Source organism: Enhydra lutris, unplaced genomic scaffold (genome assembly GCF_002288905.1).
Source record: "Enhydra lutris kenyoni isolate GAN:26980312 unplaced genomic scaffold, ASM228890v2 scaffoldscaffold18, whole genome shotgun sequence".
In the NCBI taxonomy this organism is placed as follows: domain Eukaryota; kingdom Metazoa; phylum Chordata; class Mammalia; order Carnivora; family Mustelidae; genus Enhydra; species Enhydra lutris.
The window spans coordinates 34178602-34301000 of record NW_019154102.1 but is presented as its reverse complement, the minus strand read 5'-3'; the positions used below and the strand labels follow the sequence as shown (position 1 = coordinate 34301000).

Sequence of the window (122399 nt, the reverse complement as noted above, 5' to 3'; positions counted from 1 at the left end):
TCTCTGGTAAATCACCACTCTGCTCTGAGATCTGATCTAAATGACTCCCTGAACTTGCCCTAAGCAGCCTTGTTCCAGTGACTGCTGTCTCCGAGCATGTCCTATTTCAGTGTTTTAAAAACTTTACTAGCAGGAAAATAATTTATGTCATGACCAGATAAACTTAACACATGCGTATCTATACGCATGTTTAGATGCGTATGTAAACATGTATGCATGTTTAGATGCACTGTAAAGTGTATCACAGCTTTATTGCATGTGATGTACTTTGATTTTCTAATTTCAGTATTCTAATCACCCACGAAATTCATCTTCAGATCCTACAGTTTAAAGACCAACATCAGACAGTCCATTTTATTGCTGGAGTCCTCAAATTGTTCTTCTAAACCTCAGATCTGCTAGTTCCTAATTTCTACACACTGAGTGATCTGAGGCATACTGAACAAGTTTATTCACATGTAGCAGGCCTCCTCCCTTAACCCTTCCCATTCCATGGGTCCTGACTCCACAGTTTGCTCCTGTTTTCTCCTGTTCCTTTTTGGTAAGTTTTCTAAAAAACAGTTAAACTGTCCTCAATTCCCAATTTCCAAAAGGCTATTTTTGGATTATTTTAACATGGTTGCTTTATCTGCCATTAATGCTCCAAAGCTTTTCATAACTTGATCCTGCTCCTAATTGGATTTAGAGCTCAAATCTTTCTCCTCATACCATTTTGTTTAAAACACTGATTTTAGGGGCGCCTTACAGCCTCTGCCTTCGGCTCAGGTCATGATCCCAGGGTCCTGGGATGGAGCCCAGAATCAGGCTCTCTGCTCGGCAGGGAGTCTGCTTCCTCCTCTCTCTCTCTCTCTCTCTCTCTCTCTGCCTGCCTCTGTGCCTACTTGTGATCTGTCAAAGAAATAAATAAAAATCTTTTAAAAAATTAAATAAAATGCTGATTTTAGGTTGTAAATGTAAATATTTCCTATTTAAACATCTATGAAACGTTAAGACCTATTTAAGAGTGGTCGTAAAAATGAGGCATTCTAGTACATGACTGAGAAACCACTCATTTTAGTAACTGCCTTTTAGGCATGCAGTACTTGAGTGCATTAGACTCTTGTGAGGAAGAAGACAGCAAAATTGAGGGGAGAGCCAGTGACTAGAAGCAAAAACTGTAGTAGGTTATTGACTTTGATATAAAGAAGCAACATCTTTCGCTATTACAGGCTAATATTAGTGAACAAATATTTTAAAAATGAGAGAATGGAGGGGTACCTGGCTGTTTTGAGTTAGTAAAGCATGCAACTCTTGATTTCAGGGTTAAGTTTAGGCCCCAGGTTGGATGTAGAGATTAAAAATAAAATCTTTAAAAATAAAAATGAGAGAATAGAGACAAATCCTACAGGGCTAATTTTTTGAAACTTCGAAGCAGTTATTTGCCTAGAGTAGGTATTTGGAGTAAACTACAGCAGTTAAAACAACTGAACTACATTGAAATCCATTATAAATTTTCATGACATCAGCCAAGATGGGACTTTGTCCCATCAGCTCTGTAGCTGCCAAGCACTAAGGTGAGGGTTCAGTTGGGGCCTGGCAAGAAGAAATGTACCACATGTATAAGAACTGCAATGAGTATAGTATTTGGCCAAGAAGAGAGCCAGGCATCTGTAGATGAGATGGGAAGGACCAGAGTGAACAGAAATTTAACAGGAAGCCAGGTTTTCCCTGGAAGTTGTAAACCAAGATCAAAGGCTAATCAGACTTAACTGTCCTTTTGTTCATTTGCTTCAGTTATGTCAGAGTAAGACAGGTAAATGCTTAAGTAGCTCATTACTGTCATTTCTCTGCCCCCTTTGTCCTTCGATTAGAGGTCTTAAACCAGCCACCTAGGAGAAAACATGAACTACTACTTAGGTTTTTGAGGATATAAGGCTGGGTCCAGGCCTAGAGAGGATAGAAAGCAGAGCTGGAACAGACCCATGTAACAAACAATGGTACGATATAGTCGGCCATCAGTGGTAGCCCTGGCAAGGTAAAGATGAAGGTCTTCCTCTGTGGGAACTCAGTACATCTGGACTACGCATGAGCAAAAGCAGCCTGTGGAAACCCTATGAAGGGTAATGCTCTTATGAACCATGCAGGTTCCTGTTAGCTTCCAACAGGATTTCAGAGTGGCAAGAGAAATGCCAGAAGTAGAAGTTCCTGATTAACAGCCCTCACTTTATTTTTTTATATTTTAATTTTTTTATTTATGTGACAGAGCAAAGGAGCGCACAGGTAGGAGAGTGGCAGGCAGGAGGAGGAGCAGGGTTCCCACTGGGCAGGGAGCCCAAGGCAGGGCTCAATACCAGGACCCAAGGATCATGACCAGAGCTGAAGGCAGAAGCTAAAGGCAGATGCTTAACCTACTGAGCTACCCAGGTGCCCAGCAGCCCTCACTCTTGAGCACTTTGAGTAGAGTACAACTAAAGGTCCTGGCACGCAAGGAGGGAAGCAAAGGAGATGGAGCACCTCCCCTCCCCCCCAGCCCTGGAACTTGGCTGTGTAAAAGTAATGGGAGTGCATACAAATGCACATTAACTAGGGTTTAATTACAGCCTCCATTTTCCCATATGTGCAGCCTAAACCCTACGCAACTTAGAAATGATTAAACAATGGCAAATTTCTCACCTCTACAATACCCCTGAAATTAGGTTACTAATCTAGTATCAGTAGAGATTTGTATTGCAAATCTCCTTTAGCCACCTTCTCAAAGACTGAGGAGGTACCACCATCATAGCATCAGCCAACAAAGGCCAAGTCCATGAGAAGGGAGGGCAGACCACACTGGACAGCATGTGAAGTCGGCCGAACAAACATTGTAGGTCCGCAGAGCTTATGCTGAAGCTAGGAGCCGTGTCCTCACACTGCATGTCCAAAGAAAGGAAAATGGTAGTGCTGCTTCTGTTTAAATGGTCAACCCTGAAAGGGTGGCTTAGGAAGTATCAAATTAGGAATTTAGTCCACGTTGTATCTATTGTTCTTCAAAGTTCAAGGCTGAATTCTCTTGTTTTCTTCACAATATGGTTAGACGGAGATGGCAGTTCTCAAGTGTCATTTTAACAGCTATTCCAGGCCACGGCTTTTCCTGATTTGCCCACTCTTATTTGCCTTCACTGGTGTCGCTGTCACTGTCGCTATCACTGGTCAGTGAGGTTAGGTTTCCCAGGGCTTCCCTGTAAGGAAAATAAACTAGAGGGTTACACTGCATTTTAGGCGTGGGGGAGGGACGCTGCAGCTGCACTGAACTATGATGAAAAGGGAAAAGGTTCCAAGAGCCAAACTACAGGCTTCTGACGTGTATGACAAATGAAATAAATAGCTAACATGTCCTTTTTGCAAAGAAAAAAGTTAAGGAGGCAGAAGACTATAAACACTGGGTAGATGGGCAAATGGCCTGCTCTACTTCTATGACTTTCTTTTATGTTACCCATGCAGGGCTCACTTTTGTTCCTGACTGATCGCAAAGTCAGCCATCACTCTCTGGGCAAGGTCTTCACAAATAGGCAAACTGAAGGCACCCGCCAGCTTCACTATCTCAATGGCCTGGGCAGGGCTGCTGGATGCTTTTGCAATGTCCATAAACTCATTCAGCAACTTATTTCTGCAAAAGAAAGGCAAAATGTCAACATTCCCCACCTAAACCCCTGGACCCCCTCAAAGATTTATATGCAAAGTAAAATCTAACATCCTATAAAGTTAAGTCATGAAATCTTCAACAGTAGCTTTGGAGGTAAATTTTTTTTTTCTTAAAGATTTTAAAAAATTTATTCATCTGAGAGAGAGGCAGCATGAGTGGGGGGAGGGGCAGAGAAAGAAGCAAACTTCCCACTGAGGAGAAGCCATACACAGAGCTTCACCCTAAACCATGACCTGAACCAAACGCAGACACTTAACCTGAGCCACCCAGGTGCTGCCATGAAGACTAAAGGGTCAAAGAGAGAATGAACATTGGTTCAGTATGCCTTCATGAAGGATCTGTTCAGTGTATTGCCAGTGTGTTGCAATCAACAAGCACAGATTAAAAACACTGCTGTAGAAGAACTGTCCATTTGCTTCAGCAGAAGGATGCTCAATTACTGAATGAGATATGTAAAGAAATTCCAATCAACCCAAGGTAACAGCTAAGACCATCAACTAATTCCAACATGTAGCCAGGGAAGCCTGTTAACTTCAACTTACCCAGGGATCTTATTATGCTTCTTGAAAAGCCCCAACATTTTCCTGTTCAACACGAGATAACGAGAAAGATTACTAACAGCACAGAAGGTAAGCAGATGATCATAGCTGCTCTCCTGCTGTAAGTTCCTGAAGACAGCAGCTGTGAGCTGACTGGCTCCCAACCCTGTTTACATCCAAATCACCTTGGGTGCTTCAACTCCCTCCTCCCAGACTTCACATAGGTGCATTTCCCAGGCAAGTGTGATGCGTTGCCAGTGTTGAGATTTACTGGGGGTTACATCCTCTTTTAGAGAGGGATGCAACAGAGTGTGATCTCTATCCTCTTACTATCCCAGAACGAGAGCAGTGTCCTAGAGATACGCGGTTTAGAGCAGGCTCAGATTGAGGCATCAGTCTCATGTAAGTGCTCACCGGCGTCCTGCCACATGCAAGACAAAGGCGAAACACGTACATTCAGCTCCCATGATTCAGCTGAGGTCCGTACCCCTGCGCCAATCATCACAGCCTGACTCCTAACACGTGTGTGTCAACCCGTTCACAAATTCGAGCATCAAAGGTTGGTCACTAGCAGTGTAGCAGGTCGTGTGTGTGATTTCATACTCCTAAGACCAGGTGAGGCAGCAAAGCCTTCATTTACCAGCCTTTTGACATTTTGGGCTGAAAACTCTGTTCAAGTCACTTTCTTATGTTGAGAAGTCCATAAACAAGTACCCCACTTACTGAACAAAATCACCTAATGAGGACTACTCCTACAAAGTATTCTTTTCTTGACTTCTCTGCTTTTGGAAAAAGGAATGCATGTGAAGTGTCCATTCACAAACACTAAGACTTAGTATGTGAGGGAAGTGCTGATGAAAACACCTAACTGGTAGGCACACAGTGACACAAACCAAAGATGGTTCTAGTCAAGTTTGTAAATGTCAGTTTCTAGAAGTCCCAAGTGTACAGGCTGCATTTTAAGCATTAAGTGTAATACGTGGATAAGCCAAATGCCCAAGACATTTTCAAAAGTAAGATTCTCTCATTATTCTATTAAGTGGACAGACAAGAGACTACTTGCCCATGGATACAGAAAACAAGAGAGCAATAGAGAATTAGCCCATCAAAGTGTGTCCTCTCTTAAATACAATGTTTATATACTCTGCTGGTCTTCCAAAAGTTTCCTTTTCAGTCAGTATTTGCAATCCCAGAAAAAACTCATTTTTCTGATTACACGTCATACAGTGACCAGGGAAGATGTTCTCTGAGATCCAGATACAAATACTGCTACTATAAACTTGAGGTTTTGCACTCACCAGGCTTCCTGGGTTCTCCCAGCCCTTAAAAAGAGGACAGCGATATAGTTCAGAGAGTTGGCTGGCCACTCAGGAGCAGTCTGTCTGCCATCCTGGCTCTCGTAAGTGGATTTGATATCTGCAGCACAGTCAGCAAACGCCACCTGAAGCTGAGAGGCTCAGAGTCAGCAGAACTGCCTAGCTGGTCTGAGGAGAGTTTAAGTTGAGGAGATTCCACAGATGTGACATTTTTGAGCTATGCATTTTACCATCTGAACCCATCACAGGTATAGTACACGAAAGATTTAAAAAAAAAAAAAAAAAAGCACCCCGCTCTGCTCTGGGGTAGATAATTTGCAAGTTGGCCACATCCTTCAAATACGTTATGGGTTTTCTCTTTAGATGGGAATTTTTTTCAAAAAGCTACTACTGTCAAGACAGAAAGCAACTTGTTTTGGACTTCAAAAATAGGATTCTGCTAATGGCTGGGTGTTCAGACACAGAATTTAAATCTGGGTTTAGATGGCAAAATTCTCTGTAATGTTTCCCTAAATGAAACCAAGGAAATTACCGTTACAAAGTCCACAGTATTAGAGAACATACTGGCTAGTACCCTTCTAATCACTGTAACATAACCTGACTCTGGATACAACCCTACCTACCTCTGGTGGGTGCTGATCCCTTGCCATAAGCATCAGAATCTCTTCTTTCAGGTCATTGCGAAAAGTGTGACCATATTCTTTACTATCTTGAAACAGAAAAAACACAGGGATGATTACAGTCATGTAAAACCAAAATTCTTCAGCTGACCTTTGTCCACCGTCACAGTTTCTGGGCTGGTCAAAGTCAGGTGCTGACACTATTTATTCTAGGACTCCAGGCAATCAGCAGGATAATTCACGCTAAGAATGGATGAAGGAGCAATGGAAGGCAGTGACCTGCTCCCAGTCAAGGGCGAGACACAGCAGGTGTGCTACTCTGGAGCAGCTACCAGCTCCATGTGGCAAGACATGGTTTTACAGCACTTGGTGATTGTCAACGATCTTTAATGTAACAATCATTAGAGCAATCTTGTGAAACAGGTCAGGGCTAGAGTCTCAGTGTTCAGACATGGAAACGTACAGCCGACAGAAACTCAGGCTGCGATAGCAATCACCTTGTAGAAGACACGCAGCATCTTCTGCAGCCAGTTTATACACAGAAACCCACAATCATGCCCATTTCTTAGAAGTATTAAGTATCACTGACAGGTTAACAACTGAGTTACAAGAATGCAGCATGATACAGAGGAATCGCAAAGACTCTGCGGGTGGAGATCTGAATTCTGATTTAGGGTGTGTCACGTAATGAGCACTGATCTTCCCTTTGTCGTGTCACACAAAAACTTATTTAGGTCACTTTCAATGCATCTTTACCCATGCAACCCCACATGCAAAGTGAGCCAGCACCCATGAAGCAGACTATAATATATTCAATTTAGTGAAAAATGGAAATTTCCATCCCTAACAATGTTGGCACGTTTGTTAATCAAAATGTAGGACAATGAAGTGATGAAGTAAGATGGTGCTGAACACACAAGCTGAAACCAACCTTTCCAAATTTGAGGAATCACTTCTAGCCGGTTGGCCACATCCAATGCTTGGAGAAGATCTATCAGAGTTTGGGAACGGGGAAAGAACACCTGATTAAGAGAAATAGGGATATACGTTTAAGGTATTAGTCAGCAGCAAAGATACCCACCAGCTCATCTACAATGACAGGTTATGATCATCTTACTGAAGGTATCAGGTCCTTGTACCACTTCAAGGTGACATCAATTTGTTCCATTAGACAAAGCAAACTGAAAAACTTGGAACTGTAATGGAGAGAAAAGATAGGTTTAGTCTCAGATCCCTAACAACAGAATAATTAAATTACAGCACAGCTATATGATGTTACACAGAATTTAAAATCAACTTAGAAGTTACAAACAGTGTCAAATTGCATAGGCCAATGCTTGACCCAGAAGGTGCTAACCATGCTGTCTGGACTTCCTAATTAACATCTTCTTACCCACAGCTGGCCGTTCATGACTGCCTCAACATGTTCTCAGCTCACTGTGAGCAGACCGTGAATATCCATTCATTTTAAAAGCACGCAATGTGAAGCAAGGATATAGACACACAGAAGACAATCATTACATGCCTATTAACAGAATGCCTCCTTAAGTGCTTGTTTGTTTTTATCTACCTGAAGTCAAACTAATTTAAGGAGCCTCTTTGGGCTTTATCTCTGTACCTTCCTTTTTAAAAACAAGAGGCTGGGGTGCCTGGGTGGCTCAGTGGGTTAAGCGTCATCCTTCAGCTTGGGTCATGATCTTAGGGTCCTCGGATTGAGCCCTGCATCAGGCTCCCTGCTCAGCCAGGAGTCTGCTTTTCCCTCTTCCCCTGCCCCTTCTCTAATAAATAACATCTTTAAATAAAATTAAAAAAAAAGAAAAATAAAAAGGCTGAAATTGGGGCGCCTGGGTGGCTCAGTGTGTTAGGCCGCTGCCTTCGGCTCGGGTCATGATCTCAGGGTCCTGGGATCGAGTCCCGCATCGGGCTCTCTGCTCGGCAGGGAGCCTGCTTCCTTCTCTCTCTCTCTCTCTCTCTCCCTGCCTCTCTGTCTACTTGTGATCTCTCTCTGTCAAATAAATAAATAAAATCTTTAAAAAAAAAAAAAAAGGCTGAAATTGTTAGGACCCACCCTACTATATATTCAAAAATATAAAATAGGACCTAGGAAAAGATACATAGATTTAAACTGTTACAGAGAAAAACAATCTAAAAGATATAACTATACCAGACATCTCAGTCAGGCAAATCAGTTTTACCACTGCTTGAACATCCAAGTGCTCAATTAACATGTACTGTAAGTATATGTACTTTAAGTCGGGGGCCTGCTGCCTCCAGGGATGACATAGGAAGCCTACCAACAGTCTCCCATTTGCAGAACTAATGGTTGCTTAAAGAGGCTCCAATAATGCAAAAGGATACATTTCCAACACACTTACTAATAGAAATTACGCCGATGATCTGGTCCAATGAATTTCCAGTTGTCTCCAGTGTTTAAAAGGCCATGTACTTGATAAGCAAGTTCGAGATCTCTGAGAAATGAGCACTGAAAATTTGCAAGCAGTAAGCATCACTCAGATTTACCAGCCAAACAGTGGCTCATTACATTAAAAAGAGTCACTTGTGGAAATATTCACACTGATTCAATGTATTACTAGTTGACAGCAAATGAGTTACAAGATTGGGGTGGGGGGGAGGCAAACCCCAAGTTCTGTGAAATCTAAAACAATTTTAATCTAGTGATTGTAGCTTTAGAAATCAATCCTATGAAAACACCTGGTTATGTGCATAAAAGAGAGATGGAGTGCTCATTTCAGCCTCACTATATTTGCAAAAAAAACCCCACGCAGTAACTCCAAAATACAAGAACAGTAGAAGACTCCAGTAAATTGCAGTCCCTCCCTCCTATGAAATACTATGCAATTGTCAACAAACAAAATACAGTTGAAACGGGCCTGGCTGTGTGTGTCTGAATACCTGGAGGAGAAAACCTGCAAGGGTACACACTAACCTTTTGGAAAGTAATTATCCTTAGGGAATAGGATATGCTAATCCATCCTGAAACCGCCTAAAACTTTTTCTAATTAACATAAAATGAAAAACCTAAATCCCAAAGAACCATTATCAATTTAAAAAATCACCAATAGGTAAATATGAAATACTCTGAAACCTTATCTGAGCAAAGGTGTGAAGAAAGACAACATATACAATAAACAAAGGGTAGGGATGCTATGTGAATTAGTATGAAATTTAAGAGGAAAAAAAGAAAATTTGGACCAAAGACATAAACAAAAGAGAAAGTGAAAAAAACGAGGGGAGCCCACTCACCCAGTTAAAGATAAATTTAAGTGACTAAAAGGAACAAGAAAAAAGTTAAACAAGAATCAGTACTCACAACTCTCATGGCTGACTGAAAAAACATATCTGAAAATCAAAGTTCACAAAGTCTTGGTTACCATGGATAAAATACATTTTCAAGTGAGCAGCATTAATAAATATCCTAGCAATAAAACTGTTAACGTGTAAGTTAAACCTAAAGGAATAAAAACTCTAGTAGAGGAAGCACACAGCAATGGGCCACACATATTTTGGCCTCTTCAGAATAATCACCCGTAAGACGACTAAGCTAAATCAAACCATGTCCTATCATAAGGCCTCTAATAACTGGCAATCAAGAGAGCAGGCTCTTTGTCTCACACAAGCAATTTCTGTGCCTACCGTCATCTGGGTCCCTTGGGGAAAATTTCCGTCCTGTTAATTCGTTCATAATATCATAGATTATGAGGGATGATCCTTTTGAACGGTTTTCTGCAGAACAAAAAAGCAATTAGGCTTTATAAGGAGTCCCCCCCGTTACATCCCTTTGTACCCACCCCCCACAGCGTACTGCCCGGCACACAGCCTGCAGAGCGCGTGCCTGCTGAAGGAGCAGGTGCACACACCACAGAGGGCAACTCTCCATACGATCTGGGGCAGTTCCAGCTCTTGGTCTATGTGCTCCCAGCACACTTTCCCTTCCTCCTTAGTCTGTCTGAAGCTTATCTTTCACTGAAGCGCGAGATACAAACAACCTCACCAAATCTGCATACTCAGAAAAACAAGTATTTATTTTGGCAGTAATCATTTGTGTTATGTATGATCAGGATGAAAAGGACAAGAAAAAGAGAACTGTAGAATTAATGGAATGAGGCAATCCTCTTAAAATCATGCGAACTGAGTACTAATAGGTATAAGATGCACCTACACAATTTTCCAACACATCACCTTATTCACACAATCTGTTCCCTACCTTATCAGCACACACGTGGTAATGCAGTTTTAGTGACAGTACAGATGTATTTCTACAATTTCCTCAAGCACGTTTCCATCTGCTGGCATTTCTAATCATTTTATTAGTTACATAACAATTCGCTTTATATGTATCCTTTCTTTCTTTAGGCTTTCTCCTTTGAGTAAATACCTAAAAGTCATTACTGCAGGGAACCAGTTTCCACAAATGTAAGGCAAACGGAGACTCCCACTCTGAGCCTGCCCCCATGTTCCTGAGAGTGTTACTTAGGAAGCAAAACCACAGACTTTGTTTCACAAGTGAACCAAAGTGGTATGTAATGGTAGAAGAGAAAGGCAACAGGCTTTAGGGTCAGAAACACTAGATTCACTGTAACGTCATCAAGGTTGAGTAAAATTTTAGAAGATATAATTATTGTGGACACTGTTCATCTGTTTCCAAGATAAAATCTGTTACCTCTTCCCCCCACCACCACCCTAAAAGAATCTTCCATAGGTGAGGATGTGGATTTTGTAAAATTAGCCCACCAAAACAGAGACAATCAATTTCTTTTCTTTTATATGTGTAAAGTCTGAAGGACTGGAACAGTCATTTCTGAAGGGGTTCTTTCTCACACTGGGGCAAATGGCTAAGAACTGACAGACTAGGAGTGCTTACTGCATGCCTTTCAAGCACGAGCCAAGAGTTCATTTCATCATCACAGCCCTGCGGTATTTACTCAGGTAAGGTATCCAGTCCCTTTTGGCAAAGCTGATAAATCACAGGTGAAATTTGAACTCAGATGTGCCTTGCTCCGAAGTCCATTCAACAGAGCACAGCTTCTACAGGAACTGGGGGCCTAAAGCAGGTGACAAACGGAGCCAAAAGGTTCTCCTACAAGACTTCAGAATAAGGTCAAGGTTACTGTGGAGCAGTATTATCCAACAACTTCCTGTACAAATAGAAATGTTCTATTCCTGCATCACTGAATACAGTAGCTAGGAGCCACATGTGGCTACGCAGCACTAAAGCAATGAAGAAATTTTAAATGTCGTTTAATTTTAATTAAATAGGCATGTGCGCCTAATGGCTATTTTACTGGAAAGCACAGCTCTGGAGAGTCAAAAGAACTCCAGACTAATGTACCTTCTGACCATTTCTTTGTTTTTAAAAGATTTCATTTATTTATTTGACAGAGAGAGAGCTTGTAAGAATGGTGGGGAGGGGCAGAGGCAGAGAGAGAAGCAGACTCCCTGCTGAGCAGGGAGTCCGATGTGGGGCTCAATCCTATGACCCTGGGATCATCCTGAGCTGAAGGAAGACGCTTAACCGACTGAGCCACCCAGGTGTCCCACCTTTTGACCATTGGTAATTGTACACCAACACTGTTAGTACATTTAATGGCCCTGTCCTCTCCACCTGGAGTAATTTTCTGCTCAGGCTATAGGATAATGTTAATTTGTGTTCTCTATTCTTAAATCCTGCACAGGGAAAGAAGACTATAACAATCACATAAACATAAGAGAATGGGTCAGCTTTCTACATGAATTAATATATAACAACATACATACCGTGGTGATAAAACAGCTGAATAAGATAATGGTATGTTGCAGGCGAGGGTTCTAAATTACCAGGTTGACAGAAAAAAAAAAGAAGTCAGTCAAACACAGCTGTCCAAAAATAGTGTTTACTGAGGCACAATGAACTAAAAACACACCAACCTTGGTATTTAAGTAAAAGATGATACATTCCTATTCCTCTGAACAAAGACCTTTCCTAGCTCATTTGAATTAATGTTAAGTGGAAAGAGATCAAAAACAATCACTTTTAGAAAGCCTTGACATGTCATTACTAAATGTTACAGCTAATGCACTTGTGCTGTAATTCTCCATTCTAGAATACTAACGCATATTGAAGTGAACATGTTCCCAAACAATCTTTAATAATTACTGCAAACTATACAACACAGTGGCACATTTAGGTCCAAACACCTAATTATACCAGCAAATGTCATGGGATTTAAAACTAATTCTTTTTTTTTTTTTTTTAAAGATTTTATTTATTTATTTGACAGAGAGATCACAAGTAGGCAGAGAGGCAGGCAGAGAGGAAGGGAAACAGGCTCCCTGCTGAGCAGAGAGCCCCATGCGGGGCTCGATCCCAGGACCCTGGGATCATGACTTGAGCCGAAGGCAGAGGCTTTAACCCACTGAGCCACCCAGGCGCCCCTAAAACTAATTTTTAAGTGAACAGTTCTCCCTAAAAGTCCACAGAAAACTAACTGAAGTATTAAAAAAAACATTGTAATTGCCATAAAGCGCATGAAGATAAAGGAGTTCCCACCATTACTCAGTACTTATAATTAACTGTGCCAAATGGTGGACTCAAAATTCTCAATATGTTCTGTACAAAAGCAAGACGAGTTTACCATCTCTTTTTCACTTATCTGGATCTGAGAACTCTGGCCAGCACTGGCTCAGCCTCCAGGGAGGGACAGGACACATACTCACCTATTCCGATGGCTTTCATTTCACGAAAGGTCTGCAGGGCTGGCACTTTTCCAAATGCATGAAATCTTCGGAGGCATTTCAGAATGGTATTAAATGTCTGTAGGTTTGGTTTCACCTTCTGAGCAGTCATTTGTTTTAGCAGCTCCTAGTTGAGTCAAAAGCAGTAAGTCTTGTTTATGCCTGGATAGGTAATTTGTCCAATTAACTAATATCACACACTAAAAAAGAATTTGGGGGAAGGGGGGCACCTGGATGGCTCAGTTGTTAAGGGTCTGCCTTCGGCTCAGGTCATGATCCCAGGGTCCTAGGATCGAGCCCTGCACTGGGCTCCCTGTTTCTCCCTCTCCCACCCGCTTGTGTTCTCTCTCTCGCTGTGACTCTCTCTGTCAAATAAGACCTTTAAATATAAGCAAGTAAAGTAATAAAAAAGATTTTGGTTCTCTAAGTCTAAAGTTAATAAATACATCCCTATCCAAAATTTATCTATTAGCAGGACCAGTGACTTTGCCTTTTAGAGAAGTCACCCCACCTCACTTGATCAAGTTGTACAACTGTCTTCACTCTGCCTAGTAAAGCAAAAGAACAGACTAGAATGGACTGTTTTCCTTTAAAGTGAGCAGTATGGTATAAAGACAATGTATGGTGTAGAAACAAAACACATTTCTAATCCGAAGTTATTTCAATCCAGTGAGTATAATTTTCCAACTGACCTGATAAAAATGTTCCCGTAAATACACATTATTTTTGTAATGAAAAAACTGTGAGAAATGAAGCAACTGTGGTCTTTCTGAATTCTAACCATGGACAATGGGTCAGGTAACTTTTTCTACGCACATGTCAGACACAGCCATTTAAACTACAGTTGCTGGGAGGGTATAAACATGCAACCACTGCACACCCAGCGTGATAGTATCTGCCATGAAAATGCACAGTAAATGCTGTCTCCACCCCCTTTATTTCTAGGAAAAGGTATTTTAGGCCCATCAGAAGACAAAACGAGGGTTCCTCCTTACCAGTATATTATTCCATTTGTCCTCCGGTTTCTCATGCGCACTCAATGCTGTTGCTTCAATCAATGCATTGAAGGTGTACACATCAGCTGTAAAAACAAAAGTCTAGGTTGAAGTTTAACCCCTAAATGCCTCAGCTGAAGGCAAAGCAGTAATGCACATGTGGCTCCTAGCTCATTCCCATGTGCCCACGACACCAGACAATCACTCCCTGTTCTGGATCTCTCCTCCTGCTTCTACCACCAATACCACATGAGAAGATGAAAACTGAGCTCATAATTGAGGCAAGATCCAAATATTCTGCAGATTCGAAAATGTTACAGATTTTTTTTTTTTTTCCAAGATTTGTCAGAGAAAGCATGCGCACACAAGCAGGGGGGAACGGCAGGCAGTGGGAGAAGCAGGCTCCCCACTGAGCAAGGAGCCCGATGTGGCTCGATCCCAAGACCCGATGATCACGACCTTAGCGTAAGGCAGATGCTTAACCGGCTAAGCCACTCAGGCATTCCAGATGTTACAGATTCTTAAGGGAAGAAAAGGAAATTCTCCACAAACACACTTACCGTGGAGTCTGTTGTTTAGTAATTCAGTGTACAAGTTTAATGCCTGCACAAGAGCTCGGTGCTGGGAGACAGAGCATAAATGTTAAACATCATCAAACATGTTGACTTAAGAAATATTTGCACAGCAACTGTTTTAGAGTTTGGGAATACAACAGTAAAAGAAGCAGACAAGGTCCTGGTTCTCAAGAAGTTCATACTCCATTGCTGTGGAAATTTTGCCTCCCAGGTGACATGCAGTAATTCCTGGAGATATTTCTAGTTGTCACAACTGAGGGCAGGGAGGACACAGCACTGACATGCAGTGGGTAGAGAACAGGGAGCTTCTGAACACTCCACAGAGCAGTGGAGAGCCCCCACCGCAACGCATTATCCAGCCCAACTGTCAACAATTCTGAGGGTGAAAAACCCGGAATTAGTGGACATTAAAGACAGAAGTATAAAAATAAATGTTACCTTCACCATTCCTCGGATCATTGTGCAGTAGGAGTGTGAGTTTTTCTCTGGCATGAGAGCAAAGATTCTCTCAGCATTGTTTTTTGGCCTAGACACAGAAGAGTAAATGAACCAGGGGAAATAGGAAAAACCAATAGCTACCACAACCTACTGAGAGTTCAAAATGTTCCAAGCACTTTGCTAAGCACTTCATACACACAATTCCTAGCATCCAGAGAGAGAGAGAGAGAGGGAGAGAGAGATGGTTAGCATTCTGAAAAGTGTTTGGAAAAACTGAGGCTTGAACACCTCAAGTGGTCCGCGGCTTTGCGGTTAATGACAGACCCAGGACTGAAAATTTTTACAAAAAATACATACAATACTGAACAAAAAGCAAAGTGTACAGAGGGAACACAGTGAAGTTTCCCCACCCTCTCTCAACCATACACAACTCCCCAGAGTCCCCCATGGACAAGCAGTTTTTCCAAAATCTCATAGTCTAGCGTGTACGTGTCACACTCTGGGGCATCTTCTTCCTTCTTCCCTATCAAACACTCAATCACCTAACGTAACCATCTTATACAGTTGTATCTTTCTTCTGCCTCTTACAAAGAAGTCTTGGAAATCAGAAGCAGGATTTGGGCCAGGATGGTATGCCAAGGTCCATGCTCTTAACCACTACACAAAATTATTAAAATCTACTAAGGAAATTTAATGTTTGATTCTATTCAACTTATCACTTTTAAAGACTTCAGATATTAATGGTAGCTCTCCTTCTCCAGATGTCCACGTGAAGTATTTCTCAGACATTTCTATTCGGTTAACGTCAATTCTCAAATGTTAGTTCAACATTATTCACCTTTTGTCTAGAAATGCTGAATACTTCTGCTTGCTTGCCAGCTGCCTTAATTTAGAGCTATATTCCAGTGCATGTGTATTCTTACACAAACAAAATGAGCCAATCTTTCAGAACGTGAGTTATATATTGCAGAGTAGAAGCACTGATGGAACTACCCAAGGAACCAACAATATGTAAGGTGACATGAAATGAAATGGGGCATGGGGGGGAGGCGGCGCACAAACAGGCGCACGAAGAACTAAGTATCGCTCATTGGAAGTAAAGATCTTAGGGAACGAGCTCTAAATGCATATCATGCCAAGGTCACACTTGTACTGTATGTTGATAACAAATTCTACTTTAGAAACTTCAGGAGTGCATCTTCTTGAGGGGGTGCTGGGGAACATGCCACGCCCCATTAAAAAAACCACACTACAAGGTTCTACTGACGTGTAACATACCTCCATAGGTCTCCAAACTGATGATTGGCCTTCTTTGATTTCTTGTTATTTTCCTCTGCCGCCTCCCCCAAAAAAAAACAAAAAAAAAAAAAAAAAAAAAATACAAAAAAAAAAAAAAAAAAACAACAAAAAATGACAATGCAATGTATTCTCCTACTCAGATACTTAAAACCAGAAAGGCAAAGGAGGGGCGCCTGGGTGGCTCAGTGGGTTAAGCCTCTGCCTTCAGCTCAGGTCATGGTCTCAGGGTTCTGGGATTGAGCCCTGCATTGGGCTCTCTGCTCAGTGGGGAGCCTGCTTCCCCCTCTCTCCCTACCTGCCTCTCTGCCTACTTGTGATCTCTTGTCAAATAAATAAATAAAATCTTAAAAAAAAAAAAAAGGCAAAGGAAACTTTATAAAAATAAAATACAGGGACGCCTGGGTGGCTCAGTTGGTTAAGCAGCTGCCTTCGGCTCAGGTCATGATCCCAACGTCCTGGGATCGAGTCCCACATCGGGCTCCTTGTTCTGTGGGGAGCCTGCTTCTCCCTCTGCCTCTGCCTGCCACTCTGTCTGCCTGTGCTCGCTCTCTCTCTGACAAATAAATAAATAAAAATCTTAAAAAAATAAATAAATAAAATAAAATAAAATACAGATCCAACAGAAGGTGAAGGATAAACCCAGTAAATGTTCATTTAAAAAACTGGTAATTTTTTCAGCATAAATCAGCTCACTTAGAGACAAAAAGTAAAGCTAGCACTTGAAATGAGAACTGACAGCCTGGAGACAGATGAAGCCGGTACCCTGCACAGCCTCAACGGGAGAAAAGAACTGCAAACCCAAACACTACCTGGCTTGAGCTGGCTCTATCTAGCTTGAGCCCCACAGAAATAACACACTTGCCTATACATTTTTTTTTTTTTTCAAAAACTTTATTTATTTGACAGAGAGAGATCACAAGCAGGCAGAGAGGCAGGCAGAGAGAGAGGAAGACGCAGGCTCCCCGCCGAGCAGAGAGCCCGATGCGGGGCTCGATCCCAGGACCCTGAGATCATAACACAAGCCGAAGGCAGCAGCCTAACCCACTGAGCCACCCAGGCGCCCCTGCCTATACATTTTAAACGTCTTAATTACTCTGTATGTAAATAATCCATAGTCAGTGGAGGAAAATTAGACATAAATAGAAGGAAAAGAACTTTTCATCTTCTCTCATGCATATAGAAATATTTTATAAAAATGAAATATTATCATCTAGCCTATTGTCTCACTTTTCAATATATGGTGCATCTTTCCACAGCCAAACAGACGTACACTAGTCCTGACAATCACATTACCATAATCCAATCATTTGTCACTGGACGTTCAGTTTTCCACATTTTTCTATCTACATGTATGAACATTATGAAAATGATGTATATATTCTTTTTTTTAAAAAGATTTTATTTATTTATTTGACAGACAGAGAGGCAGACAGAGAGAGAGGAGGAAGCAGGTTCCCTGCTGAGCAGAGAGCCCGATGTGGGACTCGAGCCCAGGACCCTGAGATCATGACCTGAGCCGAAGGCAGCGGCTTAGCCCACTGAGCCACCCAGGAGCCCCATGATGTATATATTCTTTATTCACATGACCCAAAGATGTTCTTGGGATCTTTTTCTAGAAGTAAAACTCTTAGATTGAGAAATTAAGATAGCACTCCCTAGCTACAGGCCGGCCCTTGGCACAATACTGCCCTACACCCCAGCACAGTGAGCTCACTCCTCTCTGCCCACGTTATGCATGCATATTTTGGTGGCGGGGGCTGGGGCCACAGAGTCTTTCCCTGCCCCTTACATATGGTCAGTGTAAGTAACAAGAGAGGAGTTTGTCTAAACATTTCTGGTCAAAGCTTTGCCTGCATGTGGTAGGCAACGTCAACATACTTTTCAGGTAAGATCAACATATTTTTAAGGGAACCAGAATTAAAATAATTGTTTAGCTCTTTCTTCCTACACATCACTTTTTATCAAAGCTACTAAACCACATCACATCTCAGAACAATTCTCTATTATCCTAACATAGGGCATAAGAACCATCTTTATTTTGAAATGGTTATTACTGGCAAAATAAATTAAAACAAACAAACAAACAAAAAAAACACTGCCAAAACCCATTACCAACTCTTCGGATTTTTCACTTTGCTGAAAATGATAATCAGTTGAGGGCTCCTTGTCACCATAGTAGCACAACAAATCCAAGAGACTATTACTTGTTTCCAAAGATACAGTGGTTCCTGTGGGTAGGAGAAAAAAAAGGAAAGAAACATTGAAACAATAAAGAACTGAAGCTCATTGCATTAAAATTCTTCGCTTTTTCTCCAGGCTGTGGCTCTCTTGGCTGCATACTTCAGGTCATCCACCATTCTCAGCATGGATGAGGATGCAGTCCACATGAACCCCAACACCTGAAGGGATGCAGACAGGGACACAATCCCTACTAACTGTGGGGTCTGACAGGAGGGACTAAAGCACAAGACAACGCCTGACCATGTGCTCACTTAGTTTACATACTCATGTCCCCAGAGAAACGATCTCATGGTTTTAATGATCATTTCCAAACTGAACACTCAGCAAATTACTGCCACTCAGTTCCCCTGGCCCAGTTCCATTTCTACAAATGCAAGCAGAACTATTCTACTTGGATCCAGGCCCTCACTGGAATACTTGCCTAGAGATGTGAGCAGAAATGCCTAGTTATAGTAGTTTTTAAAAAAGCAATACTCAGGAACATTATGTTCCTGTCTTGACACTAGGGAAAAAAAGGGAACAGGAAGTATAAGATACAGTATTTTTTCTAAAGAAAATATACTGATAATAAAAATGCCAACTGGGACATTTAAAAGCTCATAAAAGAGCACGGGAGAATGGAGAGAAGAGAGGCTGTGGAGAGGAACTGAACTGGATCTTACCATCTCAGAACTCTGTATCCCTAGAAACTTACTTAATAACCAGCTTCCTTTATAAAATGATTATAAAACACAGCAACTCCTGAGACATTATAGAATTAAATTCAGTATGTGAAATGCCCAGCAAAGTGTTTGGTACTTAGGAGGGGCTTGACAGTAAAACTTCCTCTACCCGCCCCCACCCCCATGGCATACTGGCTTATTCTGTTACTCTGAGCTGTGGGGCCGACATGCCGTCTTTAGAGGCATGTACGGAGTGTCTGCGTGTGCCTACAGCACATAGTGTTACGAACCTAGAGGAAGACAGGTCTGAGCACTCAGTACCTGAATGCAGACTTACCAATTACCATATGCAACGAGCAGAGGCAAAAACCTCCCCAAATTATAATGTGCTTCAGCAATTCATCTGTATATTCAATGTCCGGCAGACAATACACCAATATTCTCCAACACAGCTTTCTGGAAAGGTCTCTTGTGCAGAAGAACGTACTGAGTGATTCAGTCCAGTTCCTCTCCCTCCTGTGTTTGATTATTATCCTAAATCACTGAACAGCATTCTGGAGTCCATTAACTTACAACCCCACTGCCTCTGACGTTATTACAGGCGTGCTGTTGTCTTGGTAGCTTACAGGCCATGCAGTTGAGATCTACTCCGCTAGAGGTTCATCCAGATCAAAGTCAGACAGTCAGGGAATTTTAGAGACAGAAGTTCTGAGAAATTAAGTGATTTTTCCAAGGCCACAGAGCTAATCGGTATCAGAGTTAGAATCAGTACCCCAGTTTATTGCTCTTTCCTTATTAAATATTCCTTGTCTGTTTATGCCTCCAAACATACTTAAAAAGTGCAAGAAATCTGAATACAGTATGTATATGCCTAAGGTTAAAAATGGAAGCTAAGGAACAATGGTTCTCTCATTTCTCTGCCTGCTGCACAATACAGCCCACAGCACAGTAAACTAAGTTGCAACTCCATCTCACTTACATTTCCAAAAAGACAAAAGCTGAAGCAGAACTTGAAATATTAACTCTTAAAAGCATGACCACAGCATCAAGCAGAGATCCTTCTAACTTTTGCTCACAACCAGCGGGATCACGTAAGCATAGCCCACGTCTGAGCCCACGTTCCTAAGGGTGCTTTAAATGAACTGAGTCACCTGCTTGCAAGAGTTGATCAAACATGTCCACAGATGCTTTCACTTTTTTGAGCTTGATTCTTTCCCTCAAGGCTGCTTCACTTATATCTTCAATCTGAGGTTCAAAGTACTCGGGCATTAAACACTAGGAAAAGAAGATGGCTAATTACCACAAACAGGTAAAGGGGCAGTAACCAAGAGGACTAAACTTTTATCACCAACACACCAAAATAAAACCTTATGGTTCCAATTCATGTTTCACGCATGGGGCACCATGTATACATCTTTGCAGGGACTATAACTTAAAAGAATTATATTAAATTAAAAAAAAAAAATCAAAGAACCCCTCAGGGATTCGAAACAAGATCATTTAGCTATCTCCTAGCTCAGGGAGAATTTAAAAGCACCCAAAAATAAGTATTTATTTCAATCTAAAAAATCCGGTTTCCAACTAAATTCCCCAACTTCAAGTTGAATTTATTTCATCCTCTGCCAAAACGATCCTCTCTCCTTTCCTTCCAATCTTGTTTCACAGTGTCAGAGTATAACTGATTTGCAAAGGAGAAACCTGTCGGCCCGGATGCTTCTTATACTCTAAAAACACTAACCATCACCAAAATATGTTGATTTTACCTCACTCACTAGTTTATTTCATTACTTATTGAATGCTGACCATTTTCTGCCACGCGCAAAGCAAGGAATTAGAGGCACAGGTAAAAGTCCTTCTCTATTTTCAAGGTTCTCCTCATCTAACACAGCAAAGAAGGAAAGAACAGCAGTGTGTATGTAAATGAGAGATCTACAAGGTGTGACAGTGCTATCTGCCAGGGAGGCAGGGACTCACACAAGGCTTCAGCAGAGGTCAACTCATCAGCACAGAAGAGTAACTACTGGTTAGAAACATCCAGGGGCACGAGTGGACCATCACTGCCACTGTCTCCGCACAGGACTCTGGCACCGTCACCTGCACAATCACACTGACCTCCTACTCTGTCACTGGCAGATGCTCCCTGAGAAGCAGGAGGCTGTGCCTGGATGCGTGCCTTTTGGGAAGCAAGGAGTCTGGGACATGGGTCTGAGGCTCTTATTTCCACTAATAAACCCAGGAGGGCAGAGGTGCTTCTGTTCCCCTGGCCACGGTAACATTGGCACTGAGCACAATAGCTAACACGCCACACAACACTCACACTCCATGACAACACAACGCAGAGGCAGCTGGAAATACAATTTGGAGTTCAAAGTGAAAGGCCGAAGGGCTGACACACACTGAAGATAAACCAGGACACTGGACTATCAAAGCAGAGAGATATGGGCCAGGTATACAAGAATGCCAAACGGAATAGAAGGGCTGCTGCTGCAGGAAAACTGCAGACAGGAAAAAGACAATGACTGGGCCTAGAAACCTAAGAAGACCTCCACACTTAAGTAGTGGATAGAAAAGCTACTCAAAAAAACCGAGAAGAACAGTCACAGAGGTAAAGACCTAAGATTCTGGTGTCACAGAAGCCAAACAGGGAAAACAAGATGAGGAGCAAACACAGACAGGTGTTTGGGGGGGGGGAAGCTACCACTGAAAGCAAAGATAACTATATACATCAAAAGACTTCACCCAAATACTGAGGCCATTCAAGTGGCTACTGAAATATTAGCCCAAAAACTTGGTTTCATTTACATTTACTTAGTTTAGTAATACCTGAAAAATCACCATTACTTCTCCTTACCGGTATATGAGGTTCAGCTATGTCCTTCTGAAAATATTTGGGATGTGAATTAATAATGTACTTTGCTGCATTCTCCCCAGACTTCTTTGCCAATAAAAACGAACGCTATATAAAGAAAAGGATTTAGATGTAAACTGACTCAAGAGATCAAAACGACACTCTCAGCAAGTACCATCCAGCCCTCCAAGAATGCAGCAATACACAAAAGCCCAATCAGAAGTTAAATTACATGCTGTTGTATGTCCCCCTCTGCTACTGAGTGTGACATTTTAGGTCACATCTTATACAGCTGGGGGTATATGAAACCAGTGCACTGAAGCCGAGTGGACTGCTCCAGTGTGAGGAGCCCTAAGTTTTAAATCCCAAATCCTTACCACAGCCAATCTCCAAAACTCTGAACTGTTAACTTTTCAAAGGTTTTTACATGTAAGTTAAATTCTGTATCCGTGCTTGTACCCAAACAAGATAAAACAATGCTAGAAAAAGTGCACGAAGATACTCACGGATTCCAAAGAGGATGTTGGTATGAGGTAGGGATCATCCTGAAATGCGTAAGGGGCAGCCGTAGTGTCCTGTGAAGACACAGAAGTCTCTTTAGTTAGATTTTCATTAAGACCTTAAGTTTTGATGACCAAAAACACTGTAAAGTAAGTACTAATTAGATATGTAACACATATAGAAATATGTGTGTGTGTGTGTGTGTGTGTGTGTGTGTAGTGAGAGAAACACGAACACCTATACAACACTCTTAGCTCTGTAAGACGCATTTGTCATTACACACACAGCAAACAATGACTCAAACCCCCATGACTGCTTCTTCAGATCTGAGGGTGCTTCCAGGAACTAGCGCTGTTTTAAATGAAAGATCCTCTGAATTAACCAATATGGGCACCAGTGTCCTGCACACCTTCAAACCTAGCCACTACCCACCAAGAGTCCCTTCCCCAAATAAAGGATACTGTTGTGCCCTCTTGGAAGGAGCTAATAGCAGCAGCTTCTCCTATGCCCTTTTGTCGAACGTTCTACATACTGCTTTACCCTGTTTTAGGGAGAACCCTGAACAACTCTTCAGTACCATTCACTGAAAACTGCCCCCCCAATTACTTCCTCTATTCCTCTCTTCTCCCTTAGAGCCTCCTTTCCTGTGCCTTCTGGGACCTTTGTTCCATTGGGAAAACTCACCCTACATCCAGAATCTCTTCTAACTGTCCCCTTGATGCCTTGTCTTACTCATACCTAAGTAGGATTAAGGAGAAGTAGGATTTTTGGGGGCGTCTCAGCTTCCTGCTGCCACTTTCAAAACCAATATCCCTTCATACTCATGGGAGGCTCATTTCATGTGGTCATGTCACTCTACTGAACGAGGCAGTCAGTTAATGGTAAACCAGAGGTGGCAGTTCTCCGTTAGCTGCCCCGGACTGCTCACTCCCTGATTACACTCAAACTAGTGCCTCGCTCTGGTTCTGACCCTCTGCACCACCCCTGTCAGAAGCCTGTTTGGGGCCTCTAGTTCTGGTGACATGCTGGGCTTCTTTTAACTTACTAGACTTATTCTTCCCATTATCTCCTAACTTCTCTCCCTAGATAAGATTTCCAAGTCCACCACGGTCTGTGTGGAACAACTCCACTCTGGCCCTGTAGCTCAGATGCCTCAGACCAAATCGCTCCCCAAAGTGAACTTCCCCGAAGCCACCACCTGTCCTGTCTTCTCTCAGTGAATGGTACTGACCAATCTGCAGTCCAACCTGTAGATCCTGTCCCACTACTTCTAGTCAACTGAGATATCGTCAGATCTAACCCATGCTAGTTCTTTAACTTCCCCTACTAACTCCACTGTCCCTTATCCCAACTGCCACAGCCGTAGTTCAGTGCCATCCTATTCATTATTTACAGAGCACCTATGTGCCAGGCATTATTCTAGCTCCAGGGAGACAATAAAATCACCCTCTACCCAAATAAAGCTTAGTCTAGTAGGGGAGGAACCTCCAGAAAGTAAAAATAAACAATATACAGTAAATTAAAACAGGTTAACTGCTATGCAGAAAAATGAAGTACAAAAAGGGACAAGAAAGTAGCAGATCTATGACTTAAGGCGGGTGGTCAGGGAAGGCCTCACTGAAGAAGTGACACTGAGGCAGAGTTCAGCAGGTGAGGGAGCAAGTAATCTGAGTATCTGCGGAAACAGTCCAGGCAGAAGGAATAGCAAACACTAGACCCCGAGGCAGAGGTGTGCCTGTTGGGAAACTGAGAATTAGCCAGGAGGCCCAGAAAGCCCAGGAGGCTTGGGGTGTCCAAGAAGATAGCAAGAGACGCTGTCAGAGGTAATGTGGGGGTGGGGAGGATAGCGGGAGGGCCTAAGGAGCCCTCATATGGACCTCAGTTTTTATCCCAATTATGACAAATGAGGCCACAAGAGTTCTGAGGAAGGAGTGATCCAACATTTTACTGGGATCATCAGGGCTGCTTAACTGCGAGCAGTGTGTGGGGAGCTGGGGCAATATAAGAGACCGAGCCTGCTGGGATCAGTCCAGAGTATTGGATGATAATAACTTACACGAGGAAAGCATCTGTGGTGATGATGAAATGAGTGCAGAATCTGATAATGTGCAGAAAGAGTTACCAGGCCCGAGACCGCTGTCCTTAGAAAGGCCTGCCTGCAAGGCTGGCCCTTAGCTGGCACCTGGAAACCTGGATTTGGGAAGGGTTCCCACCACCCCCAGTACTGATGAAATGGCTTGTTGTGCCTAAACTGTTTGTACTTCCTTCTCAAAGTCTGGAATTCTGGTATGTGCCAGGCACAGGGTGCCTATGTGGCCAGACACCAGAAAAACCTCTGAGCCCTGAGTCTCTAATGAACTTTCATGGTAGACGTTTCACACATGCTGTTACAACTCAGCTGGAGGAATTAAAAGTGTCCTGTGTGACTCCACTGGGAAAACACTCTCGGAAACTTGCACCTGGTTTCTTCTGGATTTCACCCTGTGTGACTTTTCCCCTGGCTGACTTCACTTTGTGCCTTTTCTATAATAAATCGTAGCTGTAGGACTATATGCTGAGTCCTGAGTGTTCTCCCAGCCAATCACTGAACCTGGAGAGATGATGGGAGTCTACACACAGGTATCTTAAAGGAAAAAACAAAGGATTTACTAACGTGCGGCATGAAAGAAAGAAGAGTCACAGATAACTCCTAGGGTTTTGATCTGGGCATTTAGAATAATGGAGTTGCTACTGAGAAGACAGCAAAGGTTTGGGTTCGGATATGCTAGTTTTAAGATCTTTATGCTACATTAAAGTTGAAAGGTTTCCCATCTCCACATGGCTGTCTTATCTAAAATCTGGTTATCATACCACTGCTTAAAATTCTTCAGAGGGGGGTGCCTGGGTGGCTCAGTCATTAAGCATCTGCCTTTGGCTCAGGTCATGATCCCAGGGTCCTGGGTCCCTGCTCCACAGGAAGCCTGCTTCTCCTTCTCCCACTCCCACTGTGTTCTCTGTCAAATAAATAAATCAATAATATAAAAAAAAAAAAATTCTTCAGAGGACTTGAGTCCCCAGCATAGCATTCGCCATCTTGCCTATCTCTCATGTCTCCACCCTTCAAATCCCTGATTCCTACCATACCAACTACTCATTCTATGCCTTTGGGCCTTCAGGCGTGCTGCTGTTTTTGCGCTGCTGTTTTTGCGAGGAATGCTCTTTCCCACCACAGTATCCTTGCCTCTCACCTTCCTAGCAGCAATCCAATTATCAGCTCCTCTGGAAGTCCTTTCCCAGCCTCGGTTATGTACCCTCTTCTCAGTGCTCCTTCATGCTCCCTCTCTAGGAACTGTGCAAGGACTGTCTTTATTCTACATCCCACACAGTGCCTGGTAAGCATCAGAAGGGTAGAATATGTGGTTACTGAATGAATAAATGACTATACCTTGGATTTTAAGGGCCCAAACCCAGATAAATCAGACAACTATACACATAATTCTACAACTTCTTTGACCTGAAGGCCATTCTCATTAAAAAACTGAGATCAGTCTCAGCAGACCATTACTCTAGTTTACATTTCAGGGGCTTGTTCAGAGATAAGTAAACTGCTGAAAATCTCAATGCCTTGCCAGTGTGGAGGTGCAGTATTATAAAAACCCTTTCGGAGAAACTGCTAAGATGTATCAGGGTATGTCTGGCCCATGACTCCTTAATTGTAACATCTACAACAGAAAACAATTCTGGAAATCTGTGACAATGGCCTTAGAGAGGTTTAATATCCACACAGCTATTACAGCAGTTAACGTCTTCATTATTTTAGACATTATCCCCATAGCTGAAATTGAAAGTACAGCTTTCGTGTGATGAAATATATAATCACTCAGAAAGCTCCATTTCTGGGGCACCTGGCTGGCTCAGTCAGTACAGCATGTGACTCCTGATCTCAGGGTTGTGAGTTTGAGCCTCACAATAATCTCTGGGTGCACAGATCACTTCAAAGAAAAAAGAAGTTCCCATTTCTGAGGCATTTACCAAGATTTTAGTTAACCTATCAGACTATAAACTCTGTGAACTGTCAAAAGAGCAAGTTATTGACAAATATTTCACTAAAATAAGTTGCAGTAATAATAAAAGAGCCAGCATTTACTGAGCATTTCTTTTGTGCCAGGCACTGCCCTAAATCCTTTTATTTTGTACCAACTTAATGATTTCACACTCTAACCTTAAAGTCTGATGCTATAATTAATCCCCACTTCATAAACACATAGAAGCATCAAGAGATAAAAAGAACTTTTTGATGGAGATCACAAAGCTAGTTGCTCAGCTATGAAACAAAACACTGGCTCCAGGACCCACATTCTTAATCGTTGCATTATTTACAGCACTGTAAACACAATATTCCTCAGAGTTGGTCTACAGATCACTTGCATTACAGTATCACACCTAAACCATCCCCCACGGCCCGACATTTCAACAAGCTCTTTAGGGGATTAAGTTTAAGGATTACTGGTTTAGGATTAAAAACACTGAATTTGGAGATAAAAAACAAGGGCCTAAGTCAAGCACTTTTAGAGCCAATTCCTTTAAAGGCTTTAGTTTCCCCATTTATCACATGAAGGGACTGGATTAGATCATTTCTAAGAAACTTTCAAGATCCACAACAAAAAGCTAAAAGTCTACTTACCCTATTCACTGTGGACGCAAGTGCTTGAAGAACAGCCACTTTGTCCCTAAGAACAAGAACCACAAATTACCCCATGGCAGGGATTTCCATACCCACAAAATGAACAAGTGATTGATTCTACTCTCAGTATGGACTGGTCAATAACAAAATTCAGGTCTCAACTAAAGCCAGCTCTTATTTCTCAAGATCTCTAGAAAAGCAAGCTAGAAAACGAGAGACCTGTCCTATGCTTTTGCCTAAAGATGGGCAGTAATGTTCCTACTATACTCTGCCTAACCTCTCTGGCATGGTCATCATACTACCTCCAAAGGCCTAGCGATTTCCACCCCTAGCTCATAAAACGATCTATCCTGAGTCTTACCCTTGCCCTACCCATTTTCCAATGCATTCTTTTTTTAAGATTTTATTTTTAAATAATCTCTATACCCATGTGGGGCTCAAATTCAGGTGCCCCATTTTCCTAGGCATTCTCATTGCACTTTCTGGACTTCTTTTATCTCAAGTGGTGGCTTCTTTTTTTTAAATGGTGGCTCTTAACTCAGCTACCTATGAGAATAAATCAGAAGATGCACTCTGGACTTCCTGAATCAAATACTCCAAGTTCCACAGAGAACTGTCACATACATTCTTACTGAATTTCCAGATGACTCCGCTGTACTCTCCTCATTTAGAACCTCTCAACTATATAAACTTTACAAAAATCTCAGGCCAGCTGTCTGCTGTGCTATGGGTATGGAGACCCTCACTAACTACCAGAAAAAAAGATTTCACTGAATAGACAAACCAAGGTAATTTCTTTTTTTTTTTTTTTAATATTTTATTTATTTATTTGACAGAGAGCACAAGCAGGCAGAGAGAGGGGGGGAGGCAGGCTTCCTGCTGAGCAGAGAGCCCGATGTGGGGCTCAATCCCAGGACCCTGAGACCATGACCTGAGCCGAAGGCAGAGGCTTTAACCCACTGAGCCACCCTGGCGCCCCAGTAATTTGTTTCTAAATACATTTCTACTTCTGTTACATTTGGTGTTTCATTTCCAAAAGTGAGGTAAATTTAATAAACCAAAAGCATTTTTCAAGAAGTTTCATGTAACATTTATATAAACATAAATCATCTCTAATAGACAAAACATACAGGAAATTTTGAATTACATCAAGACTGAATAATGTCCTGATGTATATAAAATCCACTGGGTTTTCTATCCTTTTTTTAAAACCACATTTATGGGGGCGCCTGGGTGGCTCAGTGGGTTAAAGCCTCTGCCTTCAGTTCAGGTCATGATCCCAGGGTCCTGGGATCAAGCCCCACATGGGGCTCTCTGCTCAGCGGGGAGTCTGCTTCTCTTCTCTCTCTGCCTGCCTGTCTGCCTACTTGTGATCGCTGTCTGTCAAATAAATAAATAAAATCTTTAAAACAAAACAAAACAAAACAAACCACATTTATGTAATTTCTTCTAGACAAAGACATCCTCACATCTCTTGGCATCCCCTAGAGCTACGTTAGCATGTATGTCCTAGCAAGTCAACATATCTTCCTAACATACTGAACAAATGACAGTAAGATTATGACATTCAGAGTACTCAGTAGTTCTCTTTTTAAAAAAGAGTAATTTTAAAAAACAACCTCAATGGATACATTATCCCTAAAAAACAAATGAGAACATTACAGGTTATGGGCTCATCTTATGCACCCCCCCACTCCACTGAGTTTGGTATTTAATTCTCTACACCCTGCCCTACCGACTGAGTCAGCCAGGCGTTGCAAGTTTGGTTTTTGTATTTCCAGAACTTTTCAGGTACTTTCTCTCTCTCTCTCACACACACACAGAGCCGTAAAAAACACAGTCATTCTGAACATTTACTTACATAAATCTGTACTATCCATGTTACTACATATAATCTAGTTAATTCCTTTAAATGATAACCACTTCTCCTTATCCACCTATCTACTTATCTATGGGCATTTAGACTGTCTCAGCTTGTTATTACTCCCAAGTTATTAAAAAACACGTAAGTACCTGGATTTATGTGCAAGTGCTCCCCCAGAACAGCTAATCAATAAGGTATACACATTTTAAATTATGACTCTGTAAACTTTTCTCCAAAGTATTATTCCAACTGAGTGCTTGATCAACAAATGTATCTGGGCATCCATTTCTCTACATCTTCTCTGTCCCAACCTAATATATATTTTTTAAACGTGGGGCTTGAACTCACGACCCTGAGATCAAGAGTCAGATGTTTAACCAGCTAAGCCACCCAGGTGCCCCTCTAGTAAGTTTTAGTATCTATTTCTTTTAGGACCCAGTTACCAATGCACTGATCATAAATGGACTCCGTCATCCCTAAAATCACGATACAATTTAGATTGACGTGTTCACAACACTGCCTTTATTTATTTTTTAAAAGATTTTATTTATTTGAGAGAGAGACAGTGAGAGACAGCACGCGAGAGGAGAAGGTCAGAGGGAGAAGCAGACTCCCTGTGGAGCTGGGAGCCCAATGTGGGACCTAGATCCAGGGACTCCGGGATCATGACCTGAGCTGAAGGCAATCACTTAACTAACTGAGCCACCCAGGTGCCCACAACACTGCCTTTATCACATCACATCACATTCATCTATGAAAACTCTCAATGACCCTGTATAATTTGTTGACATCTTCTATGTTACCTGAGTGACCTAGGAAATCACACCCTTAAAAGGTGCTATCTAAAATAAGGCAATAAGAATTTATAGTCCTTATGGTTCTCCCAGGTCTAAAACCCTAAATTCCTGAGCACCAAATTAATCACTTTCTCTTTAAGGAAACAAACAGTATTTTTTACTCTATAGGTCACAGGGACTCTGTTGTATGTTATGCCAGTATAACATAAAAGTAGCCATAGACAACGTTAGCAAATGAGGATACACTCCAAAACAGTTTTAGTTGACACTGAAATTTGAAGTTCATGTAATATTCACATGGTCATGAAAGTCTTTTCACTTTTCCCGGGGAGCCTGGGAGGCTCAGGTGGTTAAGCAACTGCCTTCAGCTCAGTTCATGATTCTGGAATCCCAGGATCGCACCCGACATTGGTCTCTCTGCTCAGCAGGGAGTCTGCTTCTCCCTCTGACCCTCCCTGCTCATATACTCTCTCTCTCTCTCAAATAAACAAAAAAAAGTCTTTTCACTTTTTTCAAGTGTAGAAAAATGTAAAAACCATTCTTGGTTCCTGGGCTATAAATAATTGGGCCTCAGTTTACTGGCCAATGCTCTCTATTAGATACCTTATTTCCCTTGTTCTGAAAGACCATTTTTCACAGGACTGCCTGCTTGGCCTCTTCCTACCAGCAAATATGTCACGGTCATGTCCCATTCTACCTTACTGTTCTGTGTATTTGTAGGTCTCATACTTTAGGGCTCACAAGAATTACCTACAGGGATATGCATTTTAAACAAAATTCCCTGGTGATTCTTTTCTTAAAGATTTTATTTATTTATTTGACACAGGAGAGAGAGAGTGAGAGAGAGTGCTCGCAGCAGAGGGAGAGGAAGAAGCAGGCTCCCCAGTGAGCAAAGAGCTGGATACAGGACTTGATCCCACCACCCTGGGATCATGATCTGAGCTGAAGGCAGATGCTTAACCAACTGAACCACCCAGGCGTCCTCCCTGGTGATTCTGATTCCAATAAAATAATCTTACTCTTTTTTTTTTTTTAGATTTTTATTTACTTATTTGACAGAGAGAGATCACAAGTTTGCAGAGAGGCAGGCACAGAGAGAGAGAGAGAAGCAGGCTCCCCACCGAGGAGACAGCCCGATGCGGGGCTCGACCCCAGGACCCTGAGATCATGACCCGAGCTTAAGGCAGAGGTTTAACCCACTAAGCCACCCAGGCGCCCCAAAATAATCTTACTCTTTTAAGGCACAGGTAAATTTCTACATATTCAATATAACGCCCCTTGATTAATGTAATATAATCATTACTAATTTTATCATATCTTGTGTGCCTCCAGCCACATGTGTAAGATTAGTACTTACATAAACTTAAGATGTAAGATTTAAAATATGCACGTGAGGGGTGCCTGGGTGGCTCAGTGGGTTAAAGCCTCTGCCTTCACATCCTCCAAATTTTCCCTTTCGTATTCTCTGAAGTACCTTCCTCAGGGACAGAGGCACAGTGGGTTGGTAACGTGCTTTTGACATGAATGCCACAAGAAAGTGCCTCATTCATAGATATAAATCAATTCTCCCAAACTAAATGAATACAGCTGATCCTTGAACAAGGGGTGCCAACCAACTCTCGTGTCCCCTGCAGAGTCAAAAATCCATGTATAATTTTTGATTCTTCCCAAAATTAATAGCCTACTGACTGAAGGCTTTCTGATAACATGAACAATTGATTAATACATACTTTGTATATTAAGTGCATTACACAAGGTATGCTTCCCCCCCCCCCCAAGATTTTATTTATTTGAGAGAGAGACAGTGAGAAAGAACATGAGAGAGGAGAAGGTCAGAAGGAGAAGCAGACTCCCCATGGAGCTGGGAGCCAGATGTGGGACTTGATCCCAGGATCATGACCAGAGCTGAAGGCAGTTGCTTAATCAACTGAGCCACCTAGGCGCCCTACAAGGGTATTCTTAAAACAAAGTTAGGCAGAAAAAAATTTTTTAAGATAACTGTAAGAATATTGTACCGTATTTATGGAAAACCATAATGGACCCACACAGTTCAAATCCATGTTATTCGGGACGCCTGGGTGGCTCAGTTGGTTGGACAACTGCCTTTGGCTCAGGTCATGATCCTGGAGTCCCGGGATCGAGTCCCGCATCGGGCTCCCAGCTCCATGGGGAGTCTGCTTCTCTCTCTGACCTTCTTCTCGCTCATGCTCTCTCTCAAATAAATAAATAAAATCTTTAAAAAAAAAAAAAAAAAAAACAAATCCATGTTATTCAAGGATCAACTGTAACTTATATAAAAAGAATTATATCCCAGAACTTTAAAAAGAGTGCTCCTTTGAGAGCTGACTATGTGGAAGGCGCTATTCAAATGCCCCTTTATTCCTTTAGGCCTGGTGCTGTCATTATCCACATTTTACTATGGGACAGACAGATTAAGTAAACAGTCTCTGAATAGAGGGATTGTTGGTAATTTTATTTCCTTCTTGATCTTAGCCCACCCTCCCCACAACAGTCAATTACTTCTATAACTTAAAAAGCTTTTTTCTTTTTTTAAATAGACTTGAGTCTTCAAGTCCTACTTGGAGAAGACCTGGCTTTTTAGGGTCATAAAACGCATTCAAAATCATTACTATAAGAATTCTATGGGAAAGATTCAGTTCTCACATATTCAACAAATGCTGAATACAGCAATTTATTCAAAGGTCTACCTAGTTAGCAAAAAAAGGCTAAACTCTGTCCATACTATTTTATTTTACTTCATTAAAGACTGTAAAGACAGAACTTCTGTCTGGTCTGCCAACCTTCTATGAACTTTCTTAAATGGGAAAAAAAAAAGTTATTCTAATAATGATGTTCACAATTAACCATTACTTAATATTAACCCAAACTTAGTTCAGAAGATCTCTTAACCCTTATGTAAATCTCATGCCCCATTCACTCAGTACTCTCCACCTTCTTCTTTATGTTCAACTCCCAAGTTTTTCTCCCACACTGTTTTGTCCTGAGGAATTCTCTCTATCGTTCTTCATGTCATTGGTTCCTTACCTACAAATGTTTTGCCCTCAATCACTTGAATGAACATAGAATACTCACCAAGTTTTCTTTTTTGGAATGACCACTTCTTCAATCCCTTAATTTAAAAATAAACAAAAGTAAATCAGTTTCCCAATACTACTACTACAAATAAGTGCAACGTGTTAACACAAAAATGAAATCATTTCAATATATTTTTACGTACCTGTTACATTAGCTCCTTCAACCTTTGGGACGGTTGCACTTCCAGAATAAAATCTGCAAGAAATAAAATCCCTGAAGTGTACTCATTAATGAAGTTTCCATCTCACCTTCACCTATGTGCATTTGAACCAAATTTCCCAATTGTCACGGATCAAAATAACTGAATGATTCATGTCAATGAACACTGAGAAGACATGGCCTGACAGCAAGTTCAAAACCATTACAAAACAGATACAAGATAAGGACACAATATGGTCAATATTTTTTAGTCAGACAATCTCGTTAAATAAAATCAGGGAAAAAATTTCAATAGCACTTGAACCACTTGAAGTAGCAGATTTGAAACATAAGGGACTTTTAACTTTGTTAATCTTGACTGAGGTCAAGAGGGATAATTTAATGAGCTCCTGATTTTATATGAATAACACCCTAATGATGATAAGCAATTACAATTAATTACTAAGCTAAGATCACAAGGCTTTCATCCCACGTCACTCAACAATCAGTAATTTGCCAAATATGTATGTGCTAATTTAAACTTGAAACTGCTGATATTTTTATCCAAAATACAGTCACTGACCCATGACTAAGTTTTAAAATGTTCTGATAACACTAAGAAATACAATCAAAAGAGCACACAGTCATGTGCATTGTTATTTTATGTATTCCCTTCCTACACAGCATTGGTACCATTCCTAAAATTGCCAGAACGTGATTAGATATAAAATTCACTTCCTTTATTGGCATCTGGTCTCAGGCATCATTTTAAAACGATACTTTACTGCTAAGGATCAACTTTAGAGAGGGATCAACTCTTTTTCAAATCACGCTATTTGTCTCTCCTGACATTAGGATATGACCACTGCTGTCTTGTGGGTAAATGCAGTGGGAGAGATGCTTGCTGTGTCGGGCAAAGGAAATGAGTAGAAAAATGTCAACAATGGCACTACCAGGAAAAGGACCGGGATAGACAGCAGCATTAAGGCTTCTAGAGTATCAGGTGAAGCACTTTCTCCTTTTTTGATAAAGTGCGTGCAAGTATCACATATAAGACTATACCTCAAGCTACACAGCTAACTTACGCCTCACCGTATTTTGGACAATTATTACAAGCTGCAGTCTACAAAAGAGAAAATCTATTAACCAACTAAAAAATTGGCAAACGTCGAATCCAAAATTGGGGTTTTCCCAACTTTTTTTTTTTTTTTTTAAAGATTTTTATTTATTTATTTGACAGAGATCACAAGTAGGCAGACAGGCAGGCAGAGAGAGAGGAAAGGAAGCAGGCTCCCCGCTGAGCAGAGAGCCCGATGCGGGGCTCCATCCCAGGACCCGGGGATCATGACCCGATGAAGGCAGAGGTTTAACCCACTGAGCCACCCAGGCGCCCCCCAACTTTTCATTACAAACTACTGACACTACTTCCACACCACCGTTTGTAATTAGTGAAAAAGTTAAATAATACATACTCTCAGGTGTGACAATAACAGCAATCCAAAGGCTGTGCTCCAATCTTCTACACTTCCTTGTTTTTGTGAAGACCTGGATAATTTCTTTGGCCCACCATCCCGAAAATATCCAGCACACACTGGCCCTCATAAACTGTCCTTAATTTGGGAAAATCTTCAGAGTTCCCCGTTTGATAAAGATGAGTAAGGACGCATACTTTTCTATTTTTAAAAACTCGGGACGGGGTTGCTAGCAGCCACATCCACTAAAACGCAAGCTCCACAAGAGCAGGATCCCAATATTGCCGACAGTTCTTAATTCTAGGACTAACAAGCCACCCAATAAGTGACGTCCTAACAAACGAGTTTCAAGCCCTTTTTTCAGGACTCCAGCTCCGCGTGTCGAGTTAAGCACGCGGCCGCGAAATTGCGCATGCGCGTCTCACTCCATTGTACCTAGCTCCCTAGCTTTCGTCCTCCCCACACAACGAACGAGGTTGGCTAAGGGGTCTTTCTCTTGGGTTCTCCATGCGTGTCTTACCTGCAATTAGGGGGCTGTCCACACGGACCTGCCCGCTGACCCGTCAGGGTCAGACAAACCTTGCAGCGGAAGCGCAGCCATCGGCTCGCCGCGACCACCGCCATCTTTGGCTTCTTCGCGAAGCATGCTGGGAAAGAGTGACCTCGACCTTCCGGATCACCAAGAGGGGGCGGGGAATAGTTCGGCTATTGGCTGAGACAGAACAAGACAAAAGCGGTCAAGAATTAGGAGGTTAAAAAAGCTCGTGGTTTGAAAGACTTTGTTACGGAAGTTAAAGACTCAAAACGCCCCGTCTGCCTCGAAGAAATTTTCCGGAACTATTATTTCAGCGGTTTATATGTCTTCGACATTTTCAAAATAAGAGGGAGATCGAAAGTCGTCAAATTACTTCCCCCCTACAGTGAAAGTGGACTCGTCCACGTAAATCTCAAACCAGCGAGCTTTTCTCGCGCGCAAGCGCATTTTAAATCACATGGTGGCTGCCGGCTTGAAGCAGAGTTAAGTTGCCGGTGTTGATTGGAATCTCTCTCTGGGTGTCAGAACTCGAAAATTACCTGGAAGATGTTGGGCTCAAAGAACATGCCCTGGCGGAGGCTGCAGGGCATTTCCTTTGGGATGTATTCGGCGGAAGAACTCAAGTAAGGAGTTGGTGGGAAGCATGCCGAGCTTGCATGTTGAAGTCGGCGCTGTAAACTACAGTTCCCAAAAGGTCTTGCGCTCAGTTTATCCTCTGAGTTAGTGGCTGTCTGGCGCGTGGCCTTTTGGGATCCATAGTTCCAGAAACGTCTTGGTTTGGCGTGGACTGCCTAGAACCCGGTGGTTTAGGTTAGAGTTTGCGCTGGCAACCAGGTTGAAACATTAGCGTCCATCAGTTTCTTTGGTAATTAACCAGCGTCTGTGGAGTGGCAACGTCCCTGAGGTGGTTCATTAAACACATAATCAAATTGGTTATCCTTCAAAACTCATTGAAAGCGACAACTTCTCTTTGCTAGGACCCTCTATATTCTTTGCCGAGTTAGTAAGTCAAGGGGACTCTCTTAAATCCTCATTTTGATCACCATAACATTTGGCGGTCTTGACCACACCCTCGGAACTCTATTTATTTGCGGGACCTTAACTGTTTGCAAGTTCTTTTATTTCTGTGACAAAAAGAGTGACATCTAATAGGTACAGGGTTTCTCTTAGTGGGGATGAAAATACTCTTAATACCCTAGTGATAATTGTACAAATCTAGATAGGCTAAAAACCATTGAGTGTGCACTTTAAAAAGATGAATTGTGTAGTGAGTTATATCTCAACGAAGCTGTTAAAGAATTTTTAAACCTTTAATGTGAAAAATAACAAAAGCCAAATCATAAACTGGGAAAAGTATTTGACACCGTTATAGTAAAAGATTAATGTCCTTATGTGTGAGGGACACGTGTAGTACAGTAACGAAAACATTAAGATTTCAATTCGAAATAAGTGAAGGACTAAAACAACTTGAAATAATTATAACAAAAAATTAAAGTGATAATAGAGTAGCATTTTTCCACCTGAAATTTGGAAAGATTTTTTTTTTTAAGTAGGCTGCATGCCCAACATGGGGCTTGAACTCAGGACCCTGAGATCAGGAGTCACCTGCTGTACTGACTGAGCCAGCTAGGAGCCCCTGTAAAGATTTTTAAGTGCTAAGAATCAGTGCTAATAAAAACAGGCAATCTACTATTAGCCCACTTTTTCTAGAATGCAAGGTTGCAGAATATATCAGGAGTCTTAAAACATTTTGCACCCTTTGATTCAGGGATTCCACTCCACTGAGAAAATAATTATATTTTTAGGACATAGTCAGGTTTGAAGTATCCAGTGCAAAATCCTTATGCAGATAGGTTTCATAAGCTCGTTTAAAATAGAGTTTGGTTAAATGAATTCTTAATTGCCACATAATGAAAGATTTTATAACTCTTAAGAATTATGTTTCCAAGCCAAACTATGGAAAGAACCTAGATGTCCATCAACAGATGAATGGATAAAGAAGATGTGGTATATATACACAATGGAATACTATGCAGCCATCAAAAGAAATGAAATCTTGCCATTTGTGATGATGTGGATGGAACTAGATGGAACTTATCATGCTTAGCGAAATAAGTCAATCGGAGAAAGACAACTATCATATGATCTCCCTGATATGAGGAAGTGGAGATGCAACATGGGGGGGTTAAGGGGGTAGGAGAAGAATAAATGAAACAAGATGGGATTGGGAGGGAGACAAACCATAAGTGACTCTTAATCTCACAAAATAAACTGAGGGTTGCTGGGGAGAGGGGGGTTGGGAGAAGGGGTGAGGTTCTGGACATTGGGGAGGGTATGTGCCATGGTGAGTGCTGTGAAGTGTGTAAACCTGGCAATTCACAGACCTGTGCCCCTGGGGATAAAAATATATGTTTATAAAAAATTTAAAAATTAAAATTAAAAAAAAAAAGAATTATGTTTCCAAAGAATTTTAGTGACATAAAAACACTCATTTACTGCTAAATGAAAATAGACAAATGCAATGCTAAAAATACCAAATGATCCCAGTTATCTTTCTAAAAATATATCCATAGAGCTATATCTGTGAATGTTATCAGTGTTTTTTTTCTAGGTTGTAAGATTTGGATAACTGTCTTTATTTCCAAAGTAAAAAAAAAAAAAAAAACCACAAAAACTTGAAAAGCAAATATGGCATGAATATACTTTGGTAAAAGTAGTTAGGTGTCCTATGGGAGCCCCCTTTAAACCAAACGTAAGATACTGTAATGAAACTTTTAGTGAAACAGGTTACACTTCTCAAAGTTTTGCATATTTGTGTTTAACGTCAGTTTACTATTTCTGCATGTAGGGATTATTGGGTTATTTTTTCTTTATTGAACTATGTGGGTTTTGGATTTAAGTATGGTCCATATCCTGCCTCTGTCCCTGTAATCTTGGCTGTGTTACCTGGATTAAATCGCTTAACTGTTCTGACCCCCAGTTTCCTCCTCAGAAAAATGCATATGGTGATGGCCTCTCGGAGGGTTAAAGTCAGTCTAAATGCTGCTTGTAAAGCATGTAACCTGTGTAGGTGCTTGACTATTTATAAACAGTCTCCATTGTACTCAATGCAAGATTTGCACTAAACCTGTATTTAAATATTTTACCACTCCTATCTGTTAAGCACGTATTTTTCCAGCAGCTATTGTATGCAGACTCTGCTAAGTGTTGAGCTGCAGGGGTGAGCAAGGCATACACAGATGCTACACGCTCAAGTTGTCAGCATGTCTGAGGAAACGAACATGGAATCATCATTTAACTCCGAAGCACCAAAGAAGAAACATCCGAGAATTTGGGTAACCTAGTTTCCCCTTGATTTTTCTTTCACCTCCTTAGGAAATTAAGTGTTAAGTCCATTACGAACCCTCGTTACCTGGACAGCTTGGGGAACCCATCGGTGAATGGCCTGTACGATTTAGCTTTGGGCCCTGCAGATTCCAAAGAGGTGTGCTCCACTTGCGTGCAGGACTTCAACAACTGCTCTGGCCACCTGGGCCACATTGACCTTCCGCTCACGGTGTACAACCCTCTCCTCTTTGATGTACGTTCTGGCCTGGGCTGTCTGTACGTGTGGGGTCTTGGGGCTGCTGGTGGGTTTTGTGAGTGCCACCCCTGGCCTCACTACAGTTGTCCAAGGAAGTTAGCTCTAGGCACGGAGTTAAAGTGCTCTCTACTGTGAGCTTTAAAATCTTGAGCAGGGGCACCTGGGTGGCTCATTCGTTAAGTGTCTGCCTTTGGTTCAGGTCATGAAATACACAGGAATATTTATCTAGTTCGTAGAGTCACAGAGACCTTTCCAGGTGTATCAGGGAAAATGGAATTTTTTTTTTTAAAGATTTTATTTATTTAGAGAGTGTGTGCCCGCATGTGAGCCAAGAGAGGGGAAGAGAATCTTGAGCAGGCTCCCCGCTGAGCACAGAGGCCTACCTGGGGCTGGATCCCATAACCCTGAGATCATGACCTGAGCCAAAATCAAGCGTTGGACCCTTAACTGACTGAGCCACCCAGGTACCCTGGAAGTGGAATTCTCAAAGGAATAAACTGGCTACATAAAAACAAAAATCTTAAATACATTGAAAATTACCTTGATTATTCTGTCTCTTTCTAATTATCTTGCCTTTTTTTTTCCCTCTCTTCAGAAACTCTACCTGCTGCTCCGGGGCTCCTGTTTAAACTGTCACATGCTGACCTGCCCCCGTGCTGTGATTCACCTCTTAGTGTGCCAGCTGCGAGTTCTGGAAGTGGGTGCCCTACACGCAGTCTATGAGCTTGAGAGAATTCTGAACAGGGTAGGTGGGTGCTGACTGGCATGGAAACCAAGCGAGCCAAAGCAGTGAAAACAGGCCTTTTTGTGTGTTGTCCCCAGGCCTGTCATCCTAATAGTCACCAGAATGCTTGATCTTTACGTCTTACAACTACGTACCAATAGCTCAGTATGAAAACACGAAGCCATAAGAGAAATTGAAGAAATGTTAGCGAAAACAACACTGAAATACCATTTTACCTATCAGTGAGTTTTTTTTTCTGGACGTAGGAGCCAATGGAGGCTTATGCATTGCTTTGGTTTGTTACATTTCTTTGGTCTTTTTTAATGCAGAAAATTGTTTTTCATGGTATTGACTTTTTTGAAGAATCAAAGCCAGTTGTCTTGTAGGACTTCTCACGTTCAGGATTTGTCTGACTATTCCCTCACCAGATTCATGTTTTGGTAAGAATGTAGCCTATACCGTGTGAGCTATACTGTATGGTAGCATTTCAGGAGGCCCAGGCTGCCAGCTGGTTTTATTATTGGTAATGCTAAGAGTGTGGTTACGTGGATAAGATGGGGACCACCAAATCTATCACAGAGACATTTTTCTCTTTGCAATACAAAATTCCTTCAGATTTTCTGGTGCTAGTATTAAGTGTCTTATGTAAAATTCATTTTCTGTTTGTAGATCAAAATAGGAGTGATTTTTGTGTATTGATTTGTGTTGAAAACAACATAACAAACGTCATTAATTCTAATGCTTTACTTATGGATTCTTGTTGATTTTCAACACCATTTTTATCATCTGTGACTAATGGCAGTTTTGTTTTTTTTCAATCCTTATATGTTCTGTTTCTTTTTCTTACCTTATTTTGGTGGCTAGGATCTACATTACTCTGTTGAAGAGATAGCGGGCATCCTTGTCTTATTTCTTGTCACAAGGGGAACCTTTCACCTTTCCTTTCAATTTCCCTTTCCTGAGTAATTTAGTCTTATAAAAGACATTAGGTGGACAGAGCCGATAGGCTTCTACACAGAGGTGTAGCCTTAGGTGGGTTGTCAGAGCCCAAGCAAGAGGAAAACACCCCTGCATGTGTGGGCAGCCCAGCATGAATGTCAGAGCTCGCGTAAGATGAGGAAACTTCATTTAGGGATAAGAGCTCAGTATAGGGGGTGGGTGCCCAAGTCAAGTGAGAGGGAGCCATGCATGGGAGAGGTAGCAGTGATGGGAGAGAGGTTACATACAGGGAGGGGACTGATCCAATAAGTCTTAATTTTAAGGATAAGGCAAGCCAGATTTCACACTATTAGAGAAGGGAGTTACAAAAACGTGGAAGAGAAAAGATCCAGAATTAATTCTATGGTGTTGGACTGGAATTAGAAGTTTGGTACGTACACATAAGCATATGTGGTTTCCAGGGAACAGAGCCAAAAAAATGAACTCAAAGTCAAATTTGCCCAAGGGGGAGGGGGGGAGAGAGAGAGAGAGGAGGATCTTCTTAAAACTTTACTCAGAGTAAATTTTATTTTTCTAGGTATTTTTCTAGTCCATTTCATGGAAACTTTCAGATTTGTTGACATAAGATTCATGATGCTTACTACCTTAACATTTTTTTTTTTTTTGTAAAATACACACAGAAGCACATTAATCCTATAGTCTAGGAAATAGTTACAAAGTAACCATCACCCATATAGTCACCTTCATTGTCAAGATAGTGTCCAAATCCCGAGAAACCCTGTCTCTTTCCCCTGTCCTTGTGTATTTATTTTTGACCAATGTTTTGGGTTTTTTTAATCATTACTTAGGAATACTTAGTTCTCAGTGGGAGTAATGTGAGGCCTAGGATGTTACTGCCGTCCTCCAGAGAGGATCAGAAGTCTGGCAGTGCCTTCTGCAGGGGAGCATAACCACACTGTGGGCCACCCTGGAGCCCCGCCGCGCCACAGCCCTGCATCAGAGCAAACATGACCCCCATGGGGTTTGACCTCCTAGCTTCTTGGCTCCCCTTCAGTTCCATCTGCCTGTTCCTCACTGTCCTGTCAACTCTTCGGAGCTTTAAAGTATTTTTTAGTATTGCAGCTTATCTTGGTTCTTGACAGCTTTAGGTTTGGTCTGAATAACTTTGCTCACCATTGTCAGAAGCAAGATATTTTTGATAAATATATATATATATTTTTAACAACAGTGTTGCTTCACTGTTTTAAAAATGCAGCACAGCATGAAGTTTCCTTCTCTTCCCTTGAACTAAACCCTCCCACCCTGGGAGAGGCTGACCCCTGTGGTGCTAGCAGTCGTAGGCTTGCTTTACTCCGGTAGTATGGTTTTTCTCTTTGTTTCTCAGTTTCTAGAAGAAAATGCTGATCCTACTGCCTTCGAAATTCAGGAAGAGTTGGAACAGTATACGGCCAAAATCGTACAGAACAATCTGTTGGGATCCCATGGTGCTCATGTGAGTTAAACTGTCTCTCTCTTTTCCTCTAACACTTGGTTTTTAGCGTCATTATTGCAGATCCTTGTACGTTGTCATTTGTGTGTTCCCTCAGCTGCCCCAAGGCAGACCTGGGTTTGAATCCCAGTTCTGCCTCTTAGAGGCCTGCGACTTCACAAGTTACCTGCTGTCCGTGAGCCTCTGTGTCCTCTGCTTTAACGCACCTGCAGGCCTGATGAGAGGATTCGATGAAGTCAGGTGGTGTAGGTTCAGTATCTAGCAAGGTTATGGTGGACACTAAGAGTGGTGTCCAGGTCCTTTTCTTCTTTTTCCTCCCCTGTAAACCATTGCCACCTCATCTCCCCCGCCCCCGCAGCACGTGTGTAAGTATTTGTTCAGTGGATGAACAAATGGCATACTAATCAGCCGGTACTCCTCTTTCAGGTACCATCTTAAAGTCAATTCATCTTATGCCCAAGTTCCACACCCGAGATTCTGATTTCATTGGTCTGGGGTAGAGTCCAATGGAAGTTACAGAATCTCCCAGGAAGGTTTCATTTGCACGAGGCTCAGACCCATTTGTGTAGCTTAACTGTGGATGTGCCTTTGTTAGGACCCTGAGGGCCATCCAAGGGAGGCAGCAGGGAGGGTATGCTACCTGCATACGGAGAGGTTTTAAATTAACTAGCATTTCTAGAGGACTTCACTGTGTTCCAAGTCCCCCCACTGCATTCATGAACTCTTAGGAGGAGCTTCATGAGGTAGTTAATCTCATTCTCACGTTACGGTTGAGGAAAGTTAAGGCTCAAAGAAGTCACTCAGTAATCGGCAGACTTTGGCTGTATCAGGGGTCTGTGGGGAATGTTGTTTAAGAAAGAAGATGGCTTTGTCTTTTTTTTTAAAAAGGTAAAAACTGTAAAGTGAATGTGTACCCCAGGGTTCTTCAGATGGTACCGCAAGTTCTTTGCCTTTTCTCAACAGGTGAAAAATGTTTGTGAGAGCAGGAGCAAACTCATTGCTTACTTCTGGAAGGCACATATGACTGCTAAGCGGTGTCCCCACTGCAAGTGAGTGACCGGGCTCTTACCTTTCCCTTTTCCCAGAAGCCTCTGGCCAGTTACTCGATGTCTTGTTGAGGTTTTTCTCTCCTGAGTCACAACTGTTCTCACACATAGGACCGGGCGGTCAGTTGTCCGAAAGGAGCACAACAGCAAGCTGACTGTCACATACCCAGCCATGGTGCACAAGAAGGCTGGCCAGAAGGACACAGAGCCCCTGGGTAAGCAGGCTGTGCCCTGGGAGGTCCGTGACCAACAGATGTGTTTTGAATCTGGGGAATACCTGGTTGTTATCATATTTCTCACCTTTGTGTTTGTGGTGGGCAGCAGTGGGGCGGGCTCCAAGCCTCAGATGGTTGGAGAGGACCCTAATGAGTGCCAGCCCTGGCCTCTCGTATAGAACTGACAGGCTGAGCTACATTATGAGGCAGTGACCCATGAGTTGAATGAAGTGCATCTTCCTCAGGTAGTCATCTTTCTAGAAGATTCTTGAGGAAGAGGTTAAGAAATCTACTTGGTAAATACTTAAAACCATTTTATTGTCAAATAAGTGTGGGCTTATTTTGAAGCAAAATGTAAAGTGCAGGTGAGTTTTAAAGGAAAACTGAGCATACAAAGAATGTCAGTGCCTCCCACAGGCTGCTCCTGGCTGTCCACTCAGATCCCTGGAGTAGAGTGTCCCCTGCTCAGCTCTGCTCTACCAATAGGGTTCTTGGGAAAAAATTTGAGAGACTTAGTACTTTTATTTTTAAATCTTTTATTTATTTAAAAATGTTTTTTATTTGACACACAGTGTTACATTAGTTTCAGGTGTAAGACACAGTGCTTTGATAAGTTTATATATTGTGTGCTGTGCTCACCACGGTATAGCTACCGTCTGTCACCATACAACACTATTACAGTATCCTCGACCATATTTCTTATTCCTTTTTTAATTTTTATATTAAAAATATAATTTTATATTATATTTTATATAATATTTTTATATTTTTTTATTCCTGTGACTTACTCATTCCATGGCTGGAAGCCTGTATCTCCTTCACCCATTTTGCTCAATCCCCACCTCTTCTCTCCTCCGGCAACCATCAGTTTGTTCTCTGTATTTATAGTTCTGATTATACTTTTTGTTTGTTTGTTTGTTTTTTTAAAGTTCCACTTATGAAGGGCATCGTATGGTGTTTGTCTTTTTCAGTTTGACTTATTTCACTATGCATCATGGTGCATCCGTGGTATCCCAAGTGGCTCGATCTCATCCCTTTTATGGCCGCATAATATTCTGTTGTGTATATATTCACCATATCTCCCTTACCCGTTCATCTGTTAGTGGACACTTAGCTTGCTTTCCCATCTTTGGCTATTGTAAATAATGATGTAATAAACATAGGAGTGTGTGTATCTTTTAAAGTTAGTGTTTTCCTGTTCTTTGGCTAAATACCCAATAGTGGAATTACTGGGTTATATGGTATTTTTATTTTCAATTTTTTAAGGAACCTCCACACTTTTTACCACAGTGACTATAATAAGCTACATTCCTGCCAACGGTGTACAAGGGTTTTTTTTCCTTCACATCCTTGCCAACACTTGTTATTTCTTGTCTTTTTGATTCTAGTCATCCTGATAGCTGTAGGGTGATATCTCATTGTGGTTTTGATTTGCATTCCCCTGATGATCTGTGATGTTGAGCATCTTTTCATGTGTTTGTTGGCCATCTGTCTGTATGTCTTCTTTTTAAATTTTTGTAGCCATAGGATTGTTTAAGTATGGTTTTTGTTTTTTCTTGTGAAGTGGTGAAGATGAGGTTAGATAGTCCATATTAAGTACTGAGATCAGTGCCTGCTGCGTATAGTATGTGGTCCATAGATGTTAACTGTTGATTTTGTGTGATGCAGTCAGTGGGCTGGTGGGGGGGGAGCATGACCTGGGACTGACCCCTCACTCTGCCATTAGTGGCTTAGAGAAGATCACTGGAGTTTTGTTTTCAACTCCATTGAGTGGCAATAACCAAACTTCTTGCCCAGAGTTGGGAAGATTTCACGAGTGAAAGTCCATAGCATATTTGTTACTAAACCTTATTCCAGAGCTCGAGAACATGGACGAGGCAAGGAAATAAGATCTCTTCCTAGCAATGCATAGATCTTTTACATTGAGGACTCTGGCAAAGCTTGGAATAGATAACTATCTCAGTCCTTTTGGGCTGCCATAAAAAAAATATCACAGAGTGAGTGACATCTAAACAACACACGTTTATTTTTCACGGTTCTCGAGGCCAGGAAGACCAAGATTTTGGTGCTGGCAAGTCTGGTGTCCTGTGAAGGCCTGCTTCCTCACCATTAGCCGTCTTCTCCCTGTAGCTTCACATGGCAGAAAGGCTCAAGGGAGCTTTCTGGGGTCATTTTATAAGGCTGCCAGTCCTGGTCACGAGAGTTCTGCTCTCATGATCTTATCAGCTCTCATAAGTCCCACTTCCAATACCATCATATGGGGGGAGGGTAGGATTTTAACACATGAAACTTGAGGGGACACAGGTGTTCAGACCTTTTATTTTTTATTTTTTTCACATAACTATGAAACACTTATTGAAAGTTTATTAAAGGTCTGGGTCAGACCTTTTATTTTAGACTAATTTGAGGCTTGCAGAAGAGTGGCAAAGATAGTACAGAGCGTTCGCATGCACACTCGTCACCATGGTATACATGTCCACCATGTTAAGAAAGTTAAGAAATTAGTACGCTACCATTAAATGAACTACAGGCTTTATTTGAATTTCTCCGGATTTTCCAGTGATGTCCTTTCTATGTTCTGGGATCTAATCCTGTTTTTAAAAAAGGCTGTTTAATTTTGTTTAATGATTAACGGTCAGCCACAAAGGTGGATTTTTCATACACTTCCCTATAAATAGCCCATAAAACAATTTAAGGTTGGGAATTGCTGCCCTAGCCCTTAGTGTGCCTTAGAAAATGTTCATGACAGAGAGCAAAGATGGTCAGAATTCTAAAAGATAACTGTTTCTTTGGAGTAAATGTCTAGCAATTAAGTAGCCTTCCAGTGCCTTTGCCAAATGTGTTCTTCTGAAGTAACCTTTCACTATGGCTATGAGCGTATGATGGTGCCACCCAAAATTCTGCACATTAGGAATAAGGTGACCATGGTCTCCAGTGGTTCCAGGATTGGGATTTTAGTATTTAGCAAACATTTACTTGGTGGGCACTCGGCCTTGTGCCAACAACGGTGCCTATGACCAAGTAGAGTACCAGGGTGGAGACCACGCGGCCTCTGCGGTCAGAAGAGGCCGCAGATGACCCAGGTCAGTAACTCTGGGCAGCGGGTGATATGTTCTGAACAAGGGTCAGGCTGTGCCCCTGGCTGAAGGGAGCCAAGCATCGAGGCCTGTGCCTCTGCGGTTGGTACAGGCCAGTGATCCCACAGGGAGCACCATAAGCTTGTGAGATTCTGCAGATGCTCCTGAGGGCCCCTCAGGCCCCACGATGCACATCAGCATTTTATAAATCTCTTTTAAAATTTTTTTTAATTTTTTAAAATTTTATTTATGACAGAGAGATAACAAGTAGAGAGGCAGACGCAGAGAGAGAGGGGGAAGCAGGCTCCCTGCTGAGCAGAGAACCTGATGCAGGGCTCGATCCCAGGACCATGAGATCATGACCTGAGGCGAAGACAGGGTCTCAACCCACTGAGCCACCCAGGTGCCCCAGCGTTTTAAAATGAGGATCCTCCCAGGCAAGACACTCCACTGCGATCCAGCCTTCCCCAAGTTCTCTGACCTCCCGATCAGCCCCTTTGTCACATAGCAGCTCATGAAGCTGAATGAAACCCACGTCAGCAGTGTTCTGAAAGCCTACCCAGGCAGAATCCATTTTTGCTGATTGTACAAGTGTCTTTTTCAGGAGGGCGCAGTGCAGGCTTCCTCTGGTTCTGTAGCCCTGTGATTGAACAACCCCACTCTGCCTTCACAGTGAGGAAACTGCAGCAGGGCATTTCATGTACTGGGAGCTACTGGGATGGGAGCTGGGAGTATCGACAGAGTCAACTGATCTTCCTCAGCCCTTCAAACCTATTTGAGTAGGAAAGGAAGTTCAGATTGCCATTTTCAGAAATGCCCACAAATTGTTGTGTTTAGCTTAATGGAATTTGTGTTTTCCCACCGAATATACATAGCTTTCTAATGCTGTGGTTATCCCTGAAGGTCAGAGCCTCTCTTCATTGCTTACCCATGCTTCCTTGAATTGCATTAACTGATTGAAATGCTTTGCTTTTGTAGGAATCAAAATTTTAAATGTGTAGACTCTTTGACCTAGCTATTCCACTTTTGTGACTATTTTGAGAATTAGACACACCTACATGATAGTATTACGTAAATAGCTTAAAATGGGAAATGACTTAATGCCTATCAGTAGAGACTAGTTAAATTTGGGCATATCTTTTAATTATCCAAGTTTCGTATTTCCCTAAAATCTTGTGAGGACACATCCTTTGCAGATGGTAAACTTAATTGGAGAATGGGAGGTGGAATTCGAAGCTGGATTTTTTATAAGTGTAGAAAAGGCAAAAGAGTGGAATTTGGGGTGCCTGGTGGCTCAGTTGGTTAAGCATCTGCCTTTGGCTCAGGTCATGATCTCAGGGTCCTGGGGTCAAACCCCACATTGGGCTCCCTGCTCAGTGGGGAGTCTGCTTCTCCCTCTCCCTTTGCCTGCCTGCCTGCCCTGCTTGTGCTTTCTTCCTCTCTCTCTCAAATAAATAAATAAAAAGAGTAGGGTTTGTAAGTATAAATTTTCGTACAATGTTTTGAATGGGTATATTTGAGCCAGTGACTTTGTTATCTGTTGTGTGTGAGACACTGTCAGGTGCATAAAGTTGTGGGGTTTTTTGTACTCATAGCGTAACTTACAACAGTAAGAAAATTGGGATCTTCCCTGTGTCCAGTTGTAAGAGTATGGTCAGCTCACTAGGAAACATCCTCTTGGTGGAATATCATGCAGTCACTAAAAATGTTACGTGACAACGTACAGAAATGCTCACAAGAGGACACTAAACGAGCAAAGCAGTGTACAGAATAAACCCACACTTAAGATTACAGTTATCTTAGGGGCGCCTGGGTGGCTCATTCAGTTAAGCATCACACTCTTGGTTTTAGTTCAGGTAGTGATCTCCCAGTTGTGAGATCGGGCCGGCAGCAGGCTCCACACTCAGCAGGGAGTCTGCTTGGAATTCTTTCTCTCACCCTCTCCCCCTCCTCCTCCCCTGTGCACACATGCACTCTCACTCTCCCTAAAATAAATAAATCTTAAAAAAAAAAAAAAAAGAAAAAAGGTTAAAAAACAATAATTTAAAAAGATTACAGTTACCTTAGATACCATAGAAACTAGAAGACTGGAACAAAGTATGTAGTAGTTCTAATGGAATGGTGTGTGATTTATTTTTCTTTTGCTCTCTTGGTTTTATGCAATAGTTATACTCTTTCCATTACTTTAGAAATTAGGTTAAGGGGGAAAAAAATCCAGAGCTGAGAAGAAGCTGTCCTGGAGATTGATTTTTGTGGTCAAATTGCAGGCTTGGCAGGGCGGGGAGAAAGCATTGATAAATCCCATTACGGAAGGAGTGCCTGTTATTGATTTATTGTGCTTTGATCCCCCGTCCCGGTTCTAGGAATTGAGGAAGCTCAGATAGGAAAACGAGGGTACCTGACACCCACCAGCGCCCAAGAACATCTTACCGCCCTTTGGAAGAATGAAGGTGCTGTACCAACCTAAAAGAAATCGAAATGAGTCTCTGGGCTCTTTTATCCTGCCTTATTATTTCTGTGTTTTCAGAGTTGTGATAATTATAGATCTCTACTGAATTCCGTTCGTAGGTTTGGGGCTGGCTTCAGGTATATTGTCATTGACACATTCTAGAGTAGGCAAGAATATGAACTTCACGACTATTTAACTGAACCTGGTTATTAAATGACAGCTGTGGGTGGGCCTCGCTTAGTTTGACATATTTCTAGAAGGTATAGTGAAACTCAACTATACTTTAAATGCCTGTTAATAACTTCTTCAGAAAAGGATTCTAAGGGAATTCCTCCTGTGATTCAAAAAATGAACTCTAACATGTCTTTTTTTTTTTTTTTAATTAGAATTTCCCCACATTTTAATTTCCTACAAAAAAGAAAGTTTCCCGTTCCTTTTGCATGTCTAACAAAAGCTAGGCACTGTATTTAGGCCTCCATGTCACCACCCTCAGAAAGTGCTCTTCTAGAACACTGAAAGCTGCTACTGTGTAATGATAGGCACTTAAAAATGACAGTGCTGCTGAAGCGATAGATGATGTCAGGGAAAAAAGAGCACTCAAGTCAGTGTGATCATTTCTGCGGCAGGCCCTAACACTTACTCGTTTTGTCTGCAGCTTTCTTCTGAGTTCACTGGAAACTTAAAATACAGCTTTGATCCACAAAACGATGCCTTCTTGGTAGCATCTACATAGAGGATTTTTTTGTTTTGTTTTATTTTTAAGAAGGCTAACTTTTTAAAATTGATTTTCCCTATTTCAGATACGTTTTTTTATAGTTACCAAAGCTTTGTGTGTGTGTATGTGTAAGTCTGATAGTCCAGGAGGGTAGTGAGAAACAAGAGGAGGTTTTCATTCCCCATCCTAGTCCATCTCAGCCCCACTTCGGCGCCTGTCCTTAAACCACCATCTCACCTGTGTATGGGTTCCCAACACACAAAGGCTATTTTTTGCTTGTGTTTAGAAAGAAAAATACGATTCTACTCTACCTATTATCACGTGTTCTGTTTTTCTTTTTCGTCACCCAGTGGAATTTTAGTGGTCATTCATCCCTGCCCTCACACATAGATGTAAATGTTCCTTTTGGTTAATTTCAAATGCAGGATTCTTTCTGAATTACCTTTTTTCGGGACTGGAAGATGTCGATGTGGAGTCTAGATTCAATCCCAGTATGTTCTTTTTGGATTTCCTGGTGGTGCCACCCTCAAGGTAATGCCCTTTAATTAGCTTTGTTTCACTGGAAAAGGCTTACAGAGCGATGGAATAATGACCCCTGGGAGAGGCTTGGAGGGCCTAGTGCACCGAGAAGCCAAGCAGCGGTTCCATACCCGGGTTGCCCATGGCTGGGAGTGTTCGTCCTGACAGCCGTGGGAATGTTGGCTGGATTCTGAGTGTGGTGGGTTGTGAGTTGCTTATAGCAGGGATGGGCAAGAGGCTGAAGAACCGGACGCTTCCCTCATGCTCAGCGGTCCTTGATTCCCTGTGTCCCCCTGCAGGTATCGCCCTGTCAATCGGCTTGGGGACCAGATGTTTACCAACGGCCAGACGGTGAACTTGCAGGCTGTCATGAAGGATATGGTTCTGATCCGAAAACTTCTGGCACTGATGGCCCAAGAACAGGAGCTGCCGTGTGAGGTGGCAGCACCTGCCAAGGATGAGGTCAGGGCCACCTTGGAGCTGATGTCTTCAGCCTGTCTGCTTCATTCTGAGGCCTGCAGGGCTAATGCAGAATGCTGGGGTGCAGGGAGCTGCTGGTTGGGAATTCTGTACAGTTGTGTGCGAGCGTCATTTGGGGAACCTAAGTAATGTCGGGGGAAAGCATGATACGAGCATAGGAAGATCTAGGTCCTGCCGCAGTGACCTTTGTTGAGTTGCTTAGTTTCATGGGCCTGTCTCCACTGTAAAATGTGTAAGGTTAGTTGTAAGATTTTACATATAGGCAGTTCTGGGCCACCTGCCTCCGCTGGCGGTGATTAGCAACTCCGGAAAGAGGAGTCTGCATCCTTGGGCTCTAAGAATGTCCCTTTTGGGTACAGTACCAGAGCCTGAGTCATCCAGCTCTGTTTTTGGCTCATTAAGACCTCTAGCACTGGGTTTAGGAGGGCACTATTGTCGATTCTAGGAATTTCCCGGAATAGGACTGTCCTGTTTGAGGCCTCAGCTTCCTTTTCAGTAAATGATAGCGTGGGATCAGTTTTCCCGTTTCAGCCAACTTTCTGAGTCCCTTCAGTGTGCCAGGTCCTAAGTGGGTGTAAAGATGAATCAGGCACTCAGAGGGGTTGCTGAGATCACTGAGGTTCTTCCCAGCTCTGATGCTCCCTGGATGGAAGCAGGAAGGGCTGTCTCAGCCTTCAGTGGACGGGGCTCTGGGGCTCCCTTCCAGCAGCTGCAGCAGTTCCGTTGGGAGCCAGGCCCATCACCAGGTGGCGCCACTGTCCGCCTGGACCCGTGTGCTGTGGGTGACCCTTACTCTGCTCTGCACTGTCTTTGCTTTTGCTTAAGTTTTCTGGTCTGTCCGGGTAGTGTGCTTTCAGAAACCTTCAGTCTAAGAGAAATGTGCCAGCTGTAGGTCCTGGTCCCATTTTGGAGGAAGGACATAGGATAGCCAGGACCCATGACCAGGGCTGAGAACTTTTATTTTGATGTTCCTTGGAAATAGAGCCCTCTCACAGGTCTCATTACAAGAGTAATCACATAGCCCTGAGCCGGTAATGTCATAAGCAGTGATTTAGCCGACAGGGCCCCTATTGTCATAGAAGTGACCATCTCTTCCTGTGAGTCTCCCCTCACAGAGAGAAAATGCATCTGTCCTCCCTCTAACTAAGGAAGACCTCTCTTTTTCTCAGGGTTGAGGACAAATGCACTTTATTAGTGGTTTTCATGGCATTCTTATTTACCAGATCTTCACCCCTCCCCATGTACTTCCCCCAACACACTGACAGGTTTTTTCTCTCATCTCACTCACACTGGGGGCCTCCAACTCCTGTGTCATAGCCATCCAGATGTGGTTAGTTGGTGGCCACACAATGTCAGTAGATGGTGCTATTGTAAGGCAGGTTAGTGGGAGGTAGAGAGAGAAGAGGAGGAGGCAGAGCCAGGGACAGAAATATTTAAAAGGATTGGTTAAATATCACAGGGAGGCCTGGATTTCAGCCAGTCCCTGATATATTTCAGTTGGGGACCCACATTTTATTTGATAACATACAAAATAGTATGGCAGCATTTTTCCTTTTAAAAAAATTAATCCACTTGTGTTTTCATAAGTGCTTTGGATTAAGTTTTTCCAAAACCATAAATAAAGGTGAAATTCCATGCGAGAATCAGTTATCTAGTGGGATAATAGAGCTTCATGAAGAGTATAGATGGAGGGAGAATTTCTAGGGTGGCCTAAAGAATTAGATGGTAAGGGACTTCAGCGGCTGCTGCTGGCACACCCTTCCATTACTTTCTTGGCTTATACGTTTCAGTGAAACAAGCTACCATGTTGGAGAAGCCCACAAAGCACATAATTGCAGGGGGCCTCTGGGCAACAGCCTACTAGGACCTAAGGCCCCCAGTCCAGCAGCTCAGGGAATTTCACCCTGCCTACAACCATGTGACCTTAGAGATGGATCCTTCCCAGCTGAACCTTCAGATGGGACCCTAGCTCAGGCTGACTCCTTTGTTACAGCCTAGGAGAGACTGAAGCAGAGAACCCAGTTGAGCTGTACCCAGATTCCTGACTTAGAGAAGCTGTGAAGTAATAAATGTGTATTGGTTTAAAAAAAAAGGAGCTTGCTTATAAAATTGAGTTCATTTTAGTATCCAAAAAAGACAGGTTGGTAAATGTGTAACAGGCCAGATGTTTTGTTGATAGAAACTGAGAAGATTGATTTATTAGTGCTTTTGCCACTGATCTGTCAGGTTCAAAAGACATGAAGGCAGACTCCAGAGGTCATCATTTGTCAGAGAGAGAATAAGGAAGAAAAATAAAACCAAGCCTGGCTTTTCTGAGGTTTTTCCATCGTGCCTATTTTCTTGGTTGTGTCTTGCCAGGAAAAAGACTCTTCTATTGTTCTGGACCGATCCTTTTTGAGTTTGCTTCCAGGCCAGTCCCTCACAGACAAACTTTACAACATTTGGATTCGTCTTCAGAGCCATGTCAATATTGTGTTTGATAGTGAGATGGACAAATTAATGATGGAAAAGTATCCTGGCATCAGACAGGTGAGAAGAAAGTTGGATCCCCATTGTGAGGTGGAGGGGTTAAATAATAAATATACTTATATCAAAACAAGAAAATAATAAATATATTTGATTCTTCTTTCTTTCTTTCTTTTTTTTCTTAACAATGCTTTCTGTGGATTTTTTTTCTGCATAAAGATCCTGGAGAAGAAGGATGGCTTATTCCGAAAGCACATGATGGGGAAGCGAGTAGACTACGCGGCCCGCTCAGTCATCTGCCCAGACATGTACATTAACACCAACGAAATTGGAATTCCCATGGTGTGTGTGGAAGGGCCTCCCCGGCTACTGTGGGTGGCAGATGGGAATGTTGAGGACTGGGGAGAAAGGGTACAGCAGACTGTGGTGGCTTGGGTGGGGACTTTGTGCTCTTTCCCTGAACAAGCCATTTAGAGGGAGCACGAGGCTGTGTGATGGTGTTGGTTTCACTCCTTTCCAAGTCTCCAAACACCTGCCTCCAAGGAATAAGCACTCCCTGGTGGGCAAGCAGGGAGCTGACTGCACGGTGGTCCACATCCTTGCCTGTGTGTCTCCCCCCCAACTTCTCAAAGCCAAGTCTAAACCTTCCTGGTCAAATCGAGTGTATGACAGAGATGAAGAGGGAAATGGGGATTTGCCTCCCATGCACTTGCCTGGCATTAGGAGTCAGGAATGTGTACCCTTAGTTGCCAGGCCCAGGAAAGGGAGAGAGCCCCCCCAGGATGCATGTCATCCATCCTCCCAGTTCATCCGGGCTAAGCGGTTTGCCCCATCCACCCATTAGAGATTCCTCGGGGAGCCGGCCTCCTCCTCTCACTTCCCCACCCGTTCAAGCTGTGGTGCTCATTAGCAGCAGTGCTTTAATCGGCTTCCTCCTTAATGGACCTTGAGGCCAGAAATATGAAGATGGTTTAATTCCCTTTGTGGAGAGTCTCATTTCCTCGTACGCTGCCCCCTCTGCTGCTCTCAGGGGAGCGCTGGTAATGAGCGGAGCTCAAGTGTTCTGATGGCCTCCGGCATGGCCACTGCCTCATCTCTCTGGGGCACACTTGGCTCCCTAGGCAAGGACACAAATGTGAGAGGACAGGAATCAGAGAAAGCTTAACCCTGTGTCCATCGCCTCCTAGAACCATAGGTCTTTCCACCCAGAAGCTGGGTCAGGTGGCAGAGAAAGGCCTTGTGAAGCCCAGTGATGACCTTCCTGAGTCTGAAGCCCTGGGAGGAGAGGGCCATTTACTGGCATTCGTTGCTTTCTCCATACCGAAGACACGGGCTACCCCAGCAGGCTTTGGCTTCACAGATGCCTAAAGCATCCCAGCTTTGGGGGAGACTGTAGGTGTTGCCTCCTCTTTTTAACTTCAAGGGTGCCAGGCCTCCCTTTCTTGGATCTGGTTTCATTCCATAATGGCTGGTCCTAAGGAGGGACTCTGGAGTTACTCCTCTGCCCAGCCCTAGCCTGTTCCAGGTCTCAGGGCTGTGGTGGCCGGGGGGTGGTACTCACAGGATGGCTGTGAGGAACTAACTGTGAGACTACCTCTTGGTCCCTTGTGGCACACACTTCCCGGAGAGCACTGTGGAGAAGTGTTATGGGAACAAGGAGCGGAAGTAAAGTTTGGCAAATTAAGCTAGAGTTGAGCAGTGAACCAGACAGACTAGAACGTCCCCTGAGAAGCTCACGTTCCAGTGGTGGAGATGAATAAACAAATACATAGGAGCATAAACCCTCTGTCAGGCAGTGGTCAGCACATCAGCAAAACTGGGGCAGGTGACAGGGAAAGGGAGCGCCGGCTGGGGTGGCAGGTAAGGCCTTTCGCCGTGGCATCCAAGTAGAGACCTGGACAGAATCCAACCAGGTTCTTTACGTCAGACTCCTCAGAGGCTCTGATATAGTTAAGTGCATTTGGAAGCATCAGAGGGTTTGTGATACTCAGCAGCTTAGAAACTCACTTAACCAGGGAACTCGTTTTTCTTGGAGTATATTGCAGGTCTAGCATTAAGTGGGACGCTGCATCTTACCGTGTATCGGGAGACCGAGTCGGTTTCATCTCAAGCGCCACCTTGATCACAGAGGCAGCTGAAACTGCCGGGTAGAGGCTCTGATGCCGTGTCTGGGCTCGGGGCAAGGGCCACGATCACTTAGTGAGGACTGCGGGAGTGGGCAAGGCTGCGGTGTGGTACTTGAGGGGTGGTATTGGCCACATCTCTCAACCTGGTGTCCCATTCTGTGTTCCCTGTGGAGACTATGAATTGATCAGTGAGTGAGGAAATGATGAAGTTTTAAAACGGGATACCGACATTCCAGTGTGGACCCTGCAACACTCAGATTATTCTCTTCAGACAGACTGCTAGGAAAGGAGGCCCACTCTCTATTCTCTAAAGACCTCAAGTCTAGAAAAATGGTTCTGTGGACAAGACAGACAGGATGTTGCTTTCTCCCCAAAGGACCTTCGTGGCAAGGATAGCACCTCCGTGTCTTGGGGAAGAAGTCTCACAGCCTGTTGAGTCAGATTTTGAATCCGTATCATCATCTTTGCCTCCCCTGAATTTTCATATCCACTCCATTTCCAGGTGTTTGCCACAAAACTGACCTACCCTCAGCCAGTCACCCCCTGGAATGTTCAGGAACTGAGGCAAGCCGTCATCAATGGCCCCAATGTGCACCCAGGAGCCTCCATGGTCATCAACGAGGACGGCAGCCGCACAGCCCTGAGTGCCGTTGACCTGACCCAGCGGGAAGCCGTGGCCAAACAGCTCCTGACACCAGCCACGGGGGCACCTAAGCCCCAGGGGACAAAAATTGTGAGTAGTGGGCCGATTTGATGAGGGCCTCTCCTGTGACTGCAGATCACATGTGCTGATCCCCAGATGAAGCTTTCCCTCCGTGTGGGTGTTTCTTCGGGGCTTCATCGTGCTTTCTTTACCTCCCCAGCTGGAGCTGGAGTTCCCAGGATCTTGACCCCATGATTAAATTCACTTGGCTCTTCCATGTCATGCAGCACAGTGCTGGGTACCCATCCAAGGTTTGAGAAATGCTCTCTAATAATAACTCAGTTATGATCCTGGGGCAGGCAACTTTGCTGTCTTTAAGCAGGGCGAATCAAAGGTGGTTCTCAGATCATCAGCCGTAGCATCCCTAGAGCTTGTGAGAAATGCACATTCAGCCTCTCCTCCCCACCCCCACAAAATGAATTAGAACTCTCTGGGAATGGGGCCCAGGAATCTGGGCTTTAACAAGCGCTTTGGGAGGTTTCTTTACATGCTAGCATTGGAGGACTGCCCTAAAGGAAGGAAGTGTCCTGTGTGGTCTGTCCGTGATGACTGATAACCCACAGGTTGCATCTGATGCCTCATTTTCTGGCAATTGCTGGTGGCTGCCCATGGGACAGTGTTAAGGGATCCTAAGACTTCGCTGGGCTCCACTGGAAGGAGTACATGATTGATGAGCTGGGGGTGTGAAATCGGTGGGTGAGCTCATTTGCGTCCTGTTAAAGATGGCCATTTATACGGGGGGCAGTGGGGGAAGCATAACAAATGACCCCTAGCCAGGCAGTAGCAGCAGAATTTGTTGAGGTGAAATGGATTTTTATTCAGGTTTGTTTGGTGGGTGAGTACATGGTGTCGGGCTGACTGAGTGCGTTTTCCTCAGCACGTTTCCTCTGCGCCTTTGTTCGACATCTCCTTGCGTTTTGACTTGGGCACGCCAAGTGGTAGATCAAGATCTTCTTTCGTAATGAGTCCGAGCTCTGCAGAGTCTCTCTCAGCCTGGAAGGAGCTTCAGAGGAGGAACAGAGAGAATTAGGGCCATGTCCTGGGAAAGGTGGGTGTGTGGGACTTAAGGGCCAGAGAGTTAGGAAAATGGGATTTTCAGAATGTTAAACTCTGAGCACAAAGTACGATGGAGAGAAAAATGGGGGACTCTTTGGGGCTGAAATGCGGGAGCAGGAGGAAGGCAGGGAGGATCGGGGAAGCTGGGGGAGAAGAGAGTGGGGGACTGGGCCACCTCATTTGACATCTGCATTTGTTTCCCACACAGGGTTGTGGGGCTCTTCCAGGTCAAGATTAGTCCCTGGGTATCTTTAGCTCTCGAAGGGGCACTTGTTAGATGCTTGTGAAGTTAAATGTGAAGTTTGAGAAGAGTGAGGAAACCACAGGAAGGTGCATCTGAGTTGTCCTAGTGAAGGTCACTGATGACGCAGGAAAGCAATCTGAACAGCGGGAGGAGCCAGGTCCCTCTCATGAGGAGCTCTCATAAGGCGCTCTCATGAGGCAGCGAAGCCTAGAGCTAAGGGCATTTGAAAGAAAAGCAGAATGATTTTGGGTTTCTGATGTAATTGGGATGTGGGGATGAGGCAAATGCAAGGAGAACTTCACATGGCCTTAGTTACGTCTGTAGGGTTGGAGGTGAGTGGAGATCCGGGGCTTAGGAGAGGGAAGGTTGGCCCGCTGCCCCGCGTGGCTTAGTGCCTGGGAAGTGTCTGAAAAGAGTTTTGGGCAGCAGCAAGGTCGAATGCGGTCGGCTGGGTCGCTGCTCTTCCAACCTAAGTTCCAGCCCTGGGCACACTGTCCTCGCTTTCTCCTCCTGCCTCACCTCTCAGCTTGCCCCCCACACTCTAGCTGGCCCCCACAGGGGCCGTGCACATGTGCATTTGTGTCCCCATCTGGATCTCTTTGCCCTCCCCGTCTCCCTGGCCAACCCTCGCTAGTCCTTAAGGTCTCTGTGAAGCCCTCATCCTCTAGGGTAGGGGTCTGTGAGCTTCTCCAGCGAAGGGCCAGGTAGTAAATATTTTAGGCTCTGATGCAGCTGATGAAGCCTGCCTTTGTCGTGTTGGAGCCCCCATGGGCAGTGCACAAATGAATGGGCCTGGCCGTGTGCCCGGAAGACACTGTTTCCGAAAGCAGGTGTCCCACTTGTGTGCTGTAGTTTGCCGCTCTCAAAACTTGTATGAGGTCCCCATTGTGTTCCCTCCACACCCTCAGCCTTTCCCAGCACCCCCCCCACCTTGTTATTCTCACTGCCTTGTGTTGTCACAGTGTGTGCACCCATTCATCCTCCCTCCAGTTGCTAAACACCATGAGGGTGCAGGCTAGGTGTTCTGCTCAGCCTCCTGATATGTAGGAGGTGCTCAGGGCACCCCCGTGGGGCAGATGGATCCAGCCTGATCAGAGCAGGAGGCTCTGAGGTCGGAAGGCCATGTTAGACCTGGTAATCCCAGGGGCAAAGACAGGAAGGGACTTCATGAAGGAAAAGCGGTTTTTACATCAGGACCTAGGGACTAAGGATGATTATTTTTATTTTCCAAAATCTTAATAACATTACACACAGTGCTTATTTATGTAATCACATGCACGTGTACTTCTAATTTATTTGTATTTTTAAAAGACTTTGGTTAACGGGTTGCCTGTAGGTTGGCACCGGCCCAAGGGCTGGAGAACATGAGCAGGAGGGAGAGAGCTGGGTCCCCGGAAGGACACACCGCAGATTAGGCAGGAAGGGAAAGGATGACTGACAGGACCCATTTCCCCTGGGAGGTGTGAAACCTCTGTCCCTTCCTCTGGGCCTTGTAAGTCAGGAGGAGGTGGCCAGGATGGCTGAGTCTCATTTCCCAGCGCAGCAGCCTGCCAGAAGCCGATCTTTGGCTCTGCAAACTATGACCCGGGCACTGGGGCATGCTAATTTTCACTGCAGTATTTATTTAGAGAGCAGAGAAAGGAAGGGCCTCAGATTTGGGTTGGCGAGGGGAGCTCCCCGTGCTCCAGGGCTTCTGTTTGGATTGGCCGCTGCCTGCCAGACTGGCCTGCGTGCCTTCCCAGCTGTGGGGTTTGCTTATGCTGGAGGATGTCTCGAATTTACGAGGCTCAAATCCGAGGCCCATCCTGGGGTTTTGGGCCTGGGCCACAGGTCTGGGCATTTTCTCCCTGGAGAGGCTAAAGAAATAAGACCTTGAAAGTCAGCTCAGGCTCTGTGACGTGCCCTGGGCAGACCCTCATGGGAGTCCACAGGAGTTCGGGTCTCCTTGGAAACATGGATGTGGGAGCAGAGAAGGGTAGGTTTGAACTCCTTGGGGAGCAGGAAGATTGCCTCATTGCTAAGTGCTTTTAGGACTGCATTTTAGAATTCCAGTGTTTTGCTCCCTGCTTCCCTGACCTGGAGGAAACTTTCAGCTCAGCTGAGAGAGAGAGAGAGAGAGAGAGAGAGAGAGTGAGTGTGTGTGTGTGTATATATATATAGGATGGGGAGAATTTTTGTTCACTTCTGGCCTCTCTCTGTGGCTGCCTTTCTGGTTCAGCTTCATAAATATGGGCAACACAAGAAAAGACCAGACTTGGAAAATTTGTTATTCCCAGCCTGTTGCCTGCTGTGATTTGGGGGAACTTGAGCCAGAGGGGTCAGGCCAGGCCCCATAACTGCTCTGGGCTGCTCAGTGGGCCTGCAGAATCACTGGGGCAGCAGCTGCCTTTGTGTGTTCGCTTTTTTTTTTTTTTTTTTTAAATATTTATTTGACAGAGAGAGAGATCACAAGTAGGCAGAGAGGCAGGCGGAGAAGCAGGCAGAGAGAGGGGGGGAAGCGGGCTTCCCGCCGAGCAGAGAGCCCGATGTGGGGCTCGATCCCAGGACCGTGAGATCATAACCCTGGCCGAAGGCAGAGGCTTAACCTACTGAGCCACCCAGGTGCCCCGTGTGTTCGCTTTTTAAAATAGCATTCATGTTCATCATTTAGGAAGCCTGGTAGTTGATACAAGGGGCATTGAAGGGCAGAATGAGGCTTAATGAGCCTTCCACTCAAGTCAGCTTTGTGGGGAGTGCTGTCCTGTCAGGAGGCCATGAACAGTGGCATATCAGTAAGGGGGAAAAGTGTGAATGGTGGCCATCATTACAGAGTAGAATTCCTTGTGGTTTTTGTTCTGTTCTCTAAGTTGTTTTGGTTTTGGGGATTTTTTTTTTTAAAGATTTTATTTATTTTTTTGACAGAGATCACATGTAGGCAGAGAGGCAGGCAGAGAGAGAGGAGGAAGCAGGCTCCCCGCTGAGCAGAGAGCCCAAGCAGAGAAGCGGGCCTTGATTCCAGGACCCTGGGATCATGACCTGAGGCTTGATCCCAGGACCCTGGGATCATGACCTGAGCCAAAGGCAGAGGCTTTAACCCACTGAGCCACCCAGGCGCCCCATCTGTTCTCTAAGTTTGTCTGTATTTTCTAATTTCTCCCCCCACAGTGAGCATAGCACTTGTGAAGTAATTCTTGCTCTCCTTAAAAATAGTTGAAGATCTCTTTTAAAAAAAAAGTTTGGAAGTAATACATGCTCATTGTCACAGGAACACTGCTAAGATGGGTGGAGGTTAAAGGTGGTAGGTGCTCTGTGCCTTACTTTCGCATGTGCTCTTGCCTGTACAGAGTCCATGGTCATGGCTGGGTAAGGATCCCAGGAGCCTTTTCCCTGATGGATATAAATAAGTATGAATTGCGTTGGGTTTTCATTTGCCTCATCCTGTCACCCTAGATGGCACTTGGATTTTTTGTTGGTGGTGTTGTTTTACTGGAATACGTTATTGCCATTACTTCGGGACTAGTATAGATTTAACTCAGGTTTTTTCATCATCGCATAACATTCCATAGTGTGTATATGTACATAGTGTGTATATGCCCTTGCTGCTTCCATGGGGCAGCCCGAGTTAGTCCAGGTTTTTCCACTGTAAACACTGCTGCCTAATCATACATGTTTGTGTAACCTTACATTGCCACTTTTTCCCTTCTGAAATGCCAAAAGGAAATGAGTTTTAAATGTTCTTGAATCTGTTGTCAGATGGCTTTCCCAAAAGACTGGCAATTTAAATTTCTTATTAATGTCTTAAGTGCAAAAAAAGGTCTTCAGAAGGCATTGAACTGGGAGTCAGAGCCCTGTGTTCCAGTGCTGGCTCCATCATTTGAGTTTGGGTGAGGTCGTTCTAAAACGTGGGATTTGCATTTAGGATCATGTACCCATGTGGGACTGTGGGTCTGCGCACAGACCCAGAGGTCTGCCAGGCCTTTTCAGACTAGGGGTTTCACAGTTAAACGTGCAGATGTGCTGTCTTCACATGTGTCCATTTGTCTCCCAAGACCAATAGCCAGAGGAATCCAAGACTCTAGAAAGGCCATGTCTCTTAGAAGAAGACAGAGACTCCTAGACAGAGGTCTGGAGGTTCCTCTCTTGCTTGTATCTCTGAGCCCAGAGCCAGGATCAGGGCAAGGCTGGGCTCGTAGCTATTTCTCAGAGATTTCTAGGGCCTCATTCCAGACTAAAAATGCCCCTTTGATTTGGTTGACTAAAACATGAGATGGACAGAAGTCACACGCACAGCAGGCTGAGTTGAGCCCTGGGACGCTGAAGTTATCACTGACCAGCCCCCTTTCCTCCGCTCTGCCCGCAGGTGTGCCGGCATGTGAAGAATGGCGACATCCTCCTGCTGAACCGGCAGCCCACCCTGCACAGACCCTCTATCCAGGCACACCATGCCCGCATCCTGCCGGAAGAGAAAGTCCTGCGGCTCCACTATGCCAACTGCAAGGCGTATAATGCTGACTTCGATGGAGACGAGATGAATGCCCACTTCCCCCAGAGTGAACTGGGCCGGGCTGAGGCCTATGTCCTGGCCTGCACAGATCAGCAGTACCTAGTCCCCAAGGTAGGTCTGACCTTGAGGTCGTTTCGTGGTCATCGCACAACTTGCCACTTCAGGTCTAGGCTCTTGCCAGCTTCTGGGGTCAGTGGGTAGCTCTAGGGGCAGAGGCCCATGGAATGGAGGGTTCTGGCTTCTTCCAGGTGAGGCTTTTGGCTCTCTGGCTGCTCAGAGGGTAGCAACCAGTAGCTGTGTAATAGGTCTTATCTTCCGGACTTATGTTTGGATTCTGAAATGTATTAGCCACTGGCAAGCATTAGCATCCCAGCAGTGATGGTCCTCCTGATCCCCAGATGACTTTGATCCTTTGAGTTCTGACAAGCATGAGTTTTAAGAGACAACTTAATCGCGAAGGCCCACAGTGAGATCCCTCTAGCCCATAAAAGTGTCTTCTCTTTGAATGCCTTCCTTCTGTCTCTGAGGTTGGTCCTTAAAAGCAGACCCATGTGGTCATGGCTGTCTGGTGGGGTATGTGGGAAGGATTCAGCTTCCTTTCCCCTTGCCTGGCCAACTGACCCATTCTGTTAAGTGGCAGGGGCCTGAGTCATCGAGTGTTCATGAGAACAACGGGGTGGGGATAGAGCCAGGCTGCGGGAAATAGAATAGAGGATGTTCCAGACATCACTTACTCCTCACTACCCATCCTAAGACCTGGGGCCTTTCAAATTATCAGCTGTTTGCATCATAGTGATTCACAGTTATACGTCATTCACTTGGGTTGTGCTGGAATGTGAAAGAACCAGTAGTAATATTAACATGGAGTTATGGCTGCCATTTCCCAAGCACTTCGTCTAGCAAAGTACTTGGGAGGCTTCCCCTTTCACCGTCACGCAGCCGCTGGAGTAGGTGCTGTTGGTGTCCATATTTACACGTGGAGAAGACGAAAGGGCACTGAACTTGCAGCAGGACCTTGCTGAGAAGGCAGAGAAAGTTACAGGGAGCTCCCAGCTCCTCCGGGCTTTGCTGCTTTCCACTTCTGTGGGTCTTGCCCCGCTTCTGCAGAAGAAATGGGACTTCTCCACACAGGCGAGCATGGGAAGCTGCTGTTTGAGTTTAACTCTCATTCCCTTCTCTGCCCACTTCAGCCAGCACTGGATTAGTGAATGGGCTAAAGTAGGAAGGAGGGATGAAAAGCCCGCTGAGGTCCCTTGGAAGTTAGAATAATAATTTTAGTAACTTGAAAACTGATTTTTTGCCTTTTCATGCAAATAAGAGTTGTGGCTGTCATTGAGGCCGCAGTAAAAGCCACCACCCATTGAGCACTCCCCAAGCAGCAGGCATTGCTCTAAGCTGTTTGCAGACATTCTCTTAGCCCTCCCAACAACCTGGTGAGATAGGTACAATTTTCAGAAGAGGAAACACAGGGGAGTGACTTGCCAGCCAGCGATGAGGCAGGAACTTGAACCTAGCACCTTTGACTCCCAAGTCCATGTACATCATGGGTCATTACTCTCACTTACTAGGCAAGGTGGGGGATGAGGCCACGTGGCAGTGAGTGGATGCCAGGCCCCAACTGGCTCTCTGACTTGAGAGGCAGGGCCTCATTTCCCCACGGGAGACACTACCAGGAAGCGCCAGATAGTTTGCTTGTGGCACTGGACGCAGGGGGAGTTGGAATGGGGATTTGGGGTGCTCTGAAGTTCTCAGACCAATGAACTTTAATGTTCTGTACTTCGTTTTGATTGAATGAAGTCCTACAAGGACTTCATTCTTACACCGTGTCCTTCAAAGGGCTAAGCTATTTAAATCCAGATGTGTCCCAGCATATGTTTGCCTACCCACGGATTTTAGGTCAAGAGATAGGCAGAACACAGATAAGTAAGCTTACATCAGTGGATTACATCCTTGGGGGAAAGAAACTTCCAAGGGGTGACCTAAGTGTTTACTTCACTTTCCATCAGTTTTCTTTAGTCAGAGGCACAGAGCTCTTGATTCTTGATAAATTTCATTTAATCCTTAGTGTAAATGCCAAGATATGGATTCTGTTTTTGCTCATGTTTATAAAAATGCAGCATGTCTTAAACTACTTTGGTGATAAAGTCCTAAGAGAATAGGAACTGGCTTTGTTAAATTAGGAAAAGTCATTTTTTGGGAGAGAGGGGGTAATTTTTTCCCTTATTTCCATTTCCCTTTGTTTATTAATCTATTTCTTCTGTTTCCAGGTTCTGTTCCTTGATTAACCATAGTACCCGATTAAAGTACATTTTATTTTATTGTTTATGTGTTTAGTAGAGTTGCATGTTATTTTCTTACTTAAAATAGGAAGTGAATAATACCAGTTCTTTCTTTCCTGAGAAAACAGTTAAACTTTTCATTGATGTGTTTCTTTGTGGGTTTTTTCTTCTGTTTTTTTGTATTTTTTGAGGGCCAGTCCCTTGTGGAAAGTGTTGTTTTTGGGTTTTTTTTGTTTTTTTTTGTTTTTTTTTTCCTTAACAAGATTTGAGAGTCTCCTGGCTCCATCCACTTAGCCAGAAAATTCAAGTCCCAGAATACTCTAATTCTCAAAGCATCCTGACCAAAGGCATTAATTGTAATGTCATTTTGCTGTGATATTAGGTGGAATAGGATAGCTAACAATTATCTGGGTTTTTGATTGAGAGATGGTCTTTCTGATCCTAAGCAGGATTTGGGAAATCCAGAATTATAAGTAGGCCTTTGGTAAATTGCTTTAATCAGCATTCCTCCCTACGATTCATGATTATTGCATTGAAAGCAATTTAGCCATGAAGGTGATTTTCTAGTCATGGAAAAATCTGGATGGAGAGAAGGGAAGGCACTGAATAGATCATATAACTTGTAATTATGTTCTTTAAAGGAAGAAAACAGAAAAATCTATATCTGCCCCCCAAAGACTGTGGGATGAGGCAAATGCGTAAAACTGGTTTGGGTTACCACCCCCCCCCCCGCCGCCACCACAACCAAGCAAAATAAGACCTTGTCTTTGGAACAAGATGCAGAGTATAATTTTTTATTTATGTTCTTAACTCAAAGCCTTCGTAAGAGTGGCTGTGTGCACCATCTGACCTTGCTTTGTCTATTCAGCCCATCTGTAATAATTGTCTTTGAGTTCATGTAGAGCCCATTGCCACAGTATGTACACTATTTGACAAGCATCCTTTTTATCCTTTGAATTAGTACATGTGGTTAAATTCCTGGCACTTCTCCACAGCTGCATCTGTGAGTTCCTTTAGCCTTAGTTATGAAACCTGGCCATAACATTGGATAGTATTTAACGAGTAATCAAATGATAACAATCTTTAGATCCCAGGCACAGATTTTTCTCAAGTTCCCATAAACACTGCAAAGTTTGCAAACACTGCTGCTTAGAGCATGTCAGTGGGCACAGATATTTTTACATTAGTGTGCCTTACGTTGCCATGAACACAGACCTCCAGATAAGCTGCAGGAGACTGGGGCTCAGAAAGTCTCTAAAAAGTTCCAAATGAGGTGAACGTACTGGGGCTTACATTAAAGCCCTTGTCTGGGCATCTGGTAGATAACAGCCTTTGTTAAAGGCCCCGCCATGAACATGTGCTGCATTGTAAAGAGACACATTCTTTTCTTCCATAGTCAGGCACAGCAAGGCCTCTCAACCCTCTTGAGGTTCCTCTGGTTGAACCCCTACCCCTTAGAGAGCTGACGCTTACCTCAGTAATACTCAGGGTTCTAATACTGCTCCCTGAAAGATCCTTCTGACCATCCCCCTACCTCTAATCTATATGATGACCCATCTGTTATTTTCCTCCAAGATATTTAAAATTCTTTGCGATAATGTATTTGTCCAGTCATTTGCTGACTATCTAGTTCTTCCTCACCATAATCTGTTTGGCCCACTAGAGTAGACTGGAGGGCTAACCCAAATGTCTGGGCATATAGTATTCTCTCAATAAATATTTACTGAATGGATGACTGATTTAGAGGAAAACCAGGCCAGAAATGTGTGAAAAATACTAAAGCATAAAACCAAAATATAAAAGCAAGCACATAGCAAATTGTAGTGAGGCCAAATTTATGCAAAAATGCCAAAAATAACACTGGAGTAACTAGAACCAGATGGGGTTATGGAAAGAAGGCTTGGGGAACTGGACGAGTTGGAGCTGTTTTGATCTAGAACAGTGGGCATATGATAAAGGGGGAAGCTGGTCAGGAAGCCCAGGTCATGTGCTTGGGAGGCAGTTCGCTCTCCAGATGGGAGGCTCAAGCCCCGGGCCTAGTGAGGCTGTGGGCAGGACAATACAGGAGTGGAGGGGAGCGCCGTTGCTGGTACATGGCTTCTAAGTAGATGATTAGGAATTAGAATGTAATCTCACATTTGCCTTCTTTCTTACCTGTTCTGGTTTGCAGGATGGCCAACCATTGGCAGGATTGATCCAAGATCACATGGTTTCGGGCACAAACATGACCATTCGAGGTTGCTTTTTCACTCGGGAGCAGTACATGGAGCTGCTGTACCGAGGACTCACAGACAAGGTGGGGCGTGTGAAGCTCTTTCCTCCTGCCATCCTGAAGCCCTTTCCACTGTGGACAGGAAAGCAGGTAATTGGGAGAAAGAAAAAAAAAGGAAACAGGCCACTCGTGTAAAAGATTTCATTCCCAATAGAGTCCAGACGTAGAGAAACGGCAAATCAGATGTTCTGTAACTGAACCCAAGGTATACCTGTATGATCTATATGACTTTCTCTTTGGTGGGCTTCCTGAGTCTGGGTGGTTTCAGGGGAGTGTCTGCTAAGAGTGGACTGCATCGTGTCTGTCCTCGATGTCCTCATAATGCAGATACGGTGGGAAGAGGTGCTGTATTGGTGGCAGTAGTAGTAATTTTTTTGTTGGGAGGGGCCAAGTACCTTACTATAGCTTTGTAGATCTGTTATGTTATGTGGTCCTCACAGCCAGCCCGTGCTGCGAAGACCATTATTATGCCTATTATATATATATAGTATATATATAGTATATACATACTTTATATATATATATATATATATATATATATATATATATATATATAGTATAATATACTATTATTATAGTAGACAAGGGAACTGAAGCCTTAGAGAACTTCAATGGCATGCCCAAGTCTGTAGGAGGCAGAGTTGGAATTCAGACGCAGGATTCCTAGCTCCTAAAAGGTCATGCTGTGCTTCCTGTCAAAGTAATGAAATAATGGTGTGTGTGGCGATCAAATAATGAAATACAGTAGTGTGTGTGTTTCTACTGTTGTCTGGGTCTCCAGGTTTAGCCTTAAGGCCTAACTCCTCATCAGCTGCGTGATCTTGGCTTTGTGGGCCTCCTTTCTTCACGTAGAATACAAAGGGCTCAGAATACAAAGGGCTCGGGGTGATAATCTCTCAGGTCTCTTCCTGCTCAGTGGTTTTTTAAGTCTGTGCACCTGTGGCCTGACTGGTTTTTCGTTGTTAACCCAGCCTTGCGTTCTGGGCAGCCCTTACTTGTCATGAGATATTACCCCATCTGTGTATTTTTTAATTCACTTTGCTCAAGTTTGGTTGAGAATATTTTTGCACTTGTGTTTATGAGGGATACAAGCATACCTCGTTTCGTTACACGTTGCTTTATCGAACTTCAAAGGTACTGTGTTTTTTACTCCTCGAAGGTTTGTGGCTCCCCGGCATTCAAGCAGTTTTGTATGCTTTGTTTCATTTTTCATTGCATTTATTGGTGCCATTTTCCCAGCAGCATTTGCTTACTTCATGTCTCCATGTCACATTTTGGTAATTCTCACAAAATTTCAAACTATTTCATTATCTTGTTCGTCATGGTGATCTGCGATTAGTGATTACAACTTAAAGCTCAGATGGTGGTTAGCATTTTTAGCACTAAAGTATTTTTTAAAAATTCAATTTAGTTAACATATAATGTATTAATAGTTTCAGAGGTAGGATTTAGTGGTTCATCAGTTGCGTGTGACACTCAGTGCTCATTAATTACATCACGTGTCCTCCTTAGGGCCCATCACCCGGTTACCCTGTCCCCCCACCCACCTCCCCTCCAGCAACCCTCAGTTTGTACCCTATAGTTAAGAATCCTTCTCTGTTTTTATCTTATTTTTCCTTACCTTCCCCTATATTCATCTCTTTTGTTTCTTAAATTCCACATAGGAGTGAAGCAGTATTTTTTAATTAAGGTATTACATTGGCTTTTTAAACATAATGCTCTTGCACACAGTAAACTACAGTACAGTGTAAACATAACTTCTGTATTCACTGGGAAACTAGAAATTCATTTGACTCACTTTATCCTCATAGTCGCTTTATGAGGAGTGGTCTGGAACTCACCCCACAATATCTCTAAGCTATGCATATACTGATCTGTAGTTTTCTTCTCTTGTAATATCTTTGCCTGGTCTTGGTATAGGGTAATGCAGGGTTCATAGAATGAGTTGGGAAATATTTCCACTTCAACTTTAAGTTTGTATAGTATTGGTATTATTTTTTTTCTTGAATGTTTGGTCGAATTAGCCAATGAATCCATCTGGAACTGAACTTTTCTTCATAGGAAGGTTTTTTTAACTAAGATTTCTATCTTTTTAATAGAATAGGGCTCTTCAGGTTATCTGTTTCTTCTTGAATACTCAGTACTTTGTGTTTTAGATGAATTTTTCTCATAAGTTTTTAAATTTATAGGCACAAAGTTATAATATTTCTTTACTCTTCTATCTACAGAATCTATAGGTGGGTTGGCTCTCTCATTTCTGATATTGGTGATTTAAATCTTTCTTTTTTTTTTTAAAGCAATCTCTATGCCCAATGTGGGGTTCAAACTCATGACCCTGAGATCAAGAGTCGCATGCTCCACTGACAAAGCTAACCAGGCACCCTGATTTGTGTCTTTTTTCTTTTTTCTTTATCAGTTTGCTTAGAGATTTATGTTTTGCTCTCAAAGAAGCAGCTTTCATTGACTTTCTTTATTTTTCTGTTTTCTATTTCATTGATTTCACTTTGATCTTAATTTTTCTTTTCTTCTGTTTACTTTGGGTTTGATTTGCCCTTGTTTGTCTTATCATTTAGATTGAAGCTGAAATCATTTATTGAGACCTTCCCCCCTTTTTTTTATATAGGCATTTCATAAGTTTTCTCCTTAAATTCTGATTAAGCAGCATCGCATAAGTTATTATGTTGTATTTTCATTTTCATTCAAATACTTGCTAATTTGCCTTTTGATTTCTTTTTGACCCATGAGTTAATTAAAAATCCATTATTTAGTTTCCACATACTTAGAGATTTTCCAGATATATTTGTTATGGATTTCCAATCTAATTTCATTGTGGCAAGAAAACATACGTTGGGTGACTGGAATTCTTTTAAATTTATTGATGTTTGTGTATGAGATTATGTTTACTATGGTGTATCTTGGTAAATATTGTGCGCCCATAAAAATAATGTATACTCGGCTATTGTTAAATGAAGTGCTCTAAAAATGTCAGTTAATAAATAGTTCAAGTCTACTGTCTTTGCTGATCACTGTCCTTCATTGCCTGGTGTCCACTGTCTTAAAAACCATTGTTTCATGATCACGTCAGCTTTTGCTGTTGTTTTTGGTGAAAGAGTTGTTGGGTCACTGTTGCTCTAGCTTGGCCAGAAGTGGAAGTCAGTTTAACAGAATAGATGGGGAATTTTGCAATTTAAGATTAAGATCTATAAGTATGGATTGTTTGGTTCAAGGAGTGGTAAGCTTTTTCTATAAGCCAGACAATAAATAGTTTAGGCTTTGCAGGTCATACAGTCTCTATTGCAACTACTCAGCTCTGCTGTTGTAGCATGAAAGCAGCCATAGACAAAACATAAATGAATGAGCGTGACTGTGATCCAATTACCTACTTACAAAAACAGGTGGTAGACCAGATGAGGCCTGTAGTCTATAGTTCGCTGGCCCCTTAGTTGGCTATATGTATTTGTCTGCTTTATTATTTCTATTTCTATTATTTTTATTATTTCTGTTTATTTGTCTTCATCTTATAAGCCATCTGAAGTTCTCTTGGAAGTGAATGATTATGTTTTAAGTAATTGTCCAGAATTTATTAGAATTTTGTTTAAACATAAGCTATGTGTTCAAAATAGAACTAAATAGTGGGCAAAGAATATGTATCTAGAATCATAAATATGTTGATTCCCTTCAATCTGGGAATCCAGCCAAAGGAAACAGTCTGAAATGTAGAAAAAGCTACTTGAAAAAAGTAGCCTGTTACACCATCATTGATGGCGGTGGAAAATTAGAAAAACCTGGATATTTTACATTGGTGCTAAGGAAATTGTGGAACATCCGTTTGTGAAGATATTATGTAGCTGTTTAAAATAGTGGTTTTAAAAGACTGTATTGTGAAACGGCCTGGGAAATTTTTCTGACCTAATGTTGAAAACAAAAATAGACTACAGCATTCTCTGTGTGTTCACTGTCAAAACCATGTTAAGCACATAAGTGAGAAAAAGTGTGGCATGGAAAAGATTAGAATGATGGAATAATTTGGTTCATGTTAGGAATAATTTTCATCTTACAGTGTTTCTGGACCAAGATTATTACCATTTAATTAGGTAAAACTAGAGAATAGGCCCAGGTTTTACTTGTGTCACAGTTAAGGTTTTTTGGTGTTTTTGCGAGGTTGCCACAGGCTGTTACTTCTTTGCAAGTAGGTGTAAAAGAAAAGAATGACTGCCATGCACAAGAATTTGATGGTGGCTCAGTCTGATTCTGCAGAGAAAAGCCATGTGTTGAATTAGGAGATAAGGAGCTTCGCCTAGGCGCTCTATTTGTACCCCAAAATCAAGTCTTAGGCTCCTTCTCAAGGGCATTTCAGGCAGCCTCTTGAGTGCTTTACTCTCCGTTTAAGAATCTGAGTTCTCAGCATTTGTTGAAAGAGCATATAAAGGAAAAGGATTTGCCTGTTACTGTATATCTCAAGTGTTCAGCTCAGTGAACATTCACAAAGTAAATACACCTTTGTAAAATCACCCAGACCAGAAAGTAGAATCTCACCAGCACTCCCAGAAGACCCCTGCAGACCCCAATCCATTTTTACCCCTCCCCAAAGGTGGCCCCCAACCTGACTTCGAACACTATAATTACATTTTGTCTTTTTTTTTTTTTTTGAACTATATGTAAGTGGAATGGTAAGTCATATCTCTGTGTAAGTCATTCATGGTATCACATAGCAAGAGTTCATTCATTTTCATTGCTGTATAGTATTCCATTGTGTAACGCTGCCATCATATATTTATTCTTTTACTCCAGCAACATGTGGCTTGTCTTCATTTGGCTATTACAAATAGGGTTATCACCATTCTTGTATATATCTTTTGTGGAAAATACACATTCATTTTGTAGGCTAGATACCAAGCAACCAAATTGTTGAATCATAAGATCTATGTTTAACATTAATAGATTTATTAATAAACATTTTTCCAAAGTGCTTATAGCACTTTATAGTTCTACCAGCAGGGCATGAGAATTCTAGTTACTTCCTATGCTCAGCAAAAGTTGAATTATTGTACCATTTGTTTCCATTAGTTTTATTTTAGCCATTCAGATGGGTGGGTAGTAGCACCTTATTATGGTTTTAACTTGCATTTTCTTACTGATAAGTGAGGTTGAGTACGTCTTCATATGCTTATTGGCCATTAGGGGATCATCACTTGTGAAGTGCTTAGTGGAGTCCTTTTCTTGTTTTCTATTCCATGCCATTTTCTTATTAATAAGTAAGAGGTTTTTTTATATATTCTTGTGTTCATCCATTGCCAAATTTTTGCCTTTTTACCCAGTGCTGTTTTCTAATGATCAGAGCTTTTTTATTAATATAATTCACCAGCATGTGCTGTTCAAAGCTAATCCTGTGTAAGTGCCTGTCCTGAGGGCATCAAGATATTCCCTTGTATCATTGTCTAGTAGCTCTACTGTTTTCCTTCCACACTTAGGTTTACTTGTCTGCGTGGAATTGATATTTGTGGGTGTGTGCGATATAAGGTAGGGGATTCCTTTTTTCCCCCATATGGCTCTCCAGTTAATATAACATCATTTGTTGAAAAGACCAGCATTTTTCCACTTCTCTTTAGTATCTCTTGTGTCATAAATCAACTAGTCACATAGATGTGGGTCTCTTCCTGGACTCTATTTAGTTCCACTGAAAATAGTTTGATTCCGTTGTACCAGTACTATACTATTTTAATTATTGTAGCTTTATAATACTGATTTCTGACAGTAAAAGTCTCCAGCTTTGTTCTTCAAGACTGTCTTGCATATACTTGGCCCTGTGTATTTCCCTATAAATTTTAAAGTCAGCTTATAAATTTCCCCAACAATAATACCTGCTAGAATTTTTATTGGGATTACATTGTACCTTTAGATCACTTTAGGGAGAATCAACATATTTACAGTATTGAATCTTTCAAATTATGAACATAGTATATCCTTCAATTATTTAAGTCTTGTATATCTTTCATTAAATTTATTTCTAGGTATTGCTATTATAGATGGCATTGTTTATTAAATTTTCTAATTATGTAGATGTAGAAATACAATTAATTTGTGTGTATTGTCCCTGTATTCAGCAACCTTCCTGAATTCAGTTATTAGATAAGTGCCTTTCAAATTCTTTTTAACTGTAGAAGTAACAGAAGTTGTTGTTAAACAAGAACACAGTGACCTGAAGGGAAAAAGGAAACATTCCCTCCCGTCCCAGCCCTATTCTCCATGTCCACACGTACTCTCATAGAAAGTAATTAAGAATGAGATATTATACCTACTCAGGAGAACCATGATTCATGATTAAATTTGGCATTCAGCTTTGAACTTATATTTTAAACCTCTTTATCTGTAACATCCTTGTACCTGAGGCATAAGATTTGTGACCACCAAGTACCTGGACCTTTTTTGACTGATTTTTAACATGGCTTACTTTGAATGAGCCACCAGGCCTTCCAAAGGGAATTCCATTATTTCAAGCAGTCTGTATTTTTCTCGGACTACCCTAACATACTCTGAATATGGCAAGAAGTTCATTAAACTGCCTTCATGTGCTAGATTAACAGGCAGGACCTTTCTTTCTTTTTTTTTTTTTTTATAAACGTATAATATATTTTTATCCCCAAGGGTACAGGTCTGTGAATCGCCAGGTTTACACACTTCACAGCACTCACCATAGCACATATCCTCCCCAATGTCCAGAACCCCACCACCCTTCTCCCAACCCCCCTCCCCCCATCAACCCTCAGTTTGTTTTGTGAGATTAAGAGTCACTTATGGTTTGTCTCTCTCCCAATCCCATCTTGTCTCGTTTACTCTTCTCCTACCCCCTTAACCCCCCATGTTGCATCTCCTCTCCCTCATATCAGGGAGATCATATGATAGTTGTCTTTCTCCGATTGACTTATTTCGCTAAGCATGATACCCTCTAGTTCCATCCACGTCGTCGCAAATGGCAAGATTTCATTTCTTTTGATGGCTGCATAGTATTCCATTGTGTATATATACCACATCTTCTTTATCCATTCGTCTGTTGATGGACATCTAGGTTCTTTCCATAGTTTGGCTATTGTAGACATTGCTGCTATAAACATTCGGGTGCACGTGCCCCTTCGGATCACTACGTTTGTATCTTTAGGGTAAATACCCAGCAGTGCAATTGCTGGGTCATAGGGTAGTTCTATTTTCAACATTTTGAGGAACCTCCATGCTGTTTTCCAGAGTGGTTGCACCAGCTTGCATTCCCACCAACAGTGTAGGAGGGTTCCCCTTTCTCCGCATCCTCGCCAGCATCTGTCATTTCCTGACTTGTTAATTTTAGCCATTCTGACTGGTGTGAGGTGATATCTCATTGTGGTTTTGCTTTGTATTTCCCTGATGCTGAGTGATGTGGAGCACTTTTTCACGTGTCTTTTGGCCATCTGGATGTCATCTTTGCAGAAATGTCTGTTCATGTCTTCTGCCCATTTCTTGATTGGATTATTTGTTCTTTGGGTGTTGAGTTTGCTAAGTTCTTTATAGATTTTGGACACTAGCCCTTTATCTGATATATTGTTTGCAAATATCTTCTCCCATTCTGTCAGTTGTCTTTTGGTTTTGTTAACTGTTTCCTTTGCTGTGCAAAAGCTTTTGATCTTGATAAAATCCCAATAGTTCATTTTTGCCCTTGTTTCCCTTGCCTTTGGCGATGTTCCTAGGAAGATGGTGCTGCAGCTGAGGTCGAAGAGGTTGCTGCCTGTGTTCTCCTCAAGGATTTTGATGGATTCCTTTCTCACATTGAGGTCCTTCATCCATTTTGAGTCTATTTTCGTGTGTGGTGTAAGGAAATGGTCCAATTTCATTTTTCTGCATGTGGCTGTCCAATTTTCTCAACACCATTTATTGAAGGGTCTGTCTTTTTTCCATTGGATATTCTTTTTTGCTTTGTCAAAGATGAGTTGACCATAGAGTTGAGGGTCTATTTCTGGGCTCTCTATTCTGTTCCATTGATCTATGTGTCTGTTTTTGTGCCCATACCATGCTGTCTTGATGATGACAGCTTTGTAATAGAGCTTGAAGTCCGGAATTGTGATGCCACCAACTTTGGCTTTCTTTTTCAATATTCCTTTGGCTATTCGAGGTCTTTTCTGGTTCCATATAAATTTTAGGATTATTTGTTCCATTTCTTTGAAAAAAATGGATGGTATTTTGATAGGAATTGCATTAAATGTGTAGATTGCTTTAGGTAGCATAGACATTTTCACAATATTTGTTCTTCCGATCCATGAGCATGGAACATTTTTCCATTTCTTTGTGTCTTCCTCAGTTTCTTTCATGAGTACTTTATAGTTTTCTGAGTATAGATTCTTAGCCTCTTTGGTTAGGTTTATTTCTAGGTATCTTACAGTTTGGGGTGCAATTGTAAATGGGATCGACTCCTTAATTTCTCTTTCTTCTGTCTTGTTGTTGGTGTAGAGAAATGCAATTGATTTCTGTGCATTGATTTTATATCCTGACACTTGACTGAATTCCTGTACAAGTTCTAGCAGTTTTGGAGCGGAGGCTTTTGGGTTTTTCACATATAGTATCATATCATCTGCAAAGAGTGATAGTTTGACTACTTCTTTGCTGATTTGGATGCCTTTAATTTCCTTTTGTTGTCTGATTGCTGAGGCTAGGACTTCTAGTACTATGTTGAATAGCAGTGGTGATAACAGACATCCCTGCCGTGTTCCTGACCTTAGCGGAAAAGCTTTCAGTTTTTCTCCATTGAGAATGATATTTGCAGTGGGTTTTTCATAGATGGCTTTGATAATATTGAGGTATGTGCCCTCTATCCCTACACTTTGAAGAGTTTTGATCAGGAAGGGATCCTGTACTTTGTCAAATGCTTTCTCAGCATCTATGGAGAGTATCCTATGGTTCTTGTTCTTTCTTTTATTAATGTGTTGTATCACAATGATTGATTTGCGGATGTTGAACCAAACTTGCAGCCCTGGAATAAATCCCACTTGGTCGTGGTGAATAATCCTTTTAATGTACTGTTGAATCCTATTGGCTAGTATTTTGGTGAGAATTTTTGCATCTGTGTTCATCAAGGATATTGGTCTGTAGTTCTCTTTTTTGATGGGATCCTTGTCTGGTTTTGGGATCAAGGTGATGCTGGCCTCATAAAATGAGTTTGGAAGTTTTCCTTCCATTTCTACTTTTTGGAACAGTTTCAGGAGAATAGGAATTAGTTCTTCTTTAAATGTTTGGTAGAATTCCCTCGGGAAGCCATCTGGCCCTGGGCTTTTGTTTGTTTGGAGATTTTTGATGACTGTTTCAATCTCCTTACTGGTTATGGGTCTGTTCAGGCTTTCTATTTCTTCCTGGTTCAGCTGTGGTAGTTTATATGTCTCTAGGAATGCATCTGTTTCTTCCAGATTGTCCAATTTGTTGGCGTAGAGTTGCTCATAATATGTTCTTAAAATTGTCTGTATTTCTTTGGTGTTAGTTGTGATCTCTCCTCTTTCATTCATGATTTTATTTATTTGGGTCCTTTCTCTTTTCTTTTTGATAAGTCTGGCCAGGGGTTTATCAATCTTATTAATTCTTTCAAAGAACCAGCTCCTAGTTTTGTCGATTTGTTCTATTGTTTTTTTGGTTTCTATTTCATTGATTTCTGCTCTGATCTTTATGATTTCTCTTCTCCTGCTGGGTTTAGGGTTTCTTTCTTGTTCTTTCTTCAGCTCCTTCAGGTGTAGGGTTAGGTTGTGTACCTGAGACCTTTCTTGTTTCTTGAGAAAGGCTTGTACCGCTATATATTTTCCTCTCAGGACTGCCTTTGTTGTGTCCCACAGATTTTGAACCGTTGTGTTTTCATTATCATTTGTTTCCATGAATTTTTTCAATTCTTCGTTAATTTCCTGGTTGACCCATTCATTCTTTAGAAGGATGCTGTTTCGTCTCCATGTATTTGGGTTCTTTCCAAATTTCCTCTTGTGATTGAGTTCTAGCTTCAGAGCACTGTGGTCTGAAAATATGCAGGGAATGATCCCAATCTTTTGATACCAGTTGAGACCTGATTTAGGACCGAGGATGTGATCTATTCTGGAGAATGTTCCATGTGCACTAGAGAAGAATGTGTATTCTGTTGCTTTGGGATGAAATGTTCTGAATATATCTGTGATGTCCATCTGGTCCAGTGTGTCCTTTAAGGCCTTTATGTCCTTGTTGATCTTTTGCTTGGATGATCTGTCCATTTCAGTGAGGGGAGTGTTAAAGTCCCCTACTATTATTGTATTATTGTTGATGTGTTTCTTTGATTTGGTTATTAATTGGTTTATATAGTTGGCTGCTCCCACTTTAGGGGCATAGATATTTAAAATTATTAGATCTTCTTGTTGGACAGTTCCTTTGAGTATGATATAGTGTCCTTCCTCATCTCTTATTATAGTCTTTGGCTTAAAATCTAATTGATCTGATATAAGGATTGCCACTCCTGCTTTCTTCTGATGTCCATGAGCATGGTAAATTCTTTTCCACCCCCTCACTTTAAATCTGGAGTTATCTTCGGGTTTAAAATGAGTTTCTTGTAGGCAACATATAGATGGGTTTTGTTTTTTTATCCATTCTGATACCCTGTGTCTTTTGATTGGGGCATTTAGCCCATTAACATTCAGGGTAACTATTGAGAGATATGAGTTTAGTGCCATTGTATTGCCTGTAAGGTGACTGTTATTGTGTATTGTCTCTGTTCCTTTCTGATCTACTACTTTTAGGGTCTCTCTTTGCTTAGAGGACCCCTTTCAATATTTCCTGTAGAGCTGGTTTGGTGTTTGCAAATTCTTTCAGTTTTTGTTTGTCCTGGAAGCTTTTAATCTCTCCTTCTATTTTCAATGATAGCCTAGCTGGATATAGTATTCTTGGCTGCATGTTTTTCTCGTTTAGTGCTCTGAATATATCATGCCAGCTCTTTCTGGCCTGCCAGGTCTCTGTGGATATGTCTGCTGCCAATCTAATATTTTTACCATTGTATGTTACAGACTTCTTTTTCCGGGCTGCTTTCAGGATTTTCTCTTTGTCACCAAGACTTGGAAATTTTACTATTGGGTGATGGGGTGTGGACCTATTCTTATTGATTTTGAGGGGGGTTCTCTGAACCTCCTGGATTTTGATGCTTGTTCCCTTTGCCATATTGGGGAAATTCTCTCCAATAATTCTCTCCAATATACCTTCTGCTCCCCTCTCTCTTTCTTCTTCTTCTGGAATCCCAATTATTCTCATGTTGTTTCGTCTTATGGTGTCACTTATCTCTCGAATTCTCCCCTCGTGGTCCAGTAGCTGTTTGTCCCTCTTTTGCTCAGCTTCTTTATTCTCTGTCATTTGGTCTTCTATATCGCTAATTCTTTCTTCTGCCTCATTTATCCTAGCGGTCAGAGCCTCCATTTATGATTGCACCTCATTAATAGCTTTTTTGATTTCAACTTGGTTAGATTTTAGTTCTTTTATTTCTCCAGAAAGGGCTTTTATATCTCCCGAGAGGGTTTCTCTAATATCTTCCATGCCTTTTTCGAGCCTGGCTAGAACCTTGAGAATCGTCATTCTGAACTCTAGATCTGACATATTACCAATGTCTGTATTGATTAGGTCCCTAGCCTTTGGTACTGCCTCTTGTTCTTTTTTTTGTGGTGAATTTTTCCGTCTTGTCATTTTGTCCAGATAAGAGTATATGAAGGAGCAAGTAAAATACTAGAAGGGTGGCAAAGACCCCAAGAAAATATGCTTTAACCAAATCAGAAGAGATATCAAATTGTGAGGGGGGAGAAAGGGGATAAAAAGAGGTTCAGAAAGAAAAAAAAAAAAGAAACAATTAAAAAAAGAAAACGAATAAAGAAAAAATATAAAAAAGAAAAAAATATATATATATGTATTAGATAAACTAGTTAAAAATGTTTAAAAAAAGGGTAAAAGTTAAAAAACAATAGCAGAAGAAGAGAGAAAAAAAATTAAAAAAGAAAAAAAAATTAAATTAACTGCAAGACTAAAGAATCATGGGGAGAAAGCCATGAGGTCCGTGCTTTGCTTTCTCCTCCTCTTTTGCTTTCTCCTCCTCTGGAATTCCGCGGCTCTCCTTGGTATTGAAACTGCACTCCTTGGTAGGTGAACTTGGTCCTGGCTGGATTTCTTGTTGATCTTCTTGGGGAGGGGCCTGTTGTAGCGATTCTCACGTGTCTTTGCCCCAGGCGTAATTGCACTGCCATTACCAGGGGCCGGGCTGAGTAATCCGCTCAGGTTTGCTTTCGGGAGCTTTTGTTCCCTGAGCGCTTTCCATAGAGTTCCGGAGGACAGGAATGAAGATGGCGGCCTCCTGGTCTCCGGCCAGGAGGAGCCGAGAGCTCGGGGCCCCACTCCTCAGTGCGCCCTCAGAGAACAGCGCCCACCTACTCCCGTCTCCCTGGCCTCCGGCAGCGCCCAGAGCTCACCGAGCCTGCGACCGGTTCAAGGTAACCCCGAGCTTAGAGCTCACTCCTCGGCTCTGTCTCTGTAGCCGGCTTCCTCGTTCTAATACCTATAAGCTCTGAGACACTCAGACACCCCCGATCCTTCTGTGACCCTGCGGGACCTAAGGCCACGCTGACCCCGCGTGGGCTTCATCCCGGTTTAGCCTCTGGAGCGATGTCCCTGAGCGGAACAGACTTTTAAAAGTCCTGCTTTTGTGCTCCGTTGCTCCGCCGCTTGCCGGAAGCCGGCCCCTCTCCCCACAGTCTATCTTCCCGTCGCTTTGGATTCACTTCTCCGCCAGTCCTACCTTTCAGAAAGTGGTTGATTTTCTGTTTCTAGAATTGCTGTTCTTCTTCTCTTCGATCTCCCATTGGATTTGTAGGTGTTTGCAATCTTTAGATAAGCTATCTAGCTGATCTGCTACCTGAAGTAGTCTCAGCCTGCTACTTTTCCGCCATCTTGACCCCTCCTCCCGGGCGAGACCTTTCTTAAAATTGCTTTGTGATGTTTTTAGTTCACTTAATGACATATTGTAGATCCATGTCATTCTTTTTAATCCCTTCTCTGTCGTATCCAGTGATATGGATATACCATAGTTGATTTAACTGGCTTTTTTGGGCAGACATTTAAATTGTTACCTGGTTTTTACTATTTTACCTAGTGCTGTGGTGAGCATCCACTTACGTTACACTCATGCACTTTCTTTGGTTTGTATTTGAGGTGAGTTCCTAGCAGTGTGATTGCCAAGTCAAAGGATATATACATTTCAAAACTTGTCTTTTTTTTTTTAAGAAATACTTTTAAACATTTTTAAAGTTCAGTGGAGTCTTAGTATTAAAAAAATCCACTTACAATTCTCATAGATACTGCTATCTACCCTTCAGTTTAAGAACAGGTTGCAGGTGGTCTTTTCTCCCTAGCATAATACATTATGACAAGAAAGTAAATTAAACATTTCTAGAATGTTATCACAGGAAGAAGCTTAAAATCCTCTTGTTTGACTTCTGTGTTTTTCTTATTGAGATGTAATTCATATTTAACTTAAAATTTATGATTTTTTAAAGGGTATAATTCAAAGATTTTTAGTATGCCTGCTGTGTTGTACAACAATCACTACTAGCTAATTCCAGAACATTTCCATCATCCCCAAAAGGAACCCCGTACCTATTATCAACAGTCTCAGTTCCTCCCTCCCTCATTCCAAAGTAGTCACTTTCTGTCTCTGTGGATTTGCCTCTTTTGGACATTTCATGTAACTGATACCTTACAACATGTAGCTTTTTGTGACTTGCTTCTTTTACTTAATATAATACTTTGAAAATCCACTCATGTTGTAGCGTGAACAGGACTTCATTCTTTTTTATGGCTGGATGATATTCCATTGTATGGAAATAGCTCATTTTGTTAGTCAGGTGATAAATGGATAATATAGGTTGTTCCCCTCCTGAATATTTTAAATAAAGCTGCCATGCATATTCATGTACTAGTTTTTGTGTGACGATGTAGTTCAGTTCTCTTGGCTAAGGGTGGAATTGCTGGGTCATATGGTAATGCTATTTTTAACTTTTTTAAGGAACTACCAAACTGTTTTCCCAAACAGCTGTACAATTTTACATTCCTACCAGCAATGCCTGAGCATTTTTAACTTTTTTAGGAACTACCAAACTGTTTTCCCAAACAGCTGTACAATTTTACATTCCTACCAGCAATGCCTGAGCATTCTAATTGCTCCACATTATGGACTCTTCCATTGATCAATATGTCAATCTTTATGCCATCATTGTGTCCTTTGTTGTACTGAAATCTGGAAGTGTGTGTCTTCTATGTTCTACTTTTTCAAGATTGTTTCGGTCATTCAAGTCTGTTGCATTTCCTTGTAAATTTTAGGATCAACGTGTTCATTTATACAAAACTTGCAGTTGGAATTTCAGTAAGGTTTGCACTGAACCTGTAGATCGATTTGGGGACCCTTGCCATCTTAGCAATATTAAGTCTTCTGATCCCTGATGTTTTTCCATTTTATTTAGATTTTCTTTAATTTCTTTCAACATTGTGTTAGACTTTTCAGCATATGAATTTTAACACTTCTTTGCTTTAAATTTATTCAAGTATTTTCTTTTTTGATACTTTTTTAAACTGAATTATTTTGTTAATTTCATTTTCAGATTGTTATCGTTAATGTATAGAAATAGTAGATTTTCTATGTTGACCTTTGCATCCTTCATCTTTGCTTAGTAATTTACTAGGTCTCATAACTTTTTTGTGGATTCTTTAGGGTTTTCCATCTAAAGATCATGTCATTTATAAACCAAGGTAGTTTTACTTCTTCCTCTCCAATCTGGTTGCCTTTTATTTTTTTTTTTTTGTCTTGCCCAATTGCCCTGGCCAGTACTTCTAGTACATTGTTGAATATAAGAGTGGGAGTAGGTATCTTTTGTCTTGTTCCTGATCTTGGGCAAAAAGTGTCTAGTCTTGGACTGTTTAGTATATATGTATGCATTTTTTAAGATATGATTTATTTAGGGATGCCTGAGTGTCTCAGTTAAGCATCTGCCTTCAGCTAAGGTCATGATCCCAGGGTCCTGGGATCAAGACCCTCATGGGGCTCCGTGTTCAGTGTGGAGCCTGCTTCTCCCTCTGCCTGCTTTTCACCCTGCTTGTACTCTCTCTCTCTGGCAAATAAATAAAATCTTCAAAAAATATATTTATTTTGAGAAAAGAAGAGAGTCTGTCATTGGGGGGAGAGACAGAGGGGGAGAGAGAATCTCAAGCAGATTCCCCACTGAGCATGGAACCTGACCTGGGGCTGGATCCCATAACTGGGAGATCATGACCTGGGCTGAAATCAAGAGTTGGACATTAACTGACTGAGCCACCCAGGTGACCCAACCACTGAGTATATTAACTATGGGTTTTTCATAGGTGCCTTCTTATCAGGTCAATGCCATTCCCTTTTATTCCTGTTCTGTTGCGTGTTTTCATCATGAAAGGTTGTTGGAGTTTGTCAAGTGCTTTGCTTCTTCTGCATTCTTGTTTTTGTAGACAAGATGGCGGGTCGTATTTCCTTGTCCTCTGATGGTTGGCTGTGTGTGCTCGCACCTTGCACACAGACTTCCTATCCTGACTGTGCCCAGCCTGCCATTCCACGCTGTGGTGATTTAGTTGAGGTGCAGCTAGCTTGTGGTCAGCCTCGCAGGGAAGCCTCACCCTCCTCTCTTACTGTCAAAGAGCTATTTACTGATGCCTCCTGATGGCTCCCAGCCCCTCCTTAGCCCACATGCCTGTTGCCCTGGCCTCTTTGCACCCTGCCTGCTATATCTTTGGGAATGCGCTCTGGAGTCATGGTTATACCCAGGTGCAGCTGCCCCCGCCTGGGTTCTCAGTGGAGCAGCTGCTTGAGAAATCGCCCCTGCTAACCTCCAGTTAGCAGCAGCTTATTGAGTGGGTGGCCACCCAGTGTGATGGACCTAGCTGAGGCAAAGGAAGGAAAGACTCCCCAGTCTCTCGGTAGCCATGATTAATCCCAGTCGAATGACTTTATTTCTGGTGTTAGTTCTGTAAAAGCTAATTGGGTGGGAGCCGTCAGGTTGCCCGTCACGTAACCAGTGGATCCTGTGGTGTTCCTCACGTGGAGACTATCCCATGGTGCTCCTCACTCAGCTTTAATAACCACTTCTAAAGTCCTGGTCCTTCTTGTCAGTGTCACTCTGCGGGCTTATTCTCTAAGAAATTTACATAGCCTCAGTGTCTAGACCAGGAATGTATTTGGAACAGGTGGGCCTGTTAAAAAAGTAAAATCAGAGCGTGTCACTCCTGTGATCAGAACCTCCCGAACAGCTTTCCTTCTCACTCAGACTAAAAGCTTCCCACCTGAAATTCATGGTCTGATCTCTGCATGGTTCGCTTCCTCACCACCTTGTTGGAGGGGCCTTCCCTGCCCGTCTTACTGAAAACCCTGAATACTCCTTCCCCTTTCCCCTCTTGCTCTCCTTGGGGTTCTCCTTCCCTGTTTTGTTTTCCTCCAAGGACAATCCCCTTTGGGAATGAAGGTTCCAGTGAAGGCAGACTGATTCATTCGTGACTCTTCCCAGCACCGGGCCCGTTGTAAGCACTCAGTAGAGCATTGCTGAAAGAATAGGTGGATTTTATGTCTCCTGCTAACCCGAAGAGCACAGTCATTTTGCCCCTCGGTACGTGACCAGTCAGTGGTGGACCAGAGACACTGGAACATCCTCTCATCTCTGAAGCTTCTCAGTCAGATTATCCAGGCCTCATGTGTGAAGCCCTTCAGAGGGAGAACTCTCCCTTCCTTCCTTCCATTGCACCCACCGGAAAGTCAAAGCTCTTCTGTGGGAGGATGTTATTGACCATAATTTTGGTGACTCATCCGTTTTGATGTGGCCTGAAGATGAAATAAGGATGCCTCTGAAGAGTTCTCTTCAACCTTTGCCTCAGTCCTGGAACTGACATCATGTTGGGGCTGACCTCGGCATCTCTCAACCCTGCTGTCATTGCTTTTACTTTTTTACTATGTACTCAAATCTTTCTCTACTATGACCCCACAGCAGTTTACTTTTTTTCTTCTCCGTCCTTTAGGTCTATTCAGGGACTTCATCTTCAGTTCTAGAAGACTGTTCACTTTAAAGATTATTTTAGGAGGGGCACCTGGGTGGCTCAGTCAGTTAAGCATCTGCCTTCAGCTCAGGTCATGATCTCAGGGTCCTGGGATCGAGCCCTGAGTGGGACTCCCTGCTTAGCCAGGGTGTCTGCTTCTCTCTCTCAAAAAAGAATTTATTTCAGGAAATAAGAGTGCCAGTGAAATTCTTAATGGTGTATGTCTGTTTCTGTTCCTAAGCTCCCTCTTACGCCATGTAAGTGGAGAACAACTGAGATCAACTTGTCCCACAGAGGTGGAAATATCTGTTTTTTTTGCTCCACCTACAGATCATCAGAATGGAGTTGTCTGGCTTTTTGGGATGAATAGGGACAGGTTGTCCTAAAAGGGAACTCCCCTTTTCTCCCCACAGTCAGCATCATCTTTCTTTTCTTTCCAGGTTGTGTCAACGCTGCTCATAAACATAATCCCAGAAGACCACGTCCCACTGAGCTTATCGGGAAAGGCGAAGATCAATGGCAAAGCCTGGGTACAGGAGTCCCCTCGGCCTGTTCCTGGCTTTAACCCTGACTCCATGTGCGAGTCCCAGGTGTGGCTGCCTAGCTATGCGGGTTGGAGACATCTAGTCTCAGGTTTAGACAAATGGATATAAAACAGAGACAGAGAAAGGGAGAATCAGGTGTCGTGGTTTTCAAGAGAGGGAGTTGTACCCAAATGGGTGTCACTTTTGGTTTTAGAAAGGGTCAGAGTTGATTGGTAGCATTGACCCTCCATATAAACCTCCCAACCACTTGGAAAGCAGAAGGCCTCTGGACTCAATTCTGCAAAACTTGGAAAGGCAGAACCTGTGTTTTCCCTTGAGACCCCTGAGTAGCTCACGTTCACAGATGTGCTGTGAGGTTCCACACCTTCCAGCTCCAGCCCTCGGGAAACAGTGCTCCTGCAAGTCAGCCAGACAGTGGCCCCACACTAAAGACTTCCAGCTTTAAGTCCCCAGCTCACAAGTGCTTTGTCACAGGATGTAGCAGACATTCAATTTAGAACTGAAGCTGCTGCTTTTCTTTCCCTTTAGAGATCAAGGGCTTAATGTGTGCTACATTATGCGGCTAGCAGTCCTTCCTTTAATTAGCTTCTGATGCTTTAACCCAACTTTGGAAAGTGCAAACGCCTGAGAAGATGTTAGAAAGCTTATGTTGTTCTTACTTGTAGAGTCCAAGGGAGGAAGCACCTAGGCCAAGGTTGTGCTCACAGAGTTTATACTCCAGATGCTCTCATTTCTAGTCATAAGGTCCTTGGAAAGGGTACTTGACCTCCAGTCAGTATGGGTGGGGTTGTGCTGCAGGGAGACAAGAAAACAAGCAAAATATCTGTGTGTGGGCGGGGTGGGGTGGGGGGTGGTAATAGTCCCTAGCAAACATAGTTGAAAAATATTGGTCTTTATGTCCTCCTCTCCTTATTTAGAAAAAAATATATTAGTTCCACTTATAAGCTACATATTTCTTTTTTGTTTGTTTTTTGTTTCAAGTTTTTGTTTAAATTCTAGTTAGTATAGTGTAATATTAGTTTCAGGAGTAGAATTTAGTGATTCATCACTCCCTACATCTTCCTTTCTATCAAGAACCTGAGGCAGGTTACCGTGGAGGGACATACACAATAAGGTTAATAAAACACAGGAAAAGGAGGGGGTGGCTCACACAAGAGGGGTCTCCTCCATTCCAGCACTGGTGGTTGTCCCCTCCACAGGTGATCATCAGAGAAGGGGAACTGCTGTGTGGGGTGCTGGACAAGGCGCACTATGGGAGCTCCGCCTATGGCCTGGTCCACTGCTGCTATGAGATCTATGGTGGGGAGACCAGCGGCAAGGTTCTCACCTGCCTGGCCCGCCTCTTCACTGCCTACCTGCAGCTCTACAGAGGTTTCACCTTGGGTGAGTGCTCAGCGAGTGGCCCTGGGGCTCCCCTCTCTCCTGGCCAGCACGGCCATCGGGATGTCTCCCTGACTCTACTAGCAGCTTCCGGGGGAGGGACAGGCTCCTTCTATAACCATGTCCTCTCTCGGTTGCCACCACCATGTCACAGACCTGGTCCTTTTCCGTGCTTTCCACCCTTCCCCCACCCAGCATTTCTTCCGGCTCCTCAGTCCCCATTCCATTCTCCACCCCAGCCTCTATGGTTTTCTGTCCCTGAGACTGATTTTTCCCACTCAAACCCACCTCCATTCTCTCCTGTGAGTGTGTTTCCAGAATGCCCTGGGCACTCTCTGCTCCACAAAGGGCCTTCCCTATTGTCAGAACTGCCCACACCTCCCCACATCGCAGGGCGTCAGCACCGTGAGAAACATCATGTTGGGGTAGACCTGTTGGGATGATCCTAACCTAGGCAGAGGAGCTACATTCTCTCCTTCCTGGAAATGAGCACACACCATTTTATTTTATTTTTTAAAGATTTTATTTAGTTAGTTGAGAGAGAAAGAGAGAGAGCATGAGAGGGGAGAAGGTCAGAGGGAGAAGCAGACTCTCCATGGAGTAGGGAGCCCAATGCAGGACTCAATCCCGGGAGTCCGGGATCATGACCTGAGCCGAAGACCATCACCCCTGAGCCAAAGGCAGTCACCCAACCAGCTGAGCCACCCAGGCGCCTGAGCACACACCATTTTAGCAAGTTGGCCTTGAGAAAGATGGCAAGTGTGCTGTTACTTTCTGAGCTTTTCTGCGGTGTTCCTGGGAGGAGCAGGGGACCTGCTACATGTTGAGCTCGAGCCACAGCGAGTGCTGGAGTTGTCAGGTTCATAATACCGTAGTAGTGGGAGTAGGACTCCACTTTGCAGGCTTGTGTGTGTGCGGACATGGTGGAAGTCCCCCCGGGAGGCCCCGGGCCTGCTTCAGCTGGAGCTCATGTACTCACTGCAGTGGGTCCCGCTAATTACAGGATATAGGTAAACTGGAGAAATAAAAAGTACAGACCCGATAGCAGTTGAAAGTCACCCAGCATTCAATCATCAGAGATGACCATTCTCTTGATCTGTTGCTGTCTTTCTAGACCCGCCAGTATAAACACATTCAGGAAAAAGTGAGATCCTACCCTACACAGTTTGGTGATCTTTTCCTCCCCATTATGGAATATATTTATAAATGTCCTTTTGTAAATATCCTAATATAAGCCTACATGCTCAGCTATGGATTATTCTAGTGGTGTGCTGGTACCGCGGCTTATTTAACCAGTTCCTATAATTAAACATGTAGGCTGTCTCCTGGTTTTCACTTTATTGTGTAGAGCGCCCTTGAACAAACAATTTTAAAAATGAGAAGTAGAGGAAGCTGCCACACCCAGAGCATGAAAGGGACCACACCCAACAAACCCAGCCCTCCGCAGCTCTGCTTAGCACGTGGTGCGGGGAAAATCAGCCCTCGAGTGCCAAGGCCTTCCAGAGACCGCGAGATGGAGAAAGGGAGCGGGGCCAAGCTGGACACAGCTCTGGGGAAAGGGCGGCCAAGGGAAGTCGCCTTTTCTTCAGCCTTTACAGCCAGGGGTCAGTGAAGGGACAGCAAGGCAACCGGGAGCCGACCCCATGGAAGAACCCACTTCTGTGATGACGGCTTCCTCACAAAGGGACTGTTTCTTTCCCCTCCTGCTCGTACATGTTCTTTAGAGTCCCTCAGGCCTCCAGGATGTGGCATTGGGAATTCAGATATTTTAGCTCAGCTTCTAAACAGTGCAGCCATTGATTTTCCTCCCGTGCACATCTTGGCTGAGGGAGTTCTAGAGTCCAGCGGCACCCACACATATAGACAGGAAATAGTTGATTGGAGGATGAAGTAGAAAGATGTCCTGCCCAAGGTGAGGACTTCCTCAGCCCTTTGGAGCCAGGAGGAAGGTTTAACTGCAATGACATTTGTCCTGGTGCAGACCCTGCAGTGGTGGTCCCTGTCACCCAGGCTCAGGTGCGTGCCTGTGCCCGCGTGCCCTGTGACTTTTCACTTCTGGGAATCAAAACGAGGCTGTTCCTTCCCTGCCTCTCTTCCTTCCCAGTTTTTCACCCAAAACCTCGTCTTCACGCCCAGCCCATTCATCCAGTGTGTGTTCATAGAGCTGCTGGCTGAGAGCACAGGTTTGTGACATGGCCGTGGGTTTACTCACTGCCCATGTAACACAAGGCAGGTAGTTAAAGTCTGAGCCTTTGTTTGGTCATGCGTAAAACGGTGATTAGGATGCTCCACTTGTGGGAAGCACTTCACAGCTGGTGACAGGCCCTCACTAGGGAGGTAGGTGTCCGCATTGCTGTCCCTGTGCTGCCTGTGTTCATGGCAGTGCCCACCATGCTGTGACCTCACTGAGCTTACGACAGGTTGGTTTCAGTCCTACCCACGCTTGTCTGTCTTACTTCCCAGGTGTGGAAGACATTCTGGTGAAGCCGAAGGCGGATGCAAAGAGACACAGGGTCATTGAAGAGTCCACCCACTGCGGGCCACGGGTGAGGAGGGCCTGGGTGGCTACGGCCTGTGGTAGAGGGTTGGGGCTCCCATGGAACGAAACCCACGCCCTCCTCCCTTGGCTGCTGCCTCTGACCTGTGCCCTTTCTCCTTGTAGGCTGTAAGGGCTGCATTAAACCTGCCAGAAGCTGCGTCATGTGATGAGGTCCGAGGGAAATGGCAGGATGCCCATCTGGGCAAAGACCAGAGGGATTTTAACATGATTGATCTGAAGTTCAAGGAGGAAGTGAACCATTACAGCAATGAGATTAACAAGGTTAGTCCAGCGAGTGTGTGCACTTATCGCCACCATTTTGAATGCTGGTTTTTAAAAAAATTACATTTTGATTCTCACTTGGGGCTCTCTGGAGTAATTGGGCTCTTTGACAGTTAACTAGGTGAGATGTGAGGTGGGATGTGTAGAATTCACTGTTTTAAAGAATCAAGGACTTCGTTCTCTTAACCAGTTAATGATGAGAGGGAATGCTTTGCACTTTTTCTTTTCAAATGTTTGGATTTGGGGGTGACTGAATCAAAGGGGAGTAAATAATTCCTCTGGGGCCACTATTTAGTGGAGGAGCCAAATGGAGGACCAAAAATACCACTGGTGCTTGCTATATAGGTGAGCCAGGGGTGGAGGTGTGGGTTCAAGTCCTGGCTCAGCCATGTACTTGCTGTGTGACTTTGGGCAAGTGATACAACCAGTCTGTGCTTTTGTTCACTCACCAGGAGGTAGGGATATGAGGAGCACCTACCTCAAAGGGTTGCTGAGAGGATTAAGGAGCTAATCTACACCACACTCTCAGCACGGCAGGAGCACTCTGGAAGTACTCTGGAGTCCCCGTCTGCTTTTTCCATCAAGCCAGTTCTTGGGCAACAGAGAAAGGAGAGGGAAGTCCCTGGACAGGCCAAGACCACAGCCTGGGCTCTGTACCTTCCTGCCCCAGAGCTGGGGAAGAGGAGGGGGAAGGCAAGGCCAGTGCTCAACAAGAGTCAGTGTTTGCCTGGTGTCCTCTTCACCGGCTCTCGGCATCCCTTAGACTGCCAAGAACGAGACCTCTTGTCATCCTTGAGAGGATTTCTTCAGAGGAGCCCTCCTAGCACCTCTCAGAGAACCAGGAAGCTCAGCTTCGGGGCTTGACTGAGAATGCTAGGACGTTGTTTCAGAAGCATCTCAGGATTGTTTCTTGTCCCTCCAGCTCCTCTCTTCCCACCGCACGCACCACACACCCCCTTCCCCCGGCCCCCCCAAACACACACATCTCCTATGTTGGTCCGGATCTCTGCATCCCTAGGAAGAGGCTAAAATAGACTTGGAGGCCCTGCCACCGCCTCCTCCAGCTCCACAAAGAGGGCTTTGCTCACGTCTGTGGGCCCTGGAGCCAAGGCCAGGCTCCCATGTGGTGCTCGGGCAGCGTGTTGGTAAATGTGAGTGTGACGTGGACACTGGTCCTCGCTGCCAGGGGTGCGGGAATCGAGGCCGTGTCTGCTGGGCAGATTCACAAGGGTACACCTCAGGTTTTCTCTTGAACCCGCTGTTTTATAGGATCACAAACTGCATATGCAGGCCCCTCTGCTTCTTCCTTTTTGTCCCCATTGGCCTGTGATAAGAGCCTTGGGCTTCTTGGCGGAGGGGGTCAGCACAGTGCAGCATGTGGGGCCATCTCGTTAGACCTCTCCACAGGTTCTAGCAAAAGGATTGTTGCCAAATGAGACTTCTTACCTCAAGTGGGACTTGACACTTGTGTCTGGGTCAATAGTCTGAGTTTATTGCTTCCGCATCCTGGGTTTATCTTGTGATTTGGGATTACGTTGGGATTTCAGAAAGGCCTGAAGTCACTGACTTGCTGTGTTTATTTCCTCTGCAGGCGTGCATGCCATTTGGTCTGCACAGACAATTCCCAGAGAACAACTTGCAGATGATGGTGCAGTCTGGAGCCAAAGGGTCGACTGTGAACACCATGCAGGTGTGGGCAAAGGCAGGCTGGCTGCTTTGCCAGAAGGGTGGGGTCATGGCAGGAGGCAATTTTCAGATTTCTTTCTGATTTTTTTTTTAAAGATTTTATTTATTTATTTGACAGAGAGAGAGATCACAAGTAGGCAGAGAGGCAGGCAGAGAGCGGGGGAAAGCAGGCTCCCTGCTGAGCAGAGAGCCTGATGCGGGACCCAATTACAAGACCCTGAGATCATGACTTGAGCCAAAGGCAGAGGCTTAACCCACTGAGCCACCCAGGCACCCCTCTTTCTGATTTTTTTTTTAAAGGATCCACATTCAATATAAACTAGGACAAGTACTACAAAATACAAAAGCATCCAGAAATCGGTACAGGAGGCAACCCCTGTTAACACCTCAATGTTAGGAACAAGCACCAATGCAAATGCGTGCATGTGTATGGTCAGTCTTCTCTGAGATCCCGTCGTGGTCTGCTTTTTTCATTTATCATTACATTATAGGCATTGTCCTAGAGGTTTCTTGACCCCTGATTCGAGGCCCGTCACCTCCTCAGGTGGCTGCGTGTTCACAGATGTTAATATTTCTTCTTAAAGTCCTGAGGACCTTTGTGAGTGTAGAGCCAAATAGAAATGGGCTTAAAAGGCTGAATGCCATCAGGAAGCCCCCTTGACTAAAGTGAAATCCCCTCACCCCCATGAATATTAAGAGATGCTTTTATTCCCTTTTGGCCTTAGAATTTAAGGATCACAATAAATTCCTTTTTCTTGTAGACCTCAGTTTCTCCATTAGGGCCTTTGGGACCCTTATAGGTAGAACGTGATGATTTTGAGACATGCCTTCTTTTACCAACATAGCCCATTTACAAGTGACCCCAGACATGTCAAATTTTGATCAGTCAACAAAACAAAAACACAGTTCTTTTCTTGAAACACGAGCTCCTCTGGTTTGTGTGAAAATCTAGCGTGGACTTCACAAACCAGTTTCCACACAGTCTTCCTTCCAGAGCAGGCCTTCCCTCCTTTGCTAGGACAAAGCTTTAACACACGTGTGGATCTCGAGTTTGCTTTGGGCTTCCTTTCTTCCAGATCTCATGCCTGCTGGGCCAAATTGAATTGGAAGGTCGGAGACCCCCCTTAATGGCATCTGGCAAGTCACTGCCCTGCTTTGAGCCTTATGAGTTCACCCCCAGGGCCGGCGGTTTCGTCACTGGCAGATTCCTTACTGGCATCAAGCCTCCTGTATGTATTCTGGGTTTTCCTCGTGTCTCTTCTCATTGCCAGGCTCAATGGTAGGAGGCCCGTGACCTTTACCAACAACTCTGAGCAAGGACTATTGAGTAATAAATGTCAAGCCGTTTGTTGCTGACTCACTAGACCCTGTGGCCCCCGAGGACCCTGTGTGTTCACCATTGTAACGCCTGAGCTTTCGCGGGACCTGGCAATAGTGAGTGCTCGGTGTTTGCCAAGAAGTGGAGAGATGAGTAAGACCAATCCCAGCTCCACTTTTTCCTGCCATACCCCTCTCGAAACCATTTCTCACCTACTTGGAAGGCAGCCAGAGAAGGGGATGCCCCTCACCTGGGTACTCTCTGTTGCCAAAGGGAACATCGCAGAGATTGGTTTCACGAACCCCCACCATGGGGTTCCTCCCATGGCTCCTTCACGGTGGGAAAATCCAGTAGCTGTGGCAAATGCTTGTTCTTTCTTGGTCAACAACAGATTTCTCCCATTAGAAAAAGCTTTTCTCATTGTATTTGTCAGAAATGGCTTTCTGGTTGTTAGTTCCTTTTGTTCCTTGATTGGTACATCTCTGTAAGGTCAGACAACTAAGACCAGGTTGTGAACAGGACCGGCCCTTGGTTTCAAGTCCACCGACTACTCCTCACCAGTCCCACATTGGCTGTGACCACCCATGGCCTCTGGAAGAGGATGGAGGAGAGAGGATCTAGACCAGAACTTTTTAAACTCTGGTCCCTAGTGGATCATGAAATCACTATAATAGACACTGACTGGCATTTCTTTGAGCAATAAAACAGAACAGGGTGGTGAAGAAAGCATCCAAGGGATGGGATAGTTTCATAAAGTTATCGTTTTGAGTTTTCTGTCTCTGTGCGTGTGTGTATCTCTACATTTGCTGATGACTACTGCAAGTGTGTTTTTTGCAGTGGGTGGGTGAAAATGTCTGGAAAGCACCGTGCACCTCCAGTGACGCTGTGGGGAGAATTCAGGGATGTGGGTTGCATGGAAGAGTGACGAGGCCCTGGTGGCATTTCCACTTGGAAAGTAGGGTGCCTGGCTAGGGTTGGAATGCATGAGTGCAGGGAGAGCTCCTGGCTCCTGTACCCAGACTTCACTTTCCTTCCGCTCTCGGGCAAGGGGAGACACAGGTAACCATGGGGGAGGGCGACAGTGGGCCCATCAGTGCCGGGGGCTGCGGGAGCTCGGACACGGCTGCTTCCAGAAGCACCCTGCCCTCACTGCCCCTCTGGGGCCCGGCCCCGCCTCTCCCACAGGAGTTCTTCTTCCACTGCATGGCTGGGCGAGAGGGGCTAGTGGACACTGCTGTGAAAACCAGCCGCTCCGGCTACCTCCAAAGGTAAAAAACCCCTACTCTGTCACCTCTGTAATCTTGTGTGTTGTCACTGATAGTTCACTTACAGTCCCTTTGGATGAAAAAACTTTTTAAAGACCCCACCATGGGCGCCTGAGACAGAAAATGGTGGACATTCTTCCCCTTCTAACCGATCGATAGAGCATGAGCTCGGAGGTTTATGCAGAAGGTCTCTATGTTCTGCATGTTTGTCATTCTGCCCCCACCCCCTACTTCCCCAGGGGAGGTTGTGGATCCAGGGAAAGGCCTGGAGCAGTAAGGAGCTTGTCATCTGCCCTGGGAGGGCTCAGCATCCGGGACAGTGCAGAGAGGGTTCCGGTCCCAGGGGCCTTGCCTGTGAGTCTGTAGTTAGTGTTACTGTCTCCCCAGATGCAGGTGTCACATTGGGGTTCCCCGGCCCAGACCTGCTTGTTTTCTCTCCTGTGTGGGAGGAAAGGGAGTAAGTAGCCACTCTAACTGGCCCATTGGGCAGGTGGGAAGGAATGATGCTTAAAGCTGAACAAGGCCTGACTTCGGAGTGGCCGGCAGAACAGGATGGCAGGTATCTGTGCGCCAGCCTCCCCTCTCTTGGAGTACAGCCTGGGGAAGCTCTGGCTGTGGTTCTTCGTGAGCCCAGAGAGCCTGTGCCAGGAGAAGTGGTGGTAGGAAATGGAGGAGATGGCAACAAATCCCCATGCCTCTCAGGCGTGGTGTGAAGTCTTGTTCTCTGGGACCTCGGGTGACTGCCGCACAAGGAGGCAGAGCTCCTTTATCCTGCCCTCAGGTTTCCCTGTGTGCTTCAGCCCTATCCCCCTGCTTTTGTGTCCCATAGTCCCCAAAGCTGCATCCCATGCTTTGGTCCCCTTCCCCTTGACTCCCAAGGCTGCAGCCCACGGGGTTGGGCTAGGAAAGGGAAGGGCGGGTTTAGGGTGGGCAGCGCTGCGTGGCTGGTCAGTGGGGAGCCAGGGCATCTGGGTGAACTCCCCTCTCAGGAGCAGGGATCACATGGCCACTTCCCTCCATGAGCAGGGGTTACACCCCACCTGCCATTTCTGTAATCACTCAACAATACATGTGTAACGTAGGAAAAGCTAAGAAACAAATGATCAAATAAGTCTGGGTTTGGGGAATCCCTGTGTGAGGCGGGAGTCCCTGAGGCCAGTTAAATGCAGTGGGGGTAGGAGGAGGATGTGTGGAATCCCGCTTGGAATGGAAGGGTGGCAGCCACTGGGGGGAAGGGCACAAGCCTCCCCAGGATCCACCTGCCCGTGGGGGCTTGGGGCAGAGGTCACATGCAGTGCTTCAGACAGGATGGACTGGAGGGGGCCAGCCCGGCTGTGGTGGAGATCCAGCCAGACGTCGAAAGGCTGTCCCCCAAGAGTAGCGATGGAAAGGAAGAAGCAGGTGGGGCGAAGACAGAGCCAATGACCTGAAACACAGGAAGATGAGGTAGGGGGGCGGCAGACAGACCTGGCTGAGTTTGCAGGCCTGAGTGACAGCACCAGGGCACGGTGGACAGAGAGGAGAGAGAAAACAGGCGGCGGGGGCTGTCAGCGGCAGGGTATTCAAGGAGCCGCATCTAGTGGACCTTTAAAGACAAGACCTGCTGGTCAGGACAGGCCTGGCCGTGCAGCCTTGCAGGGCCATAGCTGGTGCAGAGAGCTGGAGCCCTGGGGTAAGGAGCAGAGGGCACAGCCTGCCCTCCGGCATTTTCAGCACCAGCCTTGCCAGGCCCCGTGCTGGGTGCCAAGAAGAGGGTGGTGACTAACACTGAGGTCTGTGCTTGGAGCTCGGGGGAGCAGTGGTTACCAGAAAACCTCCTGGTAAGATGGCTGGAAGAGTCTGAGGCAGAATGACCAGAAGTAAGCTAAGCAGCCAGCACCAGCTAGCAGGGAGAGAGGTCGAGGGAGACAGCTGACCGCTGGGAACATTGGAAAAGGGGCGCCAGGTTACAGTGAGCACATCAGCATTTAGTTCCCAATGTCCCCTTCGTTCCCCGGGCCAATCTCTGGGCTAACCATGCTGGGGAAGCAGTGGGCGGGGTGGCATCCCTCCTGCCTTACCTACTTCATGGACCTAAAGATACTGGTCCTTGGGGAGTGCTACGCTGCAGGGCAGTGAAAGACAGGCAGCGGTCCCAGCTGCTGGGGCTGGACATTGGAGCCAGGGCTGAGGAGTGGCAGCCAGGCTCTCAGTCACGTGGCTGCAGCTTCCTCCTCCCAGAGAACCATGAGGAAGCGCAGACCCTGGCCTGGAGCTGCCATACCTCAGAACCTGGAATGTGAGAGCCTGGCTCGGCTGCCTGCAGAGCAACAGTCCCCGTTTCCATCGTCCACCGCCCCTGGTCTCCACACAGGTGCATCATCAAGCACTTGGAGGGGCTGGTGGTCCAGTATGATCTGACCGTGCGCGACAGTGATGGCAGCGTGGTCCAGTTCCTGTACGGGGAGGACGGCCTGGATATCCCCAAGACGCAGTTCCTGCAGCCCAAGCAGTTCCCCTTCCTTGCCAGCAACTACGAGGTAGTAGGCCCGGCCCCAGTGGTGGGGCCTCGGGCTGCATGGCGGGCCTCGCACCCTGAGCTTTGCCACGCGGTGAGGGCGGCTATTGCAAGGCAGGGTGGGGAAAGGTTATAAAGCACCGTTCAATGCTTTGAAGTGCTTGACGTTTTCATACCCGCTCTGGGACCTTCGTCACAAGATGGCAGAGAGCATGCGTGCCTCTGGCACAGCAGCTGCCATCCGGGGCCACTTGCCAGGTGCTGGGCCCTAAGCTGCAGTGTGCCGTGAACACTGTCCGCTTTTATCCGCACCATGGCCTGGGGGTGTAGGTGTTCTTCTGTCCCTTGTGCAGCCGAGGCCACGGGTAGCGGAGCGTGAGAACCAGCTGGCGTGCGGCAGAGCCTATGTTTGCACGCAAGCCTAGCTGACACCCAGGCTGGGGGGGTTGCATACAGTACCTTACCGCCTCAGAAATGCCCATCCCCAGCGACTGAGTGGTCACCCCATTTTGCAGTCCAGTGCCGAAGCCGTCATGACTGTGGCCAGGCAGCAGATGGCAGAGTTGAAGGTCATGGTCCGGCGCTGGCTCCTTCCCATCCTGGCGCCTGTCCCAAAGCTTTGGCCTTCACTTCCTCTCCTAGTTTCTCCCTAGAAACCCCCCCACCTGGCTTCTGGAGCGAGGGTAGAAGTGGGTCCTGGCCCTGGTCAGCAGTGGGTGCTCAGCCCCACTGAGGGGCATCATGAGGACCCCACACAGACCATTGTGGTCCTGTGAAGTTGTGTGATGTGGATCTCGTATGTGTGTTTTTGTTTAGGTGATAATGAAATCGAAGCATCTCCAGGAGGTTTTATCCAGAGCAGATCCCCAGAAAGCTCTCCGTCACTTCAGAGCCGTCAAAAAATGGCAAAGCAAGCATCCCAACACCCTGCTGAGAAAAGGCGCCTTCTTGAGTTATTCACAGAAAATTCAAGCATCTGTGAAAGCCTTGAACCTTGAGGGTGGGAACCAGAATGGTCGCAGCCTTGGGACTCACCAGGTGACTTGGGGGTGATTGTGTCCTCAGTGTGTGGAGCATATAGGCCTCAGTCAGGGGTTGACAAAACAGGGTAGTTTCCTAATAGTGGGTGTCATAGTATAATCTGGCTGTATTCGCTGTTAGGAAACAAAATGAAACAAATTCCTCAAATAGGAATTTAAGGAGGGCACTTCACAAGGGTGTGGGCGGGGTTTGGGGAAACTGACTGGGGCTGGTAACCTGGGTCCTCAGCTACCCCAGGTGGGCAGAAATAGGGAGAGCGCCTGCCAGGAATGGAGAGGGTGGCTGTAGGGTGGGATGAGGTGGGCAGTAGGGAGGTACAGCCTATTCAGAGTTTTCTTAGAGAGGGCAGGGGATAAATGCCCAGCTTCACTGTTCTCCCATCTTTCCCTCTGCTGCTGGGGTGTCCCAGTCAGCAAACCAAGCTGGCAGCCAGGAGGCAGGGAGAACATTTTGAAGCAGTTGCTGTGGGATAGCCTTGGGGCATCGAGTGTGTGAAAGCCCAGATGAGGGACAGACAGGTCCTGGTTGGCCTAGGAATGTCTTGGCTTTGCCTTTCACCCTAACATTATCAATGATAGTTCCCCATTCTACTCAAAAAGAATGCCAGTTTGGATGCTAACTTTCACGGTCATCCGGTCACCCTGCCTGTGTTTGAATGGCCAGGATAAAGAGCTCAGAGAGTCATGGTCAGGCAGCACGTGCTGGGAAGACCCCAGTCCTCAGTGTTGAGACGGATTTCTCATTGCCGTCTGGTTCTGTCTCCTTCCCCTGTTCCTGTTTGGAGCCCATGCCTGTGATCGTCCTTATCCTGCTGGATATCCCAGGGAGACAAGCCCATTCCTGGTTTCCTCCCATGTGGCTGAGGCCTGTACTTCCTTTCAGATCTTGAAGATGTGGAGTGAGTTAGATGAGCAGAGTCGGAGAAAATACCAGAAGAAGGCAGCTCCTTGTCCAGACCCCAGTCTGGCTGTCTGGCGCCCAGACATCTACTTTGCATCAGTATCAGAAACATTTGAAAAGAAGATGGATGACTACAGCGTTGAGTGGGCATCTCAAGCAGAGAAGAGTTATCAGAAATCAGAGCTTTCTCTTGACAGGTAATGATGTTGACTTGTTACAGGGCATGTGCAGAGGGAGAATCTGCCTCCCGGGCCCTTCCTTACCCACTCCAGAAGGGAGGGCAGCCTCCTGGGTTTGAGCCTCCAGCAGGAGGGAGGGAAGTAAAACAGAAAGGGAACCTTGCAGGCCCAAAGGGCTCCAGGATGGGAAGCAAGAAGGTAGGAGTGGATACGCCACCTGGCCCAAGACAGGAAAATGCTGTGCCACATGGGAGCTTGCAGAAATGACCTCTCTCTCAAGCTCGGTGTGGTGGTCACGACTAACTGAGAGGCAGGGAGTCTGCTCCCCATTCAGCAGCTTCTCACTGTGACCCAGGGCAAATCATTCACAACCCCGTGACACCATGGCTCAGCCTTTCCTGAGGGGTTCATGTGAGGATTCCGGTGTTCCTCTGAGCTTTGGATTCTGAAGTCTTAAGCAAGAAGGACCACATGCAGTCCTCAACTTGGACTTGTTCACCAATAAACAAAAAGTAGGAAAATCCTGTGGTCTGCGTGGGTGGGAAGCCAGCCATGTACTAGCACCAAGCCACACTGGATTAAAACATCACAAGTGCCCCCAAGGAAGGCATGCTCTAGGGTTTGAATTGGAGCAGTCCCCTAGTCCAGGGATCTCACTCAGCTCACTAAGCCTGGCCTGCGGAGCTGGAAGACCTCCAAAGTATGGGCCCAGCCTGGCCGCTCGTCCTGCACCCCATGAGACTCATAGGGTCCAGGAGGGGGACTGCAGATGAAAGGCGGGAATCAGTCAAGGCAAATGTGTGAGTGGAGGAACCAGAGGGGAGGAAGACACTCTTATCTTTGCCCCTTAACATGGTTTCCTCTAGTCAGGCTTCAGAGAGGCCCAGATAGAATAAATCATGCTGGGATCTCACAGAAGCTGGCAGGGCTTTCCCTGTAACCAAGACCTTGATGCCCCGCCCCCTTCACCTGGCTCCCTGCAGCTCCGGGCACTGGCCACTGACCCTCAGAAGGACCGCTGGTGCTGCAGCAGGAGTGGGGAGAGGTCAGCTCTGGGGAGCATCCCTTGGGTTCGCAGGGCCGAGGTGGGGAGCCAGTTCTGCTCAGTCACTCTCACAGGGGACCTCTTAACAAGCAGCAAGCTCGGGGCGAAGTGCCATGTGCTGTACAATGCAGTGCTCCTGTGGCTGTTTCAAAAGAGCCAGCTTTCACAGGAAGAACAGTTCGTAGATCACAAAGCTGCATAGTGTGCACGTTTCCCAGGGGGCCTGCAGCTGTTTGCAACAATTAAGAAAACAGACACCTCCCCTTTCCTCCCTGACCCGTATCCCCATAATTGCTTAGTGAGCCTCTTTCTAGTTTGCACGGTGGGAGGCACGGTGGGAGCTGGGGAAAGAAGAATTAACAGAGGAAAACATGAATAGCAGGCTCAGAAATTCTCACTGCCCGGGGGGCTCACGGTGGTTGGTGCAGAGCAGGTGCGTGCCGTCCTCAGGGCAGATATGCATAGCCTGCGCGGGGACATCTAGAGCTTCAGTCCCCCAGCTGGGATCTGTACTGTGTCATTTAGGTCATCCCAGGGTCAGTAGTGGGATTTTAAGGATTAGCAGGATTTGCTTAGGAAAAACAAGCCCAGAAAGAAGGAGAGTTCATAGCGCCTTGCACCCTGGTCTTGGGTGGCGTTAACAGCTCCTGACAGACAGACAGGTGGTGTCTGCACTCCTAACCCATGCCACCCCCCTCCCCTGCCCCATTTCAGGTTGAGGACCCTGCTGCAGCTGAAGTGGCAGCGCTCGCTGTGTGACCCGGGTGAGGCCGTGGGCCTGCTGGCCGCCCAGAGCATTGGGGAGCCCTCCACGCAGATGACCCTGAACACTTTCCACTTTGCGGGCAGAGGCGAGATGAACGTCACCCTGGGCATTCCGAGGTGCGAGGCTGCAGGGGTGCATAGGGTGGTGGGGTCTGTCCTAAGCCCACTCCTGGAGCGGAAGTCATTTAATGACAGGGAGAGAGAGAGGGTGGAAGGGAGAGAAACAGGCATCTCGTCAAAAATGGGGATTAGGGTCAGACTTCCTGGAGCCCAGCTGGTTTCTCTGGCTGGATCTGTGCCCAGGCCTGTTAGAATCTCTGTGTATCCCTCTGCCAACTGTTGTATCAGCTACCTGGGATGTTTGTGAAGTCACACTCCTTCGGTCAGGACTCAGGAACAGAGGTTATGAACAAGCCCCATGCACTAGGTAGCCCAGTTCCGGGGGCACAATTCATCTAGACTGTGGCCCACAGTGGTCCTTCTGGTAACTGTGCTCACCTACAGCAGCATGATGGCCACTGGGCAAGAGGAAGGCGTGGGAGACCCACCTACATTCAGCACCTGGCTCTTCCACTTTCTAGCAGAGAGACAGCTTCCCTACCCTAAGGTCCTCAATCTGTGGAAGGCAGGAGGCCAGAGCCCACCATGCAGGTGGGCCGTGCAGGCTGACAGAGCTCACAGGCAAGGCCAAGAGCATCATGGTGCCTGCACCTGGGAGGAGCACTGCAGGTGCTAGTTACCCATCCCTGCATCTCTCGCTCTATAAGTTCTTAGCTTCCCGTGTGGGCCCAGCATGGCTGACAGGAAACAAGAGTAACACGAGCTTGTCCTAAACTGACGTGCATGGGGCCAGAGCTGGGACTCTCTGATCCAGCATATTTCCTTGCAAGATCCCCAGGCTTCTCAGACCCCAGAAGAGCTCAGACATCTTGAGAAGAAAGGCCTTGCACAAATAGGGAATCCAGGCACCTTTTGTGATGAAATGTGCCCTTGTTCTGTGACAGGTTGAGGGAGATCCTCATGGTGGCGAGTGCCAACATCAAGACGCCCATGATGAGCGTGCCCGTGTTCAACACCAAGAAAGCCCTGAAGAGAGTGAAAAGCCTGAAGAAGCAGCTCACCAGAGTGTGCTTAGGGGAGGTAACTGTCTCTGGGACCCAGCTGGCCCCGTGGTGGAGGCACTTGCCTGCTTCATCTGTGAAGAATAGAATTTGCTGACTGTTCAGGCTCCGTGTTCAGACTCCCATGAATGAGGGAGTTTTCTCTGCCAGGTGCCGAGCAGGGTAAATAATCATCAGCTCTGCAGCATTATCGAGTGCCTTAAAAATGCTCCTGCTGTAGCTAACCAGCCCCGCCAGAGCCCGCTGCCTGCAGACTTAGGCCATCTCTGCCAGTGACCTACCAGCTGTGGGCCCCTGTCCCCTGAGGAGTCACAGTGGCAGAGCTCAGTGGGGTTTCTCCGGGGGCTGGGAGTTTGGCCCGTGGCCCCTGCTCCTATTCCTTTAAACCCTTGAGTTCCTAAAACCCACTTGTCCTGCACAGTCCCCTGGGACTCAGGCAAGCTGGGTTCTCTGTCCGTCTGGTTCAAGGTGTTGGAGAAAATTGATGTCCAGGAGTCGTTCTGTGTTGGAGACAAACAGGACAAGTTTCAGGTGTACCGGCTGCGGTTTCAGTTCCTGCCACATGCGTACTACCAGCAGGAGAAGTGCCTGAGACCCGAGGACATCCTGCACTTCGTGGAAACAAGGTGAGGACTCTGGCTGCATTTATGGCCTGGCTTCGTCCGGGGCCTTGAGTGCTCTGGGCCACAGGCCTCCTGGAGATTGGGTGCATTTGTCTAAATGGGTCGTTCAAGGGCAGTGTTGGGGGAAACAGCAGGTCCTGCAGCCCAGATTGGAGACCTCCCTCCGGATCTGGCTTGAGGGTGTGACTACACTCACCACACGCCACTCCCTGAGACATTTCTTCGCTCTGGTTGACGAGGCTTGTCTTTTCAGGTTTGGAGGCTTTAAGATGTGGAAGGACATGTACCGGAAGAAAAAGGGAGCCCCAGGGGCACAGCGGTGCTGCTGTGAGGGTGGACCAGCTCCTGGGGGTGATCTTTGGCAAAACATTCCAGGCCGCTTTGTGTGGTTCCGAATACGTTTATATTCTATTTCATAACAGGCAGTATGCTGACGGTGTGTTGCTTTTAAACCCTAATTCTATACCTGGGGCTCCCGGGAACTTCTTCCAGAGAAACTCTGGTTCCCTTCTGGTAGGAAGAATGAACGTCCTTCTCTCAAGTGCACGTTCCTGCTGGGTATTTGAAAAGCACAGGCTACCATGCGGAGTACACAGGGTAGGGTACTGGCCGTGCTGGGGCTGGGGTGAGCCAGGAAGAGCCAGGGAAGCACTTCCACCTCATCAGCTGACCCTAGATCATGCTGCAGACTTAGAGGCTGCAGGGCCCAGCAGGGAGCAGGCCAGTGAAGCAGGCCAGGAGGACCCCGGCACACTGGAGAGTGCAGAACCTGCCTTGCAGACAGGAGTGTGAGTCAAGGGGGCCAGATCTTCTGATCCAAAAAGAAGGAAGCCTCTCTCCCCCTCTCCCGTTGTTTTCTGTCTTTGGCGATTTGGTCGCTTACTTTTGCTTTTATAAATGAGAAAAGTCTCCTAATTTTTAAATACCAGCAACTAATTCGTCCATTTTCAGAAACTTGGTAAGGCCCAGACAGATCCCATCTGTCAGCAGGATTCCGTCACAGGCCATCAACCACTGCCTCTAATCTAGACCAGCACTTGGGCCTTCCCGGAGCCTCCCTGAAATGGAGACCCACCGGGGCAGCATAGAGTCAGAGTGCACTGCGTCCACTCACTCCACCAACCTTCGCTGAGTGATGCGTGTTCACAGATGAGTCACAGGTGCAACGTGGCCAGGAGACAGCAAGCGCTTTGCCCTTGGCCCTCTTCTTCCTCTTGCCTGGAGATGTGAGCTGGCTTTAGGCCAGCCCTCTGAACATGCGGCGGTCAGGATGGTGGATGTTATGGCAGGTGAGCCTGCATGGAAACCCGTCCCCTTGGAAAGGGGCCCCAGCCAGGCATCTCCTGCCCCAGTTTACGTGAGTCTGGGTGAAGTCATTGCTGGCTGGGGTTTGGGGAACACGTGCACTGCCATCCGCCTGGGTGGAGAAGGTTCCTTTTACCAGGCAGACCCAGTGCTCTCGTGATGCTGGGCCATGTCGCAGGAGACGCGTCTCCAGCCTGCCGGCTCATTAATTAACGTGGAGGAGCATAGCTCCCAAGAGCGCCGCATGTTTGTGCCGTCTAGGCGGCCCTTTTCTGAGAAATGGGACTTAGGATCACATGGCCTCCCGAGAATTACCCAGAACGGGCGGAGTTGGATGGTCTGCCCCGTTTCTCTCCATCTAGGGCTTTCGCCTGCCAGGCAGGTAGGTCCGCGTGAGGCGTGTACCAGGCTGTGCTTAGAGTTCTTTTTACTTACGTTATCTCAGGGATTTGAAAAATCCATCACTTAAAAAAAAAAAAAAATGTTAATGAGGAACAGCCCTGGCTTCTTCCCAGAAGTGAAGTACTTTTTCAGCCCTGGGAGTTTGTATTTCCTGGTGCACTTGAGAAGCTGTGATAAACAAAGCCACCGGCGCGGTAGGTCTTGTGGAGCTACTCTGCAACTCCAGCACAAGAGAAGGAGCAGTGCGTGAGCAGGGTGTGGTTTGGACCATCCAGGACAGCCTTGGGCGGCACAGCGGCCACACTAAGGCCTTTCACAGACCACAAGGAAATGTCAGTGCGCTCCCAAGAGTGACAACCCCCCACCTTCCTTCTTCCCGTCCCTCCCCCCACCTCCTTCACTTCCTTTTCTCTTTTCTCCCCTTCCCTTTTCTTGTCCCAGCAATAGATCATGAGACTCTTGACAGTAGATTGGAGAAGAAAACAAAAACAAAAAAAACACAGAGGCACATCCCTAGATGGAGAATCATGTCTTGATGGTTCTCTAAGTATTTGTACCAGCATCTGTCACTTGGGATGTTAATGTCTGTCCTCTGGACGGGGGGCCCTGGCTGGTGAAGTAGAAGGAGCACCCAGCTAGGAGTCGGGTGGTAAGTTCTGGCCTCCTGTCCCTGGCCATGAGATGGTGGCGGTGTGCAGTTACAGCTCCTTCGCAAGCAGCAGGCGGGGCTGTTGCCAGGCACTCTTGGAGACAGCCAGGGGTCATATTCTCTGTTTGCAATTATTTATGTGGGATGGGAGGTTTCCTTGCAGCCTATCCCTCCTGTTCCCTTTCGGTTGCCACATTCTGACAAACAGCTAGACCTGCACAGAGCGGCCACTGTGGGCCTTTGGCTCCCTTGCTCTTGGCAGAATCACAGAAGGGCAAAGTGTTTGCGCCCTCAGGAGGATTCTGGCACACTGGTAACCTGTCTGCCACTTACTACTGGTCAGGGTTCATTCTGCTTCCTCACCTTCTGTCGTGTTCTCCCACAGTTTTGTTCACTGAAAGAAGCAGGCCAGGCAGAAGGGATTCCCAGTGAGGGGGGTGAGGGGAGGTCTCCTTGGGGACTTCCTCTGCACTCAGATCCAGGCTTGGGGGTTGGGTGCAGCTCCAGCAGGTGGAGAAGTGGCTGGGGAAATTGCTGGCAGAGGATGCACTGGGGGTGGTGGGAACAGATGGCTATGTGGGGGTGGGAGCCAATTGTGGAAGGCAGGGGGCAAGGAGACTTGGAGGGGTGACACAGCCGGCCACAAAGCTGCTGGCCTGGAGTCTCTGGGGAGTCAGAGTAGCAGCCTCGAAGCAGTGGGAGGAAATGAGCAGCTCCTGTTGTGGGGAGGGAGGCAGCAGGCCTGGGCCTTCCCCATCCCTGTCTGTCCCGTTTCCTCTCCTCATTGTGCAATAGGCTCAGGTTGGGATAGGAATGTCCCACTATACAGATGAGATCAAGACCTTTCTCCCCAGTCTCTGGCTGAATGCAGATTTGAACCGGAGCCTGGCCTTCTAGAAACTTCTCTTTTGCCCCCTCTTCTCGGTTGGATTGTGTCTTCTCAAGTCAAGCCTGGCCTTCCCTCGTCTAGGCCCCTTGTCCCCATCCCCAGCACTCGGTGACCAGGCTCTTCCCTGGATTGGAGGGCCAGGAGACTTTTTTCTGCCAAAGGTGGAAACCTCAGCAAAATCATGCACAACTTTCAAAAGTTAAAATATATATATATAAAATGAGGAGGAAGAACAGTTGTCTTTCTGTTAATAAGCCAAACAGTAAATATTTGACCTGCCTACTTAAATTAAGACTGCACTTCTGTATTTTCTGTATTTTCATCCTTGAATTACTCCCAGGGCACATGATACACACATTATAGGCACTGAGACAGTACAGGCTGGCTGGCTGGCTGGCTAAGGGACCTGATACTTAATATAATTAAAAGCAATCCATTTTGGCATGCTGTTCTGGCCTGAAGAAGAAGACAGGCGAGAGATTATGTGAAAAAAGAAGCAGGGGGTGGGGGGCGGGTTGAGGCCTTAAGGGAGCTTAAAAATAGAAAAGTCAGAAGGAAGAGGGGAGAGGCCAAGAAAGGCCCCCCTAGGCCCTGCTATATGCTGGTTCCTTTAAATTGGTTTGGTTCCAACCTGTCAACATGATTTATGGCCACAAAATAAGTCCTCATTGCCTTCAAAACTCTGATAAACTCTTGCACATCTTAGTTTTCCCATCAAATTGCCAAGTCTCCCGCCCCAAGGAGACAGAGGTATCAGGCCTAAGCTGTACCGCTTTCTGGAGAAAGAGGTATCAGGCCTAAGCTGTACCGCTTTCTGGAGAAAGTGGGAACAGGCCGGGGAACAGTCCTGGCCCTGGCCCAGATCCCTAGTCCTGCCATAGAGTCTGCTGTCCTCATCAGACACCGGCCCCAGCCATGCTAGCACCTTCCACTTACGGACCACCCACTTGGCCAGGCCTATGACCCTTCTCAGACAGGGGTCAGGTCTAAGCCTTCAAACAAGACTGCACAGCACAGATTCCTACACACATTTTACAGATGAGGGACTTCAAGCTCCGGCGACTGTCAGGCTGAAAGGCACACACTCGAGGGGTGGCAGGACGTGTGTTCTGACCAGGCCTGATGGGCTGTGGAGCAGTGTTTTCTCTGACGTGCTCTCTGCCCTTCAGCAGCAGCAGGAGGGGGGAGAGTAAGCCGAGAGGAGACGCTGTATCTCTGTCTCACATGTAAATCCCTGGTGTGGCCTTAGATGGCTGTGAGACCCTCGGACAGAACTTCCTACCCCTGCAAGGAGGGGTACTGAATGGGCCCGCATGGGTTTCTTCTCCTTTTAGGTTCTTTAAAATTCTGATGGAATCCCTCAGAAAGAAGAATAATAAAGCCTCCGCTTTCAGAAGCGTTAACACTCGGAGAGCCACGCAGCGGGATCTCGACAACGCTGGGGAGTCAGAGAGGAGTCGGGTGAGTGAGTCCCCAGCACAGGGGAGGGTCCCAGGCCTGGGAAGCCCATAGGGAGGCCACTGCCTTCGTCTTCTCTCCTGGGAAGACTCTGGGGTTATTTTCAGCACTCCTCAAACCCCTTCCTGGTTTCCGTTCCTCTTTCCACGTACTGTTTCATTTATCTGCTGTGCTGACAGAGCCGCAGTGGGGGCCGGTCTGATTGGCCTTAGGTGAGGGCCCAGGGTCATCCATCTGGGTATTCTCAGGGGCCCCTCTGTAAGTGATTTTTATCCTGAGGATAGGCTCAAAGTGTCGGTACCCACTGGGCTTTTGAATTCTTTTCCTGGTTTCATGGGCTCTGCCTTTAACTTCCCTGGACCAGGTAAAGTGGGGCCCACAGAGTAGTGGCAGGGAAGTTGGGCTACAGGAATAAAAAAGGAAGGAGCCAGAGAGAAGCCACTGGAGGCAGAACAGTGCAGGGCTGGTGATACATCATCTGCCAGGAGCCCCTGGGGCGGGGTGGGGCAGGTTCCCCAGCATCACCTGAGCCCACAGCAGCTTTCGCTACATGGCAGAGGCTGTGCCACTGCAGCCAGCCTGGCTTGTGGGGATGAGGCCCTCCAAGAAGACTCAGTGCTGCCCCTGCCTTGCTCTGTTATCTCAGCCGTGTGAGCTCCTGTCTCTGGCCTTTCTCCTCACACCTACAATGAGGGACTGGCCGAGAACAGAGAGAATGCTCCGTCTCTGGCCCAGCAGGTCTCCCAGTTGGGTAACCAGAGCACAGAGGGGCATGGATGGTCTTTGAAAGCCTGCGTAGTCTATCCTTGATTGGATTATTTGTTCTTTGGGTGTTGCGTTTCATAAGCTCTTTATAGATTTTTGGATACTAGCCCTTTATCTGATATGTCGTTTGCAAATATCTTCTCCCATTTTGTCAGTTGTCTTTTGGTTTTGTTGCTCAGTCTATCCTTAAGGCACCCAGAAGACTATGAGAAATTAGCCAAGGTCAGAAGGTATAAATGTCTGGTTTTTAAAATACTCAATAGTCCGCCAAGCCAGTCCTCTATCTTCATCTCCACTTGCAACAAAAATACTTGGAACAATATTTTATAATTTATTCTTGTAATGACTTAGAAAGCCTTGTTACTTTTCTGACATCATTTTTAAATGCAGGATTTTGCAAGCAGTACATGTGAAAACGATGCTTAAAGAGAAGGAGGCAGGGAGTATAGGGCCAGCCCAGAGCAGGGACTGAATGGATGAGTTGGCCAGGAGGAAGGGTGGGTAGAGGAGTGGTTGAGAGGGCGGCAGGTGGGGGTAAAGTGAATGGATGGCGAGATATGCAGGCAGGTGGGTGGCTGGGTGGATGAGTGAGCAGAAAAGAAGATGGATGGGTAGGTGGTTGGATTCACCAGGCACTGGGTATTGGAGCCCATCTTTTCCCTCCTTGTCCCCAAACCCCAGGGAGAACAGGAAGGCGATGAGGAAGAGGAGGGCCCCATTGTGGATGCTGAAGCTGAGGAGGGAGACGCCGATGCTTCTGATGCCAAACGCAAGGAGAAGCAAGAAGAGGAGGTGAGGGGACTGGCCAGGGTGAAGGGGCTGTGGGCACATCCCTCCTCTGTCACACCTGCCGGATAATCGCTTGCCACATAAGGCCCCACTTCAGTTATCATGCTGGAACCCAATACAAACCTTGAAGCAAATCTGGCCTGCCCAGCACGTCTCCACGGAGAAGATAAAGTTCACAGGATAGGAACTGGGTGAGGGCATCCCAGGGCTGCCCTTTGGCTCCGGATTGAGTCAGAGACCAGAAGCTTTTGCAAGGAGAAGTCAGGCTGCCTCTTGTTTTTCTAATGAAAATATACGAAAACCAGTCTTGTGGGGGCGCCTCAGTGGCTCAGTTGGTTAAGCTTCGACTCTTGGTTTCAGCTCAGGGGGCAATGTGCTGGACTTCCTCTCCCTCCCTCTGCTCCTCTGCCTGCTTGCATTGGTACTTGCTGTTCTCTCTCTCTCTCTCTCTCTCAAACAAATAAATCTTAAAAAAAAAAAAAAAAAAACCGACCTCATGACTGCTCCTAGGACCGAGGGCAGTTTAGAGGGGCTGAGGAAGTTGACGGGCGAGAGAGCGAGCTCGAGGAGGGTGGAAGGTGGTGGGAGTTGGGACTGTCCTTCCCCGACATTGGCAGGGGAGGGACAGGACAGAGAAGGCAGCCCAGGCCGGTGGAGTAGAGACATGGGTGTGGCCAAATAAGGCCTTTGCAGGGGTGCTTGTTCTGCAGGCAAAGTCTGGACAGATGCAGGACCCTGTGACACAGACTGTGCCCTGTACCCTGCCAGGTCGATTATGAGAGCGAGGAAGAGGAGGTCGAGGAGGATAATGATGATGAGGACGTGCGGGAGGAAGGGCACATCTCTGCGAACGGTGCTCACGAGGCCCAGGAGCAGGATGAAGAGGTGGGCTCAGGCCCCGAGGAGGACTCGCCTGCTTCCACCTCCCTCAGCCGGCCCCGGAAATCTGCCCACCGCAGGGAGCCCCAGGGAGCCGAGGCTGTGGAGCGCCGGGTGCGGGCCGTGCGTGAGGCCCACTCGTTCATAGAGGACTACGAGTATGACACCGAGGAGAGCCTGTGGTGCCAGGTTGGTGCTGTGCGCGACCCTGGCAGAGCCCCGACGAGGGGCCTGCTGCCCAGCTCCTCCCCAAGCCTGCCGGGGGTCATGTGGGGGCCCCACATCACCGTCCCTCCACCTTTGACTCAAATCCCCTATGGGCCGGTTCCCTCAGTCTTCTAGAACGGTGTGTATATGTGAGTCTGGTGGTCCAGGCCCTGTGGGTACTTGTAAACACCTACCGTCCTTCCATCTTCAGCACTACCAGTTAGTGTACAGAGCTGTGGAGGCCGGCAGGAGTGCACTAGCTCCTCACACCCACGGCCTCTGGAAGCCGACTTCTGGGCTCTCTGAAAGGCTGGCTGGTTAGAATGCCTACACAGCCACACACGCACTGATGTTTTTGTTCTCCGCTTTGATCCAGTCCAGTGGTTCGCAAATGGAAAGGTAGATAAAAGTCGCTGAGCGGGTTCCCCACACAAGACAGTTGTGACGCTTTGTGGTGGTGATCAAAAGGCTCTTGAGGGTGCTGTTGAGCAGATAACGATTTTCAGCAGCAGTTATGAAGGTGTGACCTTTATCTGGGTGACTGCAGATGGCTGCACCGCGTGGTCCATCTGCCACCCAGTGTTGGCATGTGCCGACCCAGCCTCCCCAAGGTATTGGCTGAGCAGGCTTTGAAGGTGTCAGCTTCTGCTGACTGGGGAACCAGTTGGGGGGCCTCTGCCTCCTTCTCGGGGCTAAGGCTGGCCTCCTCCCCTGACACAAACCGCCCCCCTCTTGCAGGTGACAGTGAAGCTCCCTCTGATGAAGATTAACTTTGACATGAGCTCCCTGGTAATGTCCCTGGCCCAGAGTGCTGTCGTCTACGCAACCAAGGGCATCACAAGGTGTCTCCTGAATGAAACCACCAACAAGAAGAACGAGAAGGAGCTTGTGTTAAACACAGAAGGAATCAATCTGCCAGAGCTGTTCAAGTACTCGGAGGTACCTGTCCCCTCTCCATATGTTTGCTGGCTGAGAACGAGGTCCGCACGCTCTCTCAGAGCCTGGCCACTGGGGGGTGAGGCCCCAGCCACTGTCCCCAGGCCCTCTTCTTGGGATCCACCGTGTGCATGAGCCTCGTTGGGACTTGTAGTATAGAAACCTGTTTAACGTTATCTAACCTAAGGTTTCTCAAATCACTGTGGCTGTACATTTTTTTCCTTGAAATTAAAACTTCCCCAAAGTCGATTTGTTAGAAATAGTTGCTAAGTGACTGGCTGGGAGCTGCTCCTTTCATCTGGCAAAGGAGGCTCTAGGAGCAGAGGTGGCCCAGACCAGCTGCCCAGTATGTTTTATCCTCCCTGCTGTTCCTGCTTTATTCTCCCACTTCACTGCGTCTCTCAGAACCTTTTGAGATGCTCTCAACCCCTGGGCACAAGAGTTTCCCCAGAGAATACTGAGGTGCTGGGACCCCTGTAGCCTACTCTCCCAGGTCTACACCCAGCTGACAAAGCTCTTCCTTCCTGGAGCACTGTTCCCACAACAGCTGCCTTGCAAAGGCCCCTGCTGCCCCTGAGACGGGCAGAGTGGGCTCGTGCCTCCTGGGAGTCAGCCCCCAACAGGGTGAACTCTGTCGTGATCGTGGGGTTTGTTTAAACAAGACTAAGGTCTCCACCAGGTCCAGGATCACCTGCCATGTTTCGGGGCCCCTCGGGGCCCCCAGCATAGCTTAGCTGGAGCCTCAAGCCCCTCGACAGAGCCCGGCTTTCCCCCACGGAGCTGCCTGACTGCTGCCCCTCGTGCCCTGGAGAGGGATTTCAGTGTCTGCTGGAGAAATTCCCTCATATACCAAAGGAAGTCTAAACCCTAGGAAACACATCTGTCTATTATATAAACAAGGAAATATCTTTCTTCCTGTTTACCTGAAGTGGGTACCAAATTATCTCTGGGCTGTGGTGGTGACAGCGAGACAAATCTTGGGGCCTGGCCACCCATACCTCTGCCTGCACTGTCCCCCTTCACTAATCCCGGGACACCGCTCAATCATCTCGTCGTCAGCTGTGGTTAACTACCAGACAAGGAGTGAGCTTGGTCAGAGTGGGTCATGCCAATGGAAGGGAGCAGAAGGCCAGGCCCTCCCAGACAGCCGCACCTTCTTACCTAGGTTCTGGACTTGCGCCGCCTCTATTCCAATGACATCCATGCAATGGCCAGCACCTATGGCATTGAGGCTGCACTGCGGGTGATCGAGAAGGAGATCAGGGATGTGTTTGCTGTGTATGGTAAGACGGGCCATGGGGAGTGCTAAGAAGGTCCCGGTGTGGCGGGCCAGCTCTGTAGGAAGCCAAAATGTAGGTGCAGTGAGTATGTAGCCTGTGAGAGACCCTGACAGTGACCTGGGAGAACAGGTTTCAGTCCCGTCACTGAGGGCTTCCCCCCCTACCACTGCCATCCCCTCAACCTCTCATCTGGCCTCTGAGGAAGCTCTTGCCTGATGACGTGGTCCCAACCTGCCTTCAAGGTTTGCGCTCCCGAGTGAAACAATGCTGTTAGGTTCTCCATGTCCTGCAAGTCTAAAGTCTGTGTCCTGGGCTAGTGGTTAAAGGCGGAGAGTGGGCTGCACCGATAGTGGCCAGGGCTGAGGGGGGGACTGCCCTGCCGAGGTTGGGGGCTAAGTAGCCGACTGAATAGTAGGTGACCGAGCTGGAAGTGGAGCCCAGGGGGTCTGACATCTGAGCCTGTGCGCTGGCTCATGTCAGGTGACGCTGTCCCAACTGTTCCCCTGTCATTGCATAATCCTTCCGCTGTTGCTGCCAATGTTGACAGGCATTGCCGTGGATCCCCGCCATCTTTCCCTGGTCGCTGATTATATGTGCTTCGAGGGCGTTTACAAGCCATTGAATCGCTTTGGGATCCGTTCAAACTCCTCCCCTCTGCAGCAGATGACGTTTGAAACCAGCTTCCAGTTCCTGAAGCAGGCCACCTTGATGGGTCAGTGCATGGACAGGTGCCCTGGGCTTTCCCTCTCCTAAGTCTGCTCTGGGCCCCGTTCTACGTGCCTTTCACACAAGTGAGATCTCGGAATCTCACTGGGGAAGCAGCTGGGGAGGGTGGGCAGTAGATGGGAAAGCTACCTCTGCCCTTTTGAAGGAAGGGGAGAAGGGCCTTCCTCTCTGCAAAGTAGTGCTACCTCATGTAACCGCATCGGCCTCTAGAACTCAGGGCCTCCTGCTGGTCTCTGAGATGCCCCGTCTGTCTCCTTACCTACCCCAACTTCTCCGTCAACCACCTAACAAGAGCTCTTATGTCTCCCAGGATCGCACGATGAGCTGAGGTCCCCTTCTGCCTGCCTTGTGGTCGGGAAAGTCGTCAGGGGCGGGACAGGCCTGTTTGAGCTCAAGCAGCCCCTGAGATAGTGGCTGCCACGTACCATCTGCGCGGCCTGGAGGACAGCCAGGAGGACGTGGGGGAGGGCCCAGCCTGCCCGTCCCCTGAGAGGCCTGGGAAAGCAGAATCCAAGGTGGTTCAGAGTGGCTCTGCAGGGCACAGCAGCGACGCTGGGCATCTGTGAAAGCAGCTGGCCTCTGGGCTGGACCAGCTTCAACTAGACAGTGGCAGCGTTCCTTGGCCTTCCCTGTCTTGGGATATGAGCAAGATTCACCGAATCCTGAGTTCCTCTCAGGTGGCCAGCCCTTTCCCTGTGGGGCACTGAAGCAGGGAGGTGATGTCCTGTAGCTGTGGGCCGCTGGTGACTGCAGGCAGGACTCCTGGGTGCAGGAGCTCTCGGGAGGGAACCTGGAGCCGTGGCCCCATGGCGTCTTCCTCCCAGCTACGCCAGTTCCTGGGGTAAGTGTTCCCACAGAGTCTCTGCCCAGGACTCTTTGCCCAGGCCCAGCCCGTGCCTCAACCCACCCAACTTCTGTGCCTGGTGCAGGACCCCAGCCGCTCAGCCCCACGTGTGGAGCCCTAAGTCACCAGTCGGGCTGTTGAACAAATTGCCTGGCTTATCTTTCGTGGCTCTGCTGTCGGCATTGTGGCCGCAACTCTGTCTGCAGGCCCTGCAGCCTCTGGGCCGTCCAGCCTCCCTTGACCTCTGGCGCCACAGCAGGGGACCCTGGCATGAACAGAAAATCAGAGGACTTGTACAAACGCTTTGTAAAACCAGAGTCCATTTCTATTTTTGTCTAATGTTATTCCCACTCAGGCTGAGTAATAAACATCACTGGAACTAGCTATTGGGAGGGGGAAAAAAGAAACTAAAAAGACTTCAGTTTTTGTTTTTTTTCCCTTGGTTTGTGGTTTCTCCATTTCTGATTTGAGAGCCCAGGACTGTGATTTCTCAGTACAGCCGTGTCTTGGGTCCCTTCTGTTCCTGTCAGAGGATGAGGGGGAGAGCTCACCCCTGCAGCCTCCGCCTGTGACCCCCACCAGACCCTGCTTCATCCCCTTTCCTGAGTCAGCTTCTTTCCCCGTGGCCAGGAGAGTAGAAGCCAGTGGCAAGGTCCCCCATGTGTGTTGGGTGGGAAGGGAGGCCTTGCTTGGGGAGAATGACCACGCTGCTCCCTCCAGACACGTGACTGGTCCACACAAGGCCTCCTGTGTCCACACTGGGGAAAGCAGCAGCAACAGCTGACTAGGTCTTGGGTACAGAAGAGTAGGCACAGCTTCTGAGGGGCCCAGAAAGAAGGGTCACAGAGGAATCCCGTGCCACAGGTTAAGCTGTGTGTGCTTGGGGTAGTGGGCCAATTTATGGCTCTGTAACTTCCACTCCCACTAGAATTGTGGGAGAGGGTTCCTCAGGAGATCATAAGATAGCCCGCCGGACAAAGGAACACATGGTTGCTTGGCCCCCATGGTTCGGCATAAGTGGGTAAGTTCCTTGGCTCGGCTGCATTTGGACGTGGCAGGTACGAAGGGGAAGGAGCAAGGCTGGAGCGGAAACGGTGTGGACACTGGACACTGAAGTTAGATTCTTGACCTGTATTGGGAGGTGAGGCGATGACCCCCTGCCCTTCTACCTGATCCATCCGTGTGTTTCCCAGCACCTCTGTTTTCCATGTGTTTCTGCCCCAGGATATACGTGCTTTGTAAGCAGGCATTGCAGAGCTTGCTGGTCACGGCAGGCCAGGATTCTGCGAGCTCCCCTTCTGCCATCACATGCTCTCCTCACTGGGTCTATCTTAGCGTCCTTGGGGGCTCTGGGCTGTTTCAGATGGCGTGTTCTTTAGAATATGCTGAGCACTGTAAATGCTTTGGAAAGCACCACAAATAGGTCCAAGCCAAATCTGATGAAGAGGGTAGATCAGGTGCATAATAATTTTTTAATCAAAGTAGAACAGGGAGTGACTGTCGGGTGGGGTTCACAGACTTCATGGTGGCTGCAAGTTTCTTCAGAGCCCTGTGGTGCCAGGCCCAGCCACTGTTCTTGAGTGTCCTCCCCACGTCACCCCTTTGTGTGTCAACGACCTCCCTACTTGCTTGCTTTATAACTTCGCTTCTTTTTAATCTTTCTCTTTTGGGTTCTCATAAGAAACTACCGGCATTCCCGCAAGAACCCTCCTTTGTGAGGTTTCAACATTTTCTATCTGAACCAGGAAGAACAGAGTGGGGGGTGAAGCGCTTTGTCCAGTTAACTTTCCTGTCTCTCCACTGTCCTCGGTCCCAGATAGATGTACAAAACCTAAGCAGGTTCCTCCCTGGCCCTGTCAAGGCTCTTTCAGTCCACAACTCTGATAAAGCACTTCTGTGAAAGGTTGGCTTCTTACTGTGTGCCCCTCTTCTCTAGGCTGTGCATGATTTTGTCTTTTTAATTTTGGTGAAATGACATAAAATGCACTCTCTTAACTATTAAATCTGTAATTCAGTGGCATTAAGTAGTTATGTTATTATATAAACTGGACCATCATCCATCCACAGAGCCCTTCGTCTTACAAAACTGAATCTGTGTCACCATCAAACACCAACTCCCCCCATTCCTCTGGTGACCACTTGCCCCTGGCAGGCCCCCATTCCTCCTGCTGTCTCCACATTTGACTCCTACCTCTGTTAAGTGAAAAGAATATTTGCTCTTTTGTGATTGGCTTATTTTGCTTGACATAATGTCGACGTTCCTCAGTATTGTGTGTGTCAGAATTTCCTTCCTGTTTAAGGCTGAATAACATTCCACTGTGTGTCTGTTTTGTTCATCCACCCATCCGTCGATGGACACTTGGGTTGCTTCTGTCTTTGGGCTCTTGTGAACAATGCTGCCGTGAACACGGATGGACAGATCTCTTGGAGACCCTGCTTCCGGTTCCTTGGGGTTTAGACCCAGAAGTGGAATTGTTGGATCATTGGCTGTGGAAGTTCTATTTTTCATGTTTTGAGAAGCTGCTGTGCTATTTCCTATAGCATCCGTACCATTTTACATTCCCACCAACAGCACACAAGGGTTCCGATTTCTCCATCCCCTTGTCAATATTTGTCCTTTTCTCTTTTGTGCTATATGGCAGATGTAGTGATTCACTTAGATCGTGTCTTAATCAGATGCTGGGGCGCTTGGGGGGTCTGTACCTATGCAGGCTTAGGAACCACTTAAGTAGCATCTTTCTGTTGCTTGCCAATCTAAAACCTTTGAGTTGATGATTGAATGGGGGGCTGTAGGAGTCTAGAAAATGCTCCTGAAATAGGCAAGACTGGTTCTAAAAGACTGGTGGTGTGACAGTCCTACAGACTTCTGAGCGGGGTGGCCGGGGACTGCAGGGTGGGGAGGGCAGTCACTGCCTGTGCTCAAGGCCGTGCAGTTCAGCTGATGGGATTGCTGGTCCCCCATGGGCCTCCCAGCCCTTCTGCCATTTTCTCTCCTGCCTTGTTTACACAGGGCTCTTCAACTGCAACCACCAAAGTGGCTACGGTCAAAAATGGTTTAATTCCTACACCATCAAGCCCCTTTTTGCCAACATCCACTTAAAACAGAGGTTTTCAATTCTGCACATTGGATCCGCCTGGAAACCTTTTTATTTTGATGTTTTTGTTTTTGTTTTAAAGATTTTATTAATTTTAGAGAATGAAAGAGAGAGACAGCACGCATGAGAAGGGGGAGAGTCAGAGGGAGAAGCAGACTCCCCTTTGAGCAGGGAGCCTGACGTGGGACTCAATCCTGGAACTCCAGGATCATGACCCGAGCCAAAAGCAGTCGCCCAACCAACCGAGCCACCCAGGCCCCTGGAAACCTTTTTAAAAAACTGATTCCAGGGCGCCTGGGTGGTTCAGTGGTTAAAGCCTCTGCCTTCGGCTCAGGTCATGATCTCAGGGTCCTGGGATCAAGTCCCACATCGGCTTCTCTGCTCAGCGGGGAGCCTGCCTCCTCCTCCTGTCTCTCTCTCTGCCTGCCTCTGCCTACTTGTGATCTGTCAAATTAAAAAAAAAAAAAAAATCTTTAAAAAATAAAAATAAAAATAAAAAACTTATTCCAAAACATAACCAAAGAGGTAAAGGATTTGTACTCAAAGAACTACAGAACATTCATGAAAGAAATTGAAGAAGATACAAAAAAGATGGAAAAGCATTCCATGCTCATGGATTGAAAGAATAAACATTGTTAAAATGTCTATACTACCTAGAGCAGTCTATACTTTCAATGCTATCCCAATCAAAATTCCACTGGCATTTTTCAAAGTGCTGGAACAAACAATCCTAAAATTTGTATGGAACCAGAAGAGACCCCGAATTGCTAAGGAAATGTTGACAAGGAAAAACAAAACTGGGGGCATCATGTTGCCTGGTTTCAAGCTTTACTACAAAGGTGTGATCACCAAGACAGCCTGGTACTGGCACAAAAACAGACACATAGACCAGTGGAACAGAATAGAGAGCCCAGGTATGGACCTGCAACTCTATGGTCAACTAATCTTTGACAAAGCAGGAAAAAATATACAGTGGATAAAAGACAGTTTTCAATAAATGGTGCTGGGAAAATTGGACAGCTATGTATAGAAGAATGAAACTTGACTATTCTCTTACACCATACACAAAGATAAACTCGAAATGGATAAAAGACCTCAACATGAGGCAGGAATCTATCAAAATCCTAGAGGAGAATATAGGCAGTAACCTCTTCGACATCAGCCACAATAACTTCTTTCAAGACATGTCTCCAAAGGCAAAGGAAACAAAAGTGAAAATGAACTTTTGGGACTTCATCAAGATCAAAAGCTTCTGCACAGCAAAGGGAACAGTCAACAAAATGAAGAGGCAACCCACAGAAAGGGAGAAGATATTCACAAATGACACTACAGAAAGGGCTAATATCCAAGATATATAAAGAACTCCTCAAACTCAACACTCAAAAAACAGATAACCACGTCAAAAAATGGGCAGAAGACATGAACAGACACTTCTCCAAGAAGGCATACAAATGGCTAACTGACACATGAAAAAAATGTTCATCATCATTAGCCATCAGGGAGATTCAAATCAAAACCACATTGAGATACCATCTTATACCAGTTAGAATGGCCAAAATTAACAACACAGTAAATAACATGTGTTGGAGAGGATGTGGAGAAAGGGGAACCCTCTCACACTGTTGGTGGGAATGCAAGTTGATGCAGCCATTTTGGAAAACAGTATGGAGATTCCTTAAGAAATTAAAAATAGAGCTACCCTATGACCCTGCAATTAATTGCGTTACTGGGTAATTACCAGAAAGATACAGAGGTGGTGAACAGAAGGGCCATCTGTACCCCAATGTTCATAGCAGCAATGGCCATAGTCGCCAAACTGTGGAAAGAGTCTAGTTGCCCTTCAACAGATGAATGGGTAAAGATATGGTGCATATATACAAGGGAGTATTATGCTTCCAACAGAAAGGATGAATACCCAACTTTTGTATCAACATGGACGGGACTGGAAGAGATTATGCTGAGTGAGATAAGTCAAGCAGAGCGAGTCAGTTACCATATGGTTTCACTTACTTATGAAGCATAAGGAATGACACGGAGGACATGGGGAGGTGGAGAGGAGAAGTGAGTTGGGGAAGTCGGAGGGGGAGATGAACCATGAGAGACTGTGGACTCTGAGAAACAAACTGAGGGTTTTGGAGTGGAGGGGGGTATTATGGAGGGCACATATTGCATGGAGCACTGGGTGTGGTGCATAAACAATGAATCTTGGAACAATGAAAAAATAAACAAAAAACCGATCCCAGGGCACTGTCCCAGAGATTCTGATTTAACGAATCTGGGGTGTGGCCTGCTACAGAAGGTGATAGAAGATCTCCGGAAGAGTCTAATGTGGGGAGCCTGGGTGGCTCAGCGGGTTAAGCCTCTGCCTTTGGCTCAGGTCATGATCTCAGGGTCCTGGGATCGAGCCCCGCTCGGGCTCTCTGCTCAGTGGGGAACCTGCTTCTCCCACTCTGCCTGCCTCTTGCCTGCTTGTGCTCTGTCAAATAAATAAATAAAATCTTAAAAAAAAAAAAAAAAGTCTAACGTGCAGCAGATCAAGAACAACTGACTTAGAATAAGCCCTAAATTGTGCAGATCACTACTTGCCTTCTGTCTCCAGGATGATTTCGCAAGAGTGAGTCATTGGGACCCAGTTTCCCCAGTAAGATCTTAAGATCTGCTCTCTGCCCTCAGAAAGCAGGAGAGTGTGTGCGCGTGTGTGGCCAAGTTGTTATGTGGCCATGGGTGATAGATGTCTGCAACTATTGAAGATCAAAGGTCGTCCCAATCTGCTCTGCCTGGGGCTTAGCAGAGAAAGGTGGAGCTTCCGGGCACACACAGGAAGTCTGCAGCTGGGCATACGCCCCCAGCACGTGGAGGAGGCTGCTTTTCCAGCGGAAGCTCCTGCCTGCAGTGCGCCCCGGGGCGGGCAGAGGGGACACTGGAGGGCTTCCTGAAGCCCTTCCGTGAGGACTGCCCCTCCAGCTCTAAGCAGCACTGCCTCCCCATTCTGTGAGCAGTAATCAGGGAGCTCCCTGCGGCCCAGAACCCCCTACAGCTTGGGTCTGTTCACAGGCCCAGGGAAAGGCCAGAACCTGGTTACAGGGAACAGGGCTGAGCTCCTCAGCTCCCCTTGGCTGTTCATGTGACTCCTCTTGAGCAACTCTAGGAACCAAGGGCTTTGGACTCAGGAGCCCGGAAGGCACATGCCAACCTAAGTATCCTGACTGTGCCCCTCCTTCCCCAGCCTGCACCCTCTGGAACTTGATGCCCACAGCACCCTGCTCGCAAAGATGGAGGAAACACACTGGCCCTGCCCTCACAGAGCCCACAGCCTAGTGCCCCAACAGACAAGCCAGCGGGACACAGCCTCACTGTGACCTGGCCAAAGGTTGAACCCACCAGGTGACATGCGCCCCCATACACCCCACCAGTCCGGGTAAGACCGTGGTCCCCCCAGCTGGCTATAGCAGTGGTTTGGGGAGACGACAGAGTGGGGAGGAAAGGGAAGAGCATGGAAAGGCATGACACTGAGAATCAGGAGTGCAGTCATCATTACCCCCCATCATGGGCCCAACCCCCCCCCCCCCGCTCCCCCCTCCCCCCCCCCCCCCCAGTATAGGAGAGTCCACTGTGTGGGTCAAGCCCAGTGCTGCTTGCCCTAGATCTTTCCTTGCAAGTTGCCGTCAGCCTTGCTCAGGAGGTCGGCTGGCCCTGCCGGATGCTGCTTTCCGGACTGGCCGCCCAGTAGTGGGCGACAGGTGACAGTATCAGACACCACAAGCCTCAGTAGGACCACAATAAAAACTCCCTCACCCATGATCTCGCCTGGAAACTTGAAGTCCTACATGAGTCAACCAGGCAAAGCTCAAGAATGTGGCTGAGCAGTGTGGCTGCAGTTCTGGTGCGAAGCGAAGCTCGGCAATCAGACTCCTCCTCCCATCGCGGGTCCTAAACTGACAGCGTGACCATAAGAGCTTACTTGGCATCCCTGTGCCTCAGTTTCCTTATTTGCAAAACAGTGATTAAAATTAAGTAAATGTTCGTAAAATCACATACGGCTATAAGTGTTTATCTATATACCAAGCAGGTCTCAACCGAGACAGTTTTGGCCCCTGGACATTTGCTAAGGTCTGGAGACATGTTTGGTTGTAAAGACTGGCACGGGGATGGGAGGAATGCAAGTGTCATTGAGTGGGTAGAGGCTGAGATCCTACTACACAGCCTACAACACATGGGACAGGCCCCTGCAATCAAGAATTATCTGGGCCCAAATATCAGTGATAGTGAAGTTGACAAACCCTGCCCCAAACGCAGGTATGGAGGGGTTAATGTATCTTTTACAAAAGGGAATCATTTAAATCTTAGTCATCCTGATAGGTAAACAATGGCATCTCATTGCTACTTTAACGTGCAATTCTCTATTAACAGTTCTGAGCTGCTTTTCACCTTTGGTTATTCTGATTTGCACTTTTTAAAAAAAAAAGTATTTATTTGACAGAGAGAGACACAGGGAGAGAGGGAACACAAGCAGGGGGAGTGGGAAAGGGAGAAGCAGGCTTCCCGCTGAGCAGGGAGCCCGATGGGCCTCGATCCCAGGATCCTGGGATCATGACCTGAGCCACCCAGGCGCCCCCTGATTTGCACTTCTAAGAATTATCTATTTGTGTCCTTTCCCCATTTTTTCTATTGGTTTGTTTCTATTGACCTTCACTGTCTATTCTAAAGAACTCTTACTTATTATAGATATAGATAACTCTTTGTCATTAAATACCCCCCCAAATTAAATGAATAAGATAATACAGGCCAAGAGGTTAATGCAGAACCCACACCGTGGTTAAGGGGGTTAGCTGTGGGCCACACGGGGCCAAGCTCACCCCTAGATTTTAGCTGGGACAGCTGGAGCTTCTTCTGAGGTCCTTAGATGAAAAGGGCAACAATCAAGAACACTACACCTGTGACCATAGTCTCCATGTGCTGGAGGGACCGTGGTAATAGCAGAAAGTCACCGAGGGTCAGAAGCAGAGCACAAAGAACCCTGAGCTCCTGCTCCGTCCACCCTCAGCGGGGGCTCACTGAGCTCGGGCAACGGGCAACTCCTATAGGTCTGTTAATTCCCCAACCACCCTGCCGGCCCCACGAGAGTGCCGTTGGTTCCTTTTGTGGTAACTTGTCCACGGACACAGCCAACAAGCGGAGGAATGAGGATTTGAAGCTGGGTGAGTGGCCGCAGAGTCTGGGGTCCCAGTCTCCTCACTCTGTGCCCCCCACCCCCGCTTGGACCCTGAGGAAGGAGTTTTCACATCAGACGCTGCCTACGTGGAGGGTGGCAGGTCGATGTGAGGACACCAGATGCCATCCCGGACCACGGGGCGCTTCTCAACTGTGCCTCCCAGAGGTCTAGATGGAACTGCTGGGGGAGGCGAGACTAGCTGGGGAGCTGGCCGCTCACAAGAACAGAAACTGGAACAAATCAACGACCAAAAGCCTCCTTAAAGAACTGAGAACCCCACTTGATGGCCCAAAGAAACGCAGAGGTAAATCTTGAAAAGTCTTAGATGTGGTGAGGGCCGGACCGATCCCAGGATCTTGGGATGTAGTAAGTCTGTGCCTTACCACGTTGACTCTCAGAACGTCCAGGCTGACTCTTCACTGCAGAGGAGATCGGTACCAGTTACAAGGGACCTCTGTGATGTCATCTTACGTGACTCCCTCCATCCTGCTGGGCACGTCCCATTGGCCCCATTCCATGGTTAAAGCAATCGATCTAGAGAATGTGAAAGCAGTGCCCCAGAGTCAGATCCAACCCCAGCGCAGACACTCAGGGCTGGTGTCCCTCTTGGAGCTGTGCCTTTGCACGGGGCACCTCCCGTCATTTTCACCCGGTTCTGATGGCAGAGGGTGACATGTCTTCAATTCCATTCATCAGGTAGTTTAGCGATCTTCTGGAAAAGAGCAACGGGGGCCCTCCCGGGTCAGGGAGGGGAGAGAAGGTCCACAGAAGTCTGGTGGACGAGCCCAGGGGAAGGTGGACTGCAGGGTTCACTATGGGTTACTGACGGGACAAAGGATGTGGGAGCATTCAAAGGGGAAATTTGACAGCTTGGCCATCTTAAGGGCCGAGGGCTGGCTGCTTCCAGTGCCCACAGGACTTCTGCCCCTACTCACTGTGCTTCCTGGCCCGCATTCCGTCCCTATCTCTGAAGGCCTGGCCTGAGTGAGCGCCTCGGGGACAGCCCGTCCCACCGACCAGCTCCTCACCCAGTGTCCTGCTGCCCAGGGAACACCCGACCCCAGGGGAACGCTATCCCAGCTTTGCACAGTGCCCTGTGCTCTTACAGGGCCTGGAAGGCCGCCCTGGCCCCTCGCTGGGAACACGGTATTTTCCCTCTGCCGGCTATCTGACTCACTCTGACTCCACCACGTCCGGTCACACCACAGGCCTGGGGCCCTCGGCAGCCAGCGGCCATCTGGTCAGCCTAGTCCAGATGCTGCGCTTTAATATTAAATGTAGGACCAGGAAGGAAGGAAACCTGAAAGGGAGGGAGAGTGGGAGGGAGGGGGTAAGAGGGCTGGAGGGACTCATGTGTCCATGGTCCTCGAAATGAGCGCTTTTTCTCCTCCATTTTCTAGAGTGGTGTCTCTCAAAGCTAGGTCCCAGACCAGCGGTATCAGCATGCCCAAGAACTGGAAGAGATGCAGATTCTCAGGCCCCTAGACTTCCTGAATCCGAAATTTGTGGGTGGGCCTGCCTCTGTGTCTCAAATCCACACCCTGAAGCTTCTCTGTCCTGCTCCAGTTTGAGAACCACTGCCCTAGAACCGTCACCAGGGAGTGGTTTTACCTCTGTTGTCCTCCTTTTAGCTATCTCAGCCCTAGGGCTCTTCTGGCCTTATTGAAATGGCCCCAGAGGCCCTTCTACTTTCCCAGACATCACCCCTGCAGTGCCCCTGTTTGACCCAGCAAGAGGGGAGCCTGGAGGGCGGCCTGGGCGGGCGTGGTGGGCAGGCCACAGGCAGCGACGACTCCACACCCCTCAATGTGTGTGTTCACCGGAACCTCCCGTCAGTCTGTGAGGTAGGCAGGCAAATACCACGGCCTCAGTTTGATAGAGGAGGGAAAGGGAGACTCAGAGGGGTTAATGGCTATTCTCCCTCCAGAGTTTCCAGACTCCTTGGGGGCAAGATCTCTGTGCCTGCAGGACATTTAAATAACAAGGCAGAGAGACTTCCTGCGCCTGCGTGGTGTGGGGGTGGGGTTCCCTGTCCCCCCAAAACAGGCCCCAACTAGGACATTTTGTGGGGGTGCATTGAGGGGGCTGGGGTTGCCTGGTGGGGGTTGGCATCTCCCTATGTGCTGGTGTGCAGCATTTTCTCTGGACCCCAACAAGGCCCGCCGGTACCTCTGACCCATAGTCGTTTCGGTCAAAAATTCCTTTGGATCCAGCTGTTCACTTCTGGAGACATACACAGAACTCAAAGCAAGGACCGGAAGAGGTATTTGCATACCCATGGGCATAGCAGAGTTCGTCACAATACCCAAACATCCATCCGTGGGTGAGTGGATAAAAGCGGAGTACATACATGCAATAGGATATTACTCAGCCATATAAAGGAATAACGTGTCAATACTACTAGCACATGGACGAACACTGAAACATTGCCCTGAGATAAGTGGACACGCAAGGACAATTTCCTAGAATCGTCAGATTCATAGAAACAGAAAGTAGAATGGTGGCTTCCAAGGGCTGGGTGGAGTTAGTGTCCAAGGGGGCAATTTCAGTTTCGCAAGATGAAAAAGTTCTGGAGATGGATGGTGGCAATGGTTGTCCGACAATGTGAATGTGCTTAATGCCACAGAAACTGTAGACTTACAGTTAAAATGGTTAAGTCTCATGTTCTGTGTATTTTACCATAATAAAAATTGCAATCTGTTCATGATCCTTCCTCCTCGAAAAACAACACCCATCCTCTAGATGTTGGGACCATTTCCAGGGGAATGGTAGCATACAGACCATCCTGCAAACACCCTACACAACCACATGCCTCCACTTGTC

At 45.8% G+C, this 122399-nt stretch overlaps 2 protein-coding genes across 2 annotated transcripts; one reads left to right on the top strand and one right to left on the bottom strand.

Moving 5' to 3' along the window:
• Positions 1-2365: 2365 nt before the first annotated feature.
• Positions 2366-35085, bottom strand: LOC111147987 (pentatricopeptide repeat domain 3). Its single transcript, XM_022504325.1, has 24 exons — positions 34978-35085; positions 32990-33042; positions 32845-32881; positions 27091-27136; positions 22433-22501; positions 21930-22034; positions 20230-20353; positions 18288-18403; positions 16155-16216; positions 14877-14964; positions 14424-14484; positions 13864-13949; positions 12851-12995; positions 11912-11962; positions 9791-9880; positions 9468-9496; positions 8512-8618; positions 7254-7332; positions 7068-7158; positions 6140-6225; positions 5499-5647; positions 4204-4245; positions 3467-3625; positions 2366-3197 (listed from the first exon to the last, which is right to left on the bottom strand). The coding sequence occupies exons 1-24, from the start codon at positions 35079-35081 to the stop codon at positions 3125-3127; spliced, it is 2052 nt and encodes a 683-aa protein (XP_022360033.1). The 5' UTR covers positions 35082-35085; the 3' UTR covers positions 2366-3124.
• Positions 35086-35379: 294 nt separating this feature from the next.
• LOC111148018 (RNA polymerase I subunit A) lies at positions 35380-111665 on the top strand. The gene is made up of 34 exons (XM_022504357.1): positions 35380-35615; positions 38368-38572; positions 39171-39320; positions 41623-41730; positions 42691-42776; positions 42885-42988; positions 48429-48515; positions 49655-49760; positions 50048-50210; positions 52587-52757; positions 52914-53036; positions 55323-55553; positions 61163-61417; positions 65756-65947; positions 83395-83544; positions 84699-84882; positions 87343-87425; positions 87542-87700; positions 89292-89390; positions 90463-90615; positions 91890-91972; positions 94323-94488; positions 95283-95504; positions 96390-96604; positions 98346-98513; positions 99401-99536; positions 99986-100143; positions 104720-104846; positions 106290-106400; positions 107166-107465; positions 108222-108422; positions 109585-109702; positions 110247-110411; positions 110736-111665. Exons 1-34 carry the CDS (start codon positions 35539-35541, stop codon positions 110834-110836), a joined length of 5157 nt encoding a protein of 1718 aa, XP_022360065.1. The 5' UTR covers positions 35380-35538; the 3' UTR covers positions 110837-111665.
• Positions 111666-122399: the final 10734 nt, after the last annotated feature.

Coding starts and splice junctions, on each gene's coding strand:
- LOC111147987 (XM_022504325.1), bottom strand. CDS start 35,081: ATGGCGGTGGTCGCGGCGAGCCGATGGCTGCGCTTCCGCTGCAAGGTT. Junction 14,485..14,876: donor TGATCCGAGGAATGGTGAAG/GTAACATTTATT, acceptor TCTGTCTCCCAG/CACCGAGCTCTTGTGCAGGC. Junction 6,226..7,067: donor GATTCCTCAAATTTGGAAAG/GTTGGTTTCAGC, acceptor TTCTGTTTCAAG/ATAGTAAAGAATATGGTCAC.
- LOC111148018 (XM_022504357.1), top strand. CDS start 35,539: ATGTTGGGCTCAAAGAACATGCCCTGGCGGAGGCTGCAGGGCATTTCC. Junction 41,731..42,690: donor TGGGATCCCATGGTGCTCAT/GTGAGTTAAACT, acceptor TTTTCTCAACAG/GTGAAAAATGTTTGTGAGAG. Junction 110,412..110,735: donor GAAGCAGGCCACCTTGATGG/GTCAGTGCATGG, acceptor TATGTCTCCCAG/GATCGCACGATGAGCTGAGG.